General features: G+C 42.4%; 4 protein-coding genes across 11 annotated transcripts in view; 1 reads left to right on the top strand and 3 right to left on the bottom strand.

The window, feature by feature from the left end:
* Positions 1–28,631, top strand: part of kcnt1b (potassium sodium-activated channel subfamily T member 1b) — a 133,782-nt gene extending 105,151 nt beyond the window's left edge. Inside the window, exons 20-33 of the mRNA XM_084055396.1 lie at positions 1–102; positions 2,694–2,799; positions 6,567–6,739; positions 9,265–9,336; positions 9,794–9,928; positions 11,539–11,650; positions 12,645–12,746; positions 13,983–14,066; positions 14,644–14,772; positions 15,502–15,522; positions 16,274–16,356; positions 16,727–16,932; positions 23,748–23,832; positions 24,627–28,631. The exon at positions 1–102 is cut by the window's left edge and continues 112 nt beyond it. Coding sequence (XP_083911522.1) covers positions 1–102; positions 2,694–2,799; positions 6,567–6,739; positions 9,265–9,336; positions 9,794–9,928; positions 11,539–11,650; positions 12,645–12,746; positions 13,983–14,066; positions 14,644–14,772; positions 15,502–15,522; positions 16,274–16,356; positions 16,727–16,932; positions 23,748–23,832; positions 24,627–24,753 — 1,537 coding nt within the window. The 3' untranslated portion in view covers positions 24,754–28,631. The remainder of the gene's footprint in view (positions 103–2,693; positions 2,800–6,566; positions 6,740–9,264; positions 9,337–9,793; positions 9,929–11,538; positions 11,651–12,644; positions 12,747–13,982; positions 14,067–14,643; positions 14,773–15,501; positions 15,523–16,273; positions 16,357–16,726; positions 16,933–23,747; positions 23,833–24,626) is intronic.
* Positions 28,632–56,743: 28,112 nt separating this feature from the next.
* Positions 56,744–92,069, bottom strand: camsap1b (calmodulin regulated spectrin-associated protein 1b). Of its 2 annotated transcripts, none has more exons than XM_084055967.1 (18): positions 91,888–92,069; positions 90,647–90,813; positions 84,946–85,208; positions 77,819–77,980; positions 76,458–76,538; positions 71,586–71,727; positions 70,226–70,365; positions 69,801–69,897; positions 69,247–69,406; positions 66,608–66,693; positions 66,438–66,522; positions 63,904–66,151; positions 63,218–63,354; positions 62,666–62,910; positions 60,814–60,916; positions 60,584–60,696; positions 60,274–60,392; positions 56,744–59,471 (listed from the first exon to the last, which is right to left on the bottom strand). In XM_084055967.1, the coding sequence occupies exons 2-18, from the start codon at positions 90,810–90,812 to the stop codon at positions 59,169–59,171; spliced, it is 4,650 nt and encodes a 1,549-aa protein (XP_083912093.1). In that variant the 5' UTR covers position 90,813; positions 91,888–92,069; the 3' UTR covers positions 56,744–59,168. The 2 variants fall into 2 exon arrangements, with proteins under 2 accessions (XP_083912093.1, XP_083912094.1); XM_084055968.1 differs by having other exon boundaries at positions 69,283–69,406.
* A 3,532-nt stretch (positions 92,070–95,601) lies between these two features.
* Positions 95,602–119,164, bottom strand: LOC311043055 (uncharacterized protein). Of its 7 annotated transcripts, none has more exons than XM_084054194.1 (6): positions 110,388–110,444; positions 109,934–110,010; positions 100,001–100,674; positions 98,861–99,191; positions 97,526–97,701; positions 95,602–97,138 (listed from the first exon to the last, which is right to left on the bottom strand). In XM_084054194.1, the coding sequence occupies exons 3-6, from the start codon at positions 100,642–100,644 to the stop codon at positions 96,913–96,915; spliced, it is 1,377 nt and encodes a 458-aa protein (XP_083910320.1). In that variant the 5' UTR covers positions 100,645–100,674; positions 109,934–110,010; positions 110,388–110,444; the 3' UTR covers positions 95,602–96,912. The 7 variants fall into 7 exon arrangements, with proteins under 7 accessions (XP_083910320.1, XP_083910319.1, XP_083910316.1 ...); XM_084054193.1 differs by lacking the exon at positions 110,388–110,444 and adding an exon at positions 102,987–103,146 and having other exon boundaries at positions 109,934–109,951; XM_084054190.1 differs by lacking the exons at positions 109,934–110,010; positions 110,388–110,444 and adding an exon at positions 119,061–119,164.
* An 818-nt stretch (positions 119,165–119,982) lies between these two features.
* dis3l (DIS3 like exosome 3'-5' exoribonuclease) lies at positions 119,983–133,344 on the bottom strand. The gene is made up of 18 exons (XM_084054163.1): positions 133,098–133,344; positions 131,675–131,828; positions 131,027–131,155; positions 130,287–130,422; positions 129,546–129,713; positions 128,828–128,906; positions 127,837–128,016; positions 126,871–127,040; positions 126,432–126,593; positions 125,935–126,176; positions 125,320–125,412; positions 124,531–124,819; positions 123,770–124,005; positions 123,156–123,310; positions 122,286–122,473; positions 121,540–121,685; positions 120,960–121,131; positions 119,983–120,491 (listed from the first exon to the last, which is right to left on the bottom strand). Exons 1-18 carry the CDS (start codon positions 133,225–133,227, stop codon positions 120,183–120,185), a joined length of 3,138 nt encoding a protein of 1,045 aa, XP_083910289.1. The 5' UTR covers positions 133,228–133,344; the 3' UTR covers positions 119,983–120,182.
* Positions 133,345–144,179: the final 10,835 nt, after the last annotated feature.

The following is a 144,179-nucleotide window of genomic DNA, read 5'->3' as shown; positions in this document are numbered from 1 at the left end:
GGAGATCGCTGACTCCACGGCCATCTTGCCCTGCGACCTGCTCAGTGACCAGTCGGAGGACGAGACCACCCAATCAGACGAGGAAGGCTCCGTGGGATCGGAGTAAGCGTCCGATCGAGGGTGGGGTTGGGGGGATGGGACCAGTGGGAGTGGCTTGGAGGTCAACCGTTCTGATATTATAGACCACTTATCATTCCACATTACACTGACATTACACTGGAGCGACTGTGGCTCAGGAGGTACAGTGGCCGTCTTGGAATCGAAAGGTTCCCTGTTCGATTACTGACTGCGTGTCCTTGAGCAAGACACTGAACCCCTAACTGCTCCCGATGAGCAGGTTGGTGCCTTGCGTTGCATGGTTTCCTCTGCCATCGGTGTGTGAATGGGTCAATGTGAAATACATTGTAAATTCCTTTGAGAAAGGCACGACATAAATGTAGTCCATTTACCATTTAGGCTACATCACACAGGCGTGCACACACAGGCAGGTTGCAAAAGAACCTCAGAACTTTAGTGTAAAAAACGCATTCCATCAAACTTTCGGCTGTAGTTCGAAAAATCAAGCCCCAGCACAGAGGGAGCACTTGACGGCGAGCCGCTAGGCTCACGAGTGCCTCAAAAGCTTCATACACAAGGATGTTGAGTGAACCGAAACTAACACGCTTCAAAACAACATGTTTGGGAATCGCTTACACACAACCAGTGTGGACCCACACAGTCTCAGTATACAAATAATTGGATCTATTGACTCACAAAGTGTCAAAGCGTTTGGCGGTTTTGACGTAAATGTTCATGGGAAGTGATTCATGACTGGACAGTGGACACATACGTCCAGTCGTGACGAGTAACATGGTTCCAATGGACACGCTTGTTTAGAGGTCACTATAGGTCTTTGCCTGTGTCTCCGACGGGGGCGGCATGTGAAGATCGATTGGGGTCTGAATGATGAAGTCATGTGCGTGTCACGATGCGTTAATACAGGCCCGAGGCCGTAATGGATGTGCACGATGACACAGAGGTCAGCTCTTTTTTCTTTCTCTGGAGTGACGGTGCACATGAACGCTTGTCTCACAGACATCATCAACCCACAGCGCCCATCCATCACCTGACACAGACAGGCTAACGTCATACTATTTAAATAGTGCACGAGTGCCATCTCACCTTCACTTTTAGCCTGAGTTATACTTAGTTGGGGGCTGGTATCACGCACCGGAAATAGCAGATCTCGTATAAAAAGGGCATTTCTCTGCTCTGCTCTGCTCTGCTCTGCTCTTCTCTTCTCTTCTCTTCTCTTCTCTTCTCTTCTCTTCTCTTCTCTTCTCTTCTCTTCTCTTCTCTTCTCTTCTCTTCTCTTCTCTTCTCTTCTCTTCTCTTCTCTTCTCTTCTCTTCTCTTCTCTTCTCTTCTCTTCTCTTCTCTTCTCTTCTCTTCTCTGCTCTTCTCTTCTCTTCTCTTCTCTGCTCTGCTCTGCTCTGCTCTGCTCTGCTCTGCTCTGCTCTCCTCTCCTGAAGCTATTGTTTCATGAAATGAAATGTAGGAAGGTAAATGATACCTTCCTTCTCTTTCATAACAGTAATCGTTTCCTCTCTCTCTCTCTTCTCTCTCTCCATTTTCTGCCAGTAGATTAGATCATTTCAGCACAGCTTGTGCACATGTGCCTCGAGCAGCATCGACATCCCTATCTCAGTCCATACGAGCCGCTCCCCAGCGGCAGTCTGTCAGAGTTGAGTTAGGTCCGGACGCCGAAGGCGTTCGCAAAGCGAGGCATAATGCTAGGCCCCACTAGCCCCGAGCTCACATTAGGCCCCCTATGCAGCGCACCGCTCTCTTTCACTGCTTTTAAGGGGCGTCAGGCGTGCTTGGGGAGGCAGAGGCAATTTTGCGGTGGGTGTTTGCATGTGGGTGTGGGCAGAGATAGGTATAAAAAGAAAGAAAAAGATGGAGAAAATCTGGAGGCACCACAGTGCCATCATGTGGTGAGAAGAATGCACTGGTGTGGAGAGGCAGAATTCTCAGGGATATGGAGCAATTACTGGAACGAGTTTGGCGCGCATGGATGTTCGTTAATAGACCTATTTCACAGCATTTGACATTAGTCTCTCAAGCCTCCACAATCTTGCAATGCTCCATACTGTCTGTAAGTAACTACAGTGTGCCCCCTGAAATTATTGGTGCAAAGGACGTTGTCGTCCTGTCATATCCGTTCACGGAAATATGTTCAAATACCTTCACAAACATTTACATTTCTGCTAAGCAGCAACCGAGATATGCTTCGACTAATTTGGTTTACAGTAGGACAAATTTACATGACTGCGAAGAAGAAACGGGAGTGTGGGCGATCTTTCAGAGCTTCTGTTGTACAGCCTGTATGGTGGAAGCCTGTGAACATTGTGTGAGCCAGTCTCGAGAGACTGCGCATAACATTAAAATAGTAGGGTGAATGCAGGTGTCGCCAATTATACTAATTAAGGCTCCTTTCCCTTCAGTGTAGCTGAGCCTTTCCAGTTTCCAACATGCACAATAGCAGCGCCCTGACTCTGTTTGACCTGAATGGAACGGAACACTAATAATTAGTATCACTCGTAACACTTATGTTCACCCTACTAAAATGGATGCTGTGTAAATGGTCTATTACCCACTGTCTCAGATGCCTCTCACTGACTTTTAACCATCCTGTTGTTTGTTCCCTCTCAGTTTCGTGAAGGGCTACCCGCCCAATTCGCCCTACATCGGCAGCTCCCCGACCCTGTGCCACCTCCTCCCACAGAAAGCTCCGTTCTGCTGCCTTCGTCTAGACAAGGTGAATATGCAGGCATTCAGGAAGGCAAAAAAAATATGGTATCATAGTAATTCAAAATATGGTTAAAACATAGTAATTTAGCTTTGTGGAGTCATTAACTTGGCATGCGTCTAACTTGTTAACACATCAAGTGCCAGAGGTTTTTTAAAACAGGGTACATCCAGTGCCAGCGTTCTTACCGTTTACGCTGATCTGTTTAGAGCTGTAGAAGCCTCCACAAGGACCCGGATGTAAACAAAGGCTGTCTGCACGATGGTCGAGGGTCCCGTCTAACGACTGGAACGATAATATTTCTAACACGATCCGCCATTGCAGAGTGATCGCCCGTCGAAAATGGCTTGTTTTCACCACTGTAAAAAGATATGGAGATATTTTCTCAAGATCCTATCATTGGAGCGGATGGAGGGTACGTTTTTTGGACTGGATTCACATCCGTCCATTCCATTTTACAGGGCCCGCGGATCATTCCTAAGTTGCGCCCCATGTGGAAAAAATAATAATAATACAAATAAAAAAATAATTGAAAACACGTAGATCTACGATTATGGCACTCGACGGGTGTATTTGCAAACACGTAGATCTGTCCAAAACTGTTTCAGGATTCAGAAATAGCACAAGTAGCAGATCTTCAAGCGCAAAACACGTCGCTTCGCGCCTTGTTTCAAGCTTGCAGAACTGCTACTTTTGATGCTTTTGATGCAGCTGGCGTAGCGGTCCAGGCACCTAGGCTCAGTGCAACCTGACAGCGTGTCGCAGGTTCAAGTCCCGATCCCGACAGCCTTTACTGCATGTTTCTCCCCATCTCTCTCTCCCCATTTCCTGTCAGCCTGCTGTCCTGTCAATAAAGGCATAAAAGCCCCCAAAAAAAACATTAAAAAATAAAAATGGCCACCATCTTGGATATTTAGGTGGCTTTCAGGCCTTTCTGAAAAAGTAGGTCCTAGGTGTTATTCATGGCAAATTCGGTGCTTGTATCACAAAGTGAACGATTGTTTCACTAATCTGCTGCACTAAAAGGCTCTCAATCAATGGCTTTTATACAGTTAAACTGACCGGCAATGGACCAACTGTAGCTTGTCTGTACACACATACACTCCCGGAGGACAACCCACCAGCAACAGTACAGACCCATTTTCGAGACGTATTCCAAATTCTTTTAATCCAAAAAATTGGAGGCTGTCTGCCTGTCTAGAACGTGCTTTTATACCTATGGTTGATTTAATTGCCTCAGGAGCCGGACTGACAATTGGTCATTTGGCTAAATGCATGTTGGGCAGACCATCAAAATGGGCCTGGCTCTTCTACAGTGTGGATGCGCTGGTGTCTCTTCAGATTACCTAATTGACTGAAACTCTTGTCACAATGTTGACAGTGGAAAGGTTTTTCTCCAGTGTGGATACGCTGGTGTATCTTCAGTTTATATAGCCCATTAAAACTCTTGGTACACTGTTTACAGTGGAAAGGTTTTTCTCCAGTGTGGATAGGCTGGTGTGTCTTCAGAGTACTTAATTGACTAAAACTCTTGTCACACAGTTTACAGGCAAAAGGTGTTTCTCCAATGTGGATACGCTGGTGTACATTCAGATTACCTATGATATTGAAACTCTTGCCACACTGTCGACAGTGGAACGGTTTTTCTCCTGTATGGATACGCTGGTGTTTTATTAGACTACTTAACGCAATGAAACTCATGGAACACTGTTTACAGTGGAAAGGTTTTTCTCCAGTGTGGATACGCTGGTGTATCTTCAGGTTCCCTAACTGATTGAAACTCTTGCCACACTGTTGACAGTGGAAAGGTTTTTCTCCAGTGTGGATACGCTGGTGTGTCTTCAGAGTTCCTAACTCACTGAAACTCCTGTCACACCGTTTGCAGTAGAAAGGTTTTTCTCCAGTGTGGATACGCTGGTGTATCTTCAGGTGACCTAACTGATTGAAACTCTTGCCACACTGTTGACAGTGGAAAGGTTTTTCTCCAGTGTGGATACGCTGGTGTGTCTTCAGAGTACCTAAGTGACTAAAACTCTTGCCACACTGTTTACAATGGAAAGGTTTTTCTCCAGTGTGGATACGGCGGTGTATTTTCAGTTCAGTTAACATACTGAAACTTTTGTCACACGTTTTACAGATGTGGGTTTTCTTTCCTGTCAGAGGAAGAGTATTTACTTCTGGCGGAGTTACCACAACTGTATACTGATGATTTCGGGGAGATCTTGATTCATCTGTGTCTCCTTGTTTTTGGCTGGTTGAAAAGCTGGTTATTTGATGACCTGCTCTTGAAGGAATCTGTCCGTTCTTCATCATTTGGCAATTGGCAGTAGAGATCATTGTGGCTCCTCTTCACTTGTTTATGGAGGACCTGAGAGACGGAGGCACATGGACAAAACAACAGAACAAAAGACCTCAGTCTGGCAACACTGGGACATATATCTTTGTGTCTCTTTATCTCTATCACTGGGTCTCTACTTTACTCTAGTGGCACTCGGCTGTAGGGATGAAGTGAATGTGTAAAGACATCTTCACACCTTATATAGGCTGATAAGAGACCAGCCTACGTCACACACACAACACAGGCGATGCCGATTTGTGCTGTCGGAGAAAAATCCTTGATATCACTTTATTGAACTCGGAAGCGGCTCAGCAGAGATTGTCACTAAATGGAATATATATATATATATATATATATATATATATATATATATATATATATATATATATATATATATATATGTATGAGCCAATCCGACCGATATGCCCGATATTATGGACGTAGGCTATGTATGGAAACCGTTACGATTTTATTTTCGAATGTGTACTGGAAATTATTTATCTAATGCGTTTTGATGTACGTGTGTTCCCTGCAGAGTTAAGGTGTATTCATTTGATTCTTATTTTAGTTCATGAAATGTTGATGAGTAATGAAATAATAAGTGAACAAAGTGGATGTGAGTCTTCATGGCAGAAACAATCTGACAACATGTATCTCCTTTTCTCTTTGTACACTTTAATTATGTATTATGTTCTTTATTAGTATGCTTAATTTCATACTGTGTCAGTTCTTTCTTTCTTTCTTTCCATAGTGTTTTTGTAAATATCGCGTCTTTCATCAATGGCAACCACTTGTTTGAGCTAACCAAAAGCTGCTGATGTATGTGTGACTCTAATCTTATAACAATATTCTAAATAATACACAACACAATTACGACATAAATTACCCATAGATGGATAGTTTGGATACCACCGCAGGGTGGACCATGGCAGGAGGCTCGGAAACCTATATAAGGGGATGAATGGCCTATGCAGTCCCGACCTTTAGTGACCTATTCGTCGACCCCAACCTTCCCATATATGGAGATCCCCATAGATGGAGATACATAACATACCCTCCTGGAACTCCATATGGAGATAACCGAAACGTCCAGGACTGACATCATAGTCCCAAATTTGGGCATAGTCCAAAACATAGTCCGCTCCATATATGGATATGCCTGACACCACTGAAGTGACACCAGGGCCGCAGCCAACAGTATGAAAGGCCTCGGGATGCCTTGGTTAAGTTCAGTCCACCAGCGACCCTCAAAGCAACCTTAACTCTCTTCAGAGTAACAGACATCGGTACAAGTGGCTCTTGAGTCTGGTTTTAACCAACCAGGCGATTATCTGTTTTATAATTACTATCAAAAGAATAGTCATGGATTATTAAAAGCAAGAGGAAAATATCTCAGTCTAGCTGGGACGAAACTCACCCGTCTGCTGTGTCCATCCAGGGCTGCACGCACAACAGCTTCGAGGACGCCAAAGCGTACGGCTTCAAGAACAAGCTGATCATAGTGTCTGCCGAGACGGCGGGGAACGGCCTCTACAACTTCATAGTCCCCCTGCGAGCGTACTACAGACCCAGGAAGGAGCTCAACCCCATAGTTCTACTGCTGGACTACCCGTAAGTTATTAGTGTATTCATGGATGAGATGTGGACTTTGGTTTATGGTTTTGTGTACCATTTTGTGTGTGTGTGTGTGTGTGTGTGTGTGTGTGTGTGTGTGTGTGTGTGTGTGTGTGTGTGTGTGTGTGTGTGTGTGTGTGTGTGCGATGTCAGTCTATGACGTCAGTCATCGATGACACACCAAAAGACACGCACACGCACTGATACAAAGAAATTCCAGGACTTATAGAGATAATGCTCTAGTTTATATTCTGACCCTTAACTTCACTTTGAAGAACAGAGTAAATAAAAAGGAAAAATAAAGGCTTTTTTGAATAATTCATGAAGGTAGAGCACACTACTGGTGTGTTGGTGTTTGTGAGTGTTGTGTTTGAGACAGACAGAGTGGGGTGCGTACTATTTTAAAATTCACTGTGGATTTCATTAACTCCACTCAGCTAGAAGTTAGAAGGTGTAACCAAGTGGCAGAGACACATGTACTGTATACTGAGGCTTCTCACAGAAAATTCATGGTTCTTAAATGTGGTTCCACGAATAACCATCACCGACTAAAGAACCATTTTATTTAGTGAATTGTTCTTCATGCTCCTAGAGGGGAAAGAGGAGTGAACCAAGCATAATCCAGTAGGGACAGTAGTCAATGAAGTATTGTGTTTAAAGGACGACTTCAGCCATTTTCAACCTATCCTCATATAATTGGTCCTCACTAATGCCCATTAAAGTATGGTAAATGTTTTGTCTACTCTGTACCTCAGAGGAGGGCTGTGGAGGTTTGGTCATTTCTAACAAGATTTCAAATGTTTTATAAAAAAAAATGATGAATGAAAAAACAATGGCTTTTATTAGCACGCTAACTTTCCAGGAATAGAAAGCCAAGCCTATTAGCTTGGATTCCCCATCGATGATGTCACTGGGTTTCATTGGGTTTCTGAACTGTCCACAGCCCTCCTCTGAGCCACAGACCGAGCAGACAAAAATGGTACCATAATTATAATGATTAGTGATGACCATTTATATGAAGATATAGGCTGAAAATGGCTGAAGTCGTCCTTTTAAGGGTTTTTTATAGAACCATTAATATAACGGTCTGAAGAACCAGTTTTGGTTCCAGTTCCTGGTTAAAGATAGCCTGGTTCCATACCCTAGACCCCGCCCACTCTCTGAGTGGACTGCCTCTTGGTCTGGAGTTGTAAATGTGAACCTAAGACTTCTCCGGTACAAAATGCGTTGTCCAATGAGAGGCGGAGGTGGGCGTGGATTGGTTTAGGGAATTTCTAATCCCCTCCCCCTTGTAATCCCCTACACTGGAGCCAATTTCAGACTGAAGCTCCACGCAGCTTCAGTCTGATAATCAGGCTAGGTTAAAGGCTCCTTTCCGACGTCGGACAATCTTTCAGTTCGGACAGGCTTTCTGAACTATAGTTCTGAGAGTCAGGACATCTGGCGGTGCACGAGTTCAGAGGAAAAGTTCTGAGACCGCCCATCAGAAGTTCGGAATGACGTCAATTTGTAGTTCTTTCATCTCCCTTTCCGAAGAAACGTTCGGCCGTCGGAAGGAGCATACTGTATGTGGATGCTATCGGGCAGAAAACTCTTTATCTCCATGTTTTAACTCTTTGTGTTTTTTCGTAAATTAACGCCCTATTTGATCATCATACTACAGCGTCACTCAAAAGCAGCAGATCCACAATCTCGAAACACGGGGCGAAGCGACGCGTTTTGAGCTTGTCGATCTGCTACTTTTTCTATTCAATTTAAATCCTGAAAAGTAACAGTTTTAGACATTTGAGGTTTCCACCCGACAGAGACGATGTATTGGCCTAAGTCTACCCCTCTGATGTTACCATAGCAACCATTAAAGTCCTCATTTTGTGTTGAGAAATTAAGAAAACGTGGCTCTGTCGCACCGCCTCCAAGACATTAATTGAGTACATTATCTGCCTCGGCCCATTTCACAAATTGCACAAATGTCACGAAATTGCATCAGTAATATTATATCAGTGCAAATGTTTTACCCAGCTAATTACCAGTGGTGGAAGAAGTTGTTACTTTAGCAAAAATTGCAATACCACAATGTAGAAATACTCTATTACAAGTAAAAGTCCTGCGTAAACTTTTACTTGAGTGAAAGTACAAAACTATTGGCACCTAAAGTACCAAATGTAAAAGTACTCATACACACATTATATGAAGATATTTCAAAATGTTTTTCCCCCCCAGAAAATAGCAGATCTACAAGCTCACAACACGACGTAATGTGACACGTTGTGAGGTTGTAGATCTGCTATTTTCGAATAGCTGAATTATAGAATAATTAATACAAATCTGCAAATAGGCCTAACTTAACTAAAGTTTTCAAATACTTGTAGTGGAGTAAAAAGTACATTATTTGCCTCTGGGATGTATAAAGAAGAATGGAAATACTCAAAGTAAAAGTAACTCAAAGTTGTACTGTAGCTACTTTCCACCACTGCTGATTACTGTGGGATGCTAATTGCTTGATGTTTCGCCGTTTCCTGCAGGCCAGACAACCATTTCCTGGAGGCCATTTCCTGCTTCCCCATGGTGTACTTCATGGCTGGCACCATTGATAAGTATGTTTTTGAAGAAATGATTCATGAACAGATGTTACTTTTCTTGCTAATGTAAATGTCCACCACAAATGTCCACCGTAATGGCACCTCTTGCCATTATCAAGTTTGCATACATCGTGCCCTAAACCAGTGGCTCTTAAAGTGAGGTCCGGGGACCCCCAGGGGTCCCTTAGGGGGTTCCAGGGGGTCCCCAGTAAAATGTGTTAATTTAGCATCACAATCAGATAAACTGTTTTGTTTTATGGCAATTGTAGCTAGTCTATTCTAATCTTCTCTTCTGGGGGTCCCTGAAACTAAATATTTTCAGTTGGGGGTTCGCGGCCTAATTCATATCAATTAGGGGGACCTTCATGTGAACATGTTTGAGAACCGCTGACCTAAATGGCACACATGAGAGCCCTTTAACGTTTGTCATCAGTCTGAAAGTTAATGCTGTTGTTGTTTTGCGACGCACCAGTTTGGACAACCTGCTGCAGTGTGGCATCATCTACGCCGACAACCTGGTGGTGGTGGACAAGGAGAGCACCATGAGCGCCGAGGAAGACTACATGGCCGACGCCAAGACTATCGTCAACGTCCAGACCATGTTCAGGTAACATACAGTGATTATTCACAACCAGTGGGCCGGGGCTGGTGGGCCATGAGGATATTGTACAAGTAGTACAGTAGGTCCCCAAATAATTGGCCAAACACTAAGAATTTATTTTATTGATAATATAACGTTAAAGGAGTAGTTCACCCCATTCTTTTCTATCAATTACACACCCCATGGTGTTCAATTCATGGAGATTTTTAGTTTTTGTCGCATTCCTAAGCCAATAAGTGTGTAGTGCGGTAGGAGACCCAACCAAAAAATCTCTGTGAATGGAGGTGACTCTTGACGCCTCGCCTCCATTTCCTTCCCTTTTCCCTTCTGAGGTAGAAAAAACGCCAGAGTTCATTATCCACGCCGGCAGTTCCGGTGTGCAATGCATTCAAGATGCGTTTTCATCTCTAATTGCTCTGTGAATTGCGTGCCACGCGGCTGGCTGGCGAATACGGCGGATGGGTCCCTCGGAGCTGTCGATAAAAATAACAACAAAATAAAAAACAAACCAGACTCTCGGAATCTGCTCCATCGCCAAGCTTCTCAACAGATTTATTTAACAGCCCCAAATGAGTGCCGTCTGTGCTCTTCTCACAAGTGTTAAACATTCAGCCCACACGTTAACTTTGTCTCATCACAATGTTCTTGTTTTTACACTCTCTCTCTCTCTCTCTCTCTGTCTCTCTCTCTGTGTCTCTCTCTCTCTCTCTCTCTCTCTCTCTCTCTCTCTCCTGTTCTGCATCTTGCCACCTTGCTTTCTCTGTTCTCTGTGGTTTCTCTCTCCCAAGGTTATTATGCAAGGGATAATTGACGGTCATTGTTGAGAAATAAACCCTGACAGGATGATTAGATATCGACGCGAATACACGGCTTATTACACGGCTACTTAAAAAGAAATTAATAAATTGACCCAAAAGTATAACAATAAAGGTTTCATTGCTTACGTCAATAAAAGTTTTCCAATAATTTATGCCAGGTCACGGTGTCTCCAGTGCAACGTGTCGCCTTGGAAAACAACAGGAAGTGTTGATCAAATAGAATACATTTTCGGTTACTGCATTGTCTATTTCTCGCTTTAAAAAAAACTCAAAAACATTCTTGAGAGCAATGTTTGGCTGTAAACAACATTGTGTGTTTGTTTATGGCTGCCATGGTTGGTACGGCAAAAATCAAGCAGCGCAGCAGGTGGCCCTCTGAGCCTTTGATTGGACAGCAAAATAACACACCGCTAAATTCAGTGATTGAACAATCAGAATCAAGCATTCAACCAAGCCATGTAATAATTATAGTTAACTTAGTTAGTTTTAGTTAAGTATAATAACTCAGTGTAGTAACTCATAACTCTTGTAGTTAGAGCGTTGGGGTTCAATCCTCCGCTGGGTCATATCAATAAAAACAACGCAAATGTTGGTGTAAAAATGGTAATTCCTCGCTGCTTGGCACTCAGCATCAAGGGTAGGACCGGGGGTAAGTACCTGCGACTAGTGTCATGTCCAGGGAGTGTGCTTGTACATCATGGACAGGAGAAAGGCTTTTGACCTACAGTATGGGCCTCACGGCTCGGCAAGGCTACTCATAGATAAACTATAACCCTGCTCCCTCCCTCCCTCTGTCAGACTGTTCCCCAGTCTCAGCATCATCACGGAGCTCACCCACCCGTCCAACATGCGCTTCATGCAGTTCAGAGCCAAGGACTGCTACTCGCTGGCTCTCTCCAAGCTGGAGAAGGTGAGGAGTAACTCCCAGTATGTAAGTTCACTTCACCCACAGCCTGCTTCACTGCCCAAAACATCATTAACCACTTAAACCCCAGCATCTGAATTGTGGGGAGAGCTTTAGCAGAAAATAGCAGACCGACAAGCTCAAAACACGTCGCGTTGTGAGCTTGCCTTGCCTATCGGCTATTTTCAGCGGAAGCTTTCCCCACAATAACAGAAAACAGAAACCATATAGGGTTTAAGTGGTTAAGGATACTTGCCACTCCGCTCATGTTCTGTTCTCACTCCTTCCATCTTATAAATTATCACACCCGTCTCACTGAATATTATGAGTGCATTGTTTTTGTTGTTTTGTTTTAGTTTTTCGGATGGTGTGTTCTTTGTTTTAAGGCAGAGAGCCAGAGCACCAGTATTTCATGAAATTGAACTTAGAACTTAGAAAGATAAGTAAACAGCAACTAACTGGTTCATACACGGTAAAGCCTGGAGTGTTTTAATTTAAAGCTGCCATTCAGAACTCATTTTGATGAATACAATTTTACTAGTTTGTTCATAATTTATGCCCTGGTAGAGTAGGACACCTACTGGTTGACAAGTAGCACTGCCTCAAGCTCATAAGCGCTATTGATTTTGATTGAATATTTTATCAGACAAAAACATTTTTTACAGCACAATTACATTTATAATACTTTGTATAAAACGTCCGTCCAAAAAAGTCCTTGCGGTCTTGTTTCCGTTGGGGTCCTTAGTAACAGCTATATCTCCCCCAGGCCATCTAAGTGGGGATTCCATCTTGTGTTCCAACTTCCGTCTCATGTAGGACATAAAACGTACAGATTGCAACTTTGACACTGACGGGAGTTTGAATTTAAATGTTCAAATGGATTTATATCTTCCCTGCATCCCTTTTTTCCCCTCTTTTATCACTGACATGTCATCTTGTGGCTTCCTCTTATCACCTCTGCGTGTCTCTAAAGCTGTTTAATCCTCTCTCTCTCCAACAGATAGAGCGAGACAAGGGCTCCAACCTGGCTTTCATGTTCCGTCTGCCTTTCGCTGCAGGCAGGGTGTTCAGTATCAGCATGCTGGATACCCTGCTCTACCAGGTGAGCCATGCCTGCTGCCGCTCACCCAAAATAGCACTTTAACTTAAGACACCTCGCACCATGGGACGAATGCAATGTATTTATTGATATATAAGTACAAATGATATTTGATATGTGAGCAATGATTCGTATTGATATGAATACAGATGATATTTGACATGGTGCAGCTGTGGTTCTCAAACGTTTTCAAGTCAAGGACCCCTAAATGAATATGTAGTGGACCCCCATCTGACAATATTTTGTACCAGGGCCAAACTAATTTGGCTGTGGACCCCCTGGAACCAACTCAAGGACCCCAATTTGAGAACCACTGTGGTAGAGTAATAGCACTTTGGCCCCATCACAGGAGGAGAGCTATGAAGCCCGCCCCCGTAGCTGGGACCAACCCTGGTGGTGCCTGTTGCTGGGCAGTGTCAGGGAGGACCTCATAGATTATAAACGTAGATACCCTGCGGGGTCCCCGAACCCCACTTTGATAACCAATGTCCCAATGCATGTATATGCCCCATGTAGGCTACAGCATGTATACTGAAGCAGACAGGTCTCTCCACTATTAAAATCATCATAACTGGCTTGTTACTAGGCTGTCAACTGGTTTGTTCTACATGTCAGACTTGTATTTATGTTATGATATTGGATACATGTTTAAATAAAAACTGTGGGTTTTCATACGAAAACACCTTATCTTACATAGATAGTAACAGTAATGGTTATAAAACAGAACAAAGTTTTAATCTCAGGTACTTCTATACAACTCAGGCATATTTTGTGCAGTGGAGTTATGACAAGCTTCCTTGCATAATATGGGGGTGGTGTTGACCGTATACATATTTATTTATGTCTATGGGTGACCTGAACAGAGAGCATTATACAGGGAAAGACGAGGAGTACATTAAAGGGACCAGGCTGTCAATGAGCTTGACTGATCTGATAGTTTTTTTCTGAGGGTTACGATAATCATTCCCTGCACGACATGCGCGTCATGGAGATACGATAGCGCGTTTTCAATGGATGAAATGGTTAGTAGAGGGCTACGCTTGGCTACGAAAAAAAATCAGCAGGTCACACTACGTATATAGCGTAACACGGTAGAACACACCACTGAGAGCAGGGCCAAATAAGGTGAGGAATGTTAGGAAAGACAGCTTGCTCGGTCCCTCGGTTGAACTGTCCTTTTAAAACTCCTATAAGCTTGTCGTAGATCTGACCTGAGTTCTGTCCCCTCTTTTCCAACAGTCGTTTGTCAAGGACTATATGATCCCCATCGCAAGATTGCTGCTGGGCCTGGACACCACGCCGGGCTCTGGCTACCTGTGTGCGGTAAGCAGCCATGCTAACCTCTAACACAGGGCTCTGAAACGTATTTTCAGGCCAGGGAGCCCTTAGCTGAGCGACAGATGGAGCAAGGACCCCCACTACATGCTGTATAAAATTGTGTCGCACATTCAACTTTTTCATAGATTTCATTGATAGCTTCGTGGACTTGTTTGATTATCATCATGGTGGTGAAAATGCATTCATTTACACATTATCTTTTCTATTCGTGTTGGATTCATGTTAGTTAATGTGTAGTTTACTTAGTTAACATGACCTTTGGCTTTGTACTTGGTCTGCTCTTTTTTCCCTGTACACCAAAAACTCTTCGCAACACTTCACAGAGCGACGTGTTGTGAGCTATTTTTTGTGAATGTTCCCCCCAGAATAGGGATGCTAGGGTTCAAGTGGTTAATGTAAATAACAAAAAAAAGTTCCTATCACAAAAAGATTTGGTGGGCCCCCCCTGTAGTAACTCTGAGGACCACCTAGGGGTCCTGGACCCCCTGTTGAACTTATTTGTGTGGGACAGTATGTGATGTACAGCGTGTTCACGTCTTGAATGTGTTTCTCCGACCCTCAGATGAAGGTGACCGAGGAAGACCTGTGGATCCGAACGTACGGCAGACTGTTCCAAAAGCTGTGCTCCTCGAGTGCTGAGATTCCCATAGGAATCTACCGCACCGAGTCCCACATGTTCTCCACCTCTGAGGTATAGCATGACTGAAAGACACACCTGCCCTAGAGAGAGGGCCTGCCTTCCTTCCTTCCACCCTTTCTTCTGTTCCCTTCTTTACTGCCTTTTGCTCTTCTTCTGTCAACTACAATATATTCCTTTATCTCTTAGCTCTTCTACGTTGCTTTCTCTGACTGTGGTTCTTTTATTTGCCTTGTTGGTGGCTTATACGCTGTACTTGTTATGATTTACACGTGCCAATATTGATCTACCAAACTGCTTTTTTGTCCACCGGTCACAAATGTGAGAGACAATTCTATTTTACCGGCAAATTGGATAAGACTAATCACTTTCACCCTATGCTGGGCATTTCAATATAGGCAAAATGTGTGAAAATGTTTTGAAAATAGCTCTACAAAGTAGGCTCATTTTCTATTCTTTGACAAAGAAAAATGTGTCATTCTGAGAATGAAACATTTATAGTTGTGTAGACAAACATCACAGCCACCATCCATATATTTACCAGCATTTGCCTGGTGGCTGTGTGTTGCTAAGGAAATACGCAGCAAAATCCTGATTAATTAAGTCGTTAATTGTTATTAATTTAAAGGTCCAATTTTCTTCTTTCAGTGTTCATTTAACACTCAGGATTTTACTGTATGCTCTGTGTATTTACTGTGTTTTAATGCTTGCTGGCTTGGTGCTCCCCCATCTGTCATTTTGTCTCTTTGGTTTGCTGGGTGTGTCCCTGTCCCCTGGTCTCAGTGCAAGGACGGCCAATCACAGGTAAGGCTGTGTTTTATCCTGCCAGCTGCCACTGCCCGTTGACCATATCGTCGCTGTTGGGCAGAGACCTTGTATCTCCATATTTAAACTTTTTCCCCCCATAAATGAATGCCCTATTTCGTAATACAAGAGTAGCCTACTCACAACGCGTTGCATTTTTTTCCATTTTTGAAATTGTGCAGTTTCCACCCAACAGCAACGATATGTGATATCAAAATATAGCTGCCTCGCTTTTACTGTTTCTGTTATTATTTTTCATTTATCACTTACTGTGCTAAATATAATGGCACTCCCAATAGCACAATGGCCTCTACAATGGCCTCTGGAAATGAGCAACAAAAATGCATAATTAATGTGACACCGCCATTACCTTTTGGTTGACACAGCACAGCCCACATACCAGCTAGCCATACATCACTCCTCTCCAAACATAGACATATTCACACACACACGCACACACACACACACACACACACACACACACACACACACACACACACACACACACGCGCACGTGCGCACACACACACACACACACACACACACACACACACACACACACACACACACACACACACACACACACACACACACACACACACACACACAAATGAACATCCATTCACACTCCAATTTCACATATTAATTCTTCTCTCACACATGCAATTACAAATGGTGCTGCACACACACACACACACACACACACACTGTTACATAGTGTTAACCCCCCCATCCCCCCCCCCTCCCGTAGTCTCAAGTGTCCATCAACGCGGAGGAGGGCGAGGAGCGAGGCGAGGACCAGAAGACGGCAGGCCACCGCTACTCCACCACAAGGTTATTACAGTTTTGCCTTTTTCATTCTTTTTTTTATTTTATTTTATTTTGACTTAGCTGATCTACAAGCTCACACCTTGTCGTGATGTGATGCGTTGTGGAGCTTGTAGATCGGCAATTTTTGCTATTTTTGAAGATTTGGGGAAATTTTACAACAAGGCCTTAAAAAATACTGGAAGATAAGATTTATTATCCAAGGACTAAAACTAAGGACATTTTCTCTGTGAGTTTAGTTTGTTTTAGTTAGTTTTGTAAACACATCATTTCATTCAGGTATTCTTTTTTGTAAAGCCATATTTGTTTTTTTGTTTGTCTTTTTTCAATTCTAGTTTTCGTTCTTTGTAAATATAATAATAACTTTCTCCACCAGTAGCGACCAGTCGGAGCACCCGCTGCTGAGGAAGAAGAGCATGCAGTGGGCGCGCCGGCTCAGTCGGAAGAGCGCCAAGCCCCCCAGCCGCGCCGAGCGCATCTCCCAGCAGCGCCTCAACCTGTACCGCCGCTCCGAGAGGCAGGAGCTCTCCGAGCTCGTCAAGAACCGCATGAAGCACCTGGGACTGCCCACCGTGGGCTACGGTAAGCCGGACTGCTCAAACCGTGCAGTGCTCTGAAACATAATGTTGGACTTATGCCTGATTTACACTTAGTTGCGCACCAGTATTGTAAACCAGAAATACCCAAAATAGCTTGTAGATTATTTTCGGTGTGCATCAAGTGCTCAACTAAGTATAAAATAGGCTTTAGGTTAGGCTAATGGCTTATTCACAATTCACCATAACGATAAAAAAAAAAAAAAAGATCTGGGTGAACCACAGTTTGATCACTCAAAAATGTATCATTCTGTGTCGTGAATTTAGCAGTAACTTGATGAATGTTACAGCAAGGTGATTGTTACTAATTACTCTAGTCATGAAATGATAGTTTTTTTATATAATGTTTTGTGAATGTTATGAGTATGCACTTGTACTCTTCCATTCATCTACCTCATCTCATAGACCTTGTTATCACACAACCTAAGCGTTCTCAAGGGGTCCAAGTTCATTTCTTGTTGCAGTGTTTGTGAATATCAGTAGCTGACAGGCAATACAACTTGGACCCAAGCTGTTCCTTAGGCAAGCTGTTCCTATGACAAGGTCTATAGTTGCCTGGCGGGTACATGCTGCTGATCCATCACTGCCATGCAACTGCCATCAGCTTCATGTTAACCTTCAGTGAACGTCACTCTGTCAGCACACTCCCATCGCACCCCATCTCCTCCATGTCCCATAATGCACACATAATAAAGACAGTCTCATGGGTGATTATTTAGTTGCACACTGAAACTAGCCAGTCTACAAGCTCCCCATGTGTCGCAGCGAGCTTGTAAATTGAGTGGGCTATTTTTGGTGTGTGACACGACACGCAACCACGTATAAGCCGGGCATTAGAGTGTAAACATTTACCCATGTACCCTATGTTAACACTTTTCATCATGCCCATGTCTATAATGCATCATAAACATACTTATAATGCATTATAAAATCATTAGAACACTATACTTATTGTTATAAGCACTCATACCAATCAAATTATATATGTTTTGTGTGTGTTTTGATTATAAAGCATTATGAGTATTAATGAGTGCAATAGGGTTATAATCAGATTATAATTCATGTATTATGGACCTTATGTCATTATAAATGCTTTATGATGTGGTATGATTATTGTTTTAAAGCATTGAGTATTTATGAGCGCTTATAACTATAATTATGCAGTGTTATAAGCTAAAATGCAATATACTTTAACTATGTTTAGAATGCATTCTATGCATGAGCTTCATAGAAAGTGTTACTAGGTCTATTTCTAAATTGCTTTAAACTAACGCTCCGGATTTTGCTGCATACATTTGAGTACGGAGCCATGATCACAACGCCATGTGCATGTGCATTAATAACCCTTGTGCATAAACCCTTACGCATAAACCTGCATGCATGAGAATGCAGGAACACTTTTAAACCCCTGAAGCATTTGCATTTCTGAACTCGAACTGCATTTGGCCTTGCATTCTTCTCTCCCTATCTTTTCTGTTCTCAGCTCCTCTCTGTTTCTCACTTGTTCTTCTATGTTTTGAAGAAAACAAACAAACAAAAAACTCAAACAGAATCAGGTTCCAGAGCAAGTAGTGTTATGTGTGTGCATACTGTATATCTCCATATTGTAAATTGCCTTTTGGTGGGGAACTCAGCAGAGATGAGACATAAATCTTATCTGCAAGATCTGGTATAGACCTTCAGATTCGATTACCTGAAAGACTGAGAGCCTTTGACAAGGCTCACGGTTTCTCACGCCAATGCTTCATTCATACTTTGTTGTGGGCCAGAGTTGTGTGCTAGAAATATCGGATCTGAAGCGGTAGTGTAACTAAGTACTCAAGTATTGTACTCAACCTTGGCTATTCAAAAATAGCTGATATACAAGCTCACGGTGCGTCACATCGCAACACATTGTGAGCTTTAGATCAGCTAAATCCTTTGGTACTTAGTATATTTGATGCCAATGCTTTTGTACTTTTCCTCAAGTAAAATGTTGTATTTGTACTTTGTGGTATTGCTACTTTTACTTAAGTAAAATCTGAGTAATCTGAGTACTTCTTCCACCACTGCTTGTTGCAGACCTGCTATTTTCAGCACAACCCGGACACATAACGGAATATAAATCAGGCCTCACATCACTGCATGTTTTCTTGTTCTTTTTTTCTTCCTCTTTGCATCCTCTCTCACCCTCAACTCTCTTCTTTGATTAACAACAAAAAAAGCTTTTGCTGCCTGCCTGATGCTTTATTTCTTCTTTGTTTTCTTTTCCCTTCTTTCTTTCTTTCTCTTTCTTAACTGCTCTGTCTTCCCTTCTTCTTTGGCTTGTATAGAGGATGTTTCTAATCTCACTGCGAGCGATGTGATGAATCGAGTAAATCTAGGATATTTGCAAGGTAATCTGTGCGCAGTTTTTCAACACACGTACAACAACAACATCAATGTCAGTCACCCACATCTGTTCCTTTGAGAAGTGATCCTCAACCTTTTTTTAATTCAAGGACCCCCAGTTTGATATGCATTAGGCCACAGACCCCCATTGATATGATCTTTTTTTCTTTTTTTTCTCACTGTAAAATGTGTAGATTGTGTAGATAGTGGTTATTTAACTCCGAGAGTGTACAAATGCATTGGTACACTCTCGGGGCCCTATCTTGCCAACCGGCTTTTGAAATTGTGAAAATATTGTGAGATATTGTAGTATGCCATATTTCCAAAGAAAAATGCAAAAACGTAAGGCAAGATAGGGCCCTCGGAGTTACAGACGTACGGATCCATTTGGTTCCTATTTCCTTACTATCCATCATTTAGCTGGGGACCCCCTGTAGCCCACTCATGTCCCCGAAACTCAATCTTGAGAACCAGCGAAATTGAGAATAGCGACCTAGTGTTTTCACCAGTGATATACCCCCTACACCGATGTTAGATGTATATTATTTTGCGCGAGATATAATGCATCTGTTATTGTTTGGGCCTATAGGAGCATGTGCAGTAATGCTCTATAGTTTGTGTTAAATGAACACTGTGGGCCTCTTAAGTTTAACAGTGCACCCCGTCCCTCAGAACAGCAGGACATTAAAGAGCAGCGGTCAGGTTGCTCGACCAAGCCGTCAGGTTAGCTGGTTGATTACACCGCTGCCACTATACTGCATGAATGTGTGTGTGTGTGTGTGTGTGTGTGTGTGTGTGTGTGTGTGTGTGTGTGTGTGTGTGTGTGTGTGTGTGTGTGTGTGTGTGTGTGTGTGTGTGTGTGTGTGTGTGTGTGTGTGTGTGTGCGCGTGCGTGTGTACTTGTATTGCTATACTTGTGAGGGATAAATATTTAGGGCCAAAGTATAGTAGAATTTGAAAAATATACGTTGTGAGGGGGACCATTTTTCTGTTTTTTTGGGGGGTTAACATTTTTGGGGGGAGTCAGGCCTACAATTAGGAAAAGATTCAGGTTTGGAGTGGGCATTTCGAGGTTAGGTTTAGGGCAGTGGTTCTCAACCAGTGGTCCGGGGACCACCAGTGGTCCTTGAGGGGGTTCCAGGTGGTCCTCAGCTAAATGATGGAGAGTTGGTAACCAAATGGACCCTTATTAGATCTTTAACTCTGTGGACGTAAAATGACATTTTACGCTCTCAAGAGTTAAATTATTGTTAAACATCTGCATTACTTAATTAAAGAATTATTATTTTAATCAACGTTTGCCTGTCATCTCTGCTATAGTACCAACATCAATACAGCATGGAATTGTGGACAAAATCGTATCCAACGACAACAAAATATTCTAAGTCTTGGGTCTGAGAGTCTAAATCTCATCAAACGGTGGTCTGTGGCTCAAATGCCGAATAAACAATGGACCTTGATATGAAAAGGGTTGAAAACCACTGGTTTAGGGGTTGGGGTTAGAGTTATGCTTGATTTATACTTGATTGCGCGGCAGTATCGTACAGCTCACAGCGTGGTGCGTTGAGAGCTGTAGATGGACCATTTCCGGTGCGCGACACCGGCACGCAACTAAGTAAAACTGGCAAAAATAGATTGGCCATCCATAAAATTGCCATCCTAAAATGTTGATGTCCACACAAATATAGTAATGCAAACGTATGTGCGTGTGTTTGTGTGTTTGCGTGTATGTGTGCGCGTGCGTGTGCGTGTGTGTGTGTGTATCCTATAGCAGGGTGAGTGGTAGATTAGCAGTCTGCTCCTATCTCTCTACTGTCTCTGTCTCTGCATTGTGTGTTTGTTTTGGGACTCATCCCAACTGGCTAGAGTTTTGTCATTACTGCAGGGCATTACACAGTAAAATACTTGGTGTTAATGGGTTCCACTTAGTTAAATTAACACTGAGGATTGTACTGTGTAGTGCTTGGCTTTTAGAGTGGAGCAGAGAGCATTATGCCTGTGGATGGAAGGTCGATTCAATTAATGGGAGATCCACATTGAGAATGTTTGACATGCCTAGCATACAGTAGGCCTGTCATATACTGTATAAAAGGACGTGATGTGAAGTAGCCATGGGAATCAAGGGTTCCCGAGCCATATGGCCCATACTGTAGGTCAACAGCCCATCTCCTGTCTCCGTAGTGTGAGGCAGCTTGATGTACAAGAACACCCCCTTGACATGATGCTAGTCATAATTCATAATATTTAAAAGAAAAAGGATTTCCCAAGGCACACAAGAACTTAGGTGATGGTGCAGGACACGGACACCTTCCACTACCACACTGCCAATGTGTTTTGCTTCACTCTCAGTTTGTTCTGCGTCTCTGGCCCAGTCTGGTCAGATGGCGGAGCATGTCCTTGTGTCTGTGTGGGTGGTGTCGCCCCCCCCGTCCCCCCTCGTGCCCAGTCCCCCAGCGGTTCTGCGTGAGGAGGGGAGCTATAGGTGGTATTGGGGGTGGGGAGTGGGCACTGTGTGTCGGCATGGCAATCTGGGCACAGTAACGTGCCTATATCCCTTATCCCGGTCTCCGTTTGTACTGTTAGTCCGGTCCTGGAATGCGCAGGTTGCAACAAAAAAAAAGGGAATGTGATGGATTCCGATGGTGATGATGATTGATGGCGGATTTGCGAAAGCTGTGTGCATGTTAGTTCCGTCCTTTGATGCCGCGCATGGAGTGCGCTTGTGGCAAGCAGCATGCCAAAACCCCCTCCCGTACCAGACATGGCCTGTGAGTTAACGGTTAGCCCTTCTCTCTTTTCCACCCCGCCTGGCTTTGTAAAGGGCCACGATCAGGTGGGTTGTTATAGAGACACATATTATGTCCTCCTTTATTTTGTCTTCCCTCCCCTCCTGAGCCCACCAAACCAAGTATGAACCCCAACGCACCTAAACATGTCTCTTGTGTCATGATCACATTTAGCAGGTAAAAGAATGCTACAATTGCTACAACACACACACACACACACACACACACACACACACACACACACACACACACACACACACACACACACACACACACACACACACACACACACACACACACACACACACACACACACACACACACACACACACACACACAGTACTCTAGTGACACTTTGACATGTTTATATTTGGGGGGGTGACCACTGATTTAAAGGGGTATTTCACTTTCAACACGTCTGGGGTCATTTTAACGTCTACTTTAGCTTTTGTGTGTTTTTAAATTGCTTGATTCAATATTTACACATTTGATATTCATTTTATCAGACACACCCCCCTCCGTATATAAGCCCATTGAACTTCAAACTCCATGTTGACTATTTTAGAGACACAACACATGCAACTGGTTCTGTTGACTTATATTTTACTTCTAATGTGTGAGGGGCCATCATGTCAGTATCATGGTCAGTATCATGTCAGTATTGTGATCAGTATCATGGTCAGTATCATGTCAGTATCATGTCAGTATTGTGGTCAGTATCATGGTCAGTATCATGTCAGTATTGTGGTCAGTATCATATCAGTATCATGGTCAGTATCATGTCAGTATCATAGTCAGTATAATGGTCAGTATCATGGTCAGTATCATGTCATTATCGTGGTCAGTATAATGGTCAGTATCATGGTCAGCATCATGTCAGTATCATGGTCAGTATCATGTCAGTATCATAGTCAGTATCATGTCAGTATCATAGTCAGTATCATGTCAGTACCATGGTCAGTATATCATGGTCAGTATCATGTCAGTATCATAGTCAGTATAATGTCAGTACCATGGTCAGTATATCATGGTCAGTATCATGTCAGTATCATGTCAGTATCATGTCAGTATCATGGTCAGTATTGAGAATCAATAACCTGAACCAGGGATGTGTATTTTCAATCAGTATAACATGGTTAAAATGAAGATTGAAGTTCAATGGGCTGATATAGGAGGGGCGTGTCTGATCTAATGAATATCAAATATCTAAATATTGAATCAAGCTACTTCAAAACTATCTTGAGTGCACACAAAAGCCTGAATAGACGTTAAAATTACCCCATATGTGTTTTTAAGTGAACTACCCTTTTATACGAAGATAGCTGAAATATAATAGAGTACTATATCATACTAGTTTAATTGATCTTGCCTAATGTAAAATCAGTGACACAGTCCCAAGACGGAAAATCATTCCCATTTAGAGCCGGCAATATGATCAAAACTATTTCCAGAGCTATTTGTCGCAGGGTCTGCTTGTAACTTCGTCATAAATCTACATGGGTTAATATATACTTCATCATCTTTTGACTGGAAGGAATTGTCATTTTACAGTGGTTAGAGAGGGGCCATTTGCTGGCTAATGTAGTGTGTAATGAGGGAGGTCCTCGGGTCGCAGCTGTGAAGGTCCTACCTGTTCTCTGTTACAGACGAGATGAATGACCACCAGAACACGCTGTCCTACGTGCTCATCAACCCTCCTCCCGACACCATGCTGGAGCTCAACGACGTTGTGTAAGAACACGCTTTCATTTCCATTTTAGACCGCTGGAATGTCCAGTTGCGTGCATGCGTTGTATTAACCCATTCAATCCGGGAACTCATCTACAAAATGTCTTCTAAATCCTAACTGGTTTCTGAAAAACGTATGTTGCTATATCAGTGGTGCTCAAACTTTTGTCAAGGACCACCCAAAATGTATTTAGCCACGGGCCTCATCTCAAAATATTTTGTTCCAGGGACCCCCCCAGAAGCAAAGATTTGAGTTACACATTTCAATATTTTTCGAAAAATAGCAGATCCACAAGCTCATAGCGTGGCACTCAGTGTCGCGCAATGAGCTTGTATATCTGCTATTTTTGAATTGCCAAAGACATTAAGAATTACACAGATGCGTTCCCGGATTGAATAGGTTATAGCTGCAATCCACACCACGTTCAAGTTCTACTCTGCAGGATTTGAACATGGGTCTCTCATATGTTGTACTGTTGAGCTGCAAGGGACAGCTCATTTGAGTTGGTTGGTTTGAGCATGATGTCATGACCTGAATTTCTCAATAGAAGGGTAGGGTGACCAGTGACCACCTCCAACCACTGCAGATGTGTTAGTTATGTTGTATTCACATACTCTATAATACAGATTTGTCTAAATAACATTTGATTCACTAAAGAAAGTTATGGATTGTTGTAAAAAAACAAAACAAATAATGTTAATTTAATATCACATTATTATTGTTGTGTTATCACTATGAATGAAACTCTGCTGCTGCAGTGCTCCGCTGTTCAATCTTCTCTATTGTTGTTCCGTAGGTATATTATTCGCTCCGACCCACTGGCACACGTCCCAGAGGATGTGCCCGCGGTGGCAATGCCATCCCGTGGCACCCGGAAATCGCCGGAGCCCTGCACATCTCCAAGGGACGAGACCCACCTCTGAAAGTACCTCCTCCGTCCCCTCATACCCCCAACCCCTTACACAATGCAGAGACATGCTGTATGAGGGGAGAGAACCCCCACCCTTAATTCCAAGCCCTCACACGGCTTGTTTCCTCAACGCACATTGAAGCCCGTCTTTGGACCAAGAGCGACTGTCCTTGGACAATGTGCATTTTAGTGGCTGTCGGCCCATAGATGACCCTCGGAGACGTGCCCAGGGGTGTCATTTGGCCTCCCAGCGGATGGCATTTGCCACCCCCTAGCGTTTGCATTTAACGAGTGCATCTCAATCCACATCCGTCCATCTGCATATGACAAGTGACACACATCATTGTCACACATCATTATTATAAAAAAACGTTGCAAAATAATGAAGCGATTGCTTTTTTGCCACTCTCTATTTTTGTCCTGAAATGACGCCTCTGGACGTACAGTGTCGTATCCCACTGAGCTGCTAAAGAAAGGATGCATGAAGAGTGCCTCGTCATCGAACCCATAGACAGATAGATAGATAGACAGATACGTAGATGCCTCATAGACCACTGTCTGGACCGCACGTCAACGTCGCCTCCATATTATGACGGCTTGTCATAACTCCAGAAATATGCCTGAGTTGTATACAAGTATAACATTTTTTTCTGTTTTCTAACCATTACTGTTACTACCTATGTAAGAAAGGGTGTTTTGGTATGAAAACCCATTTCTTCTTATTTAACCACGTATCATATCATGCATAACATAACGACATGACATTTGTAACAAATCAAACCGTGTGTAAATCGGTTGAGAATTCAGTGAGTAATGATGATTTTAATAGCGGAGAGACCTCCTGATTCAGTATACATACTACAGTGTACATACTGTAGGCTACTGTACATGGGGCATACAGTACATGCATTAGGCGGCCACAGCTCTCCCTACTAAATATGGCGGGCCGCGATGACGTGCCGCTCCAATAAACAGCTGTGGCCAATGAGGTACCTACGCTTGCATGTCTATGATCGAACCCCTCGCTTCTCGCGCACACACCCGTTACTTGGGGCTGGCTTCCGCCCAGCCCCAAACTGCAAAAACAAAAGAAAACGAACAAAACCAAGTCACTGGAAAGAGACGGCGGGGGAACACGCCCCCTCCGGACGGGTAAACCAACCAAAGGACTTCAGAGACTGATTCTGTCGTACGATATCCGAAAGGAAGGAAGTATGCGCTATAGGACAGGATATGATGTCATTTTCTTTCTCGCAACGTCTTATCGCATCGGGGTGAAGTTGCCCTCCAGCCCTGACTGAGAATCAGCTTCCCCCGCGTCTTGACCCCTTACCTTAACATAACTTCTTTTTTTTCGTGGGGAAAGTGCAAAAACTGACAACAGCTCATATTCGGGCGGCAACTGCACCCCCAGGGATGCCACAGATGGAAGCCAGTCATGATGTTTGCAAGCATCAATCGCAAGTACATGTGCACAAAGGTTCGTTGGTAATCGTTTGGACTGCTTTTCTTTGGCAGGATTTTCATTGAGCACAACCTAATGCTTGATTTTATACTCTGCCGTGCGATGGTGTAAACACTTAAACCGTCTTTTGAGTTGGCCTTTGAATGTTGTGAGGGTAGAGCTTTCCCTTTGTGTGTAACTGGGAGATCGGTTCCAATTTTAAGCATCCTTTGATGGAGAGGACATTTTGTCTGCGGTAGACCTCACAGTTCTTTCTGGTGTCTGACATAGTGGCCTATGGCAAGGGCAAACAGCCAACATGTAACAGATCTACAAGCTCATGAGTCGTGGCACATTGTGAGCTTGTACTATTTTCAGCACGCGACACCATCGTACGGCAGTATAAATCAGGCTTTATTATGAGCAAAAAATTGTACACAGAAGCTTTTCCACTGGTCATGTATACATTGCCATATCGGATCTTTTCTCACTGTTGTGTTGTTTTGGATGCTAACATTTTGTAATGGTTATTGTACAGGAGTAAATACTGTCAACCAGTGCAGTGTCTTTTGTTCCATTACCAGTGGTGGACAGAAGTACATTTACTTGAGTATTAGTTTTTTGGGGGTGGAAACTTGTGACTTTCACTCCACTACATTCCATGAATTAAATTAATGAATTAATCCCATTTCAAAAATAGTGAAAATAGCGGATCTATCATGCTCATATCTTGACGTGTTGTGAGCTTATAGATCGGTGTGTAAAAATGTCTAGTAATACAATGATATTAAAAAGAAAATGTACTTTAGAATAACCTACTTAAGTATTTTTTTAAAGCTTGTACTTGGGGATACTTAAGTATTTAGTATTGCAGTAGTACTGACTGAGCAACTCTCCCTTAGTAGTTAAGTAATATTTGACCAGGAGTATCTGTACTTCGACTCAAGGACTGGGGTTGAGTACTTTGTCCACCACTGTCCCTTACTATGACTGTCCTTACCATGCCCTACATGTGCCATCCTTTCACCTGCTCTGTTGCTTTGTAAATATAGGCAAATGGCACACGTTGCAGTGATATTATGCATTATCTTAGTTATCATTTTTTATTCTAACTAGTCAATTTCAATTCATTTTGGAATTTGTTTTTTTAATATGACATATTCATTTGTGAATATCTTGATAATCCAGTTAATGGTGATGACCATAAGTTGTAGTACATCTAATTTTTTTGTAGGTAGGTAGCAGCCCAGCACAGTGTTGTCTGTCGGTATCCGGGGACTGGAATGCTTCTCTTCAGATTTGGAACAGGCAACACCTTGTGCATAACAGGGCAAAGTCAAGTGCAGTATTTGATCTTTTTATTTGAGATTAGTGAATATTTATCATTTCTTACAATAGTATGTCACTGTAAAATACTAGCTTTGTATTTGGTTGTGTGGTATTCTGTTCTCTCTATACTGTAGGATAACAATGGAACAGAACTTGAACTACTTTTTGCACTAAAGCTCGGCGGGGGTTTCTGGAGAAGAATAGCATGACCCTTTAATCTGAATCAGCGGTTCCCAACTTTTGCTGGGCCTACTTGAAAATCTCGAAAAGCGCCCGCGCCCCGTCCTTCGTGCGTGTGTGTGTAAAAATGCAAAACAGAGAGATCCCAGATGACAGTACTGGCACATGGCTGCTCTGTCTGGGTGTAACAAGCTCTTTCCTTCACTGACAATAGGATTGTCAGCCTGCCAATTATATCCCGAAAAGTGTCTTATTTATCTCAACTTCACAAATCTCAAGAATTTGACTCATCTAAAAGGTATATGTTAAATACATATAAACGTAAGTGTACTGCAAACAAACTGCCCATCTCAGTAAAGTCTAATAATGGTGTCATCTGTAGGCCTATCCATTAAGCTACATCAATCAATCAATCAATCAATCAATTGATCACATTTTTTTTATTTAGCACATTTCATACAGCAAGTGCAACCCAATGCGCTTCACAGATCAAAAAATAAAAATAAAAAACATTTTAAAAACTAATGGAGAAAAAAAACAAATTATAAAATTAATGAAAGGAAAAAAAAAATAATAATAAAATAAATAAAACACGGGTTAAGTGGACAGAAGGGTGTGCCGCACTTAACCCCTTAAACCCTCTATTCTTAGTCAAAAGGACCTGAGTTACAATTACACTTTTTTCCATCTACACCAAATCCCTACGCCAAAAATAGCAGATGTAAGCTCACAACAGGTCGCAATGCGAGACGTTGTGAGCTTGTAGATCTGCTATTTTTAGCGAATATTCCCCCCAGAATAAGCATGCTGGGGTTCAAGTGGTTAAGCCATTGTTAAGTCAGATGGGTGGGCCGCATTTGCAGAGCATGTTTATTTTAATGATTAATCAATTGATTGTTCTGGCTTGGATCAATCAGTGTATAATTTAAGTTCCTATTTATCGGTATCCCCATGACAATGATTTTAAAGGAAGAAAACCACAATATTTAGTTTTTACATACATTATTTTGGGGCCCGCTTATCCTCATGGCCCACCAATGGGGCCCCGGCCCACATGTTGGGAATCGCTGATCTGAATCTTTACAATGAGGCAGGCAGTATTCAACCATTACAATGAATAAGATGATGATGCAGTTACAGTACATGTGCAGCACCAGGTTGTATACTAATATGCAGGGTTCGATTTCCCAGGGGCACTGGGGAGATCCACGCCTCTGCTTCTGATATATATCCCCCCCCCCCCCCCCCCCCCAAGTCAGACTGTCTGTATGTTTTTTTAATATATATATATTCATGTTTGATCATTTTACAATTTAACAATTTAATACAAATAATTATGTTACCCTGACATCCCTCCTTTGGACGAATTTGTCAAAACTTGTCTCCTCCCCCCAAGACAACAAAATAACAGATCTATAAGCTTGAAATATCAAATCTACAAGGTATATGAGCTTGTAGATTTGATATTTTCACCATTTGTCATAATGAAGAAGTATAAGGGTTTAAGTGGTTAATGAAATCGAACCCTGTGTAAATGTATACAGCTTGATGTTGCACATGATTGGTGTGCCATAGCAGGTTTACTTTCCTATGTGCCATTTGTAATTCTTTTTGTTTTTGTTTTTGTTTATAAGAAACATGGAAGTAATTATAATGCGGTCATTTTCAGATTAATTTCTGTGTCTTTGAAACGTGAAGGACGAGATCGGCCCAAAGGTGGACTGGATGACAGAAAAAGTCTAATAGAATCCCAATCTTCTAGTGCCGTGGTTCTCAACGTGGGGCCTGGGGACCCCCAGGGGTCCTTGAGGATCTGTAACTCCTAGAGTGTACAAGTGGAACCAAATGGATCAAAATATGCAGTTCACGATGGCCTGATACATCATTAACTGGGCGTCCTTGAAGTAAAAAAGTGTGAAAACGTTCTCAAACCTTTTCATGTCAAGGACCCCCAAATGAACATGTATTTGGCAGCAGAACCCCATCTGAAAATATTTTGTGCCAGGGAAATTTTGGTGAAAATGTTTCAAAAATATTCAAAATTCTTCAAAGATTTCTTTTTTTTTTCGTAGACAATCTTTCAAATAGCCAACGTCTATAGGGTAAAAGAAGTGGTTAAACCCTGGGACCCCCTCAAAGACCTCTGGGAGTCCCCGGACCCCACTTTGAGAACCAGTGTTCTAGAGTGATAAAGAACGTACTATGTAAATGAGTGGTTGATACTGTATGCTAGCGAGGACCCCTCTTGAAGGCCAAGGTTTACAGGACAGGTGAACTACTGAGTGTGCGTGTGCGTGTGTGTGTGTGCGCGTGTGTGTGTGTGTGTGTGTGTGTGTGTGTGTGTGTGTGTGTGTGTGTGTGTGTGTGTGTGTGTGTGTGTGTGTGTGTGTGTGTGCGTGTGCGTGTGTGTGCGTGTGCGTGTGTGTGCGTATGACCGGAGGATATTATATGCATGCAAATGTACAATCCCTCTCCAGAAGGTCTTCCCAGTGCCATCGCTTCTCCTTTCTGACTAAAATGTTAAAACCACATACAAACCAGAATCGACCGTTTCTTGTCAACAATCCTCTGTTGACTGACTAACCTCCTCTACTGTCCTTTACTGTAATATCACAAGGAGCATGCAGACACAAAAAGCATGTTTTTGATATAACAGCTTGCCAAGTACGACATGCTTTTGTTTCGTACGTTTCCTCTGGACAGTGTGAAAGTCCCAGACGACTAGAAAGGCTCATTGATCAATCCATTCCAGTCTTAAACTGCACACAGAAAAATAACGGTTCTCTATAAGATGACGTGGTTCCACGAAGAGCCGTCGCCTACCAAAAGAACCATTTTATTTAGGTTCCATTTTATTCTCAAAGACCACCTAAACCCTTAATAGGCGAACATTCGATGAAAATAGATCTACAACGCAACGCTGTGAGCTTGTACATCTGCTACAAAGAGATTTGGTGTAGAGGGAAACAAGGAGCGGACCAAGAATAGAGCTCCGGGAGACACCGGTCGGCGGTCAATGAAGGTTTAAAGTTCACATACTTATTTTCTATCAATTACACACCCCATGAAGGTGTGTAATTGATAGAAAATAAGTCTCTTTTTTTGGGTGAACTACTCCTTTTAAGTGGTTAAAGGTTCTTCCTAGTCTGATAGGTTTTTTCTGTAACCAGAAATGGTTCTTCTCTATGGCATCACTCTGAAGAACCAGTTTCGGTTCCAGTTGGCACCTTTATTTTTCTGTGTGCGCTTGTAATTCAGAACCATATCATTTGATACTGTGTATTTCTATTGGATGGATGCATGTCTCTCCTGTGTGTGTATCAAGAGCCTATGTTTACCTTCACCCGACCATGTTTTTAAGTCACTGTCGAAAGGGTTGATCCATTTTGTACTATTTCTTATAAGAAGTCGGTGTACTTCTGTACATGTAAAATATGAGGAAATAAACGCTGCATGCAGCCAGATATATTGAATAAAAATGTCTCTTCATGTCAACCTCATACTGTATTTAATTATCAACTGCTTGAATATGCATAAGACATTAATATGTACATTTCACATGAAGACACAAACATTTATACATTTTTTAAACAATGTTATTGTTTAATATTGTCATTTCTAACAAACACTTTAAAATTGCCTGAATTCAGTATGCATCTCACATACTATTTAGTAGCTACTAAGCTTTCGGACAAACTAAAAAGTAATTTGGCATACTAAATAATAAGTTAGTATGTGATTTCGGCCGCAGCCTATAAAGTTGCCTGAATTTAGTAGGGTGGTGGAAGAAGAACTCCATTTTTTATTTAAGTAAAAGTATTCATACTACAATGTAGGAATGCTCTATACATTTTTTTTACATTACACAATTTACTTGAGTAAAATTACAAAAAAATTGCATCAAAATATACTTAAAGTGCCAAAAGTTAAAGTATTCATTAAGCAGAATGTCCCATTTCACAAGTTTTCCAAATATACCCACAAGCTGACAACACGTCAATAAAAAGAGTCAATACCACGCAAGTAAACAGAATAATAAGAACCTCTGTGGTGCAGTGGTTTAGATACAGGGCGGTTCCCGGTTCAAATTCAACCAGGACATTTTCCCAACTTTTATCTGACTCTTGTGGTCTGTATCTAATCTTTCAGTGAACAGCCTGCAAGAGACCCTGAGCAAGACTGACCCTGAGCAAGACTGTCCCTGAGCAAGACTCTTAACCCCTAATTGCTCACAGGTTCTCATTGGAAACAAGACCGCAAGGACTTTCATGAACGACCTGTTAAAATGAATTATCCTTAACCAGAGAAACTATGAACCATGGTGGAGCAGTGGATAGGATACAGGCCTTGCACGCAGAAGGTTCTGAGTTCAAAACCAACAAGGAATATTTTCCAACTTTTACGTGGCTGTTTCACCTTTATCTAACCTTTCAATGAAGAACATGCAAGTGAACAGAATTAGGATGAATTACAGTGGTGCAGTGATTGAGATACAGGGCTTATAACCAGAAGGTTGTTGGTTCAAATCCAACAAGGACCTTTTTTTGAACTTTTACCTGACTCCTGCACCTTTATCTATTCTTTTAGTGAAGAACACGCAAGTGAATAAAGTCAGTCAGAAACACTGTAGTGCAGTGGTTAAGATACAGGGCTTACAAACGGAAGGTTCCCAGTTCAAATCCAAGGTGGACATTTTTCCAACTTTTACCTGACTCTTGCACCTTCAAATCCCACACATGCTGATTTGCCATTTCCAGGATTTGATTTCCAGGATTTGAGTCTTGAGTCCCAAGACTCGAGACCCAAAAGAGTCTTGAGTCGAACAAATTACTCCCGCGGAGACATCAAATTTCTCTTTTGGGCCTTAAGTCCCAAGACTCAAGGCCCTAAAGAGAAATTTGATGTCTCCGCGGGAGTAATCGGTTCGACTCAAGACCCAAAAGAAGGTGAACTGACTGTAATGATTCAAAATGTCATATATAGAATAGAAACCCCATTCAAACTTTAAAATGTTCATTCTAATATGGACATGTTTGCCTGAAAAGGGATCTTTGAAATGTTTCATTGTTTTAGAATAGTACTCCTTTAAAAGTTCAGAGTTTTATAATGGAGGTCGATGGAAGATTTTGGGACCTCAAAAAAATACTTTAGTAGTGGAGTAATTTTTTTATTTCACCATTTTGTCACTACCGAAACGTTTTTGTGTCACTACAAAGTTAAATCCCGAAAAATCACTAAGTGTGGAGGCCAAAATCGTCCCCCCAAAAACCTGTTAGGAGTACGTTTCAGGCAATTTAGAGTTGATTGGTAGTACTTTGTAGTGGAGTACTTTTTTTTTCACCATTGTGTCACTACCGAAACGTTTTTGTGTCACTACCGAAACGAAAGTTTGTCACTACCGAAACGAAAGTTAAATCCGAAAAAATCACCAAGTGTGGAGGCCAAAATCGTCCCCCCAAAAACCAGGAGTACGTTTCAGGCAAATTTAGAGTTGATTGGTAGTACTTTGTAGTGGAGTCATTTTTTTTTTCACCATTGTGTCACTACCGAAACGAAAGTTAAATCTGAAAAAATCACTAAGTGTGGAGGCCAAAATCGTCCCCCCAAAAACCTATTAGGAGTACGTTTCAGGCAATTTAGAGTTGATTGGTAGTACTTTGTAGTGACTTTTTTTGGTCCCTAACATTCATCGAGCTCTGGACTTAGTAAATTTATTTTTTCCCCATTGTGTCACTACCGAAACGAAAGTTTGTCACTACCGAAACGAAGGTTAAATCCGAAAAAAATCACTAAGTGTGGAGGCCAAAATCGTCCCCCCAAAAACCTATTAGGAGTACGTTTCAGGCAATTTAGAGTTGATTGGTAGTACTTTGTAGTGGAGTAATTTTTTGTTTCACCATTGTGTCACTACCGAAACGTTTTTGTGTCACTACCGAAACGAAAGTTAAATCCGAAAAAATCACTAAGTGTGGAGGCCAAAATCGTCCCCCCAAAAACCAGGAGTACGTTTCAGGCAATTTAGAGTTGATTGGTAGTACTTTGTAGTGACTTTTTTTGGTCCCTAACATTCATCGAGCTCTGGACTTAGTAAATGTATTTTTTCCCCATTGTGTCACTACCGAAACGAAAGTTTGTCACTACCGAAACGAAGGTTAAATCCGAAAAAAATCACTAAGTGTGGAGGCCAAAATCGTCCCCCCAAAAACCTATTAGGAGTACGTTTCAGGCAATTTAGAGTTGATTGGTAGTACTTTGTAGTGGAGTAATTTTTTTTTTCACCATTGTGTCACTACCGAAACGTTTTTGTGTCACTACCGAAACGAAAGTTAAATTCGAAAAAATCACTAAGTGTAGAGGCCAAAATCGTCCCCCCAAAACTTTGTAGTGGAGTACATCTTTTTTTTCCACCATTGTGTCACTACCGAAACGTTTTTGTGTCACTGCCGAAACGAAAGTTAAATCCCAAAAAATCACTAAGTGTGGAGGCCAAAATCGTCCCCTCAAAAACCTGTTAGGAGTACGTTTCAGGCAATTTAGAGTTGATTGGTATTACTTTGTAGTGGAGTAATTTTTTTTTTCACCATTGTGTCACTACCGAAACGTTTTTGTGTCACTACCGAAACGAAAGTTAAATCTGAAAAGAATCACTAAGTGTGGAGGCCAAAATCGTCCCCCAAAAAACCTGTTAGGAGTACGTTTCAGGCAATTTAGAGTTGATTGGTAGTGCTTTGTAGTGGAGTATTTTTTTTTCCACCATTGTGTAACTACCGAAACGTTTTTGTGTCACTACCGAAACGAAAGTTAAATCCGAAAAAAATCACTAAATGTGGAGGCCAAAATCGTTCCCCCAAAAACCAGGAGTACGTTTCAGGCAATTTAGAGTTGATTGGTAGTACTTTGTAGTGACTTTTTTTGGTCCCTAACATTCATCGAGCTCTGGACTTAGTAAATGTATTTTTTCCCCATTGTGTCACTACCGAAACGAAAGTTTGTCACTACCGAAACGAAGGTTAAATCCGAAAAAAATCACTAAGTGTGGAGGCCAAAATCGTCCCCCCAAAAACCTATTAGGAGTACGTTTCAGGCAATTTAGAGTTGATTGGTAGTACTTTGTAGTGGAGTAATTTTTTTTTTCACCATTGTGTCACTACCGAAACGTTTTTGTGTCACTACCGAAACGAAAGTTAAATTCGAAAAAATCACTAAGTGTAGAGGCCAAAATCGTCCCCCCAAAACTTTGTAGTGGAGTACATCTTTTTTTTCCACCATTGTGTCACTACCGAAACGTTTTTGTGTCACTACCGAAACGAAAGTTAAATCCCAAAAAATCACTAAGTGTGGAGGCCAAAATCGTCCCCTCAAAAACCTGTTAGGAGTACGTTTCAGGCAATTTAGAGTTGATTGGTATTACTTTGTAGTGGAGTAATTTTTTTTTTCACCATTGTGTCACTACCGAAACGTTTTTGTGTCACTACCGAAACGAAAGTTAAATCTGAAAAGAATCACTAAGTGTGGAGGCCAAAATCGTCCCCCAAAAAACCTGTTAGGAGTACGTTTCAGGCAATTTAGAGTTGATTGGTAGTGCTTTGTAGTGGAGTATTTTTTTTTCCACCATTGTGTAACTACCGAAACGTTTTTGTGTCACTACCGAAACGAAAGTTAAATCCGAAAAAAATCACTAAATGTGGAGGCCAAAATCGTTCCCCCAAAAACCAGGAGTACGTTTCAGGCAATTTAGAGTTGATTGGTAGTACTTTGTAGTGACTTTTTTTGGTCCCTAACATTCATCGAGCTCTGGACTTAGTAACTTTATTTTTTCCCCATTGTGTCACTACCGAAACGAAAGTTTCTCACTACCGAAACGAAGGTTAAATCCGAAAAAAATCACTAAGTGTGGAGCCCAAAATCGTCCCCCCAAAAACCTGTTAGGAGTACGTTTCAGGCAATTTAGAGTTGATTGGTAGTACTTTGTAGTGACTTTTTTCAATGGTCAAAGGACCATCGTCAGTGCCTCGCCTATTGACTGGCATGAATAATGAAGCTTTACCCACAAATGACAACACAGAAATCCACATCACATACTACACTACACTACATTACGGTCATTATGTGATGTGGACTGGCGTGATGAAGCTTTAATTGCACTGACGATGGTCCTACGACCTAAATGTGTGTCGCTGCACTTTTCACTTTGAGCACTTGGAGCACTTTATGAACATAGAAAAAATAAAATAAAAATATATGTTCATAGTCTCTGTCTGAGGAGTTTTCCTTAAGGTTTTTATGGAGTGAGTCTTTATTTCTGCCAGTTTTAATTTGTTTTTGAGATCAGTCAGTGAATATTCCTCTTTCCTTTTAGCATCCTACATTTGTTTTACATGAATAAAATACAATATTTAGAGTAGTAAAACGTTCTTATGTTTCAAAAGAACCCGATACATTTAAAAACAAAAATCAAAGAAATTCAATTTAAAATATTAAAATAAGAGTAATGAAAATAGCAGATCTACAAGCCAAGCTTGTAGATCTGCTATTCTCACTAGGTCCCAGGGAGACATCACATTTCTCTTTTGGGTCTCGAGCTAAAACGTTATGAAAATCTTTACACTGAAATGTTTACATTCCAGTGTGTTTTTGCCATTGCTTGTTTATTGATAATTTCAGATCCAGATTCAAACAGTGACTATTTTTTCTGGGGTCAAATAGTAAAATGAAAATGAATTAAAAGCACATATAAGAAGCAAGCAAAATAGAACATGTGCTATTTCGTGAAAACAACAAATCTAAGCAATAAATTAGAAACAAAACAAAAAAAAGAGGTTGTGAAAATAGATTTACATGCTCGTTGTGAGCTTGCAAATCTATTATCTTCACTAGTTTGGGTCCTGAGCTAAAAGGTTTGGGAACCTCTGCAGTGGCACAATGCCTGGTAGCTGTTAAATATAGAGCTTACACATTTTGAATGACATCAGTTATGACTGTAATGTTTAGAATGCAATCACACAGTTATGACTAATGTTTATTTTATTTTCCAGAAGTAATACAGTCTACAGTGACTGAACTGCCTCTTACACAGTGTCACAGTGGCTGCTAGCTGATGCCTATGAGTTCAATTCAAAGTTTCAATTTAAATGGTGCATTTATCTATAGTACCTTTAACCAAAGCACTTTGTAATGTGCATTACATTCACCAACATACTTAGCAGGGGGAGAGATAGAGAGATGAGGGATGAAGAGACAGAGAGAGGGATAGATAGAGAGACTCGTATAATTTACATAATTTGTGAACGATTGACATAAATCATACGAGGCGCATATGACGCAATGGCAGCAGCATTCTTTGTTTCATGTTCTCTGCATCAGTCTCAGTCCAGCATCAGTCCATTTTCTTCATTATTCTCCGGCCAAATGACGAGCATTGTACGCAAACAACGTGAAACGAAGTCCACATCACATACTGGTCATATGGTTGTATGTATCGTTTATATTATATTATTATTATTATTATTATTATTATTATTATTATTATTATTATTATTATTATGTGATGTGGATTGACGTGATGAAGCTTTACTCGCAAATGACGGCACAAATAACGAGTAACTATACGTGATGCACATGCCGACATCCGTCAAACACCTTCACATCACATACTGGTCATATGCGATGTGGATTGGCGTGATTAAGCTTTACCGCAAATGACGCAACGCAAAATCAATTGTGCCAATATTTGTCAGCAATACAGCAACAGCATGAATGACATTAGTACACAACACTATGAATGACATTAGTACACAATATACAACACTATGAATGACATTAATACACAACATACAACACAAGCAACAGGAATAACCAAAGTCATTAAATGCATATGATATGAATGATGGCCCTACATCTCTCCCTGTTCTGACCTACTGTAAACGGCGTGTACCTCGCCTAAAAGAAAAAATTGCCGACCGATGTGAATGACGAGCTATCCGCAAATGTCGTGAAATAATCACAAAATCACATAAATCCACATCACATATAACCCTAACCCTACGACCAGTAATGTGATGTTATTATTATTATTATTATTATTATTATTATTATTATTATTATTATTATTATGTGATGTGGATTGACGTGATGAAGCTTTACTCGCAAATAGCCTGAAACGGTACAACGGCAATACAATTACGCGAAACGACACACAATGTAAAGGACGACATGCATCACATACCTCCACATATGTTCATATGTGACGTGGACTAACGTGATGATGTTTTACCCGCATATGTTGTGAAATGACACAACACAAGACATACATCACATCAATGCACATCACATACGGCCCCCGTGTACGGTCATATGTGATGTGGGCTGACGTGATGAAGACTTACCTGCATATGACGGAAGCGACGTGAAATCAAATGTAATTTTTACCCGCATGTGTTGTGAAATGACAACACATACATCACATCAATCCACATCACATACTACACTACACTACACCATGGACTTATGTGATGGGGGCTGACGTGATGAAGACTTACCTGCACGGATATAACGTGAAATCCTGAGACGCGACGCAAATCAAATTACTTAACGCAAATGACGCAAAATGCAACGAGACATAAATCACACAAACGCTGGCCGTGACCCAATAATTAAAAAAACTGGTCCAGTCCCTTACATATTCTTCACGAATGACGGGCATTGAACGCAAACGACGCAAACCGTTGGCCCGCCACCCGTTAAATGACGCAACGCAAGCGGCGCTGATAGTGCAAATTTTACAGTTAAAGCTAAAAAAAAATTGTGTTGATACTATGACAGGGCAAAAAAAAAGCTATATTTTTAACTTTATCAAAAATAGATAAAGCACAAATAGGTTTAACTATGTGAGTTTGCTATGTGACCAAGAGCCACATATACTATACCCTGTCACTATATTATACAACCTAGTATACATATACTGTACCCTGTCACTATATTATACAACCTAGTATACATATACTATACCCTGTCACTACATTATACAACCTAGTATACATCTACTGTACCCTGTCACTATATTATACAGCTTAGCGTAGGCCTACATATACTGTACCCTGTCATTACATAAACAGCCTGGATACGTATACTGTCAGTACTACGAATAGAACCAAATGGACCAGTGACGGGTCCATTTGGTTCCATTTGTAAAAAACTCAAAGACACACTAGAAGGAAAAAAAGTTATAACTTTATTCAAGCAAATAATGAAGAGAAAAGAGGGGAAGTTAAAGTATGGAGGTCAGGCAGAAACCTTGTATGTCCAAAATTGTTACTTTTTAAAATGGACACAAAATAACCTGTGTTCCAATGGATCCAATATAATTATCATGATCTTTGCGTTGTGAGCTTGTAGATCGGCTGTTTGTACTGCTTTAGTATGTGACACTGTCACACGGTATGACCAAGTAAAGAAATGTCTTTACGACAATTTTTGTTTTAATATATATATATATATATATATATATATATATATATATATATATATATATATGGTTTCTGCCCGACAACCAATGATAGACCGTGTCACTACTATCACTTACCTTGAACAGCAGCCACGACTCAAACAGCAGATGAAATTAAAAAAACACTAAGAAAGAAGAAAATGACACCACGCACATCATTTGCTTTCTCTTTTAGTTTGCACAGACCTACAGCATAGATGACTGTTAACACAGTGTTAATGGGGCTACATGCTACCATAATGATACCAGACATAAATCACATAGCTCCACATCACATACATTTGTACACACAAACCACTAGTGAAGAACTAGTGCAATAGACAGGCAAGAAGAAAGAAATGTGTTTGTGAAAAGAAAGATAGACAAAAATAAAAAATCGATCAAATAACTCAGACACAAAAGTAAATAAAAACAAATAATCTTGTTATTGCTTTATTAAAGCAAAGAATAGAGAAAAAGAGGAGAAGTTACGACCACATATGGTCATATGTGATGTGGACCGATGTGATCAAAGTTTTGGGCGCAAATGACGTGAAACAATAAATAAAATCACATTAATCCACATCACAGAAAGGCACATTGGTCCTATGTGATGTGGACCGACGTGATGAAGCTTTACCCACAAATGACGCGATGCAAATGACGTGAAACGATAGACGCCGCAAATGACCACATACATGGTATGGTAGCATGTAGCCCCCTTAACAAGCAGCAGCTGCAATCAAAAGGTTCCTACCTTCCTGCCATCTTCACTTACGGACGTCTTCTTCTTGTCATCTTCGTGTTCTGTAAAGACACAAAAAAGAAAACAAAAACGTTGAGTTGAGCAGGCCTTACAGGGTGACATTTTGGAAGCCAAGATGGTCTGTAGAGCCATAAGCTGGTCACTGACAGGGCTGTGCCACCATTATGGCATTTTACTTGAGTAATTGTCACAAATAATTGCGATTAAGGATTTAATTGTATTGTACATGAACATTGAACATGTACCCGGTCATCAAATTATTGGCTTAGTAATGAGACAAACTAAAACAAAATCATGAATTCAAGGCTTCATGGGGTGTGCAATTTATAGAAAATAAGTAATTTTTTGGGTGAACTACTCCTTTAAGTACATGATTTGAAGATGCTTGACTGGCCTACAGCCACTGTGGGCATAAAACAATACGTTTTAGGTCTGATAATGATGTACTCACCCGTACATGTTCACATCATGTATACTTTACATTACTTAAAAAGGGATAGTTCACCCAAAAACGTACTTCTTTTCTATCGATTAGTCACCCCATGGAGCCTTGAATTATGGACCGGTAGGCAGCGGTTCCGGTAGGAGATACAAAGGAGACTCCTTGTGTCTCCTACCGGAACCGCTGCCGGTCATCAAATTATTGGTTTAGGAATCAGACAAAAACAAAAACATATCCATGAATTCAAGTCTCCATGGGGTGACTAATCCATAGGAAAAAGTGTTTTAAACTATCCCTTTAAGACAGGGGTCATCAACGTTTTTAGGCCAAGGACCCCCTAGCTGAGAGAGAGATGAAGCAGGGACCCCCTCTATATTGTATAAAATTGTGTTTGAGATAAACTTTTGCTGCTCTTTTTTCCCTCTACACCTATAACTCTTTGCTAAAAATAGCCGATCTACAAGCTCACTACGCCTTGCAGCGAGAGGCGTTGTGAGCTTGTAGATCTGCTATTTTTGGCTTAAGTTCTCCTCAGCAAAGGGATGCTAGGGTTCAAGTGGTTAATGTAAAAAAGATTTGGTGGACCCCCTGTAGTAACTCTGGGTCCCGGACCCCCTGTTGAAGGCCAACAAATTCTTCATTTGTTTTACATTTTGGGAGAAACATTGCCAATTTAGCAAAGAGGTGCCGTCTATTCCTGTATCAAACACCATGTTCAAGTAAAGTCTACAATGCTTATCATTTCATCAAGTTCCAGAAACAACTAAAGACGGTGGCTCTCAAAAGTTTCATATCAAATTTTCATACCCCAAATAAATATGCATTTGGCCAAGGATTGGGCCTCTTCCTTACTTCCTTCACATGTGTTACCAATGATACTAATGACGGCATTGTTCTATTTAGTGTAGCACAGTGGTTCTCAAAGGACACCCATAACTCTGAGTGTACAAATGGAACCAAATGGACCTGTGATGTGTTTCCATCTGTACACTCAAAGAGTTACACACCCGTAAGGGTCCGTTTGGAACAGAGCCTTCATTAGCATCATTGGTAACACCTGTGAAGGGAAGTGAGGAAGAGGCCAAACTTATTTCCAATATGGCCGCCGATTCCAAAACTCCAGTTTGTGCCTCCTACCTCCAGCAAGGTGTTGTGTTACGGTGAAATTGGTGACCTTCAGAAAACATGCGACCATCTCGTGGACTTCACAAAAACATCACCATGTCCAAATGTAAATAACAACCGTTTGTTTGTTTGTTTATGAACAGAGCAACACCGTTCATAAACTAACAGCGATTGACTTTGGATGTTTGACATGTGAAGTCCACAAGATGGACACATCTTTTGTCAGGTCACCAATTTCTCCATAAGGGCGCGCTCCCACCGCACTTTTATTTTACCTCTGGGGCAGAATCTGCCAATGCTTTGTCAATGCAAATGCGTGGATTCCTGGTCTTGTGGATTTTTTCCAAGAATCCATGCATTTGCATTGACAAAGCATTGGCAGATTCTGCCCCAGAGGTAAAATAAAAGTGCGGTGGGAGCGTGCCCCAACACTGGTGGAGGCAGAATGTTGAGGGTTGGGATTCGGCTTGAAAATAAAACCACAGGCGTCTTGGTTCAGCTCTGAGCCGCTAGACCAGTGGCTCTCAAAGTGTGGTCTGATACCAGTCATCAGTTACCATGAGTATAAACCCTAGGGTTTATACTAGACCTGTCACAATTATTACATAATAGCCTAATTGCAATTATTTGAATTTTCAATTATGTTTTGCATAATCGTCATAGTCATTACCATGTTAAGAATGTTCAAATATTTTCAAACATTTTGTGGAAATAGCATAACTACCAGCTCAAAACGTGTTGCGATGCGACACGTTTGGAGCTTGTAGATTGGCTATTTCCACTCTGCTAATCCCACTATGAATGCATTTTTTTGTAATTAAATAATGTATATTATTTGTCATATCTGCCTTGTGCAACTTTTATTTACGAAGCCCTAAAAGCCAAAAATAAATTACATTTGTATTCATAATGTTCCAATGCTCAACGACTAACACAGTTAAATCTTTGATCGCAATCATTTATGTGACAATGAATCGTCAACTTCCATTTTGTAATGGTGACACAGCCCTGGTTTATAATGGCCATCAGTGGTGGAAAAAATACTGATTTGTGTTTACTTAAGTAAAAGTATCACTACTGCCATGTAGAAATACTCTGTTACAAGTAAAAGTCCGGAATTCAAAATTCACTTGAGTAAAAGTACAAAGGTACTGGTATCAAAATGTACTTAAAGTACCAAAAATAAAAAGTACTCATTATGTAGAATATCCCCTTTCACAAGTTTTCAAAATATATTAAAATCTTTTGAAAATAGCAGATCTACAAGCTCAAACTGCGTCGCATCGCAACGCATTGTGAGCTTGTAGATCTTCTATTTTCAAATGGCCGAAATGTATATAGGGCTGAAGTGGTTAATAGGTTTTTTTGTAATTATAATCAAAATCTACAAAGTAACTAAAGTTTTCAAATAAATGTAGTTTAGTAAAAAGTACAATATTTGGATCCGGGATGTAGTGGAGTAGTATTGAAATTTGGAAATACTCAAGTAAAGTACAAATCCCTTGAAATTGTACTTTATACAGTACTCAAGTAAATGCACCTAGTTACTTTCCACCACTGCTGGCCAGGTGTGATCCAGGTACGTACCGTGTGGGGTCTCCCGCCGCTCGGTTGAAGATAGCTGGTATTAATAGAGCCGCGTAGGTTGTATGGCACCACGTCCCGAGCACCGTACGCCTTGTATCTCCAACGGAGAACGTTCGTTGGCACCGTTATACGTTTCAGCTCTCAGGGCTCGTTGCTGTGTCCATCTTCCTGCCCCTTGTCCTGAGTTACAGACACTCTATTACCAGCTATCTCCTGATGACTCCATCCATCCAGGACCTTCACTGAAGAACTCATACAGCGAGTCAAACGCTGAGTCATAGCTAGAAGCCATGACTCAGCGTTTTTAACTCACTGTATGCAGTAGATTTAGTCCACTCTGCAGAAGGTCACCACATGATTAACCTGCAAGACACAGATATACACCAATATTACATTTAATATATTGTAGAATATAATATTAAGATTGTAAAAAAAAAAGAACCAAACAAAAGACATTATATACTCCTTAAAGGTAGGGTAAGTTATATTTTTGATATTTTTAGTTTTTTTGGTTAAAAGGTTAAAGTATTATATTCTGATAGTAATCATTGCTACAGAGCGTTTGTTTGGTCAAAGGGGTCTCTCCAGCTCTTTAATAAACAGAATATAGTACATGTTCAGGTAGGTGACAACATTCAAGCCAATCAGGAGAGGGCACTGAAAATGCATGTTCTGTTTAATAAAGAGCTGGAGAGACATGAAGACTCCTTTTACTGAACAAACACTCTATAGCAATGAGTACTATCACAATATAGAGCTATTTAACACTTATTTTAACCAAAGTAAATCACTTACCCTACCTTTAAGTTTTTTAGGCTAGTGTTCGAAACTGTCGGGCAGAAATCTCTCGTCCTACTTGATCTATACTACAGCATCGCATAAAGCATCAACAGTAGAAGATCTACAAGCTTGAAACGTGGCGCAAAGCGACACGTTTTGAGCTTGTAGATCTGTAGCCCCTTTCGGGACCCTGTTTACCTTTTTTGTATTTGGGAAGACGGTAACCAGGGTCCCTTGACGCTCAAAGCACTCTCTCTCATATTCGCGGGTACCACTGTCTCGTCTCGGGCTAATAGCTCGTCGCTTGGAAGTTGCAGAGATTTCTCAAAGGTACCAAAAAGAGCAATACTAAACCGCGGTTAATCTGCATTAATGCGCTCGGATCGGCGCTGCCGTTTAACATTTTTAATCATTTAGTAAAGCTTAATTTCCTCTCTCACACTCTGCTCCACTTCCCATGTCCCGCCTCCCCGCGTTGTGATTGTCATGCAAGCATGTAGGAGCTCGCCAATCAGAGGCAGTACCGTAGGACCATAGAGGTATGCGTAGGACGCGCAGCTTGTCAGTCACCGCGGGGAGGCGGGCCATGGGAAGTGGAGCATTGTTTGAGAGAGGAAATTTAGCTTTACTAAATGATTAAAAATGTTAAACGGCAGCGCCGATCCGAGCGCATTAATGCAGATTAACCGCGGTTTAGTATTGCTCTTTTTGGTACCTTTGAGAAATCTCTGCAACTTCCAAGCGACGAGCTATTAGCCCGAGACGAGACAGTGGTACCCGCGAATATGAGAGAGAGTGCTTTGAGCGTCAAGGGACCCTGGTTACCGTCTTCCCAAATACAAAAAAGGTAAACAGGGTCCCGAAAGCGGCTAGTAGATCTGCTACTTTTGCCATTTTTGAATCCTGAAAAGGTTTTGGACATAATGAGGTTTCTTCCCGATGGAGACAATATTATAGTTTCATCTTAGCCTTGGATCAAGACTCATCATTATTGTTATCGGTTTTGATATCGATATTTATTTTAGATTAATCTAAAGAGTAAATAGAGTTTATAATCTCCTGTTGCAATGTAGCACTGTTATCTCTCATAATAGGCTTTTACATTTGTTTTGTTCTAGATATTTTATGAAAAGTATGAAATGTGAAAGGTGCTGTACAAATAAGGTTTTATTATGATCTAGCCCTGGTCCAAAGCGTCAGTGAGTTCTCTCTAACGCTCTGCCAGGCGCTCTGCTCTGCTTATAGACAAGGAATTCCACTGCCCTGTGCGGGCTCCAACTGTAGTACAAATAAACAAAACCACTTCACTACTCTCCAAAACAGAGGTTGTTTTATGTTGTTTAAAGTCTATTCTCGGAGGTGGGAAGCCTCTCATCACCCCACCTTCTCTGTAAAATACACTTTTTGGCCAGAAAAGAAAATATTTAGAAAATAATGTTTTTGGTTGCTCCACTGCGCCCTCTACAGATCTGGTCAATGGATTTTTTTCTATTGACCAGATTTTGCCTTCAGGTGAAATATTTTCTTTTCTGGTCAAAAAGTGTATTTTACAGAGAAGGTGGGGTGCCGAGGGGCTTCCCACCTCCGAGAATAGACTTTCAACGACACAACACAGTCTTTGTTTTGGTGAGTAGTGAAGTGGTTTTGTTTATGTTTTACTACAGTTGGAGCCCTCGCAGGGAAGTGGAATTCCTCGTCTATAAGCAGAGCCGAGCGCCTGGCAGAGCGTTAGAGAGAACTCACTAACGCTCTGGACCAGGGCTAATTATGATCCTATCTATTACATTCTTGAACACTCCAAAAAATAGTGTGTGCAGTTAGTTCCATGTTAAACTCTCAAACATCTTGATAAATGTATATTACTCTATATACAAAGTGTTTATCCCAAAGCTACAGATGTTTTCCCACCATACGGACCCTTTGTGTTCAGTAATATTCCGTATTATTCAATTAATAAATGTTGCAATCTGGTCTGTCAGAATATCACTGTATATATTAGCCCCATTTAGAACCTCTCCCTCCGCTATGTAGCTCCGAGGTGAGGTCCTACGTGGCCCTGTGCCGTTTGAGCAGGACATTTTCGAATATTTTCCACTTTACATGTTTCTTACCCCTTTCTGCACATCTTATCCAAAAAGTAAAGGTTTTCTGAAATGCTCTCAGATGTTTTAACTTCTAGCGCACAATAAAATCTATCCAACGAGTTGAAAAAAGCGTTTAAATAGCTTCTTTCCTCGGCCGGTTCCATAATATTATGCATTAGTAAGGTGCAATTCAACATTTCACCAGTAGGGGAATCAGCAATGTAGCCTCTGCAGGCGCAACTTCCGGGTATGTCTTAAAAAGATTTAGGAGAGAAGCTATTTAAACACTTTTTTCAACGTAAGATAGATTTTATTGCGCGCTAGAAATTAAAACATCTGAGAGCATTTTAGAAAACCTTTACTTTTTGAATAGGATGTGCAGAAAGGGGTAAAAAAAAAAAAACATGTAAAGTGGACAATATTCTTAAATGTCCAGCTCAAACGGCACCCACAAACGTGAAACCTCATGGAGCTATGTACACATATCATTCAATGGGTGTAAGTGGCGCTGATGCAGCAGGTAAACGCCGGTATTACGCCCCATGTAATCCAGGAAATACAATGACGTTCATCCACAGACGGGATTAAACACTTCTTTATTAAACTATACTGAACATCAAGAGAACACCAACTCCCCGTATGTACGGATAACATCTATGGCTTTAAGATAATCACTTATATTTACAATGTATACAGACATGTAGACGCACGAGCCTTAAAACACAGAAAACCACACTATTTGGGGAAAGTGCAGGTGACCGCAGGTATTACACTCCAAGTGAATGTGGAAATAGAACCGCGTTCAGACACATACACGCGTCTTTATTCAACGTTAAGTAATATTACGGAACAAACCTGACCCGTATGGACGGGTAACATCCGTGGCTTTGGGTTTAAACGCTTTATGTGTTGGATTGGGTTCATTTATGGGGATTTACGAGCCGTTTAAAACTACCAACAAGACTCGATCACCATAAATAAAATCCCTGACCAAAATTGACCCAAGATCCTAAATAGATTATAAATCTACATGAATGTTATGTATGGCAGGGTTAGATCTACAAACCCCCACACAGTGAGTGTGGTTTAAGCCAGGTTTAAACTTTGGGTGACAATTTAGTTGTGATCATTTGGAACAAATGTTTGTTTGATGCAATAGCCTTGGATCAAGACCATTATAGAAGTATTTTACCACTTTTGACTTATTTGCATATCTATGAGGTAAAAGTCAGACTCGATAAAATGACTAGTTTGATGTATTTGGCCTCGGTTGTAAAACACAATATTTCATATTTATGTCCATTTTGGTGTCATAATACTTCAGTCCTAGAACACCTCGAATGCTTAAATAATAATGGTGTTAAATATCGGTGGATAAAAACGTGTCATGTTGATATAAATCAAACATCAGTTTTACCTACTACAGAGGGAGCAGCGTGGCACGTTGCAAACAAAGTAACTGTTGGAATCAGACGTGGTGCGCCTAACCGTATTCACATCCGGTCTAGAGCCCCGCCTACTGGATCCGGTGTGTTGAACACGTACGTGGACGTATAATTTCCGTTTCCGTTTTCCAACCGGATCTTCACCCTGCAGAGTGAATTGATCCCCAGACTAATCAGCACTAAATCATCTACTGCTGTGTGGAGGATGCAGTGGTGTAAAGTAACTAAGTACATTTACTCAAGTACTGTACGTACTTAAATTTTGAGGTGTTTGTGCTTTACTTGAGTATTTCCAATTTCCAAAACTTTTACTTTTACTCCACTACATCTCAGAGGCAAATATTGTACTTTTACTCCACTACAATTATTTGAAAACATTAGTTACTAGTTACTTTGTAAATGTTTATTATTATTACAAAACATACATTAACCATTTCAGCCCTATGAAAATAGCCAATCTACAAGCTCACAACGAGTAGAAAAGCGTTGCGTTGTTGTGAGCTTGTAGATTGGCTATTTTCAAAGCATTTTCATACATTTTGGAAACTTGTGAAATGGGACATTCTGCAAAATGAGTACTTAATTACTTTCAGTACTTACGTATATTTTAATACGAATACTTTTGTACTGGTAAATGTTGAATTCCGCACTTACAGAGTATTTCTACATTGCAGTATTGATACTTAATAAGTAAAAAATGTTAGTACTTTTTCCACCATTGCTGGTATGGATTCAAAAAGCCACAAACGCGCACACATGCACCCACGCACGTACGTGCGCGCGTGCATGCACATACACACACACACACACACACACACACACACACACACACACACACACACACACACACACACTCACACTCACACTCTCTCACTCACTCACTCACTCACACACACACACACACACACACACACACACACACACACACACACACACACACACACACACACACTCAGCGCGGAGACATCAAATTTCTCTTTTGGGCCTTGAGTCCAAGACTCAAGGCCCAAAAGAGAAATTTGATGTCTCCGCGGGAGTAATTGGTTCGACTCAAGACCCAAAAGAAGGTGAACTGACTGTAATGATTCAAAATGTCATATATAGAATAGAAACCCCATTCAAACTTTAAAATGTTCATCCTAATATGGACATGTTTGCCTGAAAAGGGATCTTTGAAATGTTTCATTGTTTTAGAATAGTACTCCTTTAAAAGTTCAGAGATATATAATGGAGGTCGATGGACGATTTTGGGACCTCAAAAAAACACTTTCACCTAGAAACTCCATTCACAGTTCAAACATTCCACCTTACTGTGGACATGCATGCTTGAGATTTTTTTCTTTGGAATCATTTATAGTTTTGGAGATATTTAACTTTAAGCGCCCAATGCATTGTCAATGCAAAGAAATTGATAATTTAAAATATGCTCCTCATTGACTTACATTCAGTGAAGAGGCTCCTTTAAACCCGTAACTAATAATATATCGGTTATATATATATATATTATATATATATATATATATATATATATATATGTATATATATATCTCATGAGGAGCATAACTAATAATATATCGGTTATATATATATATTATATATATATATATATATATATATATATATATATATATATATATATATATTATGTATGTGTGTCAGACATTTTTCATAATATAAAAAAAATCTGTAATACATTATCAAACATCTAACAACAATATGAACTATAGTGTTAACAGAGTGACTGACATATCACATGAGTCATTGTGAAACAATTATGATTCATGGTCACACACTATTTCAGTAATATAATTAATTTGATCATATCTTATTGTATTGATTTCATTTTATTTGAATGCAGGGTCATTCAAATGAATCCATATACAAACACATGTGTTGAATTAACTGTGGAAAAACTTGAAGAACAAAGGCACTGGATTAAGTAAGCTTGGCTGTTAGCCTGCTCCTGACCAGGCTAACTTCACAGCTAAATTGCCATGGTAAGGTAGGCTTGCTTCAATTCTCTTTTGTGGAATCGGGTCATGGCTAAACTTAGCCAGGGTGAACTGGCTAAACTAATCTTCAAGATAATTCAGCTTTCATGGAACCGATTCAGCCCTAATCCTGGCTAAATTAAGCCAGGATAGGTGTTAAAGCCAGGCTTTAGCTCTAATTCACCTTTCGAGGAACAGGCCCCAGGTTAGGTTTTAGATGAGAAAATATTCAAAAACAGCCAAAGACAAAGTATACATATATAAGGCTGAAGTGCGTTAATGTAGTATGTTTTGTAATAATAATCAAAATCTATAAAGTAACAAGTGACTTAAATTACTTGTTAAATAATTGTAGTGGAGTAAAATCACAATATTTGCCTCTGAGATGTACTGGGTAAAAGTATTTAAAATTGGAAATACTCCAGTAAAGTAAAAGCTATATCTCAAAATTGTACCTTTGGTTACAACTAGGCTACAGGATGAGTAGATGTACTTAAGTAGGCTACAGTATGAGTAAATGTAGGCTACTTAAACACTTAAACCCCAGCATCCGTATTGTGGGGAAAGCTTTCGCAGAAAATAGTAGATCGACAAGCTCACAACAGTTGCAACGCAGTTGCAACGCATTTGCAGCGAAAGCTTTCCCCACATTAAAGGAGTAGTTCACCCAAAAAATTACTTGTTTTCTATCTGCCAATAATTTGATGACCGGCGGAATAATGTATCCGGTAGGAGATTTAAAGGGGTACTCTTTGAGTCTCCTACCGGAGAGACCACCGGTCATCAAATTATTGGCTTAGGAATGCAACAGAAACCAAAAAATGTCCATTCATTCAATGCTTCATGGGGTGTGTAATTGATAGGAAATAAGTCCTTTTTTGGGTGAACTACCATACTCCTTAAACATAAAACAGAAAAAACACTAGTATAGAGCCCTGAGGTACTCCGGTCAACCATATAGGGTTTAAGTGGTTATAAGTAGGCCTACAGTATGAGTAAATGTAGGCTACCAGTTAATTTCCACCACTGTCAAAAAAAAGCCATTTCCAGATGGTATTTTTTTAGACAGGGCCTCTCTAGGGCCTCCAGATCCCTGGTCCCTGGTGCTTGTAGCGCTGCTTGTTTAGGTGCGTTTGCTTCCATCTGTGTCTGGTCCAGCGGCCGTGGTTGTGGACCACCTCATGCAGGAGGTCGTAGTTGTGGACCACCTCATGCAGGAGGCCGTGGTTGTGGACCACCTCATGCAGGAGGCCGTGGTTGTGGACCACCTCATGCAGAAGGTCGATGGAAGCATGCTCGTTGTCCACAAGCAGACTGTCATCACCCAGGGAGACGCCACCAGAGGGCGCCGTTGAGCTGAAACTCCCCTGGTCTCCACCAGTCTGCCTGCTGCTGCTCAGTGACAGTCCCATCTGCTCCTGCTCCTGTTCATAGGACTGTCATCACCATTGATTGATTGAGTGATTGAATACTTTATCAACGAGATTGTTAACAGTACAGGTTATGCTAACAGGGTAACACAAAAAGGCCCAGGGGGCTTGTTTCCATTGTGGTCCATTGTACTTAATTAATCAGTAATACAATACAACACAATACGTAGAAAACTCAGTAGCAGAAGGTATATTCACAGAGAAAGGAGGGGTAGGGGCGGGGGGCAGAGGATGCTACTACTGAGGTGTTCAAGGAGTTACAGTTCAAGCATGTCACTATGCTCAAATGTATTTAATCATGACATTTTTGTTGACGATTAATTGTCCTACAAATAATTGTGATTAGTGATTTAATTGTATTTTTGGCATTGAACATTGGAACATATAAATATGATTACATTTCTGTTTCTTTATAGGCTTTGTAAACTAAATTACACAAGGCAGATGTGACAAATAACTTAGTAGTTAGTACATAAGTTAGTAGTAATTTACTATGGCCAAAATAGTCCATATTTCATAATTTCATACATTTAAAAAACGTAAGGTGTTGTGAGCTGCCTTGTAGATTATGTAGGTTATGTCCACAATCTTTTTTTAAATGTATGAAAATGTTTCAAAAGACGAATTCATTCAGATGAATGCAAAACGATTTAGACAATTATGCAAAAATAATTGCAATTATTCTCAAATAATTTGTGATCAAGCGATTATGTAATAATTGGTGACAGGCTTACCTGTTCATTCACTAATACTCCTTGGTCAGACTGACAAGTGTCATGGTTTGCAAACCCTTCAGTCATTCCAGCGGCTCCTTCTTCCAGCGTGACCTCAGCAGCACCGCTGTCATGTTCCTCATCTTCATTCAAGCTGATCTGGCTCTCATTGTGGCCACTCTGCGCCTCACTGGACAAGGAAAGAGGTGGACTTAGGTCAGGTGAGCTAGGGTTTAGGTCCTCGTCACTTAGTTTTGAACTGTCATCTTCTACGGCTGCTATTTCCTCTTGACACTCTGTGTCAGAGGTGGCAGTGTGTGACTGAGACTGTCTCCATTCTCTGGGAAGTTCATTCGTCTCTGGTGGAACCATGCTTTGGTCTGGAGCAGCAGATACTGGTACGCGGGTGTCCTCAACCACGTCTGCTCTGTCTGTCTCTGGTATGATCTCACTTGCGGATGATGATTCTCGAGCACCGACTCCACTGCTCTGCGAAGATGTGTCGCCGGAAATCACATCTCTTGTACGCACAACCTGCTCCGTTTCAGCTTCGACCTTGTCATCTTCCAAATGCTGGGCTTGGCCTCTGTGCTCTGCTTGTAGTGGAAGGTTAGGTATGTGAATAGTGAAGATATTAAGCCCTTCCTGCTGGTCCGTAGTGCTGCATCTTGCTTGCCATTGAACTGAGGTGGGCGGCCAGGTGGAGACCCTCGCCATGACCTTACCCATCTGTAACTGCTGCTGACCCGCTGCACTATCATGCTGACCTTTGACGGGGTCGATGTTTGGTTTGGAGGGGTCGGTGCCGATGCTGAGGTACGGTACAGTGTCTGTGTTTACAGACACACAGGGAATGGCTTTGGCATCATCTTCCCATCTTACGGCGCCAATGTCATCTTTCTCACAATTCTGAATCGCTTCGTTTGTGAATTCAACATTTTCTGTTTGCCTTATTCCAACCTCTTCGTTCTCCATTCCCAGCTTTCCGTACCCTTCAGCTGTGTTCTCTGTGTTTTCCGAGGGTCCCTCTGTTTCAGCCTCTACGGTGAGGTGGTCTTTTACTGCGGTACAAGTAGGGGACGTCAGGAGTACAGCGTTGGCTGACTTTGCTCTGGCTCCAGTAATGGGAGTCCTCCAAGCTATCTCTGAGTTCCAACGCGTGGGGTCATACAGGTCCTTCCTCTCAGGGTCTGCTGGGGTTTTCGGATGCTTGGCTCCGTTGTCTTCATCGACATTCTCTTTGTCTTCTTCACTCAAAGGTCCAGGCTTCACGCCTTTCCTCTTGCGTTTCCTCCTGTACAGCACTCCCAGAAAACATGTCCCACACAGCAGCACACACAAGGCCACTGTAAAGGAGGAAATGGTGAACAATTAACTGATATGATAAACTGTACAGTGATTATGATTTTCATTCAGTTACTGCCTAGTGGTTGCTGAGCATTTTAAGTCAGCGGTCCCAAACAATGGGTCGGGATCCATTTTTGGGTCACAGAACTATGTTTATGTGTCACAATTAAAATATATATAATATATTTAATACAATTTTAATTTATTTCTAAATAACAAATTCATGTTTAATGTTTCAAAAGAATTTCCGACATAAAAGAATATATAGAATAGAAACTTGCTTAAAAAACATTTTAAGAAATAGTGAAAAAAAAGGTTGGGAACCACTGTTTTAAAGTAGCACCAGATTGAGTATGAAGCGGTATATAAATCAAAAATAATACCAATGACTCCAATGAGTGTGGGCACTGTGATGGACTTTCCTGTGGGCTTAAGTTGAAGGGTGAACATTTCTGTAGGCTTAGGTTGAAGGGTCATCTCAGGCGTTGTTGTTGTTGTTACTGTTGTGGAAGTCCCACATGCTGATATGTTCCACACAGGCTGACCCAGCAGGGAGGCAGGACTCATGCAGGTCACATCCATCTCCCTCTCCAGCAGAGATCTGCTCTGAAGATCTGAGGGAAGGAGATACATGTTTCCAGAGGCCCTCTGAACAGCAGCCACTTCATTTGTGTTCATACTGACTCTACCTGTCACTTTTTATCTACCGTGGGATTTTTACGATTCCGGTTCCTTAATAATTCCCTCTTAACAGTCTGATTAATTAACGGTTCCCTTTAACGATTCCTATTTGGGGTTCCAAATGGACCCTTACAGGTCTGTAACTCTGAGAGTGTACAAATGGAACCAAATGGACCTCTTACGGGTCCATTTGGTTCCACTTGTACACTCTCAGAGTTATGGGCGTCCTTGAAATTAAAACGTTTGAGAACCACGTGCTGGTATTGTAATTGTATAGCAGACGTCAAGTCCACATACCAGCTCTGACAGTGTGATGAATCGGTTCCGGAAACGGTTCCGAAATGTAATGGAACCGATTCCGGTTCCTCAATGTTAGATCCGGTTTCGGATCTCAATCCTAACTACAGTATGTCTTCATTCACTATCCCTCATGCCCTCTTGTCACGCTGCGAGCTTGTAGGTCTATTTTTGCCAAATGTTCACCTATTATAACATACCCAGAATAGGGAAAGCTGGGGTTCATTCATGTGGTATAAAAACCCCAACACACAGACCTTTGAGGAAGTCAACAAAGTCCTCCACTCCACAGGAGCAGCTCCATGGGTTTCCGTCTAGCCTCATCCTGGTAGAGCTGAGAGGCCTGAACGCCTCCGGATCGACCCGACTCAGTCTGTTCCCAGACAGGTCTAGATGAGCCAGGCTGCTCTGGAGGATAAAACTACCGGCATCGACAGCCCTGATCCGGTTCTTAGCCAAGTTCAGAAGAGTAAGACCAGTGAACCCGCCAAGCATGGACCCGTCCAGAACCTCGATGCGGTTTTCCACCAGGCTAAGTGCTTTGAGGACGGCCGGTCGGTCAAACCAGGCCGGGTCGACCCGGGCGAGGCCATTCTGGTCTAAGGTGAGGTTCTGGAGCTTCTGAAAGGAGCCCAGCGCCCCCGCAGCGATCCCGGTGACGTTGGCTCTGTTGATGGTGAGCCTGGTGATGGAGGCCAGGTTGTCGCTGTGGAATACGGTGGAGTTGATCTCCCCGACGTCCTTCAGAATCATCACCAAGGACAAATAACCTGCGCTGAAAGCTATGAGTGCAGAGATACAGGATACAATAGAGGCAGTGCAAAAAATATACTTTTTGCTTTGTACCAATATAAGTCATATAAAACAAAAGGTTTGTATTGAATGTGTACCGGTACTTATCTTTTAACCACACATAACCACAAAACCAATTCTGCCCTACAAAGCCAAAGTGCAGTAACTGCGCAAATCTTTCTTTTTCTCAAGGTAATTGTTTATCCCCCAAAATCACAAAGACTAATTTGACCTTTGGGATACACAAATAAGTCTGTGTGTGGGAGTAACTCAGTGAGCTTGTAGAGCTACTATTTAAGCCCCCTTTTTTACATGAATGACCTGCCCAAAATTGGGTGGGACGGACCCAGGGTTAAATAGGTTAATCAAATAAATGATTTTAACAAAACAAAAGTCTTACTTGATGGAACCTCCTGACAGATCATTGTGATGCCATCTAATGTACAAGTATGGCCCAAGTCCCAAACTACACATACCAGCACCAAAGCAAGGCCAGGGACACAAACTGTTGAGATAAAGAGGATTAACATGAGATTTCTCAATATTAAATCTTTGCTTCTTTTTCTTTTTTTGCTTAATATTTCGTTATATAGCTGAGAAAAAAAACAGCGACAAAACTTACCTTTCATGATAGACCTGTGTCTGCTCCGGAGCAGGATCTAATAAGTCAGATTAAAACAAAATCTGGACTGGGCTACCTGTACCACATCTAGAGAGACATGCTGTAGATCAATGAACCTGCAAGTTGTCTGTAAACGGTATGTTGCCATGACATGGCTTCAGTTTACCATGGTTATTATGACCACAGGCGTTAAAGCCACTGTTTCTCAACATCGGGTCTGGGGACTGAGTTGGTCCGAACGGACCGAATGGACGCAGACTGGTCCATTTGTACACTCTTAAAGAGGAAAATTAACACAGATGAATTTACAGTTTAGATTGGGGTCCCAGAGAGAGAAACTTTTATCAAACCAAGGTCTGTGGTCTAATGCATATCAAACTGGGGGTCCTTCAAATTAAACAGGTTCTCAACCTTTTTCACTGTATTAAATTATACTGGAACCCCATCTACTCTGTACAATCCTCAGAGTTGATTGAACTCCATGTCCCATTTGTATACTCTTCAGTCACAAACCCTGGCGGTCCCGGGACCGCACATTGAGCACCAGTGCGTTAAGGCATGACTCCTGCTGTTACAGTTGGCTTGAGTGGAAGGCAGTTAGCTCTGAGGGAGGCCTGAAGTCACCCAATTGCAACTCAGATGTCCAACTATACATTTATCATCAGCCCTTAGAGAGAAGGTGTGAGCAAGCCTGTGAGACATTAGTATTAACTTAAAAGGGCAAGACCACTTTGGAGGTTTGGGTTGTGTAGTTACCTTGCCATGATGCAAATCCAAAGGTGGACGAGAAATTCTCCATTGACTAGAAATTGATAATTCAAAAACATCTGAATCAGCTTTGTTTGCATCCGTTTACAGGCTGAAAAGTGTGCAGAGTGGCCTTGCCGTTTGAATTATCAATTTATAGTCAATGGAGAAATTATTTTTGATTTCTTGTCCACCTTTGGAGTTAGATCACGGCAAGGGAACTACACAACCCAAACTTCTACCAAAGTGGTCTTGCCCTTTATAATTAGTTCACCGGAGTCCCCCAGGGGTCTATACTAGAAGGCCCCGTCCTTTTCCCCCCTCCACACTAAATAGCTTGGCTGAATATAGGTGGTCGACACGCTCACAACAAATTGCAGCATGTAGATATGTCATTTTCACCGAATGCTGCCGCAGAATCTGGATGCTTTTAAAGAATGTATTTTAAAAAAAGATACAATTTGAAAATGTGCCCAAAATAGTGATTAGAGGTTAATGTGGGTAAACGATGCACTGAAGAAATAAATAAAATAAAAAATATGCAAAGATCAAGTTGAATGGATGCAGCTTCTTGTAAAAAGTGAACATGCGTCTCTCATGTGATGGTGGTGAGCTATAATTGTTTAGAAATTAGAAAGGCGTGGTGCCCAAATCCATAACAGAAAAAATGGTGAGTCACACAAATGGACAAATTAAACAATGACAAAAGAATAGAAAATTAAAATGTTTTTGTTTCTTTTATTTAATGGAAAATGTATTGTGTTTCAGTGCTTCCTTTTTTTTAAATAAATAGGTGGTATGGGAATCAAAGATAAAAACAACATGATGAAGAGTACACTAGTGTAACAAAAACGGTGACCAATGCCAAATACAATCTTTTAGTAAACAAAAAATAAACACACCTGCGTACAATAGTAAGATCTATGAAAAAATAATAATCAAATGCAGCAACAAATGATAATCAAGTATTCTACGTAGTTTTTGGAGACAGCAGTAGTATCAATGGATGCCCTTCAGGTTTACTGGTCAGTATTATTCAATCTTAGTGTTTGGTTTAGTTCCACACAGGTTGCTTTTTTTACGAGTGCACAACAGCAGTTTTAAAGACAATACCATGGTCATTAGTTCACACATAGTTTTTGTATGCCCGTAAAAAAAGAAAAATAATTAAATCCACTTTTTCCGAAAATAAAGTAATGCTTAATTATTCTCCGTCGTATGACGGAGTCGCGTGCCGAAAATATCGGATTTACAAGCTCACAAGCTTGTAAATATTTTACATTTTTTTGCTATTTTTTGCTATTTTGCTATTTTCGGCGTGCAACAGCGTAGTACAACAAAGTATAAAATCGGGCTTAAAGTGCATGTGCAACACTTCTGGTTGTTCTTGAGGCCAACAAAGGTTCCTAAAAAGCACTTGGATGTGAATGAACATACAGAGAAGACAGACAGACAGACAATGTGGCAGTGTTTGTTGACACATTGGAGGAATGTTCTTTAATGTCGGTAAATAATTGAACCACAGCCCGCACCCCCCCCCCCTCCCAACACACAGTAACCCATTATGAATATATCAAATACTGTCATTCAAACGGCGGGTTACAAGGGGACAAATGCACAGCACTCTTTGCAACAAAGAGTGTGCGGCTCTATGATGGGGGGGGATCCTGACAAAGACGCCCGGGGTAAAAGGAAGCGGTTGGAGGGGCGGATGGGAGTACATTGCGTGGTAGAAGCTTTCGACACGTTCATGAGTGCACCTTTAATACAGGACAATTCAAGAGTGTGCCCATTGGAGAGACAGAGAGAGAGAGACAGAAAGAGAGAGAGAGAGAGATAGATAGATAGAGAGAGATCCAGCGTGAGAGAGAAACAAAAAACACGACTAAGCTCTAAACGTCAGAGAATTCCCGTTATGATGAAAGCACATAACATCGGCTTAAACGTGAAACCACATTGCTTGTAAAAAAAAACGGAAGAAATAAACAACAGACATTGTTGTACCAAAGCCTATCATTCGCCCCTTTTTGTCACCCTCACTAAAAGGATGGTTCCAAACTAATAAAAGCAGAAATATTTAAAATGAATCACCCTTTTTTAGGTGTTTTTTAGCTATACCCATTACCCAGTGCTACACAGACCAGCGTCTAGTTTTTTTAAAAAGCGGCTGAATAAATAGACGATAGTACCATGATGCATGAAAGGCCAACAGACGTCAGGGGGAGACAGAAGAAGACAGATCAGAGCAGCAGGTTCGCAGACCCCTGGTGAGGCAAGAATGGCGATGCCAGTCTGATTTAACCGTTACATTAGTCCAGTGGTTCTCAAACTTTTTTTAATTTCAAGGACCCCCACACAAATGGAGCCAAATGGGCCATTTGGTTCGATTTGTACAATCTCAGAGATACATAATTGTTAAGGGTCAATTTTGAACCCCTGCACTCCCACTTTGAGAACCCCAGCATTAGTCCACACTTAGGAGAGGTGTCGGTGCAATGGAGCGGCTCAAATCCCCGCCAAAAAAAAAGGGGATGTATGTATTCCGTGTCCCTTGCTTTCCGATTTCTGCATTGGGACAGAACAGGCGAGACCGGGTTCTGCCACCGTTTTCCTCGTTTGTCTAAAAGAGCGAGAGGCGTGTTGAGGGCAAGGATTGTAGTGCTGCAGCTGAGCTCTCGACCACGACAGTGCCAAACCAATAAATACTCAAGTAAATAAAAGAACATGAGAGACAGAAGAAGAGGAAAATGCCACATGCTTGAGTCGTGGTCATCGTAGAAAAATGGGAGCAGGATCGACAGCACCTGAACAGAAGGCATTGAGGTCACAGGGAGGGGTTATCATACCGTATTAACCTCAGATGGCATTTTCCCTTTGCTTAGACTAGTCTCACATACCATCCAGTGACGCGGTAGTATTTTCCATTTGCCCCCGTAACCCTCGGCCCTGCCTACAGGCGACCACGTGTCCGTAAGCGTGGCCTCCGGCAAGGTTCCCAGAGCAAGAAACGGTTAGCTAGGCTAGGCGGGCGTCAATGCGGTCTATCCAGGGAAAACGAGCAAGATGATCGGGGTCTGATGATTTTGGAGCGGTGGAGACGATTGTTTCGTTTAGTTTTTTTTAAAGATCCTTCTCATCTCCGGCCTATTTCACACTCTTCAGACTCTTTGGCACAGTGCCTCTCTTGGCCTGCCACAGGTGGTTGTGGATGGTCAGGGCGTCCACGCTGACCGACACGGTCTTGGCGGGGATGACGGTGAACTGCTTGCGGTCCGAGCTGTACTTGTAGAGCTTGTCGATCATCTTCCTGCTGATGCTCTTGGGGCCGGTGCCCGTCAGCTTGGTGATCTCCTCGGTGTCGGGGAAGAAGGAGTAGAGCGCGCGGAACTGGCAGCCGCCGTCACGGAACAGGATCATCAGGTGGTTGGACTCGCACTTCTCCAACTCCTGGGGTGGGCGGAGCAATTGTTAAGTCAATTTATGCTTTGAGAAACAAGTGTCTCACCATGTTCTGAGTTTTGGACAGTCATACAATTTTAGGAGTAAAATAAATTATATATACTGTGTATATATATAGTATATACATTTTTTTTTACTTTTCGCCTATAATGTCATGCCTAAAATAGCGATTGATTATTAATCAATTGTTTTATAATTTATAAAAATGTATTAGTTTGATTAATTGTTGCACCCCTAGTGAGAAGTTTATCACCAAGTTACGGACAATTTTATGCTTTGAGTCTCAATGACGTTCTGAGTTTTGGGCCTTCATACTGTCTGCAACTAGCCGACAGCATCGATACAGTATAATATTACCCAGGACAACTATGGGCCACGTGGCTCGGGAAACGTTGGTTCCCAAGGCTACTTAAACCAGTGGTTCTCAACGTGGGGTCCGGGGACCCCAGCAAAAGTAGTTAATGTTGCATCACAATTATTTTAACCACTTTATCCATTCATATGTTGGCTATTAAAAAATAGCAGATGAACACGATCACAGCGTGTCACTTCGTGCCGTGAACTTGTACACCTGCTGTTTTTGAAAATATTGTAAAAAATATCGAAAGCATTTTTTTTTTTTTACATAAATCTTCTCTTCTGGGGGTCCCTGGCAGTAAACATTTTCAGTGGCCAAATACATATTAATTTGAGGGTCCCCGATATTAAAAGGTTTGAGAACCACTGATTTACACTGGGTTTTTGAGTACATTGACTGTCAGTGAGAAATGAAAATCCTCTGGGCTCTGACCTCTAGGATCTGGTTCTTCTGGGGCTCATTGACCTTGCCCGCCAGGCAGCAGTGTGCGATGGCGTTGTGGATGATTGGCTTGTTGGACTTGGCGCTTGGTTCCTTGAACAGCTTGGGACCTGAAGAAAATCAGTTTAGACACAGTAAAGCATAAAACATTCAGTGTATGTCAAACACTTAAGCCCTATATACTTTGTCTGATGAACAGCGAAAATGGACGATCTACAAGCTCTCAACGTGTCGCACTGCGACGCGTTATGAGCTTGTAGAGCAGCTATTTTCGAAAATGTGCTGCTTTCTGTGCACTGACCGGTGTATTCAGCCATGGACGTGATGGAAGACGCAGTGGAGCCGTTGTCCCAGTCTCTCTCTGCGCTGCGACTGGTGTTTCGGCTGCCTGGGAAGGACTCTACCGAGTCGCAGCTGGAAAACACATGATTAAATATACAAAATAAATATAAACATTACAATAAAAATAAAAACATAATAATAACATTACAACTGATTAAAGCAGGTTTCTAGCAGAGGGAGACAGCGTACCGTTGGGAGCCGGCCCCTCCCGAGTTGACGCTGTCAGCTTCATTGGTGGTAGCGGAGGCCAGGGACAGACTGGAGCCTGACTGGGCGTTGCTTAGGTTGTCAGCTATGGGAGCAGGAAACATTCATTATTACACAGGCAAAAATGTAAGCTGCAATATGCCGTTTTTGACCACTAGAGGGTAGCAACTACTAAGTTTATTATTTTAAGTTGGTATAGGTTAAGTAGGAAATTAGGATGGGTAAATGCACAGAACAAATGCAAATGCACAGTGATAAAAAAATATCATTAGGCGTGGGGACTATATTATAATTAAATTGCAAGTATAATACATGCTGTCATGTCATCTACTCGGATACTCTTTTGGCTGAATTTTATTTTCTTTTTCTCAGGTTTTTCTTTTGTTTTTGTCTTTTTTTTTTTTTCTTTCTCTCTCCTTTTCCACTTTTTGCCCTCTTTTCTGTACTTTTTAATACCATGTAATTTACTTTCTTGTGAGGGTTGGGAGGGGGGGTTTGAGTTTGTCTTGTGCATTTGTTTTTTTTCACAGAAAATTAGAAGGGTTCTGTCATTGTTTATCCTCCTGTAAAACTGACTTCTTCAATAAAAATTATGTGAAAATTAAATTATAATTAAATTGCAAGACAGTCTAATAGCGGCATCCAATGTTTAGCTATTGATAGGAAATTACTAGGTGTGCAGTTCGTTAACCACAAATCGCTATGGGGTGTTCAGTGGCTAAGCCCCATGATATCACTGTAGAGTAGACCGTGTTGCTCAAAGTAATTTGATTCAATGTTATCAAAAATATTCTTTTTTTTTACTTCTATAATTTTGATTTCACCATTTTTTTCACCCGGTGCCAATTTCCTAAGTGATCCTGGGCACTACACCAGCCCTACACCAGCGCTACACCAGTCCCCCACAGCCTGGGGAGGCCAGGGCCGAGCTCATGCTTCCTTCAGTGCATGAGAGCCAACTGACCTTCTTGTCACCTGACAGGGGGGAGTTTCCCTGGTAGGACGTAGTGCGTGGAAGGAACACGTTATTCCAACCAGTTCCCTTCCGCTCCATCAGGCACCCCGGCTGTCATGGGGGAGGCGGTATAGTGACCAGGATTACTACATGTTTTTGTGAGGGTATTAACTACCCAGGGAGACACGGGGAGAACATGCAAACTCCACACAGAGTAGGCCCTTTCGCCAACCCCACCTAGGGTATGGGCACTGATGACGCGGAGGAGAAGACACGCCCCCAGCGCCCACAGCGTCCCCGGTGGGAATCGAACCCAGGACTTTCTTGCTGTGAGGCGACAGCGCTACCGTGCCCCCATCAAAAAAAATCTTAATTTCAGCTTTAATATGGTCACAATGTGCAATGAGGAATGCAGCACTTTAAAGCCTCAGTTAGCCTACACCACAGAGTCTCTCTCTCTCTTGATAGCGCACAGAGTATGCAGCACACCCACACATAAAATCGCCTATTCCTGTCAATAATAGAGTTTGCCAAGTACTGCTTTCGAGAGAAAGAGATCCACAGAACTGGGTGATTAGCCTGCAGGATTTATTGTTATTGCCCGTTTTATTAAAACGTGAATGCCTACGTCTCTTTGTGAAAAGTAGAGCCTAATAATTGTGTTTAAAAATGTAATGGCGTGTTTGTATTTTTTTACTTTTTGAAAATCTTTTGAAACAATATTTTTTTTTTGTAGTAAATGAAAAAAAAAGGGATATTTACTTGCGTCGTAACCCATAAAAATGGGTCCGCGACCCAAACATGGGTCCTGACCCAGTGTTTGGGGAAACACTGGTCTGTTAGGTCTAAAAGCTGCTGTGACTGAGGTGTAAATCTTACGCGTGGAAGAAGGGCACTTGGAGAAACTGTCGCTCGACGACTCCTCTCTGTTGAAGACGGCCTTGGGTCTGTGTTTTTGCTTGGGCTTGGGCGTCTTGGGCATGGGAGCCTTAGGCATCTTGGGCTTGGCCAGGCCCTGCTCCTCCAAAATCTCCTGCTGTTTCCTCCGCAGGTACTCCTGCTTGATGAGCTCCCGCCGCGTCTTCTCCTCCTCCTTGCGCATGCGATCCTCCTCGGCCTTGCGTCTGGAGAACAAAACAAAAAGACACAATGGCCTCATTTATGGTGACTCACAGAGACATTCTAATCCAGGGGTTTTCAGAGAATTGCAAGAGAAGGTGTGGAGAGAAGTGAGGGACAGCCGGTTGGGATGTTCCAACAGGAAGCTTACTGTAGCTAGCAGGTTCAACCGACAACGGTTGCAATGTTTGGCATCATCTATAAATGTTTGCCTATATTCAGCATCTGAGCATTGACTGAAGGGATGCCCACTGTCTCAGACTCAGAAACCTCTAATCGGAATGCTTGTGAGGTCATGAGGTAAACGGTCACCTGGCTTCATCTCGCTTGAGCTCCGACTCGACTTCAAGGTGCTGTTTGCGCAGCCGAGCCTCCTCAGCCTTCTTCTGCTGCTTCAGCAGGAAGGCCGCTCTCTTCTTAGCCAGCTCATCCTCTGCCTTCTGCTCATCCTACAGCACGAGAAGAGAAGAGGGTTGGACATTAGCAGTCAATTAAGCCATTTAGACCTGAGGCCGAAAACGCTTTCTAAATCCTGACCTAAGTTTTCTGGAAAAAAAAAAACTTCAAATATTTATTCAAAAATTAAAACAAATGTACAGTATGTTGCTATATACTGTACATAGATACAAGAACCCCAAAAGGGGTTCCCGTCCTGAAAGGTATAGTTACAAATAGGGGTTCCCGCCCAAAATGGGTTAAAGGAATGACTGAACAGAACAGGGAAAATATGGCCCGGTCTACCATAATCAATGTTGCCTAAAGTAGTTTGGAAACACGTTTGATATTATGTCAACGTTTAGGTTTTTGGATTCACAGTGATTAACATTCAAACACCAATTACTTTTGAATGCTTGTGACGTAAGCGAATGTTATGCTAGAGGAGATTGCTTAAAAAGTATTGAGACGACTGGTTTCTCAGAATCAACCACCACTGCTTTAGTGGTGCTTTCTCAACACTCTGGACTTTCCATCAGTCCCACCAGTTCCAGAGACTTTACCTTGAAGAAAAAGCCCATGCCAGACTTCTGCTCTCCCTCTCCTCCCTCAGTGCCGTCACCCTCCTCTTCGTCAGTGGCCTTCAGGTCGGAGATGTCCACCTCGATCAGGGGGGCTTTGCTGCGCTGCAGCTCCTCCGAGGGCACGTTCTCCTTCCCCGAGCCGTCTGAGGAGTTGAGCTCAGACTCTCTCATGGTACTGGATAGGCACTCGTCAAAGGACATTTCTTGAGGGGTCACGGCCGGCGGGTCCACTCTGGTCGGTACGCGCAGGTTGGCCTCGTCTTGAAGCCGGAATGTGGCGCTCCGAAGGTGACCTGAGCCTGGTGTGTCGATTGTCTCTCTGGTGGTGGGGGTCCTGGGGCTGTCGGGCTGCTCAGCTCTGGGGGACCGGCCCCCATGGAACTGCCTTGGCTGAGGCAGGGTGTCCCCGCTCTGCGTGGGGGTGCTGCCCTTGGAGCCCTGCCGACTCTGCTCCTTGGCTATCTTCAGCTCGGAGGGTTTGGACCTGGAGCCTCGGGTCGAGGAGAGCTTCGGGGGCTTCCTGGTTGGAACGGTGCCAGTGGTGGAGAGGGACTCCATGAACTGAACCGGCGCGCGTACTTTAGTGTCACCGCCAGCCTTGTCGGCGGCAGAGGGAGGCGGCGGGGCGGCAGCACCAGGGGGCGACTGTACATTCTGCTTCATCAGCATCTCCTGCTGAAACGACAGCTGCATCATTTGCTGCTGGATGCTGCCTATGGCGTCGTTCAGCAGCTCGATGGATCGGTTGCACTCGTTTAGGTCCAGCTCTTCTTCCAGGTAGAAGCTTCCTCCGCTGCCCTTCTTGTCCGCGTCTAAGCTGCCTGGCAGCGTGGCAGCCACCTCGGCCTCTCGCCCCCCCCGCACGGCTTCAACACACAAATCGTCCTTGGAAGCGGTGCCTTTCTCACCGTTAAGCTCGTCTTTGGAAAAGTCTGACTTGAGGGGGTTGGGCAGCGTGTCGCTCTTCTTCTTGACGATGTGCAGGAAGGCGGCCTTCCCAAGCTTCTGCCTCTGTCTGGCCGACAGCACCTCCATCTTCTTCTTCTGGTGCTCGATGGCCCGCCGCTTCTCCTCCAACTGCATGTGGAGCTGGACGAGCTCCGAGGCCAGCACGTTGGACCCGCCTGCCGCGAGCGGCGAGGACGGGCTCTGGTCCCGCCTGAGCCTCCAGGTGGAGGCCAGGGGCCCGCTGCACTCAGAGCCGTCCGGAGTGGTCCTCTGGGAGCTGGAGGCGCTGGAGCGCAGGTCGTGGTTGCTGCCGAAGCGCTGCTGGTGCGCTTTGCGCTCGGCGAAGGAGGTCATGCGCACGCTGCCGCTGGCCTGGGAGTGAGTGCTGAGGCAAGGGCTGGAGCGCCCGCTGCCTCCGTTCAGGTCTTTGTCCTTGTCCACGTGCTCCTTGACGTTCATGTCCTCCTGGAGCTTGGCCGATTCCTCTTCTTCCGCGTCAAACGTTTTCCTGAGCCAGTTGGGGTCCTTGGTGGTCAGCGCCTCGTCCAGATCTTCCTCCTCATCCTCCTCGTCTACCTCCTCCAGCTCAGGCTCTGGGCCCTGACCAGGCTTCTGCTCCTCAGAGTCAGAGTGCAGGTAGAAGCCCCCGGGTGGCTCTCTGGAGGAGGGGTCCACGCTGCTAGCGGCAAGGGGGGTGAAGGCCGCCTGGTCCTGGGGAGGATCGGTCGGCGGGTCAAGCTCCTCGCCGGAGGGGGGACTGAAGGTCCTGTTGAGGCCGGGCAGGGCTTTCCTCCGGACAGCTGCAGCGGGACTGTCTCCTCGGCGTAGGGAGCCTCTCCCCAAAGACCGGGGAACCTCGCCGCTCTCCTCCTCCTTGTTCAGACATACAGACTTTTCTTTGGCCGGCTTTAGCACGGCAGGCATCAGTGGTTCTAGGTAAAAGCTATCCGTCGCGGGTTCAGCCTCGGTGGAGGACTTGGGCGTGGCCGGGGCGGCTGCCTGTACGCCGTCTCCCCGTTCGGGGCCGGCTGGAGCGTCAGTTCTCGTAACAGCCGCCAGGGACTCGTCCTCGGCCTCCGCGTTGACGCCGACAAGTAGGCCATGGCCGTTGATTCTCCGTGCCTGCGGAGGCTGGTGGCTGGGGGCCTGGTGCTTGGGGGTGACGTTGACGACGTTTGACGCCAGGCTGTCCTTGCTAATGGAGCGGGCCAAGCTTATGCTGTCAGCGTCGCTGTCTGTGGCCGAGTGGAACATGTAGGGGTTCAGTGTAGACATAGGCCTGTAGGGAGGAAGCATGCATTAACATAATTATGAGTGTTGGACTTAAACTCATTATGACAACTAGGGGGTGTTAACCACGTCAGCCCTATATACTTTGTTGTACGACAAATAGTAAAGGGAGCTTGCTCATTTTTGTTTTTTATACCTATAATGACATGCCCAAATAGGGACGTCAGGTTGAAAGTACTTAAATATCACAAAGCCTAAAGCCCACAACACAAAAAAAGGCAAAAAAAAAGGCACACAAGCCCCATCTTAAATAGAATGTACTTGATCAAGGTTACCTCTGCCTTTTCTCTGGCCAGGCAACGACAGAGCCTCTGGTTTGTGCCTCCATCTGAGTCAACGAATTGGAGCGGTTTCTCAAACCTAGCACACAAACACAAATTGCCTACTAAGCAGACGGCTCACATACAGAAAACCATTGAATATTAACGTTGATAAGAGTCCTTACCAGCCCCTTCTTCCCCTTGCTGCTTCTGTTGCCTCTGTCTCAAAGGTAGGAGAGGATGGGATGGGCTGAAGGTCGGACCCCCTTTACTGAAAACCAGAAAAGATCAGAAGCCACATTTAATATCTCACACTTTATGTACTTTCAACTGGATAAGAAGTTAATGAGCGGCGGGTACACAGAAAGAATTGGCACCACAAAGAGCACAGTCAACAGTCAATAATCTAGACCGGACCTGGCCTAACAGATTAAAATGAAGGAGCTTGGTCAAATAGTTGTTTCAATATCTTGTTAAAATAAAGGTTTAAATAGCTCTATATTCTGATAGTAATCATTGCTATAGAGTGTTTGCTCAATAACAGGGGTCTTCCTGGCTTCTCCAGCTCATTAGTAAACAGAAAATACAGTTTGAGGTCAAAGTACCAAGAGCTAGAAGATGGGGAGATTCCTGTTACTAAAAACAATAGACCTTTGACCTTTTTAACAAAAAAACATTTATTTAACAAAAACGTATGACTTAGAACCTCTTGTAGTTAATTATTTCCCTTTACACCAAATATCTTTGCTGAAAATAGACAATATACAAGCTGTTGTGACAATATACAGCATTGTGAGCTTGTAGATTGGCTATTTTTGTAGACTGTTTGCCTCTTTTTTGGGGTGATTAGGGGTATATCAGTCCACATAATGAACAGTGAACAAGGAAAGACTGTTTCATTTATCCACACAATGGAACAAACTTCAGGACTCTCTGAAACTAGTTCGATTGGTCTCCATAGAGACATTTAGGGTGCTTCTTGAGGACACATTACATAGTAACTGCACCAATTTCATGTAACTTTATATTTATTTGCATCTGTGATTTGTTTTGTTGTTGTTTTTTTCTAATCATTTTGTACCCCCTTTTCTCCCTAATTTAGTTGTTATTCCAATACATTCCTCCTAAATTCCTTTGTCAAAAAGTTTGACCAGAAGGTCAAAATTCTATTTCTCTCCAGAGCAAGCAGGCAGGCTCTATTAGCTCAGTGGTAAAAATGTCAGCACTTGAGCAGGAGACCCAGGTTCAAATAAGGGGTAGAACAGGAAGGTCACACAGACTGCAGCGTTAAGGAAGCTAGGATTCAAGTGGTTAAGGCTATTCATTTGATCTTATTCTCGTCTCTCTACTCTGACCTGTACCTATCCTGTGTTTCACTCGTACTGTTGTTGCTGTTAAGGATTCCCCCACAGGGATCAATATAGGTGTATTTTAATCTCATCTTACTGTTTCATACAGACAACCTGCCAGAACAACAGATCAATAGATTCTTTCAACATCACACACACTATGCAAAGAGGCAAAATACAGTGAAATTAACACAGTGACAGCGTAAAGGTCTTTACACACTGGGAGCGTGATGAGTAAACAAAACGAAAATCACTGACAAGTATTTCACATGAAAACAGTTGATGCCTTTATTAGCAGTCAGAAATTTACCTAATTCTATTTTTTTCGCTTTATCGCCACTGAATATTCACATTGTGTGGATGTACTCGGACACAAACAGTTACAAAATACATATTTTTTCGGGTGAATTAAAAAGGTAGGGTAAGTGATATTTTTTGGTTAAAACCAAAAAAAAAAGTTAAAAGGTTAAAGCACTATATTGTGATAGAATTGTTATAGAGTGCTTGTTCAGTAGCAGGGGTCTCCGCATCTCTCCAGATCTTTAATAAACAGAAAATACATTTTCAAGTGGGTGGCCAATCTTCAGCCAATCAGGTGAATGTACCCATTTATCAGCTTCAATTTTATAGTGTTCCAGTTCCAATTTTGTCTGCTCATTTCTTTGTGTCATGACTTCCAATGTCACTTGTTTAATCTGTATATCCTGTGTGAGTTCTCTCTCCTGATTGGATAATATTGGTATCTAGACCTGAAAAAGCATTTTCTGTTCAAACAAGAGCTGGAGGGACTCCATACCAATGAATACTATCAGAATATAAAGCAATTTAACACTTAAAAATATCACTTCCCCTACCTTAAAATACAGGGAAAAAAACGGCAGCCATTTATACTTTATTGGTTGCTTGTAGATCTGCCATTGTCGGCACACAATAGCAATCAAGTTTAACTCAAGCCGTACATTAAGTGAAGAAGATAAATGGGAGCGATGACAAGATGAAGAAAAACCTGCATAAACCTCCAGGCTAGGGCTGGGTAATTAACCATAGTCATTTAGAACCAATAAGCGACTTAATCTAGCTCAACACGAAATAATTCTAATAGATTTTCTTATATCAACTAAATTGATTAGTCTGATTAACAACTTAAGCCTGTGTTAGACTTTGTTGTACAATGGTGGTGTAAAAAAATAGCGGATCTACAAGCTCTCAACACTGTGAGCTTGTAGATCTGCTATTTTCACTATTATGTATATTTTTTTGAAGCGTTCATCAATCATAATGGAGGCAAAAGTTTGAAATAATCTTGATATTGATTACAAGTCATATCACCCAGCCCTACTCAAGGCAAAGCAGACAACAGTAAAAGATCCATTCCTCACAACCTGTGCAGGGGGGGGGGGGGGGGGGGTGGCAAACAGGTAAAACAGAGAACGGGGAGCATGGTGCGATTGAATGAGAAGCAGAATGAGACTTACAGAGCGTCAGCAGACTCTTCAGGGTGCAGGAAATACCTGTTGCAGACTTCTGGGCTACCCTGCGCCTCGGTCCCGCCGGGGCTGGCCAGGAAACTGCGCTTGGTGGCATTGGAGATGGGCACTAATGGACGGGCACTCTTGCACTGTGCCATAGCTCGAGCTGGGAGGATGGGAGCAGTGTCGGTCAAGAGGGCCAAAGGGACTGACTTAAGTTTGAATAGCACCGAGCGGTGTTTCATAAAAAGCAGCAATAGAGGATCAAAGACCCATTTCCCCCTTTTAACAAATAAAGATACGACTTCATGCATCAATTTATGCAACATTTAAACCAACTTTCTTTGTCTGGCTCCAAAGACAGATCAACAACAATAAGAAGTAGCTACGGTACATAGCTCATGTGAAAACCTTACAATTCCTTGTTTTGTCCTTTTTTACTTTTGCTTAATTGAAAGGTAAGCATCTCATGTATGTTCTAAAATATATCCTTCAGAGATATGAGATATGATATTTTTCTCTGTCAGTGCTGACGTGAAGAGCAAAGCTCTCTCGCCTACCATCTTTGAACTCCTGGGGGTCCCTGGGCTGAACAAAATCTGGCTTGACGATCTCAAACCACCAGAAGAGCTCAGCGATGAACACCATCACATTGTGCTGTGGAAAGAGAGAGCACAGGCAACAGTGTGTAAGTGTTTAAGGTGTCTGTCATAATACACCGTAACATCCTCAGTGTTCAAGCTGCAACCCAGAACTTATTTGAATGAATAAAACATTTTAACCAAAATATAGATTTAGACCGTGGTGTTGGGTACGACACCTACTGGTTGACAAATGACAAGTAATACTGCCTTGAAGCTCATAAGCGCAATATCCCCCCCCCCAAATGGAACCAAATGGATCCGGTTCCATGGTTCCATTTGAGCACCCTCAGAGTTAAATTGACGGTGTAGCTGTAGAAAGCATGTAAAAGAAGGGAGCATACCTTGAGCACCAGGGGCGAGTAGAGCAAGTCTTCTGTCCGCAGGTAGAAGCTCTTATTCAGATACTCGCTGGCAAACTCCTTGAGCAGCTGGATGTTGTACAGGCTGTCCGCAATGGAGGGCACCTCCTTCAGGCAAATATCTGACCAGACAGGCAAAGGGATTAAAGCAAAAAAATAATAATAATAATCTCTGACTGCAAAATTGTGTTAGGCCAAATCCTAATCTGCAATGTACTGTATGAATATAGGTAAAATTGTGATTTTCTTTTATGATTATTATTATTATTATGATTGTAAACCTACATGTTCTTGCTGTTCTACATACAGCCAACCAATTGCAGAATTCAACTATTGAGGCTTTAATATTTGCTTTTATGAAATTGGTGTAACCGTCTGCGTCTGGGCACAGGCTGGTAATCCAGCCGGACTGCGTGACACGGGTTCAACTCCCCATCCCGACGACCTTTGCTGCGTGTCACCCCCCCCCCCCACCCCCCAATCTCTATCCCCATTTCCTGTCAGTCTACTGTTCCTATCAATAAAGGGAGAAAAAGACCCAAAAATATATTTTTTTAAAGTTATGCCCGATTAATACTTGGTTGTTGGTGTCGAATTCAACGACCTCATGGCTACAAATGTCACAGATCTGGACGTACTGTAGGAGCTGTGTAGCTAGCAGCTGACCAGAATAGCATCGCAGTTACGTATCAAATTCAACACAACAGGGACGAGGCTTGTTGAAGGATGAGGCATCTCAACAGATGAGGACATCATCTCTGAATGTGACTGGTGACTGAACTGGTCACTGATAACTCACCCCCTCGCGAAAGCGAGACAAAGTGTGTTGAATTTAAGCAGAATTGAATGGGCAGTTTAGTGACGCATCATTTAAGCAAGGGATGTTTTTTGACAGCAATTTCAAGGCGTCTGTTTGGGTTCAGACTTATGAGGAGAATCTACCATAATTTTGGACTTTAATATTATATTATCACTGGTCTCAATTAAATCAAAAAGATTGACTGAATAATTATTAGATCTTTTTAAAATAATAATAGAATGATTACCATAAATAACATTTACTTGCAGCCCTAGATGTAGCAGTATTTGGGAAGATTTTCTATAGGGCACTCGTACTCAAAGTGTGGTTCAGGGACCACTAGGGGTCCAAATCGACACTTACGGGTCTGTAACTCAGAAAGCCTATATTTGGACGTTTTCAGAGTTAAATTAACACAGAGGATTTGAACAGTGTAGATTGGGGTCCCAGAGATAAAGATTTGTATCAAATGGGGGTCCGTAGCCTAATGCATATCAAACTGGGGGTAGGCCTCAGTACAGGTATGAGTGGTCATCTCTGTACCTTCTAGCTTCATGAGATCAGTACAGTAGTAGTGGACCACGGTGAGCAGCGCGGCTCCATCACACACGTCCCTCATCAGGTCCTCCAGGAGAGGGAAGAAGGGCAGCTGCCGGCCGGAGGCGTGTTCCCTGCGATATCGCACCTGAGCGCCGACGGGAGAGAGGGAGGCTTTATTATTAAAGCCAGGGGGAGGATAAAAACACCACCACCAGCAACAGCAGCAGCAAAACAAGTGCATATCACCAAGTGTGCAACATACTAATGGCGCTTTTTCAACTGCATGGTACTGGCTCAATGGACTCGCCTTTTTGTGGGTTTCCATTGGGAAAGAGTTATTTTTGTATCAAAAGTAGTTTTTGTATCACCTCAGTCAAGGTTCTAAGCGAGCTGAGGTGATACCAACAGCGACGTGAAAACACTGCAGACTACTGATTGGTCAGAGAGAATCGTCACTAGTGTCACTGTATCGTGACAGACTCCCCTATACTGCATGGAAGCTCCTGATTACTGTGTACATTTCCATTTAGAGCTGAGGCCGATCTAAAAAAACATCTTCTAAATCCTGACCTAAGTTTTCTTTTAAAAAAAACAAATTAGAATTGCTATATACTGTATATAGAAACAATTACACAGAGGTGTTCCTGGCTTGAAAGGTATAACAATGTATAGGTGTACCAGGTCTAAATGGGTTAACTAGCCATTGTAAATGTGAAATTAATTAATATTCAGGGTTCCTTACTACACATGTTCCTTGAGCAACTACTAGAGGTGAAATAGTTTGTTTTCAGACAGTATTGCTCTTTTAACACGTCTCTGCTACACAGAGGACGGGGTGGCACATCGCTATGATGACCAGCTATATTGAAGGGTTACTATAGCTGCAGTGGAAAACAAAGTATGTGGTACCAAAAGTGAGAATAAGTCGAGTGGAGCTGGTACCATGCAGTGGTAAAGTGCCAAAAAAACATCCCAGAAGTAATGACTAGTGCCACGTGAACACACAGAGACTAACAGGTGAAGCTAGTCGGGGCATGTGTTACCGATCTGTGGATGTTTTGTGTTTCGCTCGACAATGTTTCCACTCTCCTCATTTTAAGCCCAGGGTTCTCCCCAGGACTGTGTGACTGATACTACTGAAATAAGATGAGACTGAACAATTGTGGATTGATTGACTGATAATGGAATTTCTTGAAGTTGTAACTGACAAGGCGTCACAGTGTCACCATAAGTCAGATTGGGGGAAAACCCTGGAGCCTAATTTGACTGGGTGGAGATGGGAGTGCCGGGTGGTCATAATGATATTAGAGCAGTGACATGAACAACATAGAATGGTTTATCAAGTCTCGTGTGAATGCTGTGTCACTGGCCCGTGGAACGGGCCCAGTCAAACCAGGCCATTAGGACAACTGGGAGGGACACCAGGGAATCACTGGCCCATTTCTGGATATTGCGTGTGGGGTGGATGAGTTCACACTCTCACTCACACCCACACTCTCACACACACTCACACATACACACACACACACAGCAATACTGATCAGAGACAAACTTTGTATGCACGCTGCCAGTAGGCTACAGACCCCCAACCCCCCAACATATGTTTTAACTTTAATTTTATAATCATAAAGGTCAAACAGGTTCTGATCAGGCTGAAACTTTACCCACATTTGGGGTCGTACGTCATAGAAAGATGTCATAGAGTCTATGACATCTTTCTATGATGTACGACTCCAAATGTGGGAGTCCTGGGTACATCATTTGTCTATGACATAGACAAATGATGTCACAGGCTGGCCATATGAAGTCCGAGATCCACATTGGTGCCAATCTGTTCCCATGTGGATCCTGAGATCCACATTATTCGATTCCTTTATTTCCTGGTGTTAAAGCTTGCCCTCATTTGTCCCAACACTGCAGTTAAAAAGGAAAGGCTGTATAGTCCTCCTATCTGGGGCGGCCTTCATATAAAGAGAAAGGAAGGACAAACTAGCCCTCACCAGCGTCTTGTAGCAACAGGTAAACTAATTAGTCATTTTGTGATAACCTGGTGAAATGCCTCTAGCAGGCGTGCTTGTCCCAGGCTAGCTTTGCTCCACCAATGCTAGCTGCTTCATCGCCAAGAAAGGCAATTATTCCAATTTGGAAATGAGACCCTTGGGGCTTTGCAAGAAAAATAAACCCACTGTTTCTCTAGACAGGTGTATTTATTATCTGGCTGCTACTGTAAACACGGTTTCTGAAATACAAAGAAATTAGTTAGCCTTCTTCTGCCAGTTTGTCTGGAGTGAGGTGAGGAAGAGGTCGAATTGAAGACTCCATTTCCCATTAATGAACTATACTGTGGAAGTCCGCCATAGTCTCATTTATCCTGCCATAGTCTCATGAAGTTTCTTTTCTTCTTCACACTTCTCATGATATGTCAATTAGCATAATTAGCAATGAAAATGGCTGCTAACAAACATAAGCCCACTGCTTTGGAAAGCAATGTCACAACCCCAATATGAAGGACTGAAAAAGATTTTAGAAAACACTGGTCATCCCTACAACCCTACTTAACACATTCCCTGCCAGAGGCCTTTTTTTTTTACTTCCCCCACTGCCAATGTTAAAAACAAAAAACACAGGAGCCGAGATACAGGATTTTAAAGTAATAAGTTAACCAAGGAGTGAATGGAGCTAGAAATCTTTGGATGGCTATATCTCTGGTTCTGTGTGGATAAATTGAAAATTGAAAAAATAAAATAAAAAAAAGTTTTTTTCTTTCTTTTTTTAATTTTTCATTCACGGTTATACTCGTGACTGGCAGATAACGGGGTATTTATCCAATCACGGTTATACTCGTGATTGGTAGGTAATGTGTTAATAATCCCTCACAGCTACAATGCTAGCTTAACCACTTTCAACCTGGCATCCCCATTATGGGCATGTCATAATAGGTGGAAAGTTAAAAGAAATATCAGATCTACAAGCTCGCAACGCATCATATTGCGTAGTGTTGTGAGCTTGCAGATCGGCTATTTTTTGCTATTCATCATACAACAAAGTATATAGTGCTTAATTGGTTAATGCAGCAATGATGCAAGTATGTGCAATCACAGTTGCCATTAAATAAAATATATAGATCACAACACACACCTAAGACATATGAGCCTCAATCTATTCTAGAGGGTATCGCAAGTCAAAGAAATTGGGCCTGTTTCGGAACGGACCCAGGATAATTGGGACCCAGCCCAAAGCAGACCCAAGGAAGGTAATAACCACAAACATGCTCAACTGACGTTCCACTTCAAACTTCCTGGCGTTTCCCCGTGATACCCTCTGCTACCTCAATCGTTAATGTAGATTTCAGAAACAACAATATGGAAGGCATTTCACAAAGGGAGCCCAAGTTTAATCTAAGCACCACAGGTCTACAGCAGGTCTACAGCAGGTTAAACTCTACAGAGGCCAGTTCCTGGCTTTGAAGAAAGCGACAGCGTACCACGTCCGAGAGCTCCTCTGGCTCCAGCATGCAGTGGGCCAGCGCGTGCACGTCAGGCTGACATTCATATACACACACACACACACACACACACAGACAACACAGAGAGCAGAGATACAGATGCTATCAGACACAACACTTTGTGGACACAAAAGAAGGGAGTGATGCTCCATTTATAACCCCTTGTAAGGCGGTGTCAGGCGCCAGAAATAGCCAATCCACAAGCTCACAAGCGCTGCGCGTCTGCTTGCAGATCGGTTATTTCCGGCATGCGACAACGTTGTACAACAAAGTATAAATCAGGCTTGAGATCTCTCTCAGGAGGAGGGAGAGAAAGAGAGAGGAGGGGGCGAGGGGGGTGACACAGCAGATCAGCGACGTGGGAGACGGTGCCAAGGATGGGATTGCAAAGGCGGGTGAAAGAAGCATGGATTTTCTATAAGTCTTACTGACACACACACACACACACACACACACACACAGAATCCGTGCTGCCGGTGTGAGGGGCAGAGAATGAAAATGACGAGTAAAGAATATTGAACACAAAGGGGAACATCTTTCAGTCTTTCTATACACAATACTCAGTCAGAGCAACCTCAAGGCACACTGTGACACGAATCCAGCAGCTTCCCCCCCTTTGCTGACACCCCACTACAAGCAGCACAGAATGACGCCTGATTTATACTTGGATGCTCTCGCACAGGTGTCGCGCACCAAAAATAGCAGATCTACAAGCCCAGAAGCTTGTAAATCAGCCATTTCCTTTGCAACACACCCGCACGCAACTAAGTATAACTCAGGCTTGAGCATTGAATGAGTGCGCGCACATCGACACAGAACTAAGCGTGCGAGAGGGCGTGGGGGCGGGGCAAGGATGGGGTATGGGGACTAGCATCCAACTTACAGGTACTAGTTTCCAATACCATTTGGAGGGAGACTATCCAGATAGCAGGGATAAAAGAGGTGGAGGGGGCGAGGGTAAGGGTGGGTGGTCAGATAAAGGAAAAAGGAGCAGAGAGGTCAATAGAGGCTACAGACAAGAGGAAAGGGTCTGCTTCCAGGTTAAGGAAAGAGAGATACAGAAAGAGAGAGAGAGAGAGAGAGCAGGGTCATAACAAGACCAAAATTGCTTGGCGAGGAACATTTCAAAATTGGTGACCCTGCTGTTGTCTTGCAGCCAGATGTCCCTTTTAAAGAAGTGATTGGTGACACTATCCTGGATAAATAAAAGTTTTTTTTTTTATTATATTGAAGCCTTTACTTTATGACAATTTGTCATAAAGCAGAATTAAGGAACTTCTGGCTGTAGAGTTCACATTTTGGGCTCTGGCCCACTGGTTTCTTGTTCCAAATGGTGCAACCGAAGAAGCAGCATGCAGTGAGTGTGTTACCTTTTGGTGGCTGGGGGATTCCAGCGGATGCTGCTTGACTTTGTGCTCCCGTTCTGTAATGTCCCTCATCTTCATATTCACCTGTGGAGCATGGAGGACAAAACGTGTCATTTCTCAGCCTCCTTTTTAAATGTAAAGAACCCCCAGTTTGATAATGCATTTATGGCACGGACCCCCAACAGATACAATTTTTATCTCTGGGACCCCAATCTACACTGTAAAAATCCTCATTGTTAATTTAACTCGGAGTGTACAAATGGATCCAAGGTTCCATTTGCACTCTCTGTTAGTTACAGACCCATAACAAGTGTCCATTTGGTTCCTAGCCATCAATCATTTAGCTGGGGAACACTTCAAGGAACAATTCACAGAGGAGATTGTGTGCACATCTTGTAACTGTATTTAGCCAGGTGCTGGCCTTATAAGTCTTCATCAGGAAAATATGATGATTTGCCTGATGAAGACCTATAAGGTCAAAATGTTGCGCCATTACGTTTTGAGAGCTTCAAACCAGTGTGCGGATGTTCTACCTTCTCCTTGACCACCTCAAGGACCCACGTGGGTCCATGTTTCACTCTCTATAATGCTTAATTTACTGAATAGATGTGACAGTATAATGCCTTAACTATGTTATGACTTAGGTCCCGAATAGACATGACATACACGAGAGGCCCACACATTAAAAAACTGCCAATACGTGAGACATCTCAGTGAAGGATTAGAACTGCTGTGTCAGTTAGCCTGCAGTCCACTGATCGGCAAATGTAATATGAGCGTGTTACTGACCTGCATGTGCGCGCGTGTGTGTGTGTGTGTGTATATACAGTATGTGTGTGTGAGCGTGTGCGTGTTCAAATTGGCAGTCCACTCTCTCTTGGCCCACGCCCAAGCAGGGAATACAAGCGGGCCACATCAATGTGCATCACATTATTCATGTGGCACAGTGCTGAGTGAGTAGAAAGCACAGCAGCTTGATCCTGAGCTATACTTGGTTACGCATGAGTGTCGCGCACCGGAAGTAGTCAATATACAAGCTCACAATGTGTCGCACTGCAACGCATTGCGAGCTTGTAGATCATCTATTTCCGGCATGCTAGTAAGTATGAATCAGGCCTCATGTCCGGAGGCCACGTGTGCCACATGACGTGCTTCTATATTTGTTTGGACTGCGTGCCCGCCAGGGTTTCCGTTAGCCGGTATTTACTGGCCATTGACCAAATAAAATGTTTAATTGGCCGTTCATTATGAAGATCATAATATATCATAAATAAAATCCTCTCGGTCAAGGCCGGCCCAAAAAATGCCTAGCAGAAACCCTGATGCCCGCTGGGCGCACATGGGCGGGGCGAAGTTATTCGGACCTTGTTGATCCAGAAGACCATGGCGTCCTCCAGGTCAAAGGGCAGCTCCTTGGAGGCGCTGAAAGTGGAGAAGCGCTTGACGCAGGCCACCACCTTCTCGATGCTGATCATCTCCACCGTGTAGGCCATCATCAGGGCGTCGATCATGGGCATGTGAGCGCTCTGGGTGGGGAGAGAGGAAGAGAAGGAAAGAAGGACAAAGAGATGGAGAGCACAATTCAGTTAAATCAAGACTATAAAAGATGCAGAATGGTATAAATCCCTAACTCCTAAGGTAAGAAACTGCAGACCCTAAACCCAACTATAGCCCTAACTCTTACTGCCATCTCTAATCTAAACAGAACCATTTGGTTGGTGTGGAGCTTGATGAGGGCAGTACAAGGCCTGCGATTAGGACCACATTTTTTTATTTAGAAGCACTAAAGCACTTTTCATGTGGAAGTACTAAAGTTTGTCTAGTATAGCTTTTATAACCTCTCGATCAGACAGTCATATGATGATTCAGGTGTTAAACTCAAAACTACCTCAACATATATGGAGGGGTTAGTGTTCCAGGAGACAATCAGAATTGTTCTAAAATGGGCTCCTGGGTGCTGCAGGGGTAAAGTCCCTTGCCTACCAGTGTACTAGTGTTGACTAGGGTTTGGATCCTCCACAGTGCACTGACCCCTTGACCAGGCACAACAACTAAAACAACTGAATTCACCAAGCATTCACGAAGCTGGTAGGAGAGGGTGTTCTCTGTCACTGCACTAGCGACTCTTACAGGTTTGTTCCTCTGCATGCATTATGCCCTCACGCTGAAACGCCTCACTGTCCGGTGAATAGAAGCAGCTGCCAACATCATCCTTGTCAAGACCAAAGAGTAGGGCTCAGCAGTGCCCAGTGTGGAATTGGCATAATGACTACATTGGGAGATTTTTTTTTTTTTTCTAAAATATGAAATCATGAGCCAACATACTAAGGCCTCCAATAGAATAAACCCCAAGACAGTGTATGAAACAAGATGTGCTCTCTAAATAACCTCTTTCTAATCTTCAACTCCGTGTGCAGCACAGTGTGCACTGGACTTCACTCTAGCTTAGGCTTCATTCTGTTCTAATCCAATCAAGAAGCACAGGAGGGAATCTCCACTCAACGTGGCCCAACACCTGATGTCTGATGTCCTTTACCTTTCTCAAAACACACAAATTTAAGTGAATCACTGAGATATCAAATGATTAGATTACGAACCATTTACAACATTCCACCCTAGCAGATAAGACCGGAGATTGACAGTTTATACCAGAGTTTAAAGTTTCACTAACTGAAATACAGAGCACTATTCCATTCAATGCTTTATGGCCCTGCTAGAGCACAGTAATCCAATTGGTGACGGGGAAGGGAACAGACAGAATTAACGAAGCTAATTAGAGCTATTCAGCGCGTTCACAGCAGCACGGACCCACGCGGCCCCAGACAATGAGACGCCGACAAACACTACAAGTGAAACAGGGAAACCAACAGACAACATATAACATCCTAAGACATGTCTACATTGAACAAAGAAAGAAGCAAGCAAGCATAATGAGTAAATGTGTGTGTGGTTGCTAAGCTGGTGGCTATGAAAATTGTACACAACAATTTTTAAAGGACGATACCGGTGGTCTGGCATGTTTAGCTCATTGAGTAAGACTCATGGTATACTTGTCATAACATCGTTAATGTTTGTGTAATCAGCTTGGCCGGCATGGCCGGGGTCATGTACCGATGACGTGCCGATCAGCGTGTTCAGGTTTCGCTCTCATGAATCTGTAGTGTACATACAGACTAAACTATAGTTCAGTTAAGTGATCCTGTAGATTGAGGTTCGCTCTTTCTCTCGCTGATCAAGCGTATTTGCCAATATGGGCACGCCGCACGTCTAGTCCATATATGGGCATATCTGCGCACCCTCCACAGACAGACAGACACCACCTGCCACAAGCCCACAACTTCAACTTTATATATAACAAAAATGGAGTATGCTGGTAGGGGCCTTTAAATGGCTCATGCCACATGGTACTGTAGCAATCATGTCTTCGGAGTCCATGAGCAGCAGTAGTGATTAGACAAACAATAGAAAACAGACAGTGGGTTTGTCTGCTGTTCGATCCTGAACTGCCCTTCATCAGCCCAGCACAGATCTCCACAGGGAGGGGTGCTCTGCTGCCCCGAGCAGTCTCACACACACACACACACACACACACACACACACACACACACACACACACACACACACACACACACACACACACACACCAGGAGGGCGGCTACTGGGATGCTGTTTTAACTAGCCCCAGATGCTACTCAGGCCTGGTTTTCCTCTTAAGGGAAACAGGAGTCAGGTCAGGAAGAGTCTGCAGGTACGGGATCTCTCACCGTCACATGGGAATAGGAACATGCGAGTTGCCATGGAAACATCTTGCAGAGTCAGCAGCAAGCCGGTGTGTGTGGGGGGATCTCACTTCCTCCAGCAGTCTATCTGACAGACCGTTTCTCAACGTCCGGTCCAGGGACGACCAGGGGACCCCCCCCCCCCCCGGTGGACCCCTCTGAGAGTGTACAAAGGGAACCAAATGGACGCTTACTGTTCTAATTTGTACACACAAGATTTTATAGTGCAGACTGAGGTTCCACTATAGTTTAGTTCAACCTTTTACATTTCAAGTCTCCCCCCAATGTGAAAAATCCCCAGTGTTAATTGAACTTCCATTTTGTACACTCTCAAGAGTTACAGACCCATGACGGTCCATTTGGTCTCCTGGTGGTCCCCTGGTGGACCCCGGACCGGACGTTTGAGAAAAGAGTGGTCTGCTGCAGGCAGCAGCAGCAGCAGCAGAGGATTTTCAGCCTCTCCCCGGTGCTTTGTGTCTGGCTATGCTTACACAGGGGCCTGTGCTGGGATTATTCACCAGGGCCCTGTCAGGAACCAGACACACACACAGACACACCCCTGCTGCCGCCGTCGTCACACGTTGTTTGTTTCCATGGCAACAGAAGAGGGGAAGAGACAGTCGAGAGAGGAAGCCGAGGCTGGTGTTTCTATCTGTTCTGTGTCCAAGATGAAATTGTGAGCCACTGGATCTCTCTGCACTGTAAATCACCCAGCCTACTTTACTCACTGGCTGTGACGCGGTGCTGTGGACTCAGGCAGAGGTCTAGAGCAGTGGTTCTCAAACTTTTTCGTGCCAAGGACGCCCAAATGGATATGTATGTGGCCATTATAAATGTTCGTCTTTTAAAAAAAAGATTTAAAGATTTGCACACATTTTCAAGATTTTTCAAAAATAGAATATCTACAAGCTCATAGCGCGGCACTTATGAGCTTGTATATCTGCTATTTTTGAATAGTTAATGTATAAAATATGGATAAAGGGGTTAAAATGATTGTGACGCTTAATTAACTAATTTAGCTGGGGAACCCCTGGTACCCCCCCAGGACCCCACTTTGAGATCCAATAGCCTAGACGCTATGGGCAACAACATTACTATTATAAATGACTACAGGTAAGGTTGCTGGTGCCACACCTCAGATTCCCTGCCATAGTAGGACAGATGCTATGACCTATCGGGCGTTTGAGTCCGGCACGTCGTTCCGACATTGGTCCCCGAAAATAGGCCGTCATTGTCTACCAATGCCACGTTCACGTCATAGCTAAGAATGAGAAACAGTGGGCGACAGTACACCTCGGGGAGCATGAGTGTGTCTATATTTATACTGCCAGGTAGGACTAGGAGATAGAACTATTACTGTAACTAATGACAACCATGTTTATGAATAGTTTTCACCAGTTGGCTGCTAGTATCTAGTCTGTCTAATGTGAACTACTATATGATATCAACAGATATGTTGCTTTGATTGACATTTTTTAAATGATTACCACCAATCTACATAAATGTGATTCATTGTTTTGTTTTTTTGATCAAGCAATGGACCCCATAGAAAAGGACTAATGGGTCCATTGGACCCCCTCCAAGACAAACCTGGCTCAAGCACTCTGTGTCCGTCAAACCATGATTCACAGTTATCATCATGCCATCAGAGACAGAGCCAGACAGATAGAGGAAGGGAAATAAAGAAGAGCAGAGGTCACCGGGCCGGATGAGAAGGTAGCTGAACGGAGCAAATGAAGTCATCATATGTTGTTAAGGGCGACAATGTTCCAGTACCAAACAAAACAAAACCAAGACACAAGCCATCTGTGACCAAAATCACAGCTGGGAAAGATTGGCAGCAACAAAATCCAAGTATTAACCAGAATAACCACTTTCAAGCTGGCGTCCCTATTTTGGGCATGTCAATGTCTACACTATATATAAGCTAAAAAAGACGTTTTCGAAGCTCACAAGAGCAGAGGATCTACAGGATCAGAATGTGTTGCGTCATGAGTCTCATGACGCGTTGAGGTTGTTTTCGGTCCACACCACCATTTTTGCGATTAAGCATAAAATTGGGCTTAAGTGGTTAACCCATTCAATCCGGGGAACGCATCTTGTGTCATTTTAGATTTCTTTGGGCTATTCAAAAATTGCAGATCTACAAGCTCATAGCGCGGCACAGAGAGCTTGTAGATCTTTGCAAATCTTTGAATGTATATATTCAAAGATTTGCACACATTTTCATTTGATTTAAAAAAGAATAGCCAAAGAAATCTAAAATGACACAGATGCATCTCCGGATTGAATGGGTTAAGTGACATCACAACCCTCTTCACATGCAACCTGCTTACAATGCAAAGGATTGAATGCAGACAGACCTGAGACCTACATTTTTATGGGGATCCATTTTTACTGGCTCAACGTACCTAACGCAGCAGAGCATAACTCCAGTGGAAAAATTAATTGTTGGCATTTGTAGCCATTTGTGTGCGGTGTGAATAAAACACTGACGCACAGCTGATGGAATGTGCCTCGAGTTCAATGGTTGCCATGACACTTGTGTTAGTGAATCACTGGCTTCGCTACGGAGCTGAGAAACTGCCAGTTCTTAATTTGGACAGTTTTTAGTATTACACAGTAAAATCTATAGTGTTCGTTTAGCTCAGAGAGTGCACAGCTGTAACCAAAAGGGTCTCAGTTACATTAACTTTACTGTGTAGTAGGTCTTTTTCAACACTCTTGCCGTGTAGTCTTTTGGTTAACAGAAATAGGCCATTTCTGTCTGTCCTCAAATGCTTTGTGTATAGACAGACAGACGGACAGATAAGGGCTAGGCACCTGGAACACCATTAAAAGGTGTTCTTGTTGACTGAAAATGAGCCTGGCCAAGAAGTTGAATAACATTGGTGCTGCCATTGTAGCACAACTACAAAGACACCAGGAACGAGGAAAGCCACCCGTAAGCCTCTCTGGCATGGCACGCCCTGTCTAGCGTGTGTAGCAGTCAAATTATCACTTCTAATTTGAATAAAATAACGTTGCGTGCACAACCAAATCCCATGGAGCCTCTTTGCCTAAATCAGGCTGCAAACTCAGAACCTAAGACTACGGCTGTCACGATGATGATATTTTAGTTGATGATAAATTGTCAAACAAATAATTGCATTTCATTGTGTTTTGGCATTGGAACATATAAATACAAAATACATTTCTGTTTGCCTTTTAGTCTTTGACAAATTATTGAAATATACAAATGTATAAAGATTTTCCCTAAATGCCAAAAATAGGGACTCCAGGTTTAAAGTGGTGAAAGGAACGTGAACAAAATGGAAATGGTGATGGAAATATGTTTAGTTTTTTTTCATCCAGCTGTTTTTATACAGATTTATGGAAATGATTATGCAAAATATTTGTGATTAGCTCCAATCAGGCCATTATGTAATATTTGTGACACTGAGGTCTACATTACAGCATCATCATGTGAAACAGCAAAGTAAGCCGCAAACTGGATGTGTCAATACCCAGGACTTAAAGGTTATATTTGACAGGTCCATTATGTGATTGGCATTCCAATGTTTCAAAGTGCTGCGGCCAAGATGCAATGGCTAGATAAATGGGAACAATATCCACTAAGATAAGGCATGGCAAGCAGGAAGAGATAGGGAATGTGCAAGCTGTGTCCCATGTTGTTATAGTTTAGGCCCTGCTTTTCTTTATAACATTAACAGTCATCTAATAAGGGTGTAACAATCCATCAATCTGGATCAATCTATCGATTCAACGGGTAACAATCCAATGCAACGCTAAAATGCCGATTCAGATCGCAATGGTATTGTAAAGCACACTTTAATTCTGCAAAAGGAAATACTGCTACAGACGTGGTGGCTTGTCGATTCTGAATTTCCTTCAACTTCCTTAAGTGCACAAGGTTCTTTCTTTCATTGGCTGACGACTTTTAGGTAGCCATCATTCAGTTAGCAGCCTTGTGGGAGGTGGCTGTCTATACGTCTCATTGCAAAGGAATAAAAGGTATCTTCACATATGAAACACAAGCAGCATGGATGGTGCTAATCTTTTTTATGAGACTTTTCTTTTCTATTTGTTGGATTAGTTATCAAATTAAAGTAAATCATGATCCAATTAAACAGTTCACAGGTCTACAAATACAGTAACCTAAACACAAAGATCCATTGTAGCAATTCTCACATAATCAGAGTACGGCATGCCAATTCAATTCATTTTGATAGTGTCTATAATGGCAAAAAAATAATTATCTCCATCACTGCTAGCTAATAAACCAGTGATGAATACCAGATAGCTGTTTTGCATAGATATAGCCATTCTACAAGGTCACATACGCATTGTGAGCTTGTAGATCTTTTTTTGAGCGGTGTAGCCGCTCCTATACGTGGGTTTGGGACACCTCATTAGTACACCCCTTCGCTGTACTGTGATTGGCTGACTCTATTCACACCCTTGCTCTGTGATTGGCTGACTCTATTCACACCCTTTGCTCAGGCCCTGTGATTGGTTAGCGAGACACATGATGAAATTGATAACCTATAAATAGCACAAAGCACTTAAAAAAAACGACTTTTTTTTAAAGTGAGCTTCCATCACTGTGATGATTGACCACTGTTGTTTACACCGCTCACTTCACATGGCATTTGTAGAATCGGCCTCAGGTTTTAATGGGTTAAGTGTCGCACCCCTGAATCCCCACTCACCATCTTGATGGGCATGGAGGCCAGGTCTCCCTCGGTGATGGGCGTGTCGTCGCTCTCCACCACGTAGATGCCCTTCCTGGACAGGGCCTGGATGACGGACAGGTGGGACTGCAGCGAGGCCGCCTGCTCCGTGTTGAGGATGAGCGCACAGACGCGACAGTAGAGCTCGCAGGACAGCAGCAGGTGGAGGACAGGCGGCTTGATGTGCTCCTGGTCATACTGGTCTGTGTAGAAGGGGTCCCGCAGGTCCTCTGGGATGTGGTCTGGGACACACGGGAGGGGGGAAAGGGGAGAGTTAAATTAGTGGCTCACGTTGAACTTTTATCAGACCACAGAAACAGGGGTAGATGAAAGGACATAAGTAGGATAAAGAACATGGGTAGGATAACAGGACATACCGTAGGTATATTAGACCGTAGGTAGGATACACGTCATTAGAGCCTGACTGATACCAGATTGTGGGGATTAATGCTAACGTCCGCTGGCCTAGCGGTCCAGGCGCATACCATATATGCTGGTAATCCAGCTTGACAGCGTGTCGCGGGTTCGACTCCCGATCCCGGCGACCTTTGCTGTATGTCATCCCCCCCATCTCTCTCCCCATTTCCTGTCAGCCTACTATCCTATCAATAAAGGCAGAAAAAGCCCCAAAAAATATCTTTAAAAAAAACAAAAAACAACATCAAAAGTCAAATAATGGCCGCTTTATCGGCCAGATGTATTGATCAGGTAGGATACTGTAGGTAGGATAAAGGACATACTGTAGCTAGGATGAAGGACATACAGTAGTTAGGTAGGATAATGGACATACTGTAGGTAGGATAAAGGACATGTACTGTAGGTAGGTGTGGCAAGCACCGAGATGAGCCGATATTCATGTGTGTCCCATTGTTTGGCCACTTCTGGCCACCCCAACGACACAACAAATACACTTTCATCCTGTCATGTAAAGGGCAACGCCTCCTGAAAAGAGGCCATCGTGATACAGAAACCTGCCTAAGCCTTTGGCATTATGACTTCTCGTGTGTCAACGGTGTCAATAGTAAGGCAGCGAGGCATGCTGGCTTTCTGCGTTAAAATATTTGTTCTGCGTGGGTTTCGGTTTACTTTGAGTAAATATGGCCATACATGGTTAGAAGCCATGTCTCGGTTGTGCAAGGAGCTCGCAGTTGGATAGAAACAGCAAGCTAGACGGAGTGAGCACAGCCTTCTCAGGTGACAGCGCAGTGGGGCCTGCCAGTGCAAGGCTAATTTAACAATACTGCAGCCACAAAGGGAAAATAAACCAATGACCTATATTTAAAAAGGGATTCTGTTGCTTTGAACACAAAGTCACTTGCAGAACCCGAAAATCCCACCATATAAAGGCCTTGGGAAAAAAAAGAAGATAAATCAATGTCAACCTAGAAAATGTCTTAATGAATGCAAAAACCAAAGAAGGTGAGATGAAACCGAAAGCGGAAATTCGTTGATACCATTATCGGCCTTCTGGTTTGAAGTTGAACAGAGATTGTGTACTGCTGTCACACAACTGAAGCTGTGTGTGAGTGTGAGTGTGAGTGTGAGTGTGTGTGTGTGTGTGTGTGTGTGTGTGTGTGTGTGTGTGTGTGTGTGTGTGTGTGTGTGTGTGTGTGTGTGTGTGTGTTAGGGCATTCACGAATAGTGATTTTTAGTATTCGAATTATTCGACCTATAAGTATTCGAATAATCGATTTGATTATAAAAAACAAAATAATAAAAAAATAAAAAATAAAAAAAATAAAAAGTTTTTTTTTTTTTGACTGGACTCAAGGAATGCGAGTTGACGTCACACCAGAGCTCACAGTTGCGTGTCTGCTGCAGAAAAGCCACTAAAAAAAAAAAAATCAAAGAAAAAAGGAAAAAAAACTTGTTTTTATTTATTTATTTTTTATCGAATAATCGAATAGTGGTTTGATAGTCGAATAGTCGGTTTGATAGTCGAATATTCGAATATTCGATTATTCTGTTAATGCCCTAGTGTGTGTGTGTGTGTGTGTGTGTGTGTGTGTGTGTGTGTGTGTGTGCTCTCCGATGGGATAAATGGAACCACTCGTCAGCACTCTCCCTTCCGCACAAACAGGAAGACGAGCAAGCAGGCATGGCTCTTCTTCAACTGGGGCCTAATAACACTCTACAGCCAAAAGGTAACACAATAGGCTGTGAAAACTACAGTACCTGAGATCACAGTTGCAATGGATATTAGAGCATAGACACCTCAAGTTAGAGCAAAGACTGGGCCAGTGGGCCTAATAACCGTGTGGCTCCCATGTGGATCTGATTCTCAGACTTCACGTGACCAGTCTGGCTTAGCCCCGGACAAATGTAAACACACAGACCCTCTTCTAGACAGCTCACCTCCTACAAAACCACGCCGTAAAAGGTTAGTACATCATTTCAACCCTGTGCAAAATGGTACATGGGGTGAATGTAAATAGCACATTTATCCAAAGCGCTACTTTATTACAATATGCATTACATTCACACACCAATGCCAGAGGCAAACCATGGAAGGCATGGTCAAGTGTTTTGCTCAAGGACACTTTTGACACTAAGCCAGGAAGAGCCGGGGATCGAACACGGAACTTTCCGATCCTCGAGCGGCCGCTCTACCCCCTGAGCCACTGTCATACCGTGCGGTACGAATAAGGTCAACAGCAGCCATATACAACAAGCCAGTTGTTGTGGAACAGCGTAACTACAGCAGCAGTGTGGGTCATTCCTGGAGAGCTGTGCGAGTAGATCAACTCGTCACAACAACAGAGGGCCTGATTGTGCATGAAAACAAAAGCCGTCTAGCCCGGGCGGGTGGGTCTTCACGTTTGACTTGACTCCAGAGACACTGATGTCATGTGGCAGCTGCCCCCCTCCTGCCACCACCAGCCAGGCTGAAATATTTACTAACTGTAATGGAAAAGGGGTGGAGTGGGGGGAGGGCTTTAGCATAGGCAATAACACCTCATATATTCTATTGTGGGAATGATGAGCTGCAGCCAGTCTCCCAGCCATCCACATGTCAGGCTGGAGGAGCATGTGCAGGACATGATGATGACCAGCAATATGCCCACACACGTGTGCCCACTCTTGCAAACTGTGTCTGTCTGTCCGTCTGGCACTCAGCTTGGGAGCAGCTGTGCCCTGTCCGCTTGGCATGAAGAGGGGAGTGCACACTGCACAGCCACACACACACACACACACAACCACACACACACACACACTACATTACACCAAACGCAGAAACCACACTGATAAACAAACATCAGACACGACTGAACCTGATATGAGGTGGAGGCTGTATGTAATGGAGGGAAGACGTGGTGCGTGTCGTAGCGTTGCATTTGAACCAAGCAGGAAATGAACAGTGCTGCATTGCCATTGTGGGCACCATATGAGGCACAGGGTGAAATGCACTAGAAGCCTAATATATTCACCTCCCATGGGATGGGGAGAATAATTGCAGCTGCACCCCCCCCCCCTCCACTGACTGCCAAAGCTCTACTGTAATCTCGGTCGCGTCAACTGAATTGCATCATCTTAGTCCTGCAATATTGCATCTTTGTTTGCCTTCTAAGCTGGGGTTCCTTTTATGACAATTGACAAACGAGACATAGAGACTCCTCAGAGTCCGATGAAAACAAGCATCCTTCATAGTCAGCCATCGGCCCAAAATGCCAATTAAGACCGATGCATTGCTATGAGCATCGGGTCTGTGTGTATTATAGGCCTCAGTGATCCGGTATAGAGCAGAGCTTTTCAGCACAGAATACTTAAAAAGGGAATGAAACAATTCCTGCAGGAATAGAGTTCCATCCCTGACCTTGATAACCACTAAAATGTTGAACCTAACGTAATTTTGCCTCACTATACAAGAAGCTTGGGTTTGAGTGGCGTTACGAAATCTGTGTAACGAGTCATGACTGAAGAACGGCATTCAAAAGACAGGTTAGCTGAACCTCTGAGGTAATGATGGGTGACATGTAGAGACTGCTACTCTTCATGCAAGCAACATGCAAAGCAGTGCAACGTGAGAGAGTGCCGAGTCCGTCAGCTTAGACCAACACTGATCTCTCTGAATGCTTAAGTTCTGATAAAAAGCCGCCCTGGACCAAGTAAAAAAAAAGGACAATTATTATGGATACTGAGCAATAAACAATGGAAGTTATGATGCCACTGTTGTTATTCTATAACACCTTCTAACCAATGAGTGCTCTCCCTTGACCTCTCCCTAGCCCTGTTTTGGGCCCATTTTTTAAGGACAGCAGATCTACAAGCCCACAATACGTTGCGATGTGACACGTTGTGAGCTTGTAGCTCGGCTATTTTCGCACGATACCGTTGTACGACTAAGTATAAAATAGGCCTTAAGTGGTTTAGAAATTCAGCACCAGTGTGAGTTCTCTGGGACAAAAACAAATAGGGCAATAGTCTCATACATGATAGGTAACCATTTCTTATTCTGGGGATATTTAAAGTATATCAGGTGGATCTTCAAAGAGACACTGGACTACTTTGTCCTTCATAATACATACATACATAGCCTCACATCTACAAGCTCACAACACGTTGTGAGCTTATGGATCTGCAATTTTCACTATTTTTTGTAAATAATGATTCGTGGCCAGTGCCGGTTTTCGGGTGTGTAGTTTATTTGACTTATGTTGGAGTGGTTGGCTCACTGAAAGAAAACTACAAACAAAATGAGGTCAACCACGGCACTTCTTTCCTATTCATTGATGCCCGGTCAAAGTTCACCAATGTTGGACTGCATGCCTCAGGTAATCACAATCACAAATGCAATCACAAATCTAGTGACAACCACTGATAGAACACCAGTCTAAACAGAAGAAACCATACTTACCTTCTTGCTTGCTATAACTTAAAACAGGCCTAGACAAGATAAGACACGCACGTCTAGCCTATGGCACCAGATACTAACACTGATGCCATTGTGATAGGAAGTGTGAATGACTAGCTCTACAGCTTTGACTTTTTTTTGCGCCCAGAGGACATTCAAACAAATAACCTAATCCTCAACCAGAGCCAGCCAATCAGCTTGCCATCGGTCCTCCTGTCCTACCATGCCGGTAAAGGCCACTACACAGGAAATGGGAGATATCCAGTGAGTCAGTGGGGAAGAATTCAGTTGCCAAGTGTCATGGGGGAAATTAGAATTGGCACAAGTGCACACAGAGACACATATTTCTTTCTGTTGGGCCCTTGCTGTCAATGCCCCCCTTAAAGCTCTGCACATTCTGCTGACCATCAGTATGCTGAGACGATGAGAAAACGTATCATGCTGTCCAACAGAGCATGAGAACATGTGGACTACTGCAGAACTTCTCCCAAAACACACAGGTTCAGTTAAAACTGCTGGCAGCCAGCTACCCCTTCTCTTTGAAGATAATGTCTGCTGTACACATCGAGTACAGTAGTAGACGTCTAATAAAGTAGTAAATGTGACTGAATTCATAGATAGAATTCCACTCTCCTGAGCTATTGTGGGCCTGCTAAGCTTATTTGAGAAAGAGAGTGTGTGTGTGTGTGTGTGTGTGTGTGTGTGTGTGTGTGTGTGTGTGTGTGACTGTGTGTGACTGTGTGTGTGTGTGTGTGTGTGTGTGTGTGTGTGTGTGTGTGTGTGTGTGTGTGTGTGTGTGTGTGTGTGTGTTTGCATGAGACAACTTACCAATGCCGTAGGCTTTGGCAAACAGCCACCGTAGGTTGGCATCTATTTTTGCTCTGGCAGAATCGTACATTTCCAAAGGTACAACTTCCATCGTTCCTTCTGCGACGCCAGCCAAATCCATTTTTCTTTTGGTGCCATCTCCACCAGCACACAAACCCACATCCATCCTTGAATCAGAACACACACCCACAGCGTTGCATAAATACACCAATTATACATCTGACAGGTGGTTGTTAAAAAGAAAAAAGGGCTTGTTTAGAAGCCTCCAGTCCAGTGCTCCACATTTCAGTTAACAAACAAGTGTCGCTCTATTGATGGGATGGCACCATTAGCTTGGGACAACTTAAGGAACCATTCACTGCATGGCCACTTCACTTCAAACACTAAATCATAAGATGATTTATATCATTCCAAAAATATTCATATATTAAGTTTATCTTGCCCTCTTGGGTGTTACTACAACACATCACCTTAGTCATTGTTCTGCAGTAGCCTTGGATCAAGACTATCATAGATGTATTTGATAAAGTCTGACTCCATATCATAGATATGCAAATGTCAAAAAAATCATTACAATACAGCTATGATAGTCTTGATCCGAGGCTAGTTCTGCAGGAGACCCATACCCATTGATCATACATACATACAAACATACATAAAGTACCCATTCTCCCTCCATCCCTGGCCTGCTGGAGCAAATGTACCATTGAGGCACCTGCTGTCACATACATAATGCATGCTTTTGCATATGATTTCCTTCATTCAACTTTAAATGTGGCTACACGTAGCTCATCGCAAACAACGCCATGCATTTCACTTCTTCTTGGCTGTCACTCATAACATAAGCAGGTGTTTGTTTGCTGAAGAAGCCATTATGTTACCTTGGCTCAAACAGTGAGATAATAATAAGGTTATGTGATCAGATTGGGGCTAAAACAGCTAGCGTTAGCTATAATGTGGCCCATGTAGCCTTGGATCAAAACTATCATAGGTGTATTTTATCGAGTCTGACTTTCACTTAGATATAAAAATGTAAAAATCGATTAAATACATCTATGATAGTCCTGGTCCAAGGCTATGGCCCATGCATGCAACTATAGCCTTCTTTAGCCTGTGTGTGTGTGTGTCGCTTGCCAAAAACGAACAGATCTACAAGCTAGACAAGGGGTTGCTTCGCGACGCGGTGTTAGCTTGTAGATCTATTCTTTTTTTTTTTATGGCAAACGACACATTAACATTACCTTGGAAAGGTGTGGCGTTGTCTCCAGTGATCCACCCTTCAGCTCCGTCGCAGTGTGAAAATAGAATCACCCAAGGGCTTGCCTTGCTGTACGGTGGCCTGCTGAACGCATCCTATAGCCAGCTAACCGCTAGCAGCAGGCACTAGGCAGGCACTAGGCAGGCGGACAGGGCGGTGAGTGTGGACGGTCTCCTCCCAGCAACAAGACCCGATCCAAGGCCTGTGTGACCAACGGCTCCACGGCAGTGTTGCCAGATTCTGCGAGAGAAACAAGCAACCGAGGTCTATCTATGAAAACGGCTACTACTACGGCTATTTGAAAATAGCAGATCTACAAGCTCACAACCATAGACTGTATAAAAGAGAGTCACAACGCGTCAAGAAGAGCTTTTTTTTTTTTAAGAAAAGAAAAAACATTTTGGGGGGGAAAAAATGGTAAATTTGGAACATTTTTTAAACATTGATTTAACAACACAAATCTGACTGTATGGGTCCCTTGCACAAAATATTTTCAGATGGGGGGTCTCGGGCCTGTGGACAAATACATATTAATCTGGGGGTCCCTCCCATGAACATGTTTAAGAACCATTGGTTTAAACAACATTGGGAAACAAGCCCAAATAAGCAACTTAATTACACTTTAGAAACAAGCCCAAAAAAACCGCAACCCGCAACTAACCAATGTTTACAAGCGACTTTACAGAAGAACAAGCCCAAAGTTGCTTATAATAAGCGGACATGGCAACACTGTAGAGTGGTCCCGTCCTCCCGCCCCAGCCAAACAATACAATACAAACACAAAGAAACGCAACGTACAAACACGTATTCGTATAAAATCAAAGGAGGTGCCTCATGTTAGGTCACACATATTATTATTATTATTATTGGAGGCTTAAAGCAGGACAGACAGTCCCTCCGTTTACTTGTTCTTCTGCCCACAAGAAATCTAATTATCAAAATCCAGTGTTGCCAGACTTTGCGAAAGAAATAAGCAACCAGGTCTATGAAAACAAGCCCAAAAGAAGCGACTTGGCCACATGAGCACTTTAAAGTAACCTTTATGCATTGGATATTTGAAAATGTATTGCAGATCTGCTACAAGTGATCATTCAATCTGCTACAAGTGATCATTAAATCTGCTACAAGTGAAACCTTTTGTATATTTTTTGAAACATTTTAACAAAAATCTTCCCAAATATTTTCAGATGGGGCTAGGGGGGGGACAAAATACATTAATATTAATATGGGGGTTCTTGATTTGAAAATGTTTGAGAACTGGTGGTTTAAGCAACCTACTGTAAGCAACATTAGGAAATGAGCCCAAATATGCAAAGAAATGGAAGTTGGAACGCTATGTATTGGCGATATAACGCTCATAAACCGACGTAGCAGCCTCGCTGGGTGCTGTCTGGGTAGTGGGTACACTTTAGAAACAAGCCGAAAAAAACGCAACAACAACCAATATTTACATTAAGCAACTTTACAGAAAAACAAGCCCAAGGTCGCTTATAATAAACAGACTTGGCAACACTGATCAAATCCCGTCATAAAGGTGAAACCAGTGCGCCTGCGTCATTCCCATGTTAAATCGAATCTGTGATCAATTACCTTCGCCAGCCTGCTTATCCGATCTGGAGCGGATACGGAAAAGGTCTCTGTGTGTACGTATTTGGAATTGACAGGATACAGTAGGCGGGCGCTAGACAGATCTGAGCACTGAATAGTAAATAGAAAACAGGCTTTCCACGGGTACTGGGGGGAAAACAAGTGACGTGAGAATGAGATTATCATCACACAAAGGAAATTTGATCATTTTTATCAGTCCTTATTATTATTATCATCATCATCATCATCATCATCATCATCATCATGATCATGATCATGATCATTATCGTTATCATTTATCATTATCACTACATGATCCAAATTAGGCCTACTTGAACTTGGACAGGACACAGTTGAAGGTATAAAAATAAATATAATATTCTAGGCTGTGCACTAACTAATAATGATGATACTAATCTCACACACACGCACGCACACACACACACACACACACACACACACACACACACACACATGCACACATCCAAGAAAAGTATTTAACAGCTTCTACATGGGATAATCAATGTTTTACTTTAAAACTGAACTTTGTGTCGCCTGTCAGGCTACAGTGCAGCACAGTGACTGTTACGTGTTGTGTATCATTGCGTATGTATAGCAACATAATCATCGCATTAAAATGTACTGAAGGTCTATACAATCAACCTACAAATTCATGAATACACTGGAGTTTTATTAGCCTACACTTGAAGGTCTAATTAGCAAAAGCAAACATAAATACAACACTGCCACATAAAGGTTGTGTTTTGAACTGCGTGGAAATTATTAGTTGAGTCCAACTATGTGCACACCTCTAAACAACTTGTCTTAACCACATGAACCCTTTAAGTGTAGGAACTTAACTTAGTGAACCTAACTTTGAACTCTGAACTAGGCAGGTGGTTCAGAACCCTGTGCCCCAGCTAACTAGGGTTAAAGTGGTTAAGAGTCAATACATGCAACAGATTCCTGGTAGATTACTTTTACGTGTAAATGATCAAGCTTGTGTTTTTGCACATGGCAGACAACAAGTAATATTGTTGTGGATCGTAGTATGTGTGTTTTCAGTCTTTCAAGAAGAGTCAGGTCACTAAAAATGTTGCCACTGAAACTTCACTCCGCATAAATACATACTTACACTTAAAGATGTGTGGGTACCAAGAAAACCTCCTTTGTGAACTTCACAGACATCTGCAGTCTGTTGCATCGTCAGCCAGAGCATCTCCTGGCTTTCCTATTGGCTGAGTTGGGTACAGGTGGTTCCATAGATGTAAATAACCAGCTTTTGATTAAAGGCAGATTTCAACCCAACCAAATAGGCCTACAAAACATTTTGGAAAGATACATCGAGGAATATGTGAGGTGTCACACCTGCCATTCCCCCAAAACCATCCTCCAAAAGGACACTCGTCTCTACTTCCTACAATGTGAGACATGCCACTCCCGCTGCTCTGTCACTATTATCAGGACCGGATTCCAGGCCCTCACGGCCAAGAGGGCACAGATCCGCGCCAAAGCAAACTAAACATAGTATAACTCAACTCAAAAAGTCAGACAAAACTGTCACCTCAGTTATAATTGGTTGCTCGCGGGTGATGCGCTAAGATGCCCCTTTATTTATAATTGGAATTTCTGTATTGGACAGGACTGGTTTGGAGTTTTTATTATTATTTTGTTTTTGAAATCTTTTCCAAAATTAGTTTATTTTGGCGCTCGGGTGGCGCAGTGGTAAAGTCCCTGCCCACCACCGCCAAGGAGATTGTGGGTTTGAAACCACTGTGGTGCATCCGGCTTTGTCGGGTGTCTATGCGAACACAATTGGCCCGCCCGTGTTCGGAGGAGGGAAGCCGGGGGCGGGGAGGGTGATATTGGTCATTGCACATACTGTACTCCTATGGGCTGGGGCGGTGTTGTGTGAGTGTTGGGCGGGAGGAGTAGGATGAAGGCCCTACAGTAAGTCCTACTGGTGGGGCTCCTCACTGGCAGGTGAGTCAGTAGGATACAACAGCAGTGATAACACAGAAATGTGTGTGGGGAGGAATTAATTGGCATAATTACTAAATTGGGGAGAAAAAGGGGGTAAAAAATGATTGGCCACTCTAAATTTAAAGTTTTTTACTGTTTTCAAAAATAAACAAGGCAGTACAGTGATATTGGTATTTGGTAAGCACTTAAAACATTTAACAATAAAAGATCAAATGCAACAAAAAAATGTAAAAAGAGGCAAAATAAAACAATAGGCTAATATCAAACAAACCAAACGTCAAAACACAAAAACAACTATTAGGCCTTGATTCCCCCCATTGATGTACGTATATTGCATGGTGAAACAGGTCTCAAAGTCACACTTTTGGCACACAAATGAAAGTAAACAATAAATGCACAAAGTCTGTTCGTCCGTCCGTTCGTCCGTCCGTCCGTCCGTCCATCAGTCTGTTGTTCACGTATCTCGAGACCTGTGCGACTGATTGACATTGAGATCGGTGCGCGGGTCGCCTATGGTCGCCTCTAACGACCCGGTGTCGAGTTGGTCGTATAGGCGGTTGTCCAGAACCGCCGTCCCGACCACTATGGCCATATATGGTAATATGCGTATGTGGGACTGACCGACTTCAAACTCGGAGAGGACTTGAGGGAGCGTGGTGACCGGCGTGAAACTCGCTGTGCATATCGCTGACGACCACATGATGATTTGAGTAGGAAGTCGTCGGATCAGCGGGTCTCCAAAAATATTTAAAAAACTGCAAATCCCCATGGAGTACCCTGATCACAGACTGACCTAGACTCAATATTTGGGCATGCCTAACACGGAACTCCATATATGGGCATAATAGGGACACAGACGAATACAGAAATATGCATATATGGGCATAAAAAGGACAGACAGACAGGTACAACGGCTACTCTGACACACGTACAGCGGGTATTGCATACAGTAACTGGGTGGGGGATGTACTTCCAACTTGCATCGTTCCTGACTTTCATTGTTCTCAAAGCCACTGGTCTAGTGTATGAAATTACAAAACTTGGATCAGTGTTCATTTTTTGTTTTTCATATTTTGTTTACAATGATTGGTAAAGGTAATATCATATATCATAAATAATGAAAGATCCTTTGCTGTATGCAGGGGTTCCCCAAATAGCCATACTGTAGCTTCTGTCTGTGGCCCCTCAATTGTGAAATGGCTTTAAAAAAGTAAGAAAAAAAAGCAGTGAAAATAGCCAATCTTTCGCGATTTTCAAAACTCTTGGAGAATGTTTGACAATAATGATATGGCCAAAATAGCGACGGCAGCTTGAAAGTAATTAAACTGCACAATAATCTTATGAATTGAATTTGCCCCTGGTCAGCTGGTAGCCCCACCAAACCTGTGGCTGTACTGCACGTGTCAGCCTGTGCAAGTCTGTCCATGCTCCATCATCTTTATCCCTTTGTCTTCAGCATCCCTATTCCCCGCAGGACCTTGTCCACTCTGGGGATCAGCTTTTCATGGAAGTCCCACAGCCGAGTGTCAACGTGTAGCTGCTCTATGGTCAAGCTGCCCCGCAGAGCAACCCGAACGTGAATGATCCGACACATTTCTGGAGGGACCGTGAATGTATTCCCGAAGTTCTTGAGCACTTGGTGTACTGATGTCTGCTCCACCATCCTGTTATGCACCCACACACAAAATAAATTAGACGATTGCCACAGCTGATACGGTTATGTTCATATCTGATACTATGCTATAGAGCTCTAAATGCATATTTGACAGCAACAATGTTTTTGCTCTGTGGTCTTACACTTTGAGACTGGAGGATTAACGTACAGTCACATTTTATTTGATTATATTCTCATTCATTACAACAGTCCTTTTTGTACAGAAAGTTTATTAGTAAAGTATTTGCAGATAGGTGTTGTGTCACCATATTGATTGTATTGACTTGGAAAAGTCTTATAGCATAACTTTCGAGTTGATCTATCTATAGCCTCAAAGAAAGCAAAATGATAATATTTGAGGCTCACAAATGTAGCATAATTTGGCCGCCTACTGTACCTTGGCTGAACTATCATCTTGTATGGGTGGTATATTGTTCGGTCTGGCTCTTCTCTATAGATGTGCTCCAGAATATTTATTCCTGGCACCCCTTCCCACTGGGGCAGGTGGAACTTTGCACTGGGCTCAAAGTGGTGCCATGGAAAGATGTGATTCTCAATGAGGAACACCCCAGCCTATAGGATGGAAGAATAGGGCATTGAAAATGAATATAAGATCAAATCAAAATTAATATCTATATGTGATTATTATGTTATTGAAGTAACATGTGAGAAATTACTTTAAAGCAGAAGGCCCACAACACTCCAGATTAAATAAAAGTGTTAAGTTGCACGGCTCAACAATGTGATGAAAGTAAGGAAATAGCCAACACGCAATAAATGTCCTTTTTCACATAGTTTAAAAAATATATATGTGAAAAGGTGTAGCATGTAAAATCTAAATGCATTGTCTCTCTTCCAAACCAATTATTAGTGCATATCCGCATTTCCACCCACCAGGTCTGGTAGGTTATTGTGGGCCAGCAATGTTTGGAATTCGCCAATCAGGAATATAAAAAATCGGACGGATCCGTCTTGATCACTTGACTATAGATATAGATACTATAATATGTACCGTTTTGCGTGTTTTGACGAAATTTGTAGGAGTAATTATTAAATAAGAATTGTGCAAAACTCAGCCTCCTGGTGGCGCATTAATAGGGCAATGTTAAAAGGGTGGCATTTAGTAGTGCAAATCTGTGTGCAAAGTTTCACCGCAATCGGATGCTGCGTTCATGATTTGCGTAATTTTGTTCAAAACGGGCCACTCCGGCAAACTTAACTCAATTTTAGCCAATGAGGATGGAATATGAAAAATAAAACAGATCTGTCTTGTTCACTATATAGCGATCATGTGTACTGATTTGCGTGAAATTTGGATAAAATCTGAAAGGAGTAATATCTTCCTTTTTTTGTTTTGTTTACATACTGTAAGTCGGACTCCTGGTGACGCCTTAAAAGGCAGATGTGAAAAATGCAGGGTAAGGATTTTCCTTGGCCTCTAGGGAGCGTGCATACAGTACAAAGTTTTACACAGATTGGCGCAGTTATAGATAAAAGCACGAATCGGCCTGTTATAGCGCGACCATGTAGCTGATTCGAAAACATTCAAGTGGCATATCTTCCTCGGCCTAGTGGGAATGTGCATGCAAAATTTCACGGACATTGCAAGCTGTGTTCATGCATTGAGGCATTTTGTTCAAAACGGAGCACTCCTGCAAACTGTGGAAGACAATCTTAGCCAAACAGGATGGAATATGGAAAATCTGTACACACATCCATAGTGAGCCCCTACCTTCGGTTGCTGCTGTTGGAGCTGATCCATCAGAGATACAAGGCTGTTCTGATGATATGGTACTATTATCTCATCTATGTCATTCAACAAGACATAGCGAGAGCGGCTCATGTATCTGTATACACACTCATTGAGTGTGGTCAGCTGGCCAAAATAATGCAGGTCGCCTCCATACTGTGAGTATTGCCATCCCCGTGACGGTTGGAGGTGCTTGTCTATAGGCCAGGAAACCATCTCTACGAAACCCTCCTGGCTGTAACTGTGCAGCAAGCGGTCAAGATCTGGACCACAGCTGGTGTTGTAGACCACCACTCTGTCCACGCCCAGCAGTCTGAGGTAAGGTGAGTTGCGGTCATCACGTGAGGTGCCCAAAACAGACACAAAGCAATTCTGTCAGCATTCAGTGTGTTTTTTTTCATACATAAATGCTTTACCATGCACCCAGCTCATAAACACAAATGCATGAAAACCAGTAGCCTTTTTACTATTTAACCACCAGAAGTCTGGGCATGTCATAATAGGTGAACATTCAGAAAAAAATAGCAGATCCACAAGCTTGATCTTGTAGATAGGCAATTTTCAGGGAAGATATTTGGTGTAGATGGAGAAAATGACGGGGCCATGGATAGACCCCTGGGGGACCCCAGCTGTCAAATAAGTATAGGGTTAAGTAATCTTGTGTGGCCAGACAATCATACATCTCCAACTACTGATAAGTCTGGGGAAATCTATATGAAACGTGTGGGCTTGAATGGCAGAGAAAACCAGCACTAACAAACCTACGCCCACTGCTTTGACAACCAATCCTGAATTCCTGATGCCATCCCAATATGAAGGATCGACCTAAAGTCTTTGCATTGGTTCAGCAAGGCTGTTATTTTTTAAGTTGCCGAAGTGTTTCCAGACAGTTTTAGCCCATTCATTGAATTTAGATGTCACCAGATGTATCAGCAGGTGGAGATGTCTGTTCAAGTGTGGGAGTCGGGGTGTGAGGGGGTGGGGGGGCTTTCAGGTAGGAGCTGCTTGTATCAGCAGGTGGAGATGTCTGTTCAAGTGTGGGAGTCGGGGTGTGAGGGGGTGGGGGGGGGGGCTTTCAGGTAGGAGCTGCTTGCTAGGGTTTAAGTGGTTAAAGGGACTGACCTGTACATCTCCAGTGTCTGTGTGAACTGAAGCACATTGTTGTAGTCTCCGAACAGGGTGGAGATGCAGACCGTGAAGTCAAACTGGGGCTTTCTCTCCTCTGTCCCGCTGCTCTCCAGGTTACCTATGGGGAGGAGGTCGTGCTGGTGTGCCTCTACGCTGGATTGGTGAATCGACAGGGTAACGTGGGTCGCGTCACAGCCCGCGGGGATCCGACACATGACGTCCGTAGTCACGAAGGGAAAACCGAAATGATCTGCGTGTTGTGAAATGCTAGCCAGAGTGCCGTGGATGAAGTTGCCACTACAGCAGAAAACACAGTGAAGGGGCATGATGGAATCTCTCCTGAATATACCAATGATGCGCAGATCCCAACCCTCTACCCTACGGTCCACGTAGGCTGAAATCAGCAGGTGTTTGGTGTTGTTGAGAGGGGTTATGGTCTGGGTAGAGGTCCGGTAGGGGCACCCATGTTGGGCAGGATATGGGTCCGGAATGGGTCTGAGTATAACTGGGTCAGTTATATACCATATACCACCAGTTAATGAAGACATTAAGAAAACAGCAAGGCAACAACATTTTTTGTTCTTCATCCAGCCGAAGGCAGTAGCGATGCAGCACTTCAAAAATCTTTGATTATTCATCAACCAGCTGTAGACAGGACTTGACGATACCTGATGATACATAAAAAGTATGGATCACAAATACTGTCACTGCAAAATTTACATTTCAACCAAGCAAACATATGGTGAAGCAGCTGGCCATTTGTGTATAACTGCTTTAACAGCGCCCTGGTCACGCCCTCTTCTAAAAACTCCCGGCAAGAGGTAGAGCTATCGAGACGTCTTCCTTGTACCACTTGAAAGGTTGCTTCCCTGAGGCAGTGGAGCTCACAAACAAGCCCCCACATCCTTCACTGGCCCCCGGGACCACACAAAATACATTGTGTGAAGTGAATTTCTATGATGTGTACCAGGGCAGGAATTTCATGGAGGCATGAAGGCCAAGGCCGCATGTACAGTAGCCCCTCAGTTTGGCTTTCTCCCCCTCAAAAAAATGATATACCCTGATATGCCCCACCCACACTGCCCCAGCTTATTGTACCTGTGCCTTTCTTTTTTTAAATATTTTTTTACTTTAAATGATTTTCCCCCCCCCTTTTTCTCCCCAATTTAGTCATTATGCCAATTCATTCCTCCCCACACACATTTCTGTGTTGTCCCTGTTATCGTATCCTACTGACTCACCTTCGTCCTACTCCTCCCGCCCAACACTCCCCGCTAACAGGTTCCGCCCCAGCCCGTAAGAGTATGTGCAATGACCGATATCACCCTCCCTGGGCAAATGGTGTTCGTGTAGACGCTCGACAAAGTCGGATGCACCACGGTGGATTCGAACCCACAACCTCTGTGGTGGTGGGCAGCTACTTTACCACTGCACCACCCAAGCGTATCTGTGCCTGTCTTAGTAGAAAAATTGTAATTAGAGATGGAATTCCCCTGGACTATATTGATGGTTGTTACCCTGTATTTGATAACTTTGACTGCCCTGATCCTCAGGAGGTACTAGACATTATGGAAAAACTGAAACCAACAGCAGCTGGACATGATGAAATCAGAACTACACTCATGAAGGAGGTAAAAGCCTCTGTCGTTGACACACTAACTTTTATATGTTCAATCTCACTGGCCTGGTACTGGTTGTACCAAATAACCTAAAGATAGAAAAAGTCATTCCTATTTTTTAATCTGAGGATCCAAAGTACTTCACTAATTATCGCATCATCAGTATCATCAGTTAGCGATGTGACTCTGCTCATGTGATATTACAGATTACCTGCACAAGCATAACACAGAATCTGAGATCACAACCCCCCAGGAGCAGAGCATAAGATACAGTTATTACATGAACATAACATTGAACCTTCAATTGCATAATTAAACTACCACATATCATAGTACAATCCATAGAACCATAGTACAATGCACAGAATCATCCTATTAACAATATGAACTAAATGCTACAGGGAGGAGGCCGGGGAGGTGGAGGGAATTTGAAATGAAAACTGACAGCTGTACAACCAGCTGAGACAGCGAAGCACGTACTGTACAATTACTTCACTACGCTGAATATTGTTAATTTGTAAAACCCAATACATTATTTTGTGAAATAAACAGCTTATTTATGTACTTATTTTAATGATAGTTGTATACTACATATTAAAACATGTATACATTGAATTACTTCCGTGAACTTAAAACCATTGTTTTATTTGATGGCCTTCCTGTCCTGGCATTTGACTTTTGTGCCCTCAGTATTTGACCAATTTGGCCAAGTGGCCTTGCCTCTAAAATTATGAAATTCCAGGCCTGATGTGTACTGTATATGCAGCTACCTTCTGTGTAAGTACACATGATGTGCACTGAGTACACTTGATGTGTAGTTAATACAAGTGTAATAATGCAATACTTTGCATGCAGAATGTCTATGCTCTTGCCTCTGTGTACAATAATGCAATAAAAACATTTTTTTGTTCAAAGTAATGTACCAACATCACCAACACAAATGCCTTGTACAGTATGTGCAAACATACCTGGCAATTACAATAATTCTGGGATTCAAAGAGGTGTTATAACACAGAATCTATGTGGAAGGTGTATAGAAAGTCCATGTTCGATATTATGGCAAAACAAGATGAATGGCCCTTTCACACATCACTACATACATCGGCTATATCTGTATGTAATATTCTGTATGAAAAGTATACTGTACAATGTGCCAGAGCCCAGAGACTGTGTTGACTGTGTCCTTTGGAAAAAAGCAGTGTCACATAACAGAGCAACGGGGAATTAAGGAAATAGGTCAGTCCTTTCCAAGCCAATTTCGGGATCCTTGTCGGAAGGGAGGCACAGACGCCACTGGTTGGCGTTGAATACATATCAGAGTGAATTATCACAGCATCAGTCCAGGGAAACCCTGTACTCACAGTCATTGTAGCATACTCCCCAACTGAATGTGTTGCTGATGGCGACAAAGCACAGTTCTACAACCAGCTCAGGCAGACAGTTGAAACTGTCCAGTCACATTCTTGGCCATCCTGGGCGACTTTCGTGCCCAGAATGCACTGCTCACTTTCAACAAACAAACTAATTACAATGGAAAATGTATACTTGAGATTATGGAGGAATAACAATACTGCTGGCCTCCAGGAATGAAGCTGTGGACCTGGATGTAATTACACAACACGACACACCACATATCCTAACACGCAGGAAATGGAGGAGGAGCATCATTAACAGCTAGGCATACAGGTCCTTCAGCGCACACTGCTCAGATTCAGCCTAATCAAATCGTCCATTGATCAACAGTGTATTTTTTCCCGGCAACAAGTGCGCTCCTCTTGACTAGGTTAAGGCCACCGCTGCCACATTGCTGTATTAAGGTGGATTAAGATAGATAAATATGATTTTGAGCCAAATAAATCCATCTGTACATGACAAACAGTGGTGTTGTGTATATTTTCTGGAGGGAGGGATACTTCTCATATAGGCAATTTCTGAGACATCCCCTTACTTTGGTTAAATGCTGAAATTCTAACATCTTGCAAAAATGTCATCAGGAATGTACAACAGTACGGTATAAAAAACATCAAAAAGAAATAAAGAAAAGGCTACGGTAGAAAATTCCACATTTGTTTGTTTTTGTGTTATTTCTTCTGTTACCGACTAGCAGAGGTGGACAAAGTACTCAACCCCAGTACTTGAGTAAGAGTACAGATACTCCTGGTCAAATTTACTCCACTACAAGTAAAAGTAGCTCAGTCAAAATGTTACTCAAGTAAGAGTAAAAAAGGAATTGCTTTTAAATATACTTAAGTATTCAAAAGTACATGCTTTTAAAAATAATGAAAGTACAAGTAAAAGTAAAAGTCCTTTAAGTCCTCGACTACCTCGAGCACTGTCCCGTCGGCAGTGGCAATGATGTCCTCTGTGTTAAATACCGATACTTTAGTTTTCTTGTTATTCGGTTCTTAAGTCTGACGTCATTTTGTAGTCCGACATCATTTCTGGGTCCAAAAGGCACCAGCGCCGTCCACTCCTCATTGTAAACAAACATGTTGGAACCCGTAAATCATTTTACAATAACCTCCTTTTTCAGAAATGAACCGTTGAGGGTTAATAAGGGTCTTAATGCTAATATCATAGACAGTAAAAAGTAGGCTTATATATATATATTTGTATTTATTTATGTATTATTATTATTAACACTAGACCATACCCGTAGGGGGATATGAGCACCCAAAGTGTGCAGTTTGGCTTATGCGCTGAGAACAGACAGTTTATCAGGGATCGAAAGTGAGTTTGTACTGTGGTGTGTACACACACACGCACATCCCGTCGTGGAGGCACAGAACACACACAAACACCCACGCATATACAGATCTAACACACACACGGGCGTCGCACAAACAAAAATAATGTACATTGTGACACGTGCCTCCCCAACGTGCATGCGCACGTGCGTGTCCACGCATACACGGCCGCAGTCTGCTAGTCTAGGACATACAGCCTTCTTTGTGACCACATCCTCTGCTCTCATAAGAGTAGAAGATGTGGTCAAAGATAAGAAGCTGGTATCTGCAGTTTTATATGTACCCACACGCACAACCGTTAACTTCGCCTTGTCAAAACAGGATGGCACAGAGACAAGTCGACTTGCTTGGTCTCCATACACACAACCTTTGATTTCCTACACTAACACATCTGGTCAAAATTCATGTCAGATCCTGTGTCTAGGTGAGACATGACCTTTGACACAATCTAAATGTCTCAATAGAAGAGCGGGGAGACAAAATATAACCGCCCCAATTGTATAAGTTATATTGTAACATACTCTACCATACAGATTGGACAAAATTACATTTCATTCATTAAAAAAAAGTGACATAATGCCTCTTTAAGTAGATCTCATAACTCTTGTTACAGAGAAATAATTCTCTGAAACCACCTGCACTGCATGCACTGATGTGCTTGTAGAGCCACTACGTTATACAAAGCCTGCAGAAACACCTATAAAAACATAGAAATGACTGAGGAACCAGAACTAAATACTTTTACTCCTACACACCCATACAAGATGTAAAAAAGAGGTGAGCGGAGAGGGGAGCCAGAAACATGCTAGTGTGAGAGCAGAAGTGTGGAAAAAAGAAACAGCCAACCTAAAAGTACTCAGTACTTTACAGCCTTCTTAGAAATGTACTCGAGTAAAAGTAAAATATTTGTCTCGGAAATGTACTCAAGTAAGAGTAATAAGTATTAAAAAAAATCTAATACTCAAGTAAAGTACAGAACCTCAGAATCTGTACTTAAGTACAGTACTCAAGTACATTTACTCCGTTACTGTCCACCACTGCCGACTAGTGAATCGATCAGTTGACCACAATTCAAACCGATTCCCGGTCAAACACAATTCTAAACCTCATTTAGGCTAAAACCTAAAAGGCGGTTGTCAAATCTCCTGATCGTCATTTTAATTATAATTACCATTAGTAAATGTTATCCACACTACTCACCAAAAACTGTATGTGAAGAATCACAGCGGTTAAGATGCAACGCTTGCAATCAGCCCTTCCAGACTATATGGCGGAAGCATTTGAAAAGTGTGTGAACCTGGACTGCTTCAGTTTCCTGTTCCATACTTGAAACTTCTTAACCCCCCCCCCCACCAGACCGCAGGTTTCTCACAGACAATTCTCATTTACCATCAGAAAATAAAACAATGATGTATATATACAGTATATAACAGAATATTAAAAAATGAAATAAAAAATAAAGACTAGAACAACTCATATATAACTGGATACCCTCTGAACCTGCTTATTGAAAAAACACATTCAATTTACATTCTTAAATGCTCATTCTCTGATACCGAAGAGGTGTTCAACCTAGTTAGTCCATGAGCCAGAGCCCCAAAATTGAGCAATGATTATCGAAAGAGTGGGCAAAACCATACCTATATTAAATGTTTATAGGGTATGATAACCTTTCCACAGGAGCAGCTTTTTCATATTTATCACACACTTTGTTATTTTCCCCATACGTACATGACAGGTGAAAAAATTAGAACATTTTGAAAATAGTTATCATAATGAAACTTCCACAGTTGATTACTTACATGAAGACAATGATTTATCGTATTACAAGTTTTCTGAAATTGTATATTCAAATATGCAAATTAGGCATTTAGTCCATGAGCCAGAGCCCCAAAATTGAGCCAGATATTGAATATTCCCTCGTTAAAAACCTTTAACTCCAACATCTTAACAAAATGAAATAAAAATGTTGACTCTGGCTTTGTCCAATGTTCCAATGTTGATTCTGGAAAGTTATGCAAATTCGGGCATATTTTCCTAATGCCTAATTTGCATATTTAAATCTACAATTTCAGAAAACTTGAATACGATAAATCATTGTCTTCATGTAAGTAATCATCTGGGGAAGTTTCATTATGATAACTATTTTTTAAATGTTGTCATTTTTTCACCTGTCATGAACGTATGGGGAAAATAACAAAATGTGTGATAAATATGAAAAAGCTGCTCCTGTGGAAATGTTATCATACATTTATTTACTTATATTGACCCTATAAACAATTTAATATAGGTATGGTTTTGCCCACTCTTTCGATAATGAAATCTTGTCTGGCTCATGGACTAAGTGGATACAGATTTAACCGCAGTAATGTTTGGATCAATTCTGTCTTAGCTCCCTGTACTCGAGCACTGGACGCCCTCCAATCGCAAGATCTCATAGATTCTATGAGATGTCAGAAGACCTCAGTTTCCAACGATGAATAAGGTTATGAGGTGGTTTCGATCTCTAGCATTGTCTTTGCTGCCGTTAAACCGGCCAGTAACACTCTCTTCTTATGAAGTGTTAAGCTTAGAGATGAGTCATCATTTAAAGGTAGGGTAATTGATATTTGTTTTGTTAAAATAAGTTAAATTGCTTTATATTGTAATAGTACTCATTGATATAGAGTGTTAGTTCAGGGGTCTCCCCGTCCCTCCAGCTCTTGATAAAACAGAAAATACATTTTCAAGTCAGGATACCAATTTTATCCAATCAGGAGAGAGAACTCACACAAGACACAGTGTGAATTTGGAAGTGATGACAACAAGAAATTAGCAGACAAAATTGGAACTGGAACACTATAAAAATTGAAGATGAATGGGTACTTTCTCCTGATTGGTGTAAGATTGGCCACTCACCTGAAAGTGTATTTTGTTTATTATTTTGCCACCCACAACTATGAGAAGTTGATGTTTACGTTGTTTCAGCTAAGCTATGTATGTGTGCTAATAACACAACCTGGATTTGAACATTGCACGTGTCAGTCTGCCTGCTAGTGCTATGGAGATTATATCTAAAGCGCCGTCCCGCTCGAAAAATAGTCCTTTATAAATTTGCAGGCAGCGTCTGTCTGTCCTGGCATTCTCTGGCAGCATGGGTGTAAAAGAAAGCTAAGTGTAGGCAGCAGATAGAGATTCCATAGCCTGCGGGGCTGTAACCATGACAACAGACCCCATAGGCCAAACTCTGAATCTCAGGTGTTAACACAAAAATGTTAATAAACAGCTTAAATTTGCAAACGGCTTTGTCGAGTGTCTACACGAACACAATTGGCCCATGTTCGGGGGAGGGAAGCCGGACGGGGAGGGTGATATTGGTCGTTGCCCGTCATCCTACGGGCTGGGGCGGCACCTGTCAGCGGGGAGTGTTGGGCGGGAGGAGTAGGACGAAGGCTCTACGTCCTCCCGGTGGGGGCTCCTCACTGGCAGGTGAGTCAGTAGGATATGACAGCAGTGACAACACAGAAATGTGTGTGGGAGGAATTTATTGGCATAACGACTAAATTGGGGAGAAAAGGGGTAAAAAAAGAAATTGGCTACTCCAAATTTTAGTTTTAGTGTTGTCACAACTACGTTTTTCAATACATCTGAATATTTGCAACACATTTGCTGCACTATTGATACTGTACTAGCCATGCCTCCTCTACGTATCTTCTTGTTTCTGCGTAGTGGACATGCGCACGTGCACGTGGGCACACACACGCACGCACGCACGCACGCACGCACGCACACACACACACACACACACACACACACACACACACACACACACACACACACACACACACACACACACACACACACACACACACACACACACACACACACACACACACACACACACACACACACACACACAGAGAGAGAACCCCTTTTACTGCTATTTAGAACAGACAGTAGATCTAGTGTGATATATGATCTACTGGTCCACAAATTTCAACATAAAGTTGATGATGAAATTGACCACTTCTGTAACTGCTCACTTCTCTTATCTTATCTTTTTGTAATCAGTTTCAAAGTAGGTTTTTGCACAGAACCCCTTGTGTTGTAAGGATACACTGGCATGTAAGCAAGAGGAAGTTGTTTGCTTCAAGGTTTAAACATGTAAGTTATATGCAACCAGTGACGTATTTATATCTGAGTTTATTTTCTTTAGTGCATTGTTATACAATGTGTATTGTTATGTTTCTATCATGTGCATGATGTGAATGCTTCTTAGCTCTGCTATGCCGGAACGGCCAGGGGTGGCAATTATGTTTTCACCCCTGTGACCCCTGTCCGTCGGTGTGTTTGTTTTTCGTTTGTTTGCCGGTCTGTGTACAGCTAGACTGGAGGAGCCAGCCCTATCGAAGGTCTTGAAGGGCGGATCCAAAGCCTTGCGCTCGGTACCAGCGCCGCTTCTTATTGCTTCACCAATCTATTCTACAATCTGCTTCCCCGGGAAGTAGCCAACTGTTTAAACACCTATGTTACAACCATAGCCGTTTCACTAGTCAACGCACTGCCGGCCCAGTCAGGGTGCTACAGTGAGGCTCATATTGAGCGTTTTCATAAAAAATAAGGGAGTTAAGCCCAAGGCCTTCTCCCTTAGGGAAGTAACCAGAGAAGAAGTGTTACAAAAGCTAAAAAAAAAAAAATCCTTCAAAAGCAACAGGTCACGATAATATCCCAGCCAGAATTTTACAAGATGCATAACCCGCATAATAAACTTGTCCATCAACCAAGGTCACTTCCTACAGGAATTCAAATCGGCGACAATAACCCCATTGTAAAAAAAGCAACCCTTTTTGCCACTGGATAACATTTAATACAGTACATTACAACATACATAATAGCTCCTGAGCCCCTGAGTTAGAAAAACAAAAATGCACTGATGGGAAATGTTTACGGTCATTAAATGATCCATTCCAGACGCAAGGCGAGAAAACTAAAGGGCTTTTTAAAATTAGTATCAAAACATAATTACTGATGGCAAATAATATTTACGGATGACAGCTGACCACGCCTGAAACACAGATGTTATTAGGTTACGCCAAGCCCCCAGAGTTGCTGAGAAACATTGAAGCCGCCACCCCAGTGGCCAAAGCTGGAACTGCAGGCGGGGAGAAATACATGCACGAGCAAAACATACCGAGATATATTTATATATATAGATATAAATATGTAAACATATTATACATAAATACATATGCATTTGCATATAAATAGGCATCTCGAGTGTATTTAATAAATATCTTGCGTTCAATCCTTGACACACAGGCTGCCGTAGAACGCAAAAAGGACACTAGTGCGCATGCTCATAACTCTATGGTGTGTCCAAAAACGACTCAATAATTCTACTTCCGGCAGGCTTCCGGGTGCTTCAAAACGCCACTGAACACATTCATTGAAATGATAGCTGGGGGCGGGGCAATCCGCCCTCTAGTTATATTATACCTCTATGGGTTACGCAGACAGCCAGCCACATTTTTGTACATGCCAAACAGTAAAAAATATAGTGGTCAGAATGAAAATTAAATTACCTTTCCAAATGAGCATCATCCCCAAACTTGCCAAATCAATCCATCTGTAGAAGACGAACAGTGGTGTTGTATATTTCCTGGAGGGAGGGATACTTCATAAGCAATTTCTGAGAGATCCCTTTACTTTAGTCAACCACTGAAATTCAAATAGTTATTTATACTGTAACTAACCTGTTCGCTAAAATCTTGCAACTACTTAATCAAGATTGTAAACTGTAACCTCAATTAAGGTTAAAACAACAGGCGTTGCCAAATGCTTAGTTTTTGTGTTATTTGTTCTGTGTTACCGACTAGTGAATCAATTCAAATTGATGACATTAACCCTCATTTAGGCTAAAGCCTAAAGGGCAAATGTCGAAATGTATTCAAATATCTTATAAGATTATAATTGTATTTTTTGCCAGATCATATTTTTTTTATAAAAAGTACTGTTAGTAATTATTATCCACACAACTCACCCAAACCTGTATGAAGTGAAGAATACTAGCTGTTAAGGTGGGAGGCCTTTTGTGTGTCACCAGAGAGGAAGTGTGGCAACTAAACTGTCACATTTCCTGGCCATACCCATAGTGGGCTGGATGCAGGACAGGCGAGTCCACACCTTTTATTTTGCATTGGAGATAGCCTACAGGGGTGTTTGCATTTAGAATACTTAAGCATTAAAAAGTACAATACATTTTACAGTACCTGAGAACTCTGGAACCTCCTAATGAATGCACTGACTTGCTTGTAGAACCAAATATAGTTATTGTACTTGGCCCTAAGCACCTCAGAGATAAACTAGCCGATGAGAATTTTACCCTAGATGGTATTACCTTGACCTCCAGGGCCACTGTAAAGAATCTGGGAGTCACGTTTGACCAAGATATGTCCTTTCAGTCCCACATAAAAACTTTCAAGAAATGCCTTTTTTCACCTACGTAATATTGCAAAAGTTAGGCACATTCTGTCCCAAAATGATGCAGAAAAACTTGTTCACGCATTTGTTACTTCTAGGCTGGACTATTGCAATTCTTGGATTGGATTAGAACAGGGGTGGGCAAGATTTATTTCCAGGGGGCCATACTGACTTCGATAAAGTGAGTGAAGGGCCACACATTGTACAATTGAAACGTGAAACACATGGTGCTGAATTATGTTAAAACTGCATGAATTTGGTAGACAGTAGCCTACCTTACTACAATGTTCTCTTCACAATAATATTCAGTTTACATTTACTGTACCGTATCACTCTGGTGTACTCTGGCCTTACAATAAAAATATGACTTGCATGAAACAATCCACGTCAATGCCGTATCAACTTTTAAATGAGCCTATAAACTTAGACAGTATCTTATCTTGTCTGATATGCACCACTCCATAGGTCACTGATCAAACACATTGCATTATGTTATAAATATGGACTCAAGTTGACTGTTTCACTGTTACATAAACATAAAATATTTGAGTACATACGGAAGTAGGTGTAGTACTCAAATAGTACATTTTAATTACTATTAATTGGAGTCGAATTAAATATGTTTTTCTCAAAACCATTAACATATGGCAGCCTTTTAGAATGTAATTTTTTTTTTGTGGGGGGGTGGGGGGGGGGGGGGGACTTGGCGTGAGGACTTGGTGGGCTGGATTAAGATGGTCAAAGGGCCGGGTCTGGCCCCCGGGCCATCTCTTGAGTTGCCTGGCCTGAACTAGCTCTGAAAACTGCGCCTCATTTATGACTGCCTGTTTTTGTTGTGTCTTATTTATTTTATGCTGTTGGGTTTTTTTTTCTTTTTTTTTTTCTAAATGTATTTGTACTGTTGTGTTGTTGGTCTTTGTCTGTTATGTCATGTTTATTTGTTGAAAAATAAATAAATACTTTAATGACAAAAAAAGGACCGATTTTTACAACACCTCCTCACACAATGCATCGCGATGCGGCATGCTGTGAGCTTGTAGATTTGCCATTTCTTCTTTATTTTTGACGATTTATCTTTTCTAAATGTTTTAATAAGTGGAAATGATTATGTTGTTGTTGAAATATATATATACACATACACACACACGCACGCACGCACGCACGCACGCACGCACGCACATATATACAGTATATAAACCAGGTAACGTAAAATAAAATATATTTACAATCTCTATTCCCCAAACTAGCAAGGGAACCTTTGGGGACAGAGCCTTCAGTGTGGCAGCCCGCACCCTGTGCCTGTGGAACTCTCTCCCAATGGTGATTCGCCATGCTCCAACTCTGGACTCTTTTAAGGCTGCCTTGAAAAGAGATCTATTCTCTCAGGCTTATGGCAAATAGTTGTGTTGTGTTGTGTTGTGTTGTGTTGTGTTGTGTTGTGTTGTGTTGTGTTGTGTTGTGTTGTGTTGTGTTGTGTTGTGTTGTGTTGTGTTGTGTTGTGTTGTGTTGTGTTGTGTTGTGTTGTGTTGTGTTGTGTTGTGTTGTGTTGTGTTGTGTTGTGTTGTGTTGTGTCATTGTTTTTGATGTAAAGCGTCCTTGGGTTCATGAAAGGCGGCATATAAAATTCAAGCTATTATTATTTCTTATCCTACTATTATAATTGAAATGACCTCTTAATTAGGCTTCTTTCCCCGCCTTCAATGTACTTACATATTGTACAGTTAATATAAAACTACATTTTAACATTTTTAGCCACAGCAGCTTTCCTTCTTTTTGGCCGCAGCTACTTTATCTTTGGCCGCAGCACTTTGTTCTTGGTCGCTAGGACCCCACCCTACTGCGCATCTCCATATATGGCCATATCAGTTGGATCACCGGTGCAACGTAGCTGTGATGTAGCTGATCGGGCCTCGATGTGAGGGCCGCAAAGCGGCCCAAACCTCTAGTTATTATAATCAAGAAGAAATCATAATGTATAAAATGAATCTGTATAAATAATTGCAATTGATGAAAATAATTTAGCTCTCCTCACTGCTTTGTCCATGCCAGAATCCTGACAATAACAGGTAGGGTGACCAGATGTCCCCCTTTGTGTGGGACAGTCCCACATTTCCATGACTTTTCAGGCGTCCCACAAATTGAGACACTGTCCCACATTGTGACTGGCAGGCTCCAGAGTACAGTAATAAATCAATGTGCAAGTGTTGAGAGGTGCACTGATTGTTGCTGAAGCTCTTAACATGAGCATGCAGCAAACTAGACTGGACCACACTGGACACAGCACTGCTCAAGCAGCACATGAACACATTATAGGGTAGGCTATGCTTTTATGGAGTCAGATGGACATATTTTATTTTTGGTCAATGGTAAATCATTTTACCAGAAACCCAAATGACTTGCCCTAAATGTAATATGCCATAGTGTCTATGCCAGTGTGCTACACATTTTAAAACTATAGACTAGTATTTCTCTTTAAACACTAGTGCCACAAACACTGAGCCAGAACAGAAGGGCCCCCTCTGGGCCCCAACAGACTCATTGTGGGCATGAGATCTATTTAGCCACAGTCCAGAGGGAAGCACGCACATCCCAGCATGTCGGGTCTGTCTACCTTTGCTATCCCAATAACCAAATGAAGTGATGCTGTGTCCAACAGGGTTGCGCTCATCACCACATCTGATATTACTCCTGTGTTCACTGATTCGAGGGCTCTACTAGTCTTACTGTAAGCTAGTCCACACAGGCATCTATTTAGCCACTGCCTTTTCATCTTATTATAGACAGCTAATTAAAACTAGAATATTCGCAATTCTGGGAAATTGCAAAGTGTGGTTGCGCCGGCTCCAGTCGCGGGTCGCGGCCGCCGGGACGTGAGGAATACGCCGGGAGGAAGTCGGAGGCCGCGCGACGTGCGATTCGATGGTGCCGATCGGATCCTGCATTTGTGATACGTGCCGTTTTGATTTTAATAGGCCCCTCCCACTAAAGAAATAAGCCCCTCCCACAAATGTAACGGCACAATTATATAGTCACCTCACTCCTGAGATCACTTGTATTTCATTTGGAGAGGATTGATTGGTTACATTTTGTGCATTTGTGGTGCCCCCTATATGGATCAAAGTGGAAATGCTTTTGGGGCTTTGTTGAGTAAACCACCCTTGACATGTGATTCAAATTTGGGATTGACTGGACGTTTCGGTCGTGATTCTTGGCATTTTTTGTAAAACAGGCCCCTCCCACTAACTTTGGAAGCCAATTACGGACGAACGGTAAGGACTATCAAAATGCCGTTTGGATATGTTTATCGGTCCAGAGATCACGTGTACCCATTTTTGTGAAATTTGGACAACATATGTGGGAGGAGGAGCTAAAAGTGTTTTGAAGAAAATTCTAAATGGCGGAAAATGTATCCAGACACAAATGGGCGTGGCCTATATGGGGAGTTGTGTCAAGATTTTTTTATTCTACAACCTACTTTTCAAGAGTTATAGGCCAAAAGGTAAAGTGGACTTATATAGCGCCACCATGTGGCCGACTGGTGTAATAATTTTTTTCAATAATTCGGCAATAAACTATGAACCTTCCCTCAAAGTCTTGTAACTAAGTCTTGTAAAAAATTAATGCACTAATAAATCAATATCAATTAAACTATCTAACCAATCTCTTAGCAAAATACAAGCACACGATTCCCGGTGAAGCCGGTCAATTTGACATATGGCATGAGTGTGGGAAAAATAAACTTTGGGAGAAATAGCGCGGCAAAATAAACTGTTAGGGCCTCGGAGGATAACAATAGTCTGGTTACACTAATAATTACAGCCTGTCCCTATTGGATGTCTAAGTGTGCCTAGGAAGAGAGAGAGAGAGAGAGAGAGAGAGAGAGAGAGAGAGAGAGAGAGAGAGAGAGAGAGAGAGAGAGAGAGAGAGAGAGAGAGAGAGCAAACACAACAGAAATAGATGAATAGATGAGATAAAGCTGTAAATCTAAAACAAATATGAATTCATGCTCAGACACAGTATAGGCTACATCTAACCAAACAGGCACTCATACCTCCAGGCTAATTTCATAACACCTCAATGAGTCACCTTTGGTAAAAACACATAAACAAGTGATAAATTACACTCATTTATCTGTCATCATTTCTCCCCACAGAGTTGATTATTGCATGGAATATTTGTCCTCTGTGAAGGTAAACTAAAGGGATAAACACTAATTTCAAAGGTATGATGATCGCTTCTTTCTAAGGGGATAAAGAATCAGGGGGAGCCTCTAGAAAAATGGGCCGACTGATACCCACTGTTCCAAAGCCCGACCCGTTAATTAAATTAAAACTAAATAGACCCCAATATAGAGAGCCCCCCACTCCCAGTCCAAAAAATGGACTGGAGGACTTTCTCAAGGTCTATGTTAGAGAAAAATGGCTTGATTTAGGAAACGATTCAAAGCTAGGAAAAAAAAACAGATTTTTTTCTACTGCTTTTACCTGCTTGTTAAACTTAAAGGCAGAATCAAACATCTCACCAAGGTGTTTCACATTGGGTTTAACAAGTGTGGACAGGTTGCCACAGGGACACAGAGGGCATTTTAGAACCGAAGGGGACGCATGTGCGTTCCCAGCTTGTGCGCGCGCATCACAATTTACTTTAATGTGGTTCATTCAGTACAAAAAATGTACTCCATGAAGTGTATAGGTTTTTTCTTTTTCTTTTTTCTTCATCCCAAAAGTGGGCGTCCCTGGGTTGCCAAGACCGTTAGTATTCCCTGTGATGGAGTGACCGTGAGGGAGCCAAACAGGACAACTTCAAGCTTGCCTTCATTGTTTCATTGTTGCAGCTGTACAAAGGTGTGTGCCATGCAACACTTGATGTCCTCAAGGCAGGTCATGAGCCTGACTGCAGAGACAGGACTGGTTGTTGGTTTCAGGGAAGATAAAGCTGTAAATCTTAACATATCGTCTCACGATCATCAGGTATTTGTTTTGATTGTATTGGCATTGCGTGAGAGCATACACAACCTTCAACAACATGAATTCATGCTCAGAAAAAGTACTCACAAGCATCAATATGGCATTGTAGAAATCAGGGGTCATCACCATCCTTGTGATGGACATTTTCACCAATATTTTATTTATGTCACGGACATAGAAAATAACTGGTAATTTTACCAGAAACTCAAATGACTAGCCCTAAATGTAATATGACATAGTCTTGCTTTAGTCCTGTCCTTTGATGTGAATATCTCTAATTTAGAAACTGCAAATTTCTGTCTGTCCGATCACAAAAGTGTTGTTTTTAGTTTGATGTCTGCTCCTCCTTCCAGGAAAACACCTATTCCCACCCGGTCTCGCATCCTTAACCCCTTAACCGCCAGTAAATTTAGCACTGTTTTTGATACGACTGCAATTGCCCCAGCTCCCTACCATCCCATCGACGATCAACTCACTTATTTTAACAAAACCTGCCAAGAAACACTAGACCTCGTGGCCCCTTTCAAAACCCGGATTAATTTACCCAATGAAATCTCACCCTGGTTAACTGACCACACTAGAGCTCTTAAAAGAGAGCTAAGAAAAATTGAACAAAAATGGAAATCCTCCAAATTACTTGTTCTCTATGAGCTTCTTAAAGATCTCATGCGAAATTACAACATTGCTGTCAGAGATGCAAGAACCAAATATTTTTCCACCCTGATCTCTAACGATCAGCTCAATGCCAAAACCCTATTCAAAACCATTGAACGTGTTGTTGGTGCTCCCCAAAATCTCGACATGCCTACCTCTTCTGAGCACTGTGAGAAATGTTTAACCTTTTTTACAGATGAGATTAATTTGATCAGATCACAGATGGCCAACACTCGACCCCCCGTACTTACCTCCAACTCTCAGGGTTCCCCAACTGTTTTCTTCTCCTCCTTTGAATTGATATCCCTAGAAACCCTCCTCTCAACCATCTCCCATATGAAGTCTTCCTCCTGTAACCTGGACATCATTCCCACCCGACTTCTGAAGGAGATCTTACCTTCTGTTGGTCCCCACATATTATCTTTAGTTAACACCTCCCTAGCCTCCGGGTCTGTTCCTGCCTTTTTTAAATCTGCCATAGTCACTCCTCTGTTAAAGAAATCAAATTTAGATCCCTCCTCTATGAGCAACTACAGGCCCATCTCCAAACTCCCTTTTTTATCCAAGGTCCTTGAAAAAGTTGTTTTTAATCAGCTACTAACCCACTTTTATTTTTTTCCGTTATAATAATATTCTGTGCCAGCCATGATAGCGGAAAGGAGCCACATGAGTCCTATTAAACATCCCTATTCCGGGCATGTCATAATAGGGGAACATTCCTAAAACAAAACAAAACAGACAGGAAGGAAACAAGAAGGAGCCCTGGTATACACCCCTGGGGGACTAGGTAGATTAGTGATGACAATAAAATATGCTTATGTGTTTCTGATACTAGACACAATAATTGTGAGAACCAAATATCCTCACGTCTACTGTAAAGGAGATTATTTTAATATTTTAATTCTTAACACATTGACTGCCAGAGTTTATTCATAATTTACCCCCTTGACTGCCAGCGATTTGCGTGTTTTTTTGTTTTGTTATTTTGTTATTTAAATGCATTTAAAGATGGAGTGCCATGATATTTTTCAACCCTAAAACCTGATCATAAGGTATTATTATTATGTAAGGATTTTTTTCACCAAAAAAAGTGTACAGAAATTGTTAAAAAAAAATGTTTATGTGGACACGCCTCCGGTTCATTAAGTATGCCTGGTTCTCACCTTAGCACCTCCTCCACCACCCACCTGTCCTAGTCCCTCCTCCTCCTCATGCCCACACCTGTTGTGTTATGATAATGAGGGGGAGGGAATGTTTTTTGGGGGCTCTGTGATGTCACTAAAGGGCTGTTTCTCTATTGGCACGTTTGACCCTCAAGATTTCAGCCTCCAGGAAGAAACTCCAAATAATCAGAGAAGACATAAAACAGCATAAAACCACCACCGGGGGGCTTAATGAAGTTCTATCAACCTCATAGACAGGTTTCCTGTTAGTAAACATGAGAGGATATGACCGCGCAGAGGAGGGGGAAGCCTATAGAGGGCGCCATTACCCGCAGCAGCTCTGGTCAAATGTCCATTCAAAAAAGAAATGATCTTCACCGGGTTTAATGAAAGTAGATTAAATTATGCAGTTTGTAATACCTTGTTTACTCAATAAAAATGATTTGTCGGAAGTTGGATCTGTTTGTATATAATAGCAGCATTATGCCTATTATGCCTATAATAGCAGAATTATGGCTATCTAACTCCCGAACATAACAACAGAGTGAACGGCGCAACAATTCGTTTCCCCCGAGCATGCGCAGATTGCGCATTCTGCTCTGTGATGACGTCGCGTGGAAATCCGTCTATAGACACATGAAAAACAGAAAAAGTGCAAAAACATGGCACCACCTCTTTAAGTTTCTCAGGCCATGGTTTTGAACACATACAAGGATCGACCACCAGAGAGCAGCAAAATGACACCCTCGATGACTCGCTGACCCCCCCCCCCCCCCCTCCATGCTCAAACAGTCAAAACAACATGAAACGGATGGCGGATAGCGTGTGAAAAAACGTATTTTAGCCGCATTAGTGCATTTTTCAAGCTAAAACCGGAAACGGAAATCGCTGAAATTGCTTCCGGGTGAAGCGGAAGTGACTCGGAAGCGAGAATGATCTCGGAATGTAAATAAGACAGCGTGATCGTCTATTAACTAAATTAAACATTAGGACGCAGATCTGCGTCCTAATTACTCTTTTCACTGACAAAAAATAATAAAGCTATAAAACTAAGCTATGATGACTAAAACTAAGACTAAATATATTGAAAATTTCATCAACAAATAAAAACTACACAAAAATGTTAGGGAGAGACTAGTGGAGAAGAGAAGAGATCCAGTAGAACATTTTATGCTTAGCTGAGAATAACCGATCTACAAGCTCACAACGTGTCGCAGAGTGACATGCTGTGAGCTTGTGGATCGGTCAGATTTACAGATCAGCTAATTTCGGCACACAGCAAAAAGATTTTGATGCCAGGAGGTAACAGACAACAGAAGTATATTCTATTACAATCAATCATTGCTTCCAGCAACTTCTTCAGTCGACTCACTGGTGCATCTATACAGTACACATCAAAAACACAAATAACATTTAATCATACGTTACCTCACATATAAACTCACATTGCACAGGTAACTCCCCAGCATCCTCTATCCTGGCCTGGAATTCTGCGTTGGCTACTCGTTGTCCATTTTTAAACCAGACAATGTTGGGACATGGTTTACAAGATGTTTCACAGGTGAGTCAGAGTGTCAACCATCTCCCCTCTGACACAGTGGGAGGGGGCCACGCCTGCAGACGGTTCTGATCAGAAGAATAAAAACAAGATGGATGTCAGTTGCTGAGACTGATAGGAAAGATTTGAATTTGATTACATTACAGGCTTAAAAAGTACTCGTGCTTACCTGTTACATACGAAGTAATCTCTCAAGAAAACAGCAGAGGGCGCTGTTGTTCCTTTTTATTTGACGATGGGTTCCCAGATTGCAGACAAAGATACTTGTTTACTGATCCACATACTGTACCACCTGTTGTCAAAAACCTTAAGTAATAATCTCTCTCATCTCTAGCTTCTATAATATTTATAGTAGAGTATTTGGACTTAAGGCCAGTCCACACCAATGCAACTACTTGCAACCATTATCCCCAATGGCAGTTGCATTGGTGTGGACTGGCCTTAAAACTGTTTTGTTGCGACTAGTTGCATTGGTGCGGTCTGGCCTTATCACTTGTCACTTTAAGTATGATGACAGGGAACACCTTGTCATCATTAACAGTCATGGTGTTTATTGGCCTATTTGAATATGACCTTGATATGAAAGTTGATTTAAAGCATACAATTTTAAGGTCCCAGTACACCCAGAATGCATCAGTGACAGTGTGATCCACTGGGTAGTTTTAAGAACAACCAAGATCTACTTATGACCCTCTCACGATGACCTGTCTCCAGAGCTTGTCTGTCCATTAGTTAAGGGCCACATTGTCCAAAATATAGGGACACCCGGGTTAATGTGGTTAAATGAGAAACTCAGCCATTGGTTCCAAACATGCAACTTTAATTCAGAATAACAAATGAGCTGCCAGGTAGGTTTTATTGTTCCTATTCACATCTCACTATCACTAAAAGGATATACTTGATAAAAATTCATACAGTGTAATAAATGATTGAAGCACTAATGTTTCATCAGTGCCTACACTAACCTGAGGTCAAAGAGTTACATAAGAGTTCAGATCATTATGGAAAACTATCTGGTCGTACAGCTGGACAGGTCCATCAAGGCCAGCTCTCTCACTTCCTCCAAGAGGGAGTAGAGATTAGGGACTTTACTCTGGCGGAACTCTCTCTCCTCCTTGGAGAGTTTGGGGCCACGGGCGGCCTTCTCCTGGGCCTGCTGGGAGGCCTCCTCGGCCTGGCGGACCACCTCCTGGACCAGGTTGGGACGCCCCTGGGTCTGGGTGCTCTGGGGGTTGAGGCTCTGGTGGGGCTTGTTGCTGATCATCTCCATGTGGAGGCTATCTGAGTGGCAGCGGGATGACTCGATGGAGATCCGCACCTGTAAAGGACAGGGCACTTATTAAGTCCAGTTGGAGTTATGCGTAATTTATACTGTCGTAAGACGTGTCTCGTGCCGAAGATAGCAGATCTACAAAGTCACAATACAACCACATAGATTCACTCTAATCTGTCTGTTTGTATGACTGTTTGCAAAATAACTCTAGAACCGATGGGTGCACTTCCATGGGAGTCAGTATGCTGTCCAAATTAAATTATTAGCTTTTGGATAAACAACAGCCTGTGACATCAGTCTTACAGTCTATGACATATCTATGACGAAGGACTCCAAATTTGGGCATGGTTTCATTATATTATATTTTTTCAAATAGGGCTTAAGTGATTAATTAATACATTAATTAATAATTCATTAATAATTCATACTGTATTTTTTTAAAGTTTGGATTCCGAGTCACCACATTTTTCTTTGGAGTCTCGAGCTGAAAACGTTTGGGAAACAGTGGCTTACAGTGATGTGATTAAACAGGCTGAAGGTGGAGATGCCAGAGCTGCTGGTGGTGCTGATGTGGTCTGGATGTCTTTGGATGGAACCACTCTGCCACTCACAGCTGCCGTCCGCTTTCACATTCACCACCTGACCCTCGCGGCTCCTCATGTACACCGCCCCCTTGAGGCCATACCTGGTGTTGAAGGACGAGGTCAGTGTTAAGAGTGTTGCTGTGCCACACTAATAATTAGATCCTCGGGAAAAATGTGTGCAAAAATCCTTGGTCATGCGGGCTAAAATCCTTGATTTTGCAATGAAATATGCAGGGTTTTTTTATGTGATTTTATGCGGTAAAATTGCGGGAAGTTGCGAAATATGCCGCATATTCATGCGATGCGATGTGACCTTTTGGGAAAAAAAGTGACCCCCGCAAGTATTCATTATTATGCACATAATCACGTTTTTCTGGAGGGTCTAACTAATGCCTAATTTATTCCCAGTCGCACGACTGTGTCGCTTGCTGAGAAGAACAGATCTTCAAGCTAACAGCGCATTATGCGATGGGAGTATGAATTGAGTTCAATTCATCATGGTGTCTTACTGTGGGACAAAGACCAGCACGCCGTTGGCTCGTATGGCGTAGATGACGGCATCAGCCACGCAGTCCTGGTGCATCTGAGGGTCTTTATCTTTAAAGTAGAGAACCTGAAACAACTCGGTAGACAACTTCTGGGCCTGCTGGGCTGCCTGCGCAAATCAAACGTGAGCCAACAGTTAAAAACAGCTGAAATCCATTCTTTTCAGCAAGTAAAACCAACAAAACATACATTTGGCTTTAGGATCTTCTTCAGACAAAGAGGAGTTTATCGACCTCTAGCATATGGGAAAGTGCAACCCCAATGGAGATTGATTCAATCGTTTCATTTTTTCCCCCCCTTCCTTTATAATTAAATTGCAATTTTACCCATCTCCCAATTTTTCCCCTGATATATCAGTTTTATCTGTCTTTCTGTTTTAATATTTTATCATTCATTACCTACTTTTAATCTATGCATTTCTCTGGATTAATGTCCAGTGGCATGTCATGCTACTATAAAACTGAGAAAACTCTGTCTGGCTGCAGCCATTTTTCTCCTCAATGGGTGGACCAATCAATCTGATAATGCACATGGGCATTGAGCACTGTCATAGGCAGTGACTGATGAAACAGTGTTTTTTTTGTCCATTTGCCCAGATTTTCTGAACTAGTCCTACAGTGAGAACAGTGTGAGTGTAACAGACTAAGAAATTAAGTGAAATAAACAAATGTTGTTGTAAGCAAAAATAGCCCAGGTAAATATTGCTGACCCTGTTTTTGCAGTTGATGTGCTGCGACATTTCTTCCAGCTCTTTGTTTAGCGCTGATGTCTTGCTGGGGCCCTTGGGGACCTCGCCCTTGTCCAGGTTGATGGCTGCAGTGAGGAGGCGGTGGACCACTATGTCTGCATAACGCCGGATAGGTGAGGTGAAGTGTGTGTAGCGGTCTAGAGCCAGGCCTGAGACAGAGAGGGGGGAGATGGAGAGAGAGGTTCACGAAAAAATACTTTAAAGTAATTTATTAACCACTTAAACACTATATTCCCAGGTGACCAGAGTCCACCAGAGGTCTATACCAGGGCTGCTCCTTTTTCCCCTCTACACTAAATTTCTTCACCGAAAATAGCTGATCTACAAGCTCACAATGTGTCACATTGCGGCGGAATGCGACGCATTGTGAGCTTGTTTCAGAGGAATGGTTGCCCTCAGAATAATATATAATATTATATAATATGTGTGATATGTGTTTAAAACATACTTTTTGGTAATTGTACTGTTTGATTCTCTAAATGTTTTATTTCTTACTGTATTGTACGTGTTTTTATATGGCTGCTACTTTGACCTGTTTCTCTTGTAAAAGAGATTTCTGATCTCAATGGGACTTCCTGGTAAAATTAATTAATTAATTAATGCCCTCATGCCTGCTGTGGCTGATAGTACATTTTTGTTTTTGTTTGCCCCTTTTACATTGTTTGTTTTGCAGATGTATACTCCCCACTATGCGCCTATTGCACACCTGTCCGCACTGGAAAGTCGATAAAATTTTGTGATCATTCCTGAGGTTTCTTCCCTTCTTTTCCAATGAAAGGGGTTTTACGAATGCAATTTCATTGACTATGATGAGAAACAGTGTGGAAGTACCGTAGTGGTAGTACTGATCTTGAGGGCAGGATCCAGTGGAGAAGTAGAGAGCATTGGACATGGCCTGAGTGGCCATCAGTCTGAGCAACCTGTTCACCAGAGGGTCCTGAGGGTCCGTGGCACAGTCCAGAGAGTCAGCTAGAGCTTTGTTGGACCTGGTGGAAAACACAATGCTCAACATGTTTTCAATGTACACATCTCTGATTTACACTTTTACCTGAAACACCCTCAACCTAGTCACTGCTTGTGCATAACAAAAAAAAATACTATTTTCTCCAACATCTTATATATTTGTTTTACCCATGTGCTATAAACCTTTAACAGCAGACAGAGTCTTGACATCAAGTCTCCCATTTAACAGATTTTAGCCTTCATTTATCAATCTAATGCAGAAACCAGCACAGATCCAAGTGCAGAAATCATCTGGTTCACGCGTGATGTATTAAACGGTCTGATCTCAATCACAGCGTAAGAATGGACAGATGTGGATAAATGTAGCGATAAGTGACATTTACTGTAAATATCATCACGCCCCAGATAAGTTTTTGGTTGAGAGGTCTCGACCCTAGAGTTTAAAGACCCCAGCCTCACAGCATGAATTGGCCTTAAGTCACCTGGTATCAATGGCGTAGCCCCTAGCCTTGGCGCTGTCGACCAGCTGACAGAAGAACTCCTGGCGCGGCGGTGGGTGGTGACGCAGCAGGGCGTGCTGAGGAAAGCTCTCCTGGATCTTACGCGCCACCCAGTGGTTGGCGTGGATCATGCACTCGGCCACGGTCTCGTGGACCTCAAGCGGCTGACGAGGGACCAGGGCCGTGATGTTCTTCTCCTCATCCAGCTGAGCACGCACCTGAGCAGGGATGCAAAAGGAGACAAAACTCATTTCGAAATATGATCAGGGGTGCAACAGTTAATGGAACTAACTAATCAATTTAAGTGATTGTAAAAACAATTATAAGATACTTAATTGTTTTGGGGTTTTGTTTTACTTTTCTGCCTTTATTTATAGTGGAAAGTAGAGATTGACAGGAAACAGGGAGAGAGAGATGGGGAGAGACATCGTCGGGAATGGGACTTGAACCCGCGATGCGCTGTCAGGCTACATTATAGCCTAGGTGCCCGGACCTCTACGCCAGCGGGCCAAGATACTTAATTTTAATAAAAACAATGACATTTTGCTTGTTTTATTTCCATTAAAAAATAGCAGAACTAAAAAGAGTTATATTAGCTTGTAGATCTGCTATTTGCGCTATTTTTGCACAACACCGCTGTACAACAAAGTCTAAAATAGGGCTTAAGTGGTTAGCCAATTGAAAACGTAATCGATAGAATAATCGCTGAGAAAATAATGGATAGTTGCAGCCCTGAATCCTACCTCCACCCCCTCCAGCTCCAGTGCCCCTCCTCTGTCCCTCTGTGCACGGAGGTGCCTGGCTATGTGCGTTAGCATCTTCAGAGCCTGGATGAGTTGGGCTAGCTTGGCATCCCTCACATCGGCGCCGAGCTGGGCCAGCTCTGGCACCTGCGTCTCCTGTCCGTTGAGGAGGGCCTGGGCCAGCTCGTAGTGGAGCTGGTAGGAGGAGCGGATCAGGGTGCGGCCGTACCACACTCTGTTCACCTCTAGGGTTTGTGCATCCAGCTCCCACAATACACTCATGGCGTACCTGCATCAATTACATGCGTTCAGTCAGTACATGCACACTAATAGCTGTTTTTTATTTATTTATTTTGATCTTAAACATATCCTCATTGTCAGGCAGAAACTTTGTATCTCCATATTTCATCGTTTTATGTTTTTTTCATAAATTAAGGCACCGTTTCATACTATGTTTTATGAGCGAAGATAGCCGATCTACAAGCTGAAAACGTGTAGATCGGCTATTTGTTCTATTTTTTCAAACTTTTTTTCACCTATAATGACAGGCCCAAAACAGGGATGCCAGGTTGAAAGTGGTTAAGTCTGTGTGTGGGTTTTATAAATAGTTAACCAATAAAAAGTATCAACAACTGGCTTGTGACTAAATAATAACTACATTGGATCAATTGGAACACAGGTTCATTTTTCTAACTCCTGAAATGTAGTGGTTTTGGACATACAAGGTTTCCGCCCGGCATTGACGACATGCATCCATGACCCCCCAGTCCCAAACACTGTATCACTGACCTGTCCACTCCTCCTAGCAGAGAGCAGAGGTCTGCACTGAGGACAGCAGGCAACATGTCATACCTCCGGTCTGCCATGTAGTACGTAGTAGCCCTAGAAACACAGGACAGGAAGTAGACCATTAAACCATTACTTAGTATGACAGCGTCACACGGCACAAATAGATCTATAAGCACGGACACAGCATCGTGTTATGAGCTTGTAGATCCAGGGATCTCCTGCATAGACACATTTTTGGGGGGCTCCAAAAGAGTTTTTTTGTACCAAAGTCTATAAAAATAGTACCCAATGCCTTGGGGGAGTGCCTCCCTGCTTGCACGCTGGGCTAGACCTGGGACGTTGGTTGTCTAGGAAGTGAAGAACCGGAAACGGTTGAATTTGACGGAAGTACCGCCCAAGGAAATGACGTTGATGCTTTACAAATCTGTTAACATTCTCCGTGAATGAAACGAGTGTTGTGATTGGTCAAAAAAATATCGTTTCCGGGGGAAACGCGTACGACGAAAATCCTACCCACTCAGGACTTCCTAGACAATCGCTGCTTTAGGTCGTGACCAGGCTCTTCTTTTCTACCTCTTTCTACCTGTCTTACATACATCTACCTATCTGTCTTACCTAGCTCGCGCCTCCAGGTCGGTGAGTGATCCCTCAGTGACGAAGTGAGTGACGTCAGCGATGTGAACCCCCAGCTCCAAGCGCTTGCCTCCAGGCAGCGTGCGCACAGAGAGAGTGTCGTCCACGTCCTCGCAGCCCAGCGGGTCGATGCTGAACACCAGGTGGGTGTTTCGCAGGTCATGCCTCTGGGCAGGGTCCACTCTCCATGGGTTCTCTGCAGAGTTCACTGGCATCTCTCTCAGCTAAACGCAGAAACATAAATAAACATGAGCCCCTTCACACCACACGCACGCACACACACACAGCCCAGTAGTTTGCTAAATTAGCTGGCCACACACAGACACACACAGGGGCAAAAACATAATCTCCATCCCTGGCCTGGCAAAGATAATGAGCTATTAGCTAAATGTGGTAAAAAGCATCTAATTTCCTTCAGTTTAATGTACAGTATTTGGACATGGTCGTTGATAAAATAAAATAAAAATAAAGAATCAGACCTGGGCCTCTGAGAAGGGAGGCACGTGAATGCAGTTCTCTACAAGGATGGTCTGAACCTCTGTCTCAAGCTCTCCAGCCCGACCCAGCACCCGCACACTGTGGCCATTGGGGTAGAGTGAGGTGCTTTCCCACGAGTCGATACGCACCACCACTCTGTGGTCCTACATAGAGACAGGAAGGAAGGGCTTGAGGCATTCTCCATCAACAGTACACATGGACTTTTATGATCTCATCTTAAATTGTACACATGATCAGGGTGCAACAACCACATTAACCCTGGTGTCTCTATTTTGGCAAAATACTGGCAAAAATGAACAAAAATAGGCCTATATGTTTAATTCATACAGGTCGTACGCCAGTGTTGCGCAGAGAAAATACAAGATATACTAGCTGTCAAAGTACACACATCAGCAGCAGCAGGAGAAAAGTAGATCTGACCTGCAGAGCCTCGGCCTGCTGAGTGCTGATTCTGATCTTGGGTATGCGTTGGTCCCAGGGTATGACCAGGATGCGCTGGGAGCTCCTGCTCTGGGACTGAGTCTCCTCTCTGGGGGGGAACGTCACCACGTAGTCCCTCCAGTTCCTCTGCAGGATCCCCACCACACGGCCTGCAGCCAGGGAGTCATTTCACGGGTTAACCCATTTAAACGTGATTCTAAAAATGCCTTCTAAATCCTTTCAGTTTTCTGAAAAACGTATGTTGCTACAATATATATAAAACTGCCCACGGTCCATTATTTCTCCCCTAGAGGCAAACTACCTTGTGGTAATGATGCCATAACAGGTTGCATCGTGTTATGGCATCATTACCACAAGGCAGTTTGTGGTAGTTTCACCAAGTCTCAGACTGCTGGCTCACACAATTTTCAGAAGCTTCCAGCATGCAGTGGAAGCGCTGAAACTGCACAGATTGTAAAGCAGATGTCCGCCTCCCTCCACTTCAGTTTTGCAGGAATTTACATTTGTCTTTCTGAAATCGAATTAGTCGATGCATATAGATTGCTACTTAGCAGAAATGGAAATTCAAAAATATATTTGAAATTAGATATTTTAAAATATACATTTGTGAACGGAAATGATGAACAGATAACAGCTTCATGTCGGAGATTGTGGAATAGTGAGGCTATAGTGAGTCGAGACAGTCTCGACTGACAATAGGCTCTATGCACAGCAGCCATATTATCACTTCCTTCACATGTGTTACCAATGATACTAATGAAGGCTCTGTTCCTAGTAGCACAGTGGTTTCCACGACCCCCATAACTCTGAGAGTGTACAAATGGAACCAAATGGACCCGTTCCATTTGTACACTCTCAGAGTTACACACCCGTAAGGTGCCATTTGGAAGCCCATGAGGGTCCCTGGACCCCAACTTTAGACCCACTGGTGTAGCAGTGTCTCACCTGTGGGCATGGGTTGGCTCTGGGTGTCCTCTCCCGTCTTCTCCTCCCCCGTTCCCTCCGTCAGGGATGTAGCCTTTCCTCTCCATTCACTCTTGGGCAGCAGCTCCACTACGATCGTGTCGCCATGCACGGCTCTGTTCCGATTTTTACTGCCACTCACCAACACATCGCTGTTCATATCTGGTATACAGAGAGAGGGAAGGAGAGGATGACAGGGGGCATATGACAAACCGAAAGGAGGAGGTCTTTTTTCCTCCTTTCTCCTGAAACTGCACTACGGACTGAGTAGTGCACTGTAAAATTCAACGCCCGAGTGTGCAAATCTAACAAAAATGTGAACCTTATGGGTGCAAATGGACTCTTTCATGTGCAATTGTAGCCAATCATTTCTATACTCTCAGTGTTGAAATACACTGTATTTTACAGTGTAGGGCCTGCTTGCTGTGTGTGATGAAGAATGGAAGTGGCTGCCCTATCTGTGGTCTGTGAAAGATGCTTAATCCATTGGTTCTTAAAGGGATAGTTCACCCCCAAAATGACTTTTCTATCGATAAGTCACCCCATGGGGACTTGAATTCATTGAGGGGTCCTTGAAAGAGTTTCAGGGGGTCCCCAGCTAAATGATGGATAGTTAGGAACCAAATGGACCCTTATGGGTCTGTAACTTTGTCACCGTAACAGGTTCATTTGGTTCCATTTGTACACTCAGAGCTAAATTAACATTGATTTTACAATATAAATTAAGGTCCCAGAGATAGAAATGTAATTAAATGGGGGTCCGTAGGCTAATGCATGTCAAACAGGGGGTCCTTGAAATCAAAATGGTTGAAAATCACTGCTGTAAAAATCTTCTCTTATGGGGGTCCTTGGTACATCTTTTCAAATGGGGGTCGGCGGCCTAGTAAGTGTCAATTTGGGGGTCCTTGACATGAAAAGGTTTGAGAACCACTGGCTTAATCAACATCCACATTTGGTCGCCGCTGCTTCACACCTGTGTTCTTGTTACTGGAACCCTCCATTCTGAGGAAGGCCTCATGCTGGGCCCGATGCTTGTTGACATTCAGAGTGCCCTGCAAAAATAAATGATATCCTATAAATGAAAGAATAAATAATAAAGGAGATAGCAAAAGTATCTTACTGTTAATATCCTCAAGGGGTGGTAGATAGCAGGCCAGTATTATGAATATGAGAATGTGAGAGGAAGGAGTGTGGGCTAACATTGCTAAAAGTGGATTTTTAGTGATTTTCTCAGTGTGCATGTGCTTTGCACTCCCCAGCCAGATTCCCACCCACAAGCACTGCCAATTGTGTTCGTTGGAGCGCCTGGCCAAGCCAGAGGCACCATGGTGGAAATGAACCCCAGTCTCCACAGCTGTGGACAGGAACTTCACAATTTGGGGGTCCTTGACATGTACATGTTTGAGAACCACTGGGTTATACTATCTGTGTGGTCCCCACAAAATTAGTAAAACATGGGGGCGCCGATGGCCTAGAGGTTAAGGCTAAGGTGTAGGCTCTAATGCAGCCTGACAAACGAGCCCTTGGTTCGATTCCCGAGCCCGACGACCTTTGCTGCATGTCAGTCCCTGTCTCTCTCTCCCCGTTTCCTGTCACTCTACACTGTAGGCTACTATCCAAATAAAGGCAGAAAAGCCCACAGAATAGCTACATTTGTAAAATATGGCGTGTTCAAACAAACACACACACACCTGAATGTATCGTCCAGACTTAATTCCAGCCTCCAGGATTTCAGCAGGCAGGTGCTCTGCATACTCCCTCTCTGTGCTTTCACTCTCCTTCTCTTGCAAGGCCTGGGTGATGGAACAGTACAGCTCCTGTGCTGCCTGCAGCTCTGGCCAGAAGTTCTGCAGATAATCCTGACAAATACATTGGGAGGAAAACATAGGAAAAAGAAATGCTGTAAACTGATAATGCAAAGAGTGGTCTCATTGGCCAGATTATGTTCTGTAATGATATACATAAGGTAACATTGCACAACACATATTATAGGAAAAGATTCACAACAAAAGCTTTAAAACATTTTTCATGCAGAACGTAGATTCTAGTAGCATTTAAATACAATGTTTGCCATTACAGATGGCATAATAGTCATCCTTCCTTGTACAAGGCTCTTGCACTGAATGCTCAGTGCGTAGTTGCCCCATAGTCATGTTGATTCTGTATAGGCTAACATCGTTTCAGAATGGTCATTGTTTGGCAAATGGGAGCAAATGGACCCTTACTGGTCTATTTGGTTCCATTTGTACACTCTTCAGAGTTAAAATAACATACTGTAGGGGTTTTACTGTAGTAGCACCGTCCTTGAGAAATTATTAGCAGACTTATGGTCATAGGAATTTGTCGGCTACTCGATTAGTTGATTTAATCAATACAGAGACGATTAGTTGATTTAATCAATACAGAGACCAGCCTTTTCAGGATAAGTATACCTGAATGGAGATGACATAAATTCCAGAGTTGAGGCTGCTGTATTGAGCCACAGCATCCTTGTCCTCTGTTAACATCACCACAGGCTTAAGACCTGCCAGATGGTGGTGGTACCACACTGCTGCGCTGTACACACACCTTAGGACACACACGCACACGCGCGCGCGCGCGCACACACACACACACACACACACACACACACACACACACACACACACACACACACACACACACACACACACACACACACACACACACACACACACACACACACACACACACACACACACACACACACACACACACACACACACACACACTTTGACTTGTCAAACTTTTCTGTGAAAGCCCCACCTAGGGTGTATTTATAATTCATGGTGAATCTTGAAATACTGAGTTTAGTCAGAGAATCTCAGTGCAATTCAAAGTTATTCATAATATATAATACAAGAAAACAAACCACTTATGTTTTTTTTTCTAAGCCAGTGATTGCATGCACTGACCGAAGAAGACTAGGGATGTGCATGTCTAACTAAAATCTAATTAGAAAAATCCACTGCTCTGGCGACTTTTCTTTCTGAATATTTGCCACGCCTAACAAACAGTCTTCTAGCAAATCCCTGCCTAGAGAACACCATGTCCTGCGTTACAGCCAGGACAGCGAAATGTGCTGCTAATGACACAGGGTTGGACACACTGACGTAGAGAGAGAGAGGACACTGGGGGAGCATTGAGCACTGACCTGGTCTGCCACTTGTCCTGGCTCTCTCCCTTCTCTCTGGGACAATACGAGTACTCCTGGAACTCATTGGCAAAGAGCACGCAGTCGTGACGAGGGTCCTTCAGGAGTCCGCGCAGACGGTTGTACTGCCTGCTCAGAATTGAGACACAGGATCAAATATAGTCAGCAACAGCAGGTCATTTTTTGTTCAGTGTGATGAATTAAGATGATTTGTTTAATTTAAGGAAGCTGCTTTTAAGCATTATTGTTAGATATACAATAGCCTACACCTTTCACCCTCTCTCTCTCCAGCTCTCCCTCCCTTTATCTCTCTCCCTCACCCTCCAAGACCACTGATTACCGATGTCTTGCCAGATATTTATTTTGATACTTAAGATTTGATGAAAGTTTCTATTAGAACTTAACTTATATCCAAATAACAACAAAAACACAAATAACTTTATATTTAACCACTTGAGGCCAATTCAAAGATTTTCAAAAAATAGCAGATCTAGAAGCTTCAAACAAGATGCACTGTGAGCTTGTAGATCTTGAAACATTTTTGAAAACTTTTGAAAATGTCTCAAAATCTGGACACACCGGCTACGCAATTGCAGATACCGATATAGTCAAACCGGGCTCTACTACACACTATAACTGTGAATGTACCTGCGTCCTCTGCTGTGCTGTACAGCCTGGCAGGCGGTCTGTGTGAACACGATGCCCTGGAGCTCTGTGAAGTCCAGGATCTCCAGGTAGTCCCCCGCCACCCCAGCATCAGGCACCACGTAGTGGGTCACCTCTGCTGACAGCACCTTGCCATCTGATTGGAGGAGTGTGGCAACAACAGCACAATTGGGAGAATCAACAGGGTTCTTCAAGTCATGGATAGTAAACTCCGTTTGGAGTCCCAGGCAACTGCCAAGTTGTGCCAAGCCCTAGCGTTCGCGTGTAACCTCAACGTTATTTGCAGATTAATCCGATTTCTAGTACACGCCTTCCATCTACATGTGACATGCGTTTTCAACCATACATTCTTAACCACTTTGCCTGGCGTACCTATTTTGTGTATGTCATTATTATAGACAAACATTTTCCCCAAAAGATATATTTTGTTATTTTTTTCTCAGCATTAGAAGATTGTGGAAGAGTTGTCTGGCTTGAGAGACTACACACACATATACTGCACAGTTTCAGTATCCGCTCAAGACTCAGACTGGATCTGCAAGATGATGTTGCAACAAAAACCTTGTTTTGTATGGATTTTTATAATGATGTGCCCTCAGTTGACTATCCAATTTGATCGACTAATGCTGATTGATTAAAAATATGATGATTCTGCTGGCTTGAATTGTTACCAGAACCTTTGTAAATTTATGAAACCAACCTAGTATTGGATCATAGATGTTTTATCGAGTCTGAGTCTGACTATTGCTTTTAGATACGAAAGCAAATGTCAGTCGATAAAATACTATGATGGTCTTGATTCAAGGCTAGAAACCACCCCAACAATGTTTAATACACCGTTAAATCCTATTTATCAATTTGTAACTCTGAGGGAACCAATTGAACCCTTATAGGTCCATCTGGTTCCATTTGTACACTCTTTGTCTCTAAGAGTTAGATTACTGTAATGTCTGTAGATGTCTATCTTACAGGACATATAAAGTTCACACAATTATAATGAGGCATATGTATAGTTAACAATTAGCTTCGATTAGTTTTTTTTTTAAATCTTTTCTGCGATTTGGGAGGGAAAATACATCTCTGTCTGTCAGACAGACTCTTCTTGGTCCAATGCTAAACGTCAGTGCATCAGACATGTGACTGCAGTATCTTTTATATGAATGAACAAATCAATGGTTCAGCCTAGCCTTGGATAAAGACATATTATCATAGATGTATATTATCGAGTCTGGCTTTTACTTTCGATTATAGATATGTACATGTAAAAATCGATAAAATACATAATATAGTCTTGATCCAAGGCTAGGTTCAGCCTATAGCCATTTTGTTTTGTATTATCACAACATTATTATTCATTATTATTAATATTATAATTATTATTATTATTATTATTATTATTCGTTACCGTTAGCACAGCCCGCCTGACACAGAGCATTGTAGCAGGGAACATGCTCTCTCAGGTAATGTTCTCGGACCACCCGAAGCTTACGACCTCCGGAACACTTCAGGTGCACGATCTTCTCCGTCTTGATCATAGTGTTGGATCCTATAGTCCTACAGAGCCATCATGTGGTTACATTGTTGTTGTTTTGTTTTTCCATCAAAGCTGCTGGAAGTTTTGCTCTGGAACTGTAAACAGCAACAGACCATGTGACGCGTTGCATTCTGGGTAATGGTTTCTCAAAGTGGGGTCCGGGGACCCCCACACGGGTCCGTGAGTGTGTTCAGGGAGTATGCCAGCTAGTATGCCACTACTAGCCTTGGATCAAGACTATCATAGATGTATTTTATCGAGTCTGACTTTTACTTTCGTATCTACAGTCTTGGCCTTTACCCCCCAGTGCGTCCTGCACTTTCACCAGTAAAGCCCTTTCTTCTCCGTACATGTACCAGAAAGATATATAAGATGCTTACCCGGTTGCCCCAAATGTTAACTCGCCCTCGGAGTCTTTGTGCAATGTATTAGTCCGTATCTTTCAATAAAGAAGTGTTTTAATCCCGTCTGTCTCCGATTCTGTCGGAAGTTCCCTCTATTCCTCAATGGGCGGTAGTGATAGGCGCATCAGGAGAAAGCCAGAATTACACTCAATGTAAAAAGGAAGTAAACGAGGAGGGAAATGGCGTTCAGCCACAGACGGGATTAAAACACATATCTATTTAAAAAATACGGACTAATACATTGTACAAAAAATCCGAAGGGCACGTTATCATTTGGGGCAACCGGGTAAGCACCTTATATTTTGCATTTGCGGGCTTTGCTGGTGAAAGTGCAGGGCGCACTGGGGAGTGCAGCCTAAGATAGCTCTGGACCAGAGCTAAACCCAAGACTATCGTAGATATGAAAATGTCAAAATCGATCAAATATATCTATGGTAGTCTTTATCCAAGGCCAATAGGCCACCATTAAATAGACCAAAATGTCTAAAGGCAAAAAAATCATTGTGAAATTCTGAATGTTGCTTTCTTTCTAGCCATGGTTCACATGACGCTTGTGACAGTCATGTTTCAGGGCTACTTTCTTTCATATTTCAAAAGACAACATTTCCCACAACTTTTCACCAACTCCCGCCAGTGTTTTCTTTGGCCACTAGGTGGAGTCATTGAGACACCCTGCTGACCTACGAGCAGTCTATGGCAGTAGTTCTCAAACCTTTTCATGTCAAGGACCCCCACATTGTGCATTTGCCCAAGGACCCCCATCTGAAAAGGTTGTGTGCAAGGGACCCCCAGAAGAGAAGAAGAAGAATTTGTGTTAAAAAAAACATTTTCAATATTTTTCGCTGTGAGCTTGTATATCTGCTAGTTTTGAATAGACAACATATAAATGGATAAAGTGGTAGATTGTGATGCTATTACTACTTTTGCTGGGGACCCCCTGGAACCCCCCAAGGACACCACTTTGAGAACCAAGGGTCTATGGAGCAGACCAGACATGCTTAGGTCCTCTGGTAGTTGTCTCCTGGTTGTGCCAAGGATCCACAACCAGGCTGATTTTAGCCACTAACTATGGCTTCTTGAAGAACAGCTTTCAGAGTGGCAGAAATCGTAGTTATTTTTAAAAGAAAACTTAAGATCCACAGACTCTATCAAGAGGCACAGGTATGAAACACAGACCCTTGTGAAGTTCTGGATTGAGCAGGATTCCCAGGAGCTTACAGCAAAGTTTTTGTTTTATCTTTAGCAACAATGTATCTCTGTGAGAGTTGTTTTTCCACGCTGACGTACCAGAAGAATAAGTACGGGGCAAGCTTGGAGCGAGAAATGTTATGAGACTGTCCCTGTCCACCACTAGGCCATCTAGCCAGCAATAGACAGACTGTGTGCAACTCAAGAAAAACCCAAATCTTAGCCCATATCTCCACCTGACACAACAGTGGTCTTAGTCAGGATTCTGGTCCCTGGTTCACAATCAGTTGATCTTTCCCAGGCCCTGTCACTAAGCATCTCCTATTGAAACGACCCCAGACTCGGTTGATCGCCATACACACCAGTGACCGATCAGGAGCTAGAGTGACTGTCTTGGAATCAGAAGCCAAGGTTCCCGGTTCGACCCCCAGCTCTTTCTGGCTGCGTGTCAACGTGTCGTTGAGCAAGACACTGAACCCTTAACTGCTCCTGATGAGCAGGTTGGTGCCTTGCCAGGTTCCCTCCACCATCTGTGAGTGAATAGATTGGAAACAATATTTCATCTGCCTTAGTAAAAGACAAAATGCATGACACCTGCATTACCAAGGCAGTCAACTCCCCCTTTGTTTCCGTTGTAGTCAGTGTGTGTGTGTGTGTGTGTGTGTGTGTGTGTGTGTGTGTGTGTGTGTGTGTGTGTGTGTGTGTGTGTGTGTGTGTGTGTGTGTGTGTGCGTGCGCGTGTGTGTGTCTGTCTGTGTGCATGCGTGCCTGCGTGCGTGCGTGTGTGCCATAACAACCGGTGGATTGGCCTCCAGGCCTCAAGATGTTTAGAGAGACTTCAGATGGACTGATGCGATATGGCGAGGCAATCATTTTGACTATTGAAACATGTAACACAGTCCTGAACTACACAATAATACAACTGATTTAACATATATTGTCGCTATCTGGTGGAAACTTTGTATCTCCAAAACCCTTTCTTTCCAGGAAATGGAAAAAAAGAATCTGTGTTCCAACGTAGTTATTATTTAGTCACAAGCTCTTGTTAATACTTCATTGGTTCAATAATATGTATAAAGCCCATAGACACACTTAACCACTTTCACTTTGTTTCTGCCCGACACCACCAACTAGGGATCTGATTCTCTTTTTTATTTTCTTGAGTGTTCAAATATGGGCAAAAAATAAATAAATGAGTCATGATCTATACCCATTCATTCATTGGCTGAAAGGATCTATGTGTGAAAAACTTGAATAATGAACAATGAACAATGTTTATCTGTGTTTGAAACAGAGGAGTATGGCTGTCTGTCTCTTTTCCTGAACTAAAATGTCTCTTTACTGAGCCAAATGTCTTCCAAGTGCAACAATCAGGTATGTGGCCTTCACAAAATGATAAGATTAGACTATGTGTACTGGAGGAAGATTTGTTTTCAACACAGAAACACATTAAGACAGTAACATATACAGGTAAATGCATAAAGGCAGATTAACATACAGTAACATACAGGTAAACACATAAAGACAGACATACAGATAAACACACAATACATAAAATATCCATACATATAGACATACATGGCAGCACCACATTGCCAGCAAAGCATTTTGTTTAATCACATGAACCCCAGCATCCCTATTCTAGGCAAACATTCTGCAAAAATAAACAATCTGTTTTCACCAAAGAGATTTGGTGAGAGGGGAAGAAGCAGGGGGCAAGGACAGAGCCCTGGGGGAAACCGGGGTCAACAAAGTATATAGAGTTTGAGTGGTTAACCACATGAACCCTAACGTCCCTATTCTAGAGGACAACACTTCGCGTTGTGAGCTTGTAGATCGTCTATTTTTGGCGAAGAGATTTGGTGTTGCCGTGGAAAAGGTCAACGAAGTATAATACGTAGGTTCAATGGTAGAGTGGACAAAACTCCTGCTAAAAGTGTGTTTTTTTCCCATTTGAAAGGTGGCAGTGATGTGTCATTTTGTTCATATCTGACTTTGGGGGTGGGAATTGCCACTGATTGTAGAGGCAGTCCTACTGTAGTCATCACTTCAAATACGTCAGCGCACAGGCTTAGAAACTTTCACTCACAAGAGGAATCTTAAATCGGAGGTTCCAAAAGGTAAGCACAGAGGCACCAGACTATTAATGAAGAAATGCATTTTCTGGCTTTAAAGTTTTAAGTGGTGATTTGTGTGTTAACATAACTTAAACATTCAAATGTGTTACATTTGCAGTGAACTGGTAATGTTGGCCTTCTGTGTAACAATGCTGCAGTCGGTTTAAGACCCGTAATCTTTTCTTAAATGTTTTTTTTCCCTTCTTTTTCTTTTTACATTTTCGACTTTGTGTGATCTACATTCTACAGGATGCGTTTCATTGTGTCAGCTCTTCTCTTCACCCTGTTCATTCCAGGTAAGCTGCTGTGATGTGTGTCAGGTGGTCAGGTGTCTTGTGTTACTGGTTGGCCAACAGCTCCACCCTGTGGGTGAGGTTATATGTTTATATTAGGTTACACACTATCTTGTCTTTCGTGCTCTTTGCTTGCTAGTCTGGGTTGGCTCAAGGTAGAAGACAGAATGCAACATCTTTCAATGGGTCTGGTCTTTAAGGGCGGTTTCACATTGCAGCGCACCGTACCCGAGGACGCAAGAATCGCACCCGAGACTACCTCCCGAGGTGGTTTCGGGTACGGAACGGTGATCTGTTTCGGGGAACGATACGCAACGTTCACACTACCACAACATCAGCCAAGTGGCCCAGGGTGCGCACCCGGGACCATAGTGTGAAACCGCTCTAAGATACTCAGAGGACCATGCCCAGATACCTGTCAATCTACTTCTCTATAAAGTGAGTGATGCCCATCATGGCATAACATCCCCCCAAATTCGTCTCAAAAATGGGTAAAAATGCATTCTACTATGCTGCCACCAAAAGGTGGAATGACCTACCAGAATACATAAAGGTTCTCTAGTCGACTCCCTACCCAAACACAAAACTAACCAAAATGAATTCCTGTCCTTAAAATACAAGTGAACACAGTTTAACTCCTTGAACACCTTGATAGTAGAATCCTCTGCCCTCTGCCCCACCCCTTGAATTACAAAAAATAATTAAGTACTATGGATGCTCTTTGCCATCTTGGCCCCAATGAACGTGGACATGTGTCTATGCATGTATCTATGTATATTTATGTATGTGTATACTGTGTGTGTGTGTGTGTGTGTGTGTGTGTGTGTGTGTGTGTGTGTGTGTGTGTGTGTGTGTGTGTGTGTGTGTGTGTGTGTGTGTGTGTGTGTGTGTGTGTGTGTGTATATATATATATATATATATATATAGAGAGAGAGAGAGAGAGAGAGAGAGAGAGAGAGAGAGAGAGAAAGATAGAGAGAGATAATTTGTATATTTATATATTTTTTCTAATAATATTTGTCCACTATCCCTCAATATGTATTGTATTGTATACGTATTATATGTATTACTGATGAATTGAGTACAATGCGGGGACCACAATGGAAACAAGCCCCGAGGCTTTTTGTGTTATCCTTTTAGCATAACCTTTGACTGTATACCTGTACTGTTAACAATCATATTAATATTGATTGATTGAATACTTTATTAACAGTTTGCAAAGACAAGCAAAGACAAGCGCAGTTCAATACAAGGTCTGCAAGAGGATTTTAAACCCAAGAACGCACTATGGCTTGTTTCCATTGGGGTCCTTTATACTCAATTCATCGAAACATTTAATGATGAAATCACTACTATGCAAAAACCTTTTTGAAGGAGAGTATGGAGTATAATAAAGTATTCAATCAATCAATCTATCTGGCTTGGGTCTAGACTCTAGAGCTGCAACTATCGATTGAGATGTAAGTGTACTTTTAATAAATACTGTAGGCTACTTAGAAATGTACATTTTTGTTAAAATGTAGTATATAGTTATTATGACATTACTAATTTGTTTTCCCAACTATATGTTGTATTTTCTTCTTTTTTGGGGGGTATTTCAGGTGTGCGTCCTGAAAGATTGGACATTAGAAGAATTAGCTGGGCCCTTTTCCAAGACTCCAACTACACAGATCCTTTCACAAATGGTGCTGTGATGTTGTATATCCAAGGAACTTTGACGATTCGGCCGAACTGTCAAATCGAAGATTTGAACAGAATTGTGGCCGTTCTGCTCGACTACCACGTCAGTTGGTACGTCGACCCGACGATGATGAGCACCGCCTTGATTCGAAACGGGTACGTCAGCAGATGGTTTGTGTCTTGGGCTGCAACTATCGATCATTTTCGTAGCGATTATTCTCATTAGGCCTATATCTCTATAATCTATTACTTTTTAGATTAATCGAATAATCAAGAAGCGTGTTAAAAAAATATATTGGCCTGTTTATTTTAAATGTAGCCTAGCTAGTCTCTATATATCTACAGAAATATAGGAGGGAAGAAAATAGGAGATCTACAAGCTCACAATGCCATGGGGGGATCCATAATAAAACTAAAACTAATCAAAAGAAAACTAAACTAAAACTAAGATTTTTCAAAAAGAAATTCAACCAAACTAGCAAACACACTTTAAAAAACACCAAACTGAAATTCAAAACAAGAAGTCAAAATGAAATTAAAATAAAAACTAATGAAAACATGCAAAACTATAACAACCTTGGATTCTTCTGTGTTCTAGGTGTCCCGTTGGCCCTGAGGTGACCATGCTGGAGAATGGCTCTTCCCTGCGCGTTCGTTTCGCTGTCGTGAACAATCCAGAACTGGCCTCCATGGTCTTCCTTCTAGGCTTCTATCATCACCAGATAGAGCTGTGTGACCCGGCAGTCGAAGTGTGTGTTCCTGTAAGTGTTAGCCTACTATACAGTTAGGCCTGTCACAATTATTACATAAATAATCGTCTAATCGCTATTAGTTGAGATAATTGCAATTATTTTGTAATAATCGTCATATGTTCCACGTTGAAAAATGTTCATACATTTAAAAAAGCTGAAATAGCAGAACTACAAGCAATGAGTCAGAAGTGACACATTGTAAGCTTGTAGATCAGCGATTTCCGCTATTTTTTACCTTTTTTTAAGTATAACATTCATAAATATGTCAGTAATGTCTTTATTTATTTCGGTTATTTGTCATATCTGCCCTGTAAATGTTTTGATAGCGAGGCAAACAGAATTTCCAATGTTCAATGCCAAAAACACAATTAAATCGTTAATCGCAATTATTAGTGACAATTAATCGTCAAATTCAATTTGTAATCGTGACAGCCCTATACAGTGATTGATTGATTGATTGATTGATTGATTGATGTACTTTATTTAGTAAGACATGAGAAAACAGTAGGCCTACATGGAAGTACAATTCACAATACAAGGTCTACTAAACTGGATAACTCATAAGCACTAACTAAGCTTTTAAAGCGAAGTGAAGCCTAGCCCTAAGCTACTGTGAATGCAGATTCAAGGGTCCCTTATGGAAGTGGTTCTCAAACGTTTTCATGTCAAGGGCATATGTGTTTGGCCATGAAAAGATTTTGCACCAGGGGACCTCATAAGAGAAGATTTTGTCGAACATTTTCAAAATGAATCCAAATTTTCACAATTTTTCTAAATGTTTTGAAAATACAGTAGCTGATCTACAAGCTCACAACACATGGCGATGCCACGCGTTGAGCTTGTAGATCAGCTATTTTCGAATAGCGGGAATATAAAAGGGGGTTGAAGTGGTTAAACTGTTCCTCATTTTGCTGGGGACCTCCTGGAAGCCCTTCAAGGATCCCTGGAGGGTCCCCGAACCCCATGTTGAGAACCACTGAGTTACACACTCACAATACAGAGTAAAGTACTGTGAATAGCCTACGGATGTTTTTTGAAGATCTGTTGTGATTCCTGTTCTCCTGTGTGCCTACTGCATTAACAGGATTGCCCAGGGGACAAGCAGGAATTGTAGAAGAGCTGCACTCCTATTGGTGGAGAGGGACGGGATGTCACCACTACCCCCCCCTAGCCCCCCATGGAGAAGAACTTAAATGAACCATTGCTTACACTTGTTTTACAATAGCAATCTAAACACACTCAAATTGAATGTCACAACCATGATAGATTTAAGGCTGCACTATGTGACTTTCATATTGTTGTTGTCTGGCAGAAACCTCTCCATATTTCTACTTTTTACGGGGCCAGGCTTCCAGCATGGACCCGTTTTGTTATTGGCATTATTCCGTTTCTTCTTCTTCTGCCACTTTTGGCAGTTCTGGCTGAACCGTGCATACGCTTTTTACGAAACTCGGCCATATGGTAGATGGTCATGAAAAACTATTAAGAAATAATTCTCACAATCTTTCGTCAAAAGGTGGCGCTATAGCACTCAATTGAAAAATGGCAACTTTGAACAGGTACAACTCATGCCCTATTTGACCTACAGCCATGAAACTTCAATACACATATGCGTCTCCTCATGCTGAACAACTTTCACACTCTGACTTTTGACCTCTGACCTTTAGATCTCCTACCATTTTGAATTATATGAAAAACATTTAAAACCTATCTCCTCCTGGGATTTTTGAGCGATCTGCACGAAACGTTTTACACCTGAACTTTGGACCTATGCCGACAAACGTTTGCAAAATATTTTCCATAAGTGAAAAAATGAAGCTTTAATGAGCCAATGAATATTGCAGTTTTATGACAATTATTCATCTGCCCCTAACACATACATGCAGACTTACCATTCTTTGAAACTTTGCAGAAATGTAAAGGGCCATTCCAAATATCACTGAAACCAATCTTACTCCAATTGGTCAAACGGGGGCGCTATAGCAATTTTTTGAAAATGCAAACTTTAAACAGGCAAAAGTCATGCCTCGTTTGGCCGACAGCCATTAGACCTGCTTACACATGTGCCTTGACTAATGAGGAACACATCTATCACGTTGACCAGTAAGCACCGCCCTTAGATTGTCCGCAATCTTGAGCAGTTTGAAAAACACTTAAACCCAGGATTTTTCAGCTATTTGCGTGAAACTGTATGATCAGTATGATCTCTTTTTTCAGAGTATTGTCTGTTGGTCAGATAGCTTCCCGCTTAAGTGTATGTCTCACAACTTCAAGGTCACAGGTTCAAGCCTCACTTGGTGCAACATGACTATCAATGAATACATCTGTAATTGTTAAAGATAATATGAAATACTTAATTGAGTGTTTTTTACATACTTCATTGTGAAAATAGCTGATCTACAATCTCACAACTTTTCAGATAGCAATGAGTATGTTTTTTCAATGTATAACATACTTCATTGTGAAAATAGCTGATCTACAATCTCACAACTTTTCAGATAGCAATGAGAGTATGTTTTTTCAATGTATAACATACTTCATTGTGAAAATAGCCGATGTACAATCTGACAACTTTTAATGGTTTGTGAGCTTGTAGATCGGCTACTTTCACTAGTTTTGCTTCTGAGGAGATGTACAATTTCTTCATTGGTAAATGGTTTGTGAACGAGTGATCTTAGTGTTAGTGAAACAGGGGCTTGGGTCATGACAGAAGGCAAGAGTTTGTCATCCTCAACAGACAATAGCAGCCTGGACAAAGCTATAGCACTATAGGTAGTGTTGCAGCTACCTAAGAGTGCCTCATGACCGCAAGGTTGCCGGTTCAAGCCTCACTTGATGCAGACTCATTTAAGTTGAATGGCAAAAAACATGACTCAATCTATTCCGTTTCCATGGCTCTCTCTTCAATCTATTCCGTTTCCATGTCTCTCTCTCTCTGTCTCTTCAATCTATTCCGTTTCCATGTCTCTGTCTCTTCAATCTATTCCGTTTCTCTCTCTCTCTCTCTCTCTCTCTCTCTCTCTCTCTCTCTCTCTCTCTCTCTCTCTCTCTCTCTCTCTCTCTCTCTCTCTCTCTCTCTCTCTCTCTCTCTCTCTCTCTCTCTCTCTCTCTCTCTCTCTCTCTCTCTCTCTCTCTCTCACAGGGGCGGCCATAGCTGAGTGGTTAGGGAGCCAGAGGCTCTGGTTGCCCCAGGTACGATTCCAGGGTAGCAAATGTGTCGATGAAATTTGTCCCTGAGCAAGACTCTTAACTCCTAATTGCTCACAGGCCCTCACTGGAAACAAGACCGCAAGGACTTTCATGAACTGACCTGTTAAAGGAATTATCATTTCTCTTTCTCTCTCCTGGCCCCGTATTATCGCTGCTTGCAGCTATATTATTCAATTAAATTTGGATCGTTTGAATCTCCCTAAAACTGTCAAAAACAAAGATACACATTCTGTTCTATTCCCGAAACAACTACTGTATATACAGCACAATTTATAGCATTGCTTGCAGTGTTTTATGGGAACAACAATATCCTTCTGAGATGCAGGCATAGATGACATGAGAGTTTGTAGACGTGAGATGGTCAAAATTGTATTTCACAAAGTAGAATTAGAAACTTAACAAGATTATTGTGAAAAAAAGATTTTGCATCCTTGTGATACTGACACAAATCCCCTCTTGCATGTGAACCCCCATCCTGCCAAGACCCCCACCCAAAAAAAGCAGTAAACCTAGGAAAACACTGCTTTAACTGCATCTTTAAGTTCAGACTTTAAGTTCAGATAAAGTAATAAAAGTCTGCAGTTTCTGAGTTCTATTTTCTTTTTTTTAAGTTCATTCCAGGCAAAGGGAGCACAGTACATGAAGGCCTTTTTCCCAAACTCAGTGCAGGTTCTGGTACTGAGACACGTCAGTACGATCATAGGCTGTAGTCCAGTGAGGGCTGCCTGTCAGTCACTTGGTTGTGGGAATACAGTAGATCCAGCTTTCTTTCTACAATCCCCAGTGTTCATTCATCTATTTGTATAACAGAGAGCGTACAGATGTAACCAAATGGACCCTTATGGATAGATAGAAAAACCAGGCAGGTTGTTGACTAGATACTGAAGGTATTAAAGTACATTGGTACAGTTGTATATCAACCCAAGGTGTCCACAGAGGAATGGGTCGATATCACAGAGAATCAATATCATGCTTGAACTCGCATCAGGTCCTTTTCTCCTCACCGTATCGATGACAAAACGTGCCATATCCTTCCCCTGCATCCCATTGGCCTCTTCCAGCTCAGAGTCAGTTAGCATCCTCTTCTCGAAAAGTTTGTCCACGACACATTTGAGATTGGGAGCTGAAATGCTGTCGATGAAGCTGCTCCGCACAGAAAACAGTCGGTCTTTCACTTCAAGACTCAGTGTGCGCTCAACTTGTTGTCTTCTTAAAGCGGGAGCTTGAAGGGATACAAAATGTTCCCATGCACAGACTGAGGTGTTAGTGTCTCCAACAGGCATTTCATGGGAGTGGGAAAGGGTTTTAGA

The sequence above is a fragment of the Gymnoscopelus microlampas genome (assembly GCF_963454915.1).
Source record: "Gymnoscopelus microlampas genome assembly, chromosome: 4".
Lineage (NCBI taxonomy): Eukaryota > Metazoa > Chordata > Actinopteri > Myctophiformes > Myctophidae > Gymnoscopelus > Gymnoscopelus microlampas.
This window is presented reverse-complemented; position numbering and strand designations above follow the sequence as displayed.

Excerpts from the sequence above, each read along its gene's own strand:
- camsap1b (XM_084055967.1), bottom strand. The coding sequence starts at position 90,812 with ATGGATGTGGGTTTGTGTGCTGGTGGAGATGGCACCAAAAGAAAAATG. Across the intron at positions 70,366-71,585 it reads TGATCTCATGAAGCTAGAAG|ATATTTGCCTGAAGGAGGTG; the intron begins GTACAGAGATGA and ends CTGTCTGGTCAG. Across the intron at positions 66,152-66,437 it reads TGGCCAGAGAAAAGGCAGAG|GCCTATGTCTACACTGAACC; the intron begins GTAACCTTGATC and ends TCCTCCCTACAG.
- LOC311043055 (XM_084054190.1), bottom strand. The coding sequence starts at position 119,084 with ATGCTGGGGAGTTACCTGTGCAAT. Across the intron at positions 100,675-119,060 it reads TGGGGAGTTACCTGTGCAAT|GTATCGTCAAGTCCTGTCTA; the intron begins GTGAGTTTATAT and ends ATGTATCATCAG. Across the intron at positions 99,192-100,000 it reads CAGACACTGGAGATGTACAG|ACTGCTGGGCGTGGACAGAG; the intron begins GTCAGTCCCTTT and ends ACCTTACCTCAG.
- dis3l (XM_084054163.1), bottom strand. The coding sequence starts at position 133,227 with ATGATCAAGACGGAGAAGATCGTGCACCTGAAGTGTTCCGGAGGTCGT. Across the intron at positions 127,041-127,836 it reads GAGCCAACCCATGCCCACAG|GCCGTGTGGTGGGGATCCTG; the intron begins GTGAGACACTGC and ends CCCTGGCTGCAG. Across the intron at positions 126,177-126,431 it reads CTCCCTTCTCAGAGGCCCAG|CTGAGAGAGATGCCAGTGAA; the intron begins GTCTGATTCTTT and ends TTCTGCGTTTAG.